The sequence below is a fragment of the Apodemus sylvaticus genome, chromosome 2 (genome assembly GCF_947179515.1).
Source record: "Apodemus sylvaticus chromosome 2, mApoSyl1.1, whole genome shotgun sequence".
Classification (NCBI taxonomy): Eukaryota; Metazoa; Chordata; class Mammalia; order Rodentia; family Muridae; genus Apodemus; species Apodemus sylvaticus.
Window position 1 is genome coordinate 91,601,480 of NC_067473.1, and position 144,179 is coordinate 91,745,658.

Consider the following 144,179-nt stretch of genomic DNA (forward strand, 5'->3'; position numbering starts at 1 on the left):
ATGAGCTTCAGAGAACAGAATGGTATACAATATAAGGAAGCATGAACCAGACAGGCTCTGAAATGCCTAATCTTCTAAGGAACCTGTGTCTTCTAAGGGTAATGGAAGGCTTTGAAGAGTCTGGAGCTTTCAAACAAGAGAAGGTGAAACAAAAAGATGGTGGTAGCACACCTTTAATCCCAGCACTTGGATGGCAAAGGCAGGTGGATCTCTGAGTTTGAGGCCAGCCTGGTCTACATAGCAAATTTAAGGACAGACTGGGCTACACAGAGAAACTTTGTCTTGGAAAAAAAGACAAACAAAACAAACAAACAAACAAACAAAAAGAAAACACAATCTCAGCACCCATATAGTGCTCCCAATCGTCCAGATTTCAGGGACTCTGGGGTCCTCTATTGGCCTCCTCAGAAACATGCACCTGATGCATACGCATGGCACAGGTCAAACACCCACACATAAAATAAAACAAAAAAAATCAAATTTAAGAAACTTAAGCTCCAGCTAGAGAGATGGCTCAGCAGTTAAGAGCACTATCTGCTCCTGCAGAGGTCCTGAGTTGAATTCCCAGCAACCACATGGTAGCCCACAATCATCTGTAATGGGATAGGATGCACTTTTCTGGTGTATCTGAAAACTAGTACAATGTAATAATATATATTAAGTAAGTAAGTAAGTAAATAAATAAATAAATAAATAAATAAATAAATAAATAAATCTTTAAGAAAATTTAAGCTAAACTTCATAATGTAAAAATTCTCTATAATTCCATTTTTATAAAACTATTCTATACTATCACACTAGGGTGTGTTAGTATAAGAGGCTGTAAAATGAATATACATGCATTTTTATGTATATTTCTCTTTTTTAAGGGAGGCATGTGAAATGGGGTGTTTTCCCTGTGAAGATGGGAATAATCAGCACTTCTGATCCTCCTACCTCTCCTCCCAAGTGTTAAAATTAAAATTATGCATCTGCTCTACATTACATTGTGCTGATGCATTATTTACTTTTTTATTGCTTTCTTTTTTTTAAAGATTTATTTATTTATTATATGTAAGTGCACTGTAGCTGTCTTCAGGCACACCAGAAGAGGGAGTAAGACCTCATTATGGATGGTTGTGAGCCACCATGTGGTTGCTGGGATTTGAACTCTGGACCTTCGGAAGAGAAGTCAGTACTCTTAACTGCTGAGCAGTCTCTCCAGCCCCTCCTTTATCTTCTATTAGTGCAAGATAGCTACAGTGATTTAAATGGTTAAAGATTTCTCCCTCCTCCTTCTCCTCCTCTTCATCTACTTTAAAAAAAAAGAGTATTCATGTAGAAACTCATCTAAAGCTGTTTTTCTAGTTTATAATTTAGAGCAATGTAAAACATCTATTTTCAACGATGTTTAGAAACCCTTGGCAACAAGTCCTAACAGGCGTACTATAAAAGTCTAATTCTAAGATAACAATGATAATCATCAATTTCAAAAAGTATTCTAGAATGAGTTATGTGCCAATGTGTTGACAACTTACAGCAATTATTGATCAATGACCAAAAAGATTAGACATGGGGCAAACAGTTCTGATGATTCTTACTCTGTTGCATAATTTTCTAATTTATTTATTTATATTTATCTTTTTATATTTTAGGTATTTGAGACAAAGTGTTTCTGTGTAACAGAGCCCTAGCTGTCCTGTACTCACTTTGTAGACCAGGGTGGCCTTGCGTTTACAGAGATTTGCCTGCCTCTGCCTCCCAAGTGCTGTTAAGGCAATCCTCACCATTTTCTTTTCTTTTCTTTTTAATGTTTATTTATTTATTATGTATACAGCGTTCTGCCTGAAAGTATACCTGCAGGTCAGAAGAGGGTACCAGCCAGTGGAACAGCCAGTGCTCTTAACCTCTGAGCCATCTCTTCAGCCTGTGCCACCATTTTCTTAATCACACTATATTATCATTTTAAACAAAATATATCTATTGGTTGGTTGTGGGTTTTTCACACTGAATCTTGCTGTATAGCCCATATCTCCCTGCCTCACCTCCCAAGTACTAGGATTACAGGCATATGCTATCACGCCTGGCTCTGGTATTATTACATCAGCAAATATTCCCATTTAATGATGAGATATTTAAAAGAATAATAATGGTAACACTTTGGTGGCTAAGGTATAAATTAAACAACAATTAAATACAAGGCTCTATTCCTGGTTTTTGAAACGGCTTCTCTGCTTAGTTCTCAATGTCCTGGAAGTTACTCTGTAGACTGACCTTGAACTCAGAGTTCTGTCTGCCTCTAACTTGAGCTACTTCACCAGGCTGTTTTCTTTCTACTAGCCATCATCACTTTCTAAAACGCTGCCTAATTTACACATTCGTTATTGTACAGGTAGGTTAAGTGGTTTTCCATCTCCATCTGAATGGCTCTAGATGGAGTTAGACTAGGGATCTCCTTCCACAGACAACCAGCATGGCTATTGAGTAGCACAACACAACCCACCCAAGAAAAGCTGAGTTCTTTTCTTCTTTCTTTCTTTCTTTCTTTCTTTCTTTCTTTCTTTCTTTCTTTCTTTCTTTCTTTCTTTCTTTCTTCCTTTCTTCCCTTCTTTTTCTTTTTCTTTCTTTTTTTTTTTTTTTTTTGGTTTTTTGGATTTTTTTTTTCCCCGAGACAGGGTTTCTTTATATAGCCCTGGCTGTCCTGGAGCTCACTCTGTAGACCAGGCTGGCCTCCAACTCCAAAATCCGCCTGCCTCTGCCTCCCAGAGTGCTGGGATTACAGGCGTGTGCCACCACCACCCGGCTCTTTCTTTTCTTTCAGGAAGAGGAAAATGCTTTGAAAATCATTCAGAAGTTCTATGTAGAAGTAGTGGCTCTATGCCAGAGGCGGGAGGATTGCTGGACATTCAAGGTCAGTGCTCTGTGCTGTATGTAGCAAGTTCCAGGCCATCCAGAGTTGCATAGGAAGAGCCTGTCTTAAAAAATGCAAATCAAAACATTAGAAAGAAGGAAAGAAAGAAAGAAAGGTAGGAAGGAAGAAAGGAAGGAAGGAAGGAAGGAAGGAAGGAAGGAAGGAAAAAAAGAAGGAAGGAAAAAAAGAAGGAAGGAAAAAAAGAAGGAAGAAAGAAAGGGAGGAGGAAGGAAGGAAGAAGGAAAAAAAGAAAATCTATTTAAAAAACTATTTGAAAGCTTGTATTTTAGAACCTGAGTTTCCTGGCTCCCTCACAGGAATACAGAAATGTCCCCATTTGCCAGATCTTTCATCTTAGAGCATTCCTGCTCACAATTAGCAGTGTGATTAGGAACTAAAATTCAGGCACAATGTTTAGCTGTTTGTGACTCACCCCGGTGTTGGTTTTTGGGTGGCTCTTTGCCTGTGTCAGTTCAGGCCTGTAATAGCAGATCATCACAGGAATAATGATTTTCTCCCTCCTGGATGAAATGCTCTATCAAATGGATAAATACATTTAAGTAGCCAAATACTAAAAATGTAGATGTTGGCTTATGCCATTAATGTGCCTTTCTCAGAATTTTTACCCAGGGCTTCTATTAACCAGTTATATGTTGATCACTACTTTGTCCTTGTATAATAATTCCAAACTACAACTCCAGATTCAAAGGTGTTTATATACCAGATCACTTATACCTTTCCTAATTATTTCTTATTTATCCAGTTAAATTGGTGAGCTTCAGTCTGAACTTGTTATATAGCTTAGGGTCTATGAGGAGTAGCAGAATAATTATAAGCAGTTATCATAAAGGACGAGAGTGGCTTTTATGCATTGTTTTTTTTTTCCTTTGTAGTGCTGGAGATTAAACCCAGGGCCTTGCACATGCTAAGCAACTGCTCTACCACTTCAAATCTTCCCCAGCCTTTGGTTTATTTGAGACAGTCCATGAATCCCAAGCTGGCCTCCTTCCTGAGCCTCCCATAAGATCATCATTAATGAAATATCGTTTGGGGATACCAACACTTCACCTGGAAATACTACTTGCTCTAAGAGCGTAAGAATGATTAAAATAAGTCACTAAATTCTTTACTAGTAAGCCAGGTGTGGTGGCGCACATTTGTAATACAAGCACTTGGGAGGCAGAGGCAGGTGGATTTCTGAGTTCGAGGTCAGCCTGTCTACAGAGTGAGTTCCAGGACAGCCAGGGCTACACAGAGAAACCCTGTCTTGACAAACAAAAAAACAAAAAACAAAAAACAACAAAAAAATCTTTACTACTAGATTGGGGCCACCAGAAGGCAAAGGAACAGCGTTCAGGTTGGGGAGGAGGCATGGAGAGTGGCATGTACAAGGGCTAGAAAAGGAGAGGGAACAGAGACAAAACAAAATAAGACAAAACAAAGAACAGATCAGTATGGTTGGTGAACAGGTCCTTACTAAATTCAAAATGGAAAGGAACCAAGGCATTTTCTCCAATAAGAAAACTGTGCCCTGTGCTATTTGTGGGTAGTTCAAATTCAACTAAATTCTTCATTGGTTTGTTGATTTAAACTTAACTCTATGATTTAAAGTCAAACAAACTACAAAGGTCCCAGGCAAAAAATAGCCAGTAACTTAAGTTTGAAGTGTGACTGACTCTCTCCTTTAGCTCAGGCGTTCAGCAAACCAGGTCTTAGAAGCCAAAGTCTGGAGAACAAGTGTATGAGGGCTGAGTGATGAGCTTCCTTTATTGGCAACTTAAAAAGTGAGCTTTTTCTGAATTCATCATTTCTTATTTGTTTGGGATGGTTTTTTCCCTACTGTTTTTGAGACAGTATATAATGATACAGTTCTATGTGGCCGAGAACTGGCTATATTGCCCATGCAGACCTGAAGTTCATGGCTACCCTCCAGATTAAGCCTCCAGAGGACTGGGATTACAGGTATGCAATTCTATGCCTGGCTGCTGTTTTTGTTTTTTGTTTTGTTTAAATAATATTTATCTTGTGGTAACAGTTTGTTTCCAAGTCCGTCTTTACTCCTTAACAACATTACCCACAGGGACTACATTTCAATGCCTTGGTATTAATATATCTTTAGCATTAACCAGTGTGACTACACTATGAGATGTAGTCAACTGGGTTAGAAGCTAGCCACTGTGGCACACCTGAAATCCCACAGTATGGGAGGTAGAGGCAGGAGGATCAGGAGTTCCACCTCATCTTTGACTACATAGTCAGTAAAGGGTTAGCCTAGGTTACATGAGACAAGTAGAACCCCAAGGTGAAACTTCAGGGGATGAAAATGCTGTATCATAGCTGTTACATGCTACATATGTTTTCAAAATTTTCCAAACTGCACACCAAAAAGGACAAATTTTATTGTGTATAATTTATGTCTTGAGCAATTACTATTATGAAAGCCTAAATAGAAATAAAGAAATGAACTTGAATGCATATAAGATACAATGAAAAATTTGCTTAAAGTTTCACTTTCACTAGGAGCTTAGGAATTGCTAAGATGGGCACCCACTAGGTAGCCCTGACTGACCTGGAACTCACCATCCTAATCAGGCCGACCTCAAACCTATAGCAAGCCTTTTGTCTCTGGCCCCTAACACAATTACTTGTGGCCTTTGCTTGCTTTGTTGGTTTGTTTTATAAGTCTAGGCTGACCTTGAACTTTCAATATAGTTTAGTGTGGTCCTGAACTCCTGACCCTCCTACCTCCTTCCTCTAAGTGTTGGAGTTACAGGCATCTGCCAGTGGATTAAGTGTCTTAGTAGTCATTGTTCCATTGCTGTGAATAGACACCATGACCATGATAACTTATGAAAGAATTTAATTCAAGGCTTGCTTACAGTTCCAAGTTTTAGTTCATTATCATCATAGATAATAAGGAGCATGGTGACAGAAAGGCAGGTGTTGGAGAAGAAGATCAGAATTACATTCTAATTTGAAGGCAGAGAGAGAGAGAGAGAGAGAGAGAGAGAGAGAGAGAGACAGAGACAGAGACAGAGACAGAGACAGAGGGAGGGAGGGACGGAGGGAGGGAGGGATGGGGGAGGGAGGGACAGAGGGAGGGAGAGAATAACTCTGGACTTGGCATGATCCTTTGAAACCTCAAAGCCCACATCTAGTGACTCTTTTCCATCAACACGACCACACCTCTTAATCCTTCTAATCCTTTCAAATAGTGCTACTCACTGATGACTGAACATTCAAGTAAAAGAGCCTATTGGAGCACTCTTTTTCAAACACCACAGGTTTACTGACTATTTTAACAATATTTTAAACAATATTTTTCATACAATAAATTCTGATTCTGAAAAAAAAAACGAAAAAAATTCTGATTCTGTTTTTTCTTCATCCAACTCCTCCCAGACCCACCCCCACAATGAATCCAAATACACATTCCTTCTTGCTCTCTTTCTCTCTTTAGGAAACAAATAGACATCTGAAAAAGAAGGAAAGAAGAATAATAAAATAAGGTAAAATACAAACAAACAAACAAACAAACAAAAATGGAATAAGATAAAACGAACAAATGAACTGAAACATACAAGAGCTAAAGAAAAAGCACAAGGAACACATATTAGATGCAGAGACACACACATAGGAAGCCCAGAGAAATCATTATCTGATTAAAGAAACAAGCAAATGAAAAAACAAGTAAAAACAAAATAAAACAAAAATCAAAAAAAAAAAAAAGCTCCAAAAATACCATTGAGTTGATTTCATTTTTCATTAACCATCTATTGCTGGGTGTGGGGCCTGCTCTTAAGTGCAGTTTGTATACTCAATGAGTTTTTCCTTTGTAAACATTTTTTTCCTTTAATGCAGTTTTGGATTAGCTTTTTGAAATTGTGTCTTCCTGCACTGGCCTCAAAATCAAGAAATAACTGAGGCCAACCTTGAACTCCAAGTCCTCCTATCTCCATGTGCCAATTCCTGGAGTTACAGACATGGATCACACATGATTTATTAGTGGTTTCTTTTTGTTTTGCTAATGGAGTTTTTGTTTTGCTTAATTTCACTTCATTCTGGTGTGGTTTGCTTTTGGAGATACTGTTTTGTTATGAAGTCTGAGGCTGGCTTCAAACATGCTATATAGTTGAGGCTGGACTCAGACTAACTATGCATCTGTACAGTGCCAGCAAAACAGGCATACATTACTACACCTGCTAAATGCTTACTTTTTTAAAAAAGCACTCCCATCCCCCATTCTCCAAACCCCAAAACTGGGCAATGCTTACTGAACATGAAATTTCAATAATAGATACTTAATTTTATCAATATCTTTCCAAATTCATCCAGTAGATAAGCTGTTGAGTTCTATACAGGGGTACTATGTAATTTTTCTGTGGCTAAGGCAAAATGACATGGACAGTTTCTGAGAAGGGAAGGTTGGCTCATGCTTTCAGAAGTTTCAGTCCATAGCTAGTGGCCCCATTAGAGTGTAGAGGTTGTTCTTCTTGATGGGCACCGGAGGCATATACGGTACCTCGTGTTTCAAAGGGACTTCTCATCAACTAACTTTCTCCAGGAGGCCCTGTAGTGAGGTCTTCACCAGAGAAGACTATTAGGACATGGATGTAAGCCAATAGAAAGTCTTTAATAGTCAGCAACTACACTGGGTATTTGGAAGCCCAGTATAGCCCTGAGCCTTACTCAGGGTGAGGTTTTAAGAACAAAAAAAATTTAAGTTCTGGATTGACATACTTGAGTTAACAAGAACAGCTAATCAGAAGCAGAACTAAAGAAGCCAAAAAGCAGGGTTGGTACATTTTGAGACTTTTCCAGAACTGTATGGACTTTGATGGATTAGCCCTTTGTTCTAGTTTTGGCAGATGGTGTTGTCTCCTTGTTGAGTTTTATGGTCTGCACGGCATTTCCATCATAGAGTGAGGTGTGCTTAAGACACACGAAAATGAGTAATAATTTATTTTTAAATGTTATTACCTTTTTATATTTTTAATTTTTATACAATATATTTCGATCATATTCTTTCCTCTTCCCAAAGTCCCCTCAGAACCTTCCCACTTCTCTTCCCACCCAACTTTTCTTTCTTTCTTTTTCTCAAAAACAGACCAACAAAATAAAATTCTAAAAGACAAAAAATAAAAAAATCAAACAGCAACAAAAGCACACAAAAACCATGGAATTTATTTTGTGTTGGTCAACTGTTCCTGGGCACGGGATCTGCCCTGGTGTGTGACTGGTATGCATAGTGACGTAGTGACCTTCCAGAGAAAACAGATTTTCCCTTTCTCAGCAAGTATTAATTGCAAATAGCCTTTATATATATATATATATAAAACCTGGGTCTTCTGTAGAGCAGCAAATGCTCTGAACTGCTGTTTCTCCAGCTATAGTTAACAACAATTAAAGAAAAGGAGACCACAGATTTGAAAAACAGCAAGAGGGATTATATAGAGGAGTTTGCAGGGAGGAAAGGGAAGGAGGAAATTAAATAATTATAATCTCTAAAATACGCGATACATTTCCATTATGTATTCATCCTTTGGTGGGCATCTAGGTTTCTTCTACTTCCTATCTGCTGTGCACAGAAGTGAGGTGAATATGGAAGGGCAAGTGTCTCCATGGTGGAAGATAGAATCCTTCAGATAGAGTTCCAGGAGTGGGGTAACTGGGTCATATGGTAGTTTTCATGTGGTTTATAAACTCTAAATCAACTTACCTAGTGACTGCAGCACCAATAGTGAAAATAGTGGAAATAGTCTTTCTTGGTATGCTTACTGGCAATTATCATTTTTGCTTGATGAAAGCTATTCTGATTGGAGTGAGATGAAATCTCCAAGTTGTTTTAATTGTTCATTTTCAAAATGACTGCTTTAGTCACTTTGAAGAGATACCATGCCCAAGATAATTCATAAAGCTAAGGATTTAATGGAGTTTCCCTTAACATTTCTGAGGGTGAGTCCATGACCCTCATGGCAGAGCATAGAAGGAGTCAGGCAGGCATGACACTGGAATAGTACTTAAAGAGCTACGATCTACAAGCGTGAGGTATTGGTGAGGGCTGCAAATCCTCCAATAAGTTCACACCCTTAATCCTTCTCAAACAGTTCCATCAACTGTGGATTAAGTATTTAAACATATGAGCTCTGGCAGACATTCTTAGTCAAACCAACACGCATGGTTATTGCTAGGTGGTTTCACATGGTTTTACAGTAAGAATGAAGGACAAAAATCTGTGTAGGAGATTTTGAAAAACATGCAGCTGTTATGTTTGAGAGAAGGATGGAGATTCAAGAGAGAGGTGTTCAATAATGTACAGCAGGGATCTGAAGCAGAGCGTTTCAGAACAAAGGGACAAAGAAAAGTACCTTAAAGTTATGGTCCCTTAAGACCGGGAAGCGACGGGGAGTAGGTACTTCATGGTGAGAAAGCACACCGAATGAATGTATGATATGACAAATTCTACATTAAAGGGATCATTCATTCTTTGTACAGAAGAGAATGGCTTGGTTAATGTGTAATCATAAGGCATGATAGCAGTTAGGCTACCTATAATTCTCCAGCAAATGGCATGCTCTCACTCTCCTTGTGGTTTCTCTAACTGGACCCCAACCAGTCTAGTTGATTGCTTGACTGTTTCTAGAGGTTTTTGTTTTGTTTTGTTTTGTTTTCTATGAAAGGGAAAGAGGTGGGCACAATTTTGTGGAAAAGAGGGAGATGGTGGAAGTGACAAAGCATTGCGGATACTGAATTCACTTTCTAGATGCTTGAATTGAGGTGGTATTGGGTTTTATCTGCCCCCTCCTATTCATCTTATGGTGGGTAGTCAGGAGTTAATCAGAGGGTAGTATCCATAGTCATGCATCAGGATACCTTCTGTTCCTTTTTCTTTCTTTTTTCCTTTGAGACCAGAGTATCACTATGTAATCTAGGCTGGTCTCAAGTTTATTATAGTTCACAATAGCCTTGGATTCTCAATTCTCTTGCCTCGCTCACTGAAAGCCGGGATTAAAATTACTGTGGCATCCTCAGTTTAGAAGATTTTTTTTTTTCTTTTGGACAGAGTATTTGGGGCTTGTACTAACTTTGAACACATTACATGTCTGGGCATGACCTTCAAGTTTTGAACTTCCTGCCTGAGCCTTGTGAGGTTAAGAGCATTGCATGCTAGTTTTTTTTTTTTTTTTTTTTTTTTTTTTTTTTTTTTTGAGGTACAGGGGATAAAACCTAGGCCTTCATACAAAGAGTAAGCAAGCACGCAAACTCAGTTACATCTCCAACCTGCAATAGAATTCTTCTGGAGCTGCTTCTTTGTAGAGTTTTAGTCATCTGACTCAAAGACAGGAGTATGCTAATCACATACTCTTCCACTGAGCTGTATCCATGTCTTCCTGTCTGTGATTTCTATTTCCATCTTTCTTTTGTTGTTTGTTTGTGTATTTGGTTAGTTTTGTTGTTGTTGATATTTTGAGACAGGATCTCATTTGTAGCATTGGCTGGCTTGGATTCACTATGTAGATCAAACTGACTGTAGGCTCAGAGGTCTGGTTGCCTCTCCCTCACGAGTGCTATATTAAAGCAATATGCCACTGTATTAGTCAGGGTTCTATATAGTTACAGAACTTAAAAGAATGTCTCTCTATATTGAGGGAATTTATTGTGATGATTTACAGTCTATAGTCCAACTAACCCAACAATGGGCATCTGTGAATGAGAAGTCCAAAAATCTAGTAGTTGCTCAGTCCCAGGAAGCTAGTTACTTTAGCTGGTGTTCTATAGAAGTACATTCCAGGGACAGGCAGTGGTAGCACATGCCTGTGATCCCTGAACTCTGGAATGCAGAGGCAGGTGGATTTCTGAGTTCAAGGCCAGCCTGGTCTACAGAGTGAGTTCCAGGACAGCCAGGGCTATACAGAGAAACCCTGTCTCAAAAAACCAAAAAAAAAAAAAAGAAGAAGTACATTCCAACAGATGTGCTGGCAAGTAAGTGCAAACAGGCGAAGAATGAATCTTCCTTCTTCCAATATCCTTACCTAAGTTCCAGCAGAAAGTGTGTACCACCATGCCTGATTTGGGACTTGCTTTGTCCCAGGCTGACCTTGAACTCAGAGATCTCCTTGCTTCAGTCTCCAGGGATTAAAGGCATGTACTACCTTGCCTGGGCCTAAGCTTTTCATGGTCACTATGCCTCAAGATCTCCATGCCAGGATCTTCCGGAAGTGAGGTGCCCAGTTTACGGAGGAACCACCAGACTGATTTCCAGAGTGGTTGTACCAATTTGCAACCCCACCAGCAGTGGAGGAGTGTTCCTCTTTCTCCACACCCTCTCCAACGCCTGCTGTCTCCAGAATTTTTAATCTTAGCCATTCTGACTGGTGTAAGATGAAATCTTAGGGTTGTTTTGATTTGCATTTCCCTAATGATTAATGAAGTTGAGCATTTTTTAAGATGCTTCTCCGCCATGAGGTACAAGAAGAAAGGAGGAGTGGCCCCTGGTTCTGGAAAGACTCAGTGAAACAGTATTCGGCAAAACCAGAACGGGGAAGTGGGAAGGGGTGGGTGGGAGGACAGGGGAAGAGAAGGGGGCTTACGGGACTTTTGGGGAGTGGGGGGCTAGAAAAGGGGAAATCATTTGAAATGTAAATAAATTATATTGAATAAAAAAAGAAAAAAGAAAAAAAAAAGATCTCCATGCCAAGATCCAGGTCAGAATCTTGCATCTTTCAGCCTCATGATCTGAATCACAGGTAAGCTCCCCAATTCTAGATTGTAGTTCATTCCAGACATAGTCAAGTTGACAACTAGGAATAGCCATATAGCCATTACAATAAACAACCTTTTTTCCCCGTTTTTTTGGTTTTTCGAGACAGGTTTCTCTCTCTAGTCCTGGCTGTCTTGGAACTCACTCTGTAGACCAGGCTGGCCTTGAACTCAGAAATCCGCCTGCCTCTGCCTCCCAAGTGCTGGGATTAAAGGCATGCACCACCACTGGCCAGCACACAAACTACTTTTAAAGGGAGACTTTATGCCCAATAGTATATGTCCTACAGAAAATATGCCCCAATGGTATATTTAGAAATTGCTTCTTGTAAAATCATGCCGGGGTGACTTGCTTGCTTATTTATGTATGTATGTATGTATGTATGTGTGTATGTATGTATGTATGTATTTATATTTTATCAGTTAAAATGTCTATTTGTTTTTATTTGTTTATTTTTTTTAATCTCCTTTCAACCACACAGGAACTTTGGGTATATATTATGGCTTCTGGTTTTGTGTTTTTATTCCTGAATGTGGGAATGAGTGAATCTCTATGCCAATGTTCTTGTGCCTTCTGTAGGACTCCTTTCCTTCTGTTTGTTTGTTTTGTCCTGTACAGACATGTTTTCTTTTGTTTTATTTTATTTATTAGCCCTTAGAAGTTTGCTTTCTTATAGAGATAGAAAGGTGATGGCTCCCTATGGATGTGGAAGTATGGTGGGGAATTGGGAGGAGTGCAGGGAGGGAAAATCGTCATTGGAATATTTTATATGTGAAACAAATCTATTTTCAATAAAAGAAAAACAAAACTAACAACAATTATGGCCTCGGTACAAAGGAGTGTCTTCTTTGGATCAAAACTCATTAATGTTTCAAACATCAAAGTCCTCTTCATCCTTAAAAAAAAAAAAGTCTTAGTAGCTGCTGTTGCTGTTTTTCCTGGCTACACATTTGTGTTGGATTCCTCACCCTGTTCTCTTTTTTGCTTGGGGATGAGGGAGTAGGGAAGGTAAGAGAATTCCTCAGAGAAGCCTGGCAGATGGAGCAGAGAGGCCTTTGGGGTACTAGTAACAACTCTCTCTCTCTAACTCTAGGTTGCAGTGGTGTACTGGGCCACACTATAGTTTGGCTGGCCTATAATGGTGTGTGTAGACCAGGTTGCCCTCAAACTCACAGAGATCTTTCTGCTTCTGCCTCTTGAGAACTAGGATGAAGGACATTTATCACCAGACCCAGCCACAAGGATATTTTTTGTTTGGTTGGTTTTGACTTGGGGGTGGGGGATGGGCGGGGGATAGGTTTGCTTTTTGTGTTTGTTTTTGGGTTTTTGAGACAGGGTTTCTCTGTGTAATAGCCCTGGCTATTCTGGAACGCAAGAGATCTGCCTGCCTCTGCCTCCAGAGTACTGAAATAAATGTGTGTGGCCAAAGATGTTATTTATAATAGGGAATCAGAATTGTTTTTTTTTTTTCAGCAGAATGTTAAGAGCAATCAAACCTTTCCTGTCTATCTCGCATTCATTTTTACTCTCCCCTTTTCTCCATTTTTTCCCATTACATTTATTTAATGCACCTGTGTATGTTTGGAGGTTAGTAGACAACTTTTATAAATTAATTCTCTCCTTTTACCACATGGGTTACAGGTATTGAACTCAGGTCATCAATGAAGGGCTCTAATTGGCCCATACGTGACAAACAAGATACCAGCAGATCTTTCTGTCCCACTTCACTCTCCTTTGCTAAATCAGTAGAGTTCCTTCTTTAGGCACTTCCGTATTCCTTAAGTTAGTCAACCAGGTCCTTTGTCTTATTTGGCCACTCCTGCATGCTTAACTCATTCCAGAGGATCATCAAGGTCCTCCAATCGAGAAAGTCCTTATTTGGCCAGGTGTTGGTTGAGCCTTTAATCCCAGCCCTTGAGAGGCAGAGGCAGGAGGATTTCTGAGTTCGAGGCCAGCCTGGTCTACAGAGTGAGTTCCAGGACAGCCAGGGCTACACAGAGAAGGCCTGTCTCAAAAAAACCAAAAAAAAAAAAAGTCCTTATTTGGCTATACCAAATTTGACTAACTGTCCAATCAGATCTTCCCAACGCACCCTAGCTGATTGTAACACAGTCTTCCCCATTTTTCCTTTTAAAATCACTCCTGCAAAGCTATTTCCTGCTGTTTCTGTCTGATTCAGATTCTGCTACCTTGTTTCTTTGCCTTGCTTTAATAAAGGATCTCTTTGTGTTGGATGGAAATTATTTGGGAATGGTGCCTGCCTAATCCAGGATGCTGAGGGGAGTATTCTGTGGCGAGTGGGCCCTTTAATCAGTCTTGATGGCAAGTGTCTTTGCCTATTCAGTCTCCTCTCTGGTCTGCCTGTCTCTGTCTTTTGTCTTCATTTTAAAAATTAATTCTTTGAGAATTTCATCCAATATGATTGATCATATTGACTGTCTCCTACCCAACTCCTACCTATACTTCATTACCCACCAAACTTTGTGTGTCTTCCTTTAAACAAAAATAAACAAAACAAAACAACTAACAAGCTTAATTTGTGCTTGAAGGAGAAAAAGAAGTAAAAGGAAAGGCCATGATTGTTCCTAGGTTTGATGGAGGAGGGAGTTTACTGAAGATACAAAGGAGAACATTTCCAGAGGCAAGGACATCTGAGAGAGTCCAGAGTAGACAGAACCCTGAGCTGGGTGAGAAGCCGGGGAGGAAAGAGGGGAGATCCAGGTATGGGACCCCTGAGGCCTGAAGGAGAATGGATAACCAAATTGGCTGGATTATCTAGGGAAGGGCCTGGGGGGAAGGGCAGCCCAGCCCTTGAGGTAGAGTTTAGGTGTGGCTGGGTCTGCTAGCCGCACCCAGTAACAGGAAATGAATGATGCTGGGAGAAAGTGGCAGTCAGGCTATTAAAAAGGCACCTCAGTCATTTGTCCCAGGGTTTGAGACTTAATAGTGCTGCCCACGTATTTTTGGATAGGGGGCCTTCCACAGGAGGTTGGTAAGTCTAACAGAAGATGGGCTCTAAAAGAAAACCGACTCCTCCTCTGATCAGTTATCCATATCTCATTTACAGATAAGACTTCTTGCCTCACTTCCCTCTCTTCATCCATGTGAAAGCTCAAACTATGTGCCTTAGCTACTTTTCTATGACTGAAGCGATACCATGACCAAGGAAACTTATAAAAGAAAACATTTGCTTATGAGTCCATGACCATGGTAGAGGAAGCCAGGCAACAAGCCGGCAGGCATAGTGTTAGAGAAGTAGCTGAGAGCTTACATCCACATTTATGAAGGGTGGGGGTGGGTGCGGGTGGGGGGTGGGGTGGAGGGTGGGGGATGATAAAGGCTTTTCAACCATCCAAGCCCAGCCAAGTGACACACCTTCTCCAACACTTCCTAATCCTTCCCCAAACAGTTCCACAAATTGAGGATCAAGAATTTAAATATATGTGCCCTTGGGGACCATTCGCTTTTAAACCACCACACTATTTCACTCATTGCAGTTCTATACTATAGTATTATTTAGTTAATATTACCTAGCCATTGTTGTCATGCCTACTTTGGCTGAGTAGAGTGTGATAAGCAGAAGATGAAACACAGAAATTTGAGTTATTATCTTTTGAGTCACTAGAAAGAAGGATTAAAAAAGTGAATATTAGCCTCAAATTATCTATCCTTCACACAATTTTCCTTTCTGGTTTACTGTTATTAGTTGGTTTATGCTTTTACAAAATCTGCATGTTGATTCCTGAGTCCCAAGTAATTCAGAAAGGGACCACATTTGGACACAGGGTCTCCAGAAAGGTAATTAAAAGTAACTGGCATGCACTTCCATCAGGTACAAGTCAAATCCTCATTAGAAAATATGTGGACATAGACAAGGTAAGTGGGACCACAAGAACATTGCATCTACAAGCCTAGAAGAGGCCAGAATAAATCTGCTCCACAAACTGCTTTCAGTGTACTTCAGATCTCAGAGAAAATGTTTCCTTTTGTTTAGGCCATCTGGAATATGCTACTGTTCTATTGTGACTGCCTTGGTTTGGGTATGGTTGGTGTGTGCACCAAAAAGGTGATGTATGCAATAGAAGCTATTTTCTAGTATAGTTGGATAGAAGTAAGGAAACTTTTTCAGGGTGGGGTCCAGCGAAGGGGCTGTTATCCATACAAGGGATTAATGTTGTTCTCCTTTAAGTAGATTAATCTCAGAGAAAGTGTGCTATCATGGAAAAGGATGGATGAACCCTCCTTGGTCTGTTGCTTCTTGGTGTGCTATGGGATCACTTCCTACACGGATATCCAACTTGGTACCATCCATCACAAATCGACTACATGAGAAAATGCCAACAAACAAAAACAAGAAATCATGTCAACATGGGGGAGAAGCTCAAGCAAAGCCTTTAAGTTAAAAAGTGTCATATATTGTCTCTTTCTAATTACTTAGCATCTGCAAGACTCTGTGTGTGTGTGCTCTGTGTTACAGAGAACATGTGGAAGCCAGGGGACTACGTTCAGAATTGGTATTCTCCTTTTACTAAGTGGTTCTAGGTGACTGAACTCAGGTCATCAAGTTTAGAAACAAGCACCTTTAACAAGCCATCTTGCCGCCTGGTCTCAGCATTTTTTTTTTTTTTTTTTTTGTAAAACTGCCTTGTAATAATTGAACATATACAAGTAAAACACTGTCATGTGCCAGGCAGTGGTGGCGCACACCTTTAATTCCAGCACTTGGGAGGCAGAGGCAGGCAGATTTCTGAGTTTGAAGCCAGCCTGGTGTACAGAGTGAGTTCCAGGACAGCCAGGGCTATAGAGAGAAACCCTGTCTTGAAAACACACACACAAAAAACCCCAACAACAACAAAAACCCAAAAAACAAAAACCACGGTCACATGCAAAATGACAAACATAATTTTAGTGAAAAATAATATTGCATATTGACATTATGGAACATAGTATATAGACTACGAATTAATTATGTATTGCGACGCCATTTGTTATCATCTTGTCCGACTGCTTTATTAGCTCTGTAGCAAGCGCGGAGAAAAGGAACCAAGAACAATCCCAGCCTTAGAATCTAGCGGAGGTAGATACAAGTTACCATGACAACAGCGCGCTCAGACATTTTCTGACCACGCGACGGGTGAAAGAAGGCCTGGGCTGCGTGTTGCGTCATCACTACGCGCTCGGTGGCTTGCCCAGCGCTGCCTTGGAAGGTCCTGGCCAGGCCACCGTCGCCTCCCTCAAAGAAGTATTTTGTTCTTTTCCACCTTTGTTACAACGAGGAGCCGTCAGGCTGTAAGTGCGTGCGTGCGTGCGGGCGGTGGGCTCCCTTCGGCGGCGCGCAGGCCTGTTAGCTTCCTCCTAGCCGGGGCCTTGCCGCGTCTACTTCCGGGCGGCGCGCCGCTCCTGGTTCGGCCCTTTGTGTTCCCGCGGCGGAGGCTGGAGGCCTCGCGGGCTTTGTGGAGGCGGCGGGCGCTCGGTGCGGGCTGCGTGGCGGGAAGGCGCGCGCGCGCATCTGCGGCCCGGGTGAGGACCGCGAGGGACGGCTCGTGGGATCGCGCCAGCCGGGGCGAGGGCGCGACGGGCATTTGGCCAGGACGCCAGTTCTCCGTCTCCGTGTGGCCTAACAAAGCGCAGCCGGAACCGGACTCCTGCATTCGTGCGGACCCTCTTTCTCTCGGAGACAAGTGTGGTGGCTTTGTGTGGTTCCTTGTTTTCACCGCCTCATCCCTCTTTTTTGTTGCTTCCCTGCAGCTAGTTCATTGAGAGCTGTCAGCCCCCTCAGGGAGGTGATTCCTATCAATATGAATCTTTTCAACTTGGACCGTTTTCGCTTTGAGAAAAGGATTAAGGTTGAGGAAGCTCCCGAAGCAGCCCCTCAGACCTCCCAGCCTGGCCCTTCGTCACCAATTTCTCTTAGTGCTGAAGAGGAGAATGCTGAAGGGGAAGTTAGCAGGGCAAACACCCCAGACTCAGATGTAACTGAAAAAACAGGTGAGTTACAATGTTGCAGACTGATACAGCATCCAAAGGTGACAGGGACGAGGGATTCCACTTTCTCGCAGTGCTACACAAATTGATACAGTGCCTCCAATTTTGTGCATTGAAATCCAGCATAGGGACTGCCATAACCACCAACTACCTGCCAACCAAGCCTACCTCCATTGTTTCACTTGTAGGAGCTCTTGGAATTTAGCACAATGGTGGAAGCTGAAAGCCGAGTTTATAGAATTCTTGGGTCAGAGTGGCTACTCAGGAATGTAGGCAGTTCTAGTAGATTTTGAGGTTAATTTAGTTACAGGTTTTCATTCATTCTAATATTCTTTTCATTTTTTCCCCTTGTTCTGTTTCTTGTTTTGAGGCAGGATCTGACTTTGTAGCCTTGGGCCTGTGTTGAAACCACGTGGACTGGATGGCTTTGAACTTGTGATTGTTCTGCCCCTGCCTCCCAGTTGCTGGGATTACAACCACTTGTCACCTTACCCGACCTCTTTTCCTGGCCTTTTGAAAGCAGTGTCCCTCCCTGCCTTACCTTCTCCAGTGACTGCAGATGTGGTTTCATGTTTCCCCAGCCCTGATCATTTCTGTGAGCTAGATGGGACAGATGCTTGAAGAGAATGTCTAGGTCCACATAAAGGTTAAATACTCCTTCCACCTAACCTTTTGGAAATCTCTAGAATTCACTTGAGTCACTCTTAATGAATAACATTTTTTTAAGCCGATTGTAGCAGACCATTATGGATGAGCAGAGCTGAGGAGAGTAAGGCTAAAATGAGGCTTTTGAACAAGGCTGTAACGCAGCACAGCATACAAGGTCAGAGAACACCCTGAGAGCTTGGTTCTCCCATGGTTCTCAGGATGGACTGCAGGTTGGGAGGTGTGCGGGCAAAGGCTTTTATTTGCAGGTCCATCTGCCTGGGCACAAAGTAGCTTCAACCCTTATTTTTAGCTGTAGTGGGAAGTGCTTCTCATGTCTCCCTATAGATAATCTTACAGGGTAAGTCTTCACATTTTTGGAAATGAGACCCAGGGAGGTTAAGTTTTAAGGATGTATTTAATAGGACCTGTTAAAAATTCAAACATTCTGATTCCTGAGAATGAGCCAGGAATCATATTAGACAGTTTCTGATGAATGTGATGTTTAGAAGTTTTCTGGTCTCTTCCAATACTATACTTCTAATGGCAAACAGTATTTGAAAAGCTTTCAAATTAGTGTGGTCAGAGTGATGATACTAGGTATTTTTCACCCAGCGTACTGGCTAGTTTTACAGCAGCTGAACACAAGTGCACATGTGATAGGGGAGAGCCTCAGTTAAGGAAATGCAGCCATAAGATCAGACTGTACTCAAGCCTGTACAAGGGCGGTTTCCTAATTGAGTTATTGATGGGAGGAGGGCCCAGTGTGTGGTGGGTCGCGCCACCCCTGGGTTCTGTAAGAAAGCAGGCTGCGGTGTGCATAAGCCCTGAGGAGCAGTCCAGTAAGCAGCATGCCTCCTGTATCTGCCTGAGCTCTTGCCTCCAGCTGTCTGCCCTGTTTGAGATCTGGTCTTGACTTTGTTCAGTGATGAACAGTGATGTGGAAGTGTGAGACTGAACTTGGATCTTCTGCAGGAAAAACAATATGCGCTCTTAACCAGTGAGCTGTCTCTGTAACCCCAATCGTAATGATTTTTTCCCCTTTTGTTTTTGTTTGAGACCAGGCTGGCTTTGAATTCACAGAGATCCACCTGCCTCCTCTTCTTTGAAAATAAGAATGACCTTGAATTTTTCAATCATCCTGTCTAAACTTCCCAAATGTTGGGATTGCAGGTCTTTTATAATTCCTTCCGTTTTTCTAACAATTATGTGTTTATTTACATATTAGTGTGCATGCTCTCCACTTCCCTCCCCTTCCCTTCCCTTCTATATCCCTCCCCTTCCCTCCCTTTCCTTCTGTCTCCCTCCCCCTTTCCTTCTGTTCTTTCATTCCCATGGCCTTATACCAGCAATGTAAGCACTTAACACTGAGCTTAAGGATGAGCCATAAGTCATCCTTAGCATCTGGATTTGAAAGTGTACAATTAATTCCTGTCTGTCTGTCTGTTTGTCTGTCTGTCTGTCTTTTATGCAGAACAAGGCCAGATCTTTAGAAATGCTAGGCAAGTGCTCTGCCACTGACCAGTCTCCAAGCTCATACCTTTTTCTTTTTCTTAATTTGTCTTTTTTGAACACAAGTGGGTTTGGAGGAATTAAAATAACAGAAGATAAATGAAAAAGAGCTTGCTATATGTTATATGTTAGAGTAGAAATGAGTATATTTTCCTTGAGCAGTAGGAAGGACATTTAAATATACATTTTAAACAAATACACGCCATGCATATGTCCATGCAGGCAAGCGCATATACACTAAAAAAAAAGAAGAAAGTTGAGGACCCTTAGCAACTACTGAACAGGCATTCCACTCTGAGCTGTGTCTTTAGTGCTTTTTCTTTTTCATCTATAACACAAAAAACTTAAACCATATTTTCTTTTTTTTTTTTTTTGATTTGGTTTTTTTCGAGACAGGGTTTCTCATAGTCCTGGCTGTCCTGGAACTCACTCTGTAGTCCAGGCTGGCCTCGAACTCAGAAATCCGCCTGCCTCTGCCTCCCAGAGTGCTGGGATTACAGGCGTGCGCCACCACCGCCCGGCTAAACCATTTTTTTTTAATACTTAAAGAATATTTTATGTGTGTGGGTGTTTTGCTGTGTGTATGCCTGTGCACCACGTGTGTGCCTTTTCCTATGGAGGCCAGAAGGGAGCCTCGGGTACCCTGCAGCTGAAGTTGGAGTAGGGAGGTGCTTTGTAGGTGCTGAGAATTGACCCTGGACCCTCTGCTAAGAGCAGCCAGTGCTTTTAACTGTTGAACTATATCGTACTACTCCATAAAACATATATTTTTATTTCATATCATTTTTATTTTTATTTCTTTGGAGATAGGGTCTTACTATGTAGCTCTGGCTGTCCTGAACCAGGTGGGCCTCAGAGCTCCCCTTACCATTACATTGAGTGATAGGATGAAAAACCTTCACGGGCCGGGTGGTGGTGGCTCATGCCTGTAATCCCAGCACTCGAGAGGCAGAGGCAGGCGGATCTCTGAGTTTGAGGCCAGCCTGGTCTACAGAATGAGTTCCAGGATAGCCAGGGCTATGCAGAGAAACCCTGTCTCAAAAAAAAAACAAAAAAAAAACAAAAAACTTCACTTTGTCTAGCTTCAGAAACCAGTGCTTAATGTGGAAAACAGGAGAAACCATGGAACACATTCAAGTTTCCCCATTAAAATCAAACAAATAAACATACTCTGGGGTTATTTGTATGGTTCAGGTTAGAGGCAGGAGGGTGTAAGAGTTCAGGGTCTCAGCCAGCCAGCCGTGTTACATGAGGATCCCATGCCATGCATATTTGTATGCCAGCAGGCCCGAGGCCCGAGACCAAGGAGCTTTCCAGGGACAGTGGTCCAAAGCATGTACCTTTTTGTCCGTTGATGTAGCTTTTCTGCCTGCAAGGAGCTCTGGTCCCCATTTTTTATTTATTCATAAGTGTTCAAACTATGGCTCACAAATATTTTTGTCATAAAATCAATTTGTTGGGTCCTGTTTTATCTAGAACCTTTTGTTCTGAGACAGTATTTGTAGGCAGCCCAGCTAGGTCTTGTCCTCAGCTCTCCCACCTGCCTCCAGTGTGGGACTACAGACTATTGTTTCTGGCTATGCACTTGTCGGAGGGTAGAATAGTCAACAGGTATTTATCAAAATATATCAATTATAGCAAGAGCTTCTGAAACTATTTTCAGTATGAAGAGCTAGCAATTGTGTGAGGATGACTCGCTAAACTGTCTTAGAGTAGGTGCAGACACAAACAAATAGTTGTAAAACTATTCTTTATCTTAATTATTTGTGTGTCCTTTGCTTTACTGAAACTTTACTGAGGTGTGCTTTTGACTGCCATATACATCCTGCAGTGTTGGCACATTTCGTTATTAGTATCAATCGAGATTTTCCAGTTACATAATTATTATCTATGAAATTCTGTGGTCAAGTTCCTCCCACAGGCTTACTCCTTTTCCATACTGGTGATAGAATACCAGCCCTTGACCCTACTTTCTCTTTCCTTAAACCTGAAGTGATTCTGTATTCACAATCCATCTTGAGATAGGGTCTTAGAAATAGCTCTTCAGCCCTGTACTTAGTGTATTCATTTTTTTCTAGAACTTTGGGGGGGGGTTGTGGGAGGGAGGGCGGGAGGGCGGAAGGGCACTTATGTGAATCATCTGGAAAGTATTGTAACATAGTAAAATGATTTTCCTATTATATCTCTCAAAATGGTCCAGTTTTACAGTGGATTGTTTTTCATTCTAGTTGTTCTTTTTTTTTTTTTTTTTTTGGATTTTCGAGACAGGGTTTCTCTGTAGCCCTGGCTGTCCTGGAACTCACTCTGTAGACCAGGCTGTCCTGGAACTCACTCTGTAGACCAGGCTGGCCTCTTACTCAGAAATCCGCCTGCCTCTGCCTCCCAAGTGCTGGGATTACAGGTGTGCGCCACCACGCCCGGTCTGTTTTGGTATTTTGACACAGGGCTTTACTGTATAGACCAGCCTGGCTTCAAAATTATTGTCTTCCTGTCTGAGCCTCTAATTGTGAGTGCTGGGGCTATTACTGCTTCATGTTGAATTTTGTTCCTTTTACAAAAAGTTTTAGAAAATTGTGTGTAGGTGAGTGCATGCATTCCTGTGCACCCTCGCCCATGAGCTTGTGTGTGTGTGTGGGGGGGGGGGTATGAGTGTGTGCACATTTGTGTGTATGCCCCTGTACCATTTGCATGTAGGTGCTAGAAGAGAGCATTGGGTGGTCTGGAGCTGAAGTTGGTTGTGAGCTGCCCTATGTGGGTGCTCAGAATTAAACCTTGGTCCTCTGTAGCAGCAACTGCTTTTAACTTCTAACCTCTCTGTCTAGATCTTTTGTTTGTCTTGTCTTTTTGATGTATGCTTTTATGTTACTCAGGCTAGCCTCAAACACACTTAAACAAGACAGGACTTATATCCTCCTATATCTACCTCCCAACTTCTGGGATTACAGGCATGTGTTACCATACTGGTGCATGCCTAACTTGTTTGTCTCCCCTCTTCCCCAAATATGTATTAATTTGTTTATTTATTTAAATTTGTATGGTAAGGAAAGGTTGCACCCATGCTTCTGTGTTTGTGTGTTTAGCGGACAATTTTGTGGACTTGTTGATACTTTTATATGTGTTCTCTATGAGCTCACTAGGAGGGGGCATTAAATACTGCCCGTCTCACCAGTCCCATTCTTTTAGATAGACCACTATGTGGGTTAATTGATATTTGAGAGAATTGTCTTGTAAATAAATTGTCATGATAGAACAATGTATATGATTATGCTATTGAGGATTGGCTAGCTTCCATAAATATACCTCCAGGATGTAAAGGTTCTTTTCCATTGTATGTTGAGAAAGGTTTTACCTTTTAATAACCAGGGTAATTTAAATTATCTGAATATTTAATATTCCAGTTGTGATTCATTTGCTTTTATGTTTTTGTTTTGGGCCACTTAAAAAGACAAAATCCAAGTCAGGCTTGGTGATAGACACCTGAGAGGCTGAAGCAGGAGAATCTCCAGTTCTCAGAGTTTGTGCTATACAGACACATAAGAAGAACACGTCTCAACCTTCCCACTCTTCAACAAAAGAAAATGACAAACCTAATATAGGCCCGGACTCTCTGATACACAGTACCTTGTTTCTGTAGAAACTGCAGAGCAACGGATGACCTGGAACTCAACTCCTTATCCTCTTGTTTCTACCCTCACTATACCCTGTTAAACCTCAACTCTCAGAACTCTCTTAAAGTTCATTACTCAGATATGAGAATGGGTATAAGGGAGTGTAAAGAGCTGTGTTCCCTTGGACATACAGCTTGTGAGAAACCTTAATAAGCTTATGTTATAGGCTCCTATGTTAGTAATGATAAAAGTAGTCTACTTTTAAGAAGCCAACTGAAGCTGGTTGGTGCTGGCGCGCGCCTTTAATCCCAGCACTTGGGAGGCAGAGGCAGGCGGATTTCTGAGTTCAAGGCCAGCCTGGTCTACAGAGTGAGCTCCAGGACAGCCAGGACTACACAGAGAAACCCTGTCTTGAAAAACCAAAAATAAAAAATAAAAAAATAAAAAATAAAAAATAAATAAAAAATAAATAAAAAAAAAGAAAAAGAAAAGAAGCCAACTGAATTGTTATTTTTGTTTGTTTGTTTGTTTGTTTGTTTTGTTTTATTTTGGTTTTGGTTTTGGTTTTTTCCAGACAGGGTCTCTCTGTGTAGCCCTGGCTGTCCTGGAACTCACTCTGTAGAGCAGGATGGCCTCAAACTCAGAAATCTGCCTGCCTCTGCCTCTGCCTCCCAGAGTGCTGGGATTACAGGCATATGCCACCACCGCCCTACCCTGAATTGTTTTTATATGAGGAAAGTTATTATTTTGTTTAGTCTCTTTCACTACATTTCATTGTAATTTGTATAGATAATTCTTGTGTCCTCTTTGTTTCTTTAGGGCAAGATGAACAATAACTTACCTTCTTTCTGGAGCCTTTTGTTATCTACTGATGTGGTGCCTTGAGCACAGAAGGCATTTGGCTGTGAGTCAGTGCAGTGGTCTGAGCTGTTCTAGAATTCATTGTCTTCTTAGAATGTTGTACATAGACAATTCACTTTAAAGAAACAATGAGAATTTATATTTCACTAAGTCTTGCTATAGTGCAGTAGCTGTCTCTGAGAATAACATTGGCATATTTGTTTTCAGTTACCTCTCACTTTTATAGGACACAGTTAGTATAATTTGACCTTTTGAAGCATGGTCTACTTCTCTTAATTTTACTACAAAGACTAATGATGACCTGGGTTCAGACAACAGGACCAACATGACCAGAAGAGAAAAACAACTCACCAGAGTTTTCCTCTCAACTCACATGTATGCTGATATAAATTATAGAAAGGAGCTGTTAAGAACTACTACTCAACAGAAATCAAAGAAGGCTGTACAGATATTACTGTCTCTGCCTGGACAACTGAAGGATGACTTTTTTTTTTAACAAATAAATGAAGTAGTTGGTGAGCTTGACTTACACTCACATTCCTGTGATTGCTGGGGCCTGGGGACTGTGTGCAGTCCCTAGAACTGCATGGAGAATAATGGAATGATTATAATGACTGTTACCCCTGGTTCTGAAGTTTTAGAAAATGCTAATTTAGACTTCCAGAATGGGGAAGTCAGAGCTACTTTTTTCCTAGCATGTAGCAGGAGACGCCTTTCTTTTGTTTTTTTGTTTTTTGGGTTTTTCAAGGCAGGGTTTCTCTGTGTAGTCCTGGCTGTCCTGGAACTCACTCTGTTGACCAGGCTGGCCTCAAACTCAGCAATCTACCTGCCTCTGCCTCCCTAGCTCTGGGAGGAGATGACTTTCTTGACTTTAGTTTTATCTACAAAAAAGTGATAAGCTATGTGTCCTACAGGGTTATTGTAGCTGAGGGCTTGATAATGACTTAGAAAGTCAATGATCCAGGTACTTTTATTGTTATTTAGCTTGATTATTTGACAGTTGATAGACACACACACACACACACACACACACACACACATGTTCTATATCATATCATATACATGTAATATGTTCTGTCGTCTCTCATCTTCCCTTCTATTTCTCAGTCTTATCAGCCTCTCCCCATCTATGCCTGCTATTTTCCAGATTCATGACTGTTGTTTGTTTTGTGTGAACCATTTAGTTTAGCCAGGACGGTCTGCTTGACTATTTGATTAAAGCTCTCCACTGGGGCCTAGTGGTGTCATCTGGTGGTTACCTCTCTCTGAATCTCTGTGCATAGGGGGAGTAGCAGTTATTTTTATCTTTTTTGGGTTTTGTTTGAGATGTAAAGTTGTAGGAGAGCCACGTATATTGGTTTCTGCCTCGTAAGCCAAGCACTTGGGTAGGTAAAGCATGCTGATCCAGGTTCGCTGTGACTTTAGTATAGGGAGATGTTTTCAGAAAAGCAGTGGAAGCAGCGGTGGGGGCGCCCAGCCCAGTTGTCACCCTTAGCCTAGTTGTCACCCTTAGCCTGAGGAGTTCCTTTAATGCTTTTGGTACCTTAACTATTTTTGTGTTCCTGCAGAGAAAATTTCCTGGCGGATAAGCCTGGGTGGAGCAGATTGATGTTTATTAAAAGACACTGTTAAGCATGAGGGCTAAGAGGTTGCTTGAGTAGAAACTAATTCAGACCCTAGAACATGATCGTGGATTGGAGGATTTTGGAAGCTTTGGGAATTTTCTCACTCTGGGTTTAGAGGCACATTCCACTTTTTTCTTGCTATTGCTCTTTTGATAAATGAGGTAATTAGATGGCTTTGTCAGTGAAATTACAGTCAGATAAGATAGAACTAAGCCGCTAAATTTGCACAAGGTAGTTAACTACTTTTACTGTAAATCTCTGGTGAGATTTCTAGCAAACTTAAGGCTTATAACTGGGAAGGTGGAAGCCTTAAGCAAACGTTGAGTCAATTGTAATTCTTGATCTCAGCTGGGGAGAAGCTTCAGCCAGACTTTGGGGTGAGGGGTTCATTTCCTTTTCATGTTCCCATGGTTTTTTCTCACCTGTTCTGTATCAATGGAAAGAAATTTTGGTTTTTAAGACAGAAACAATGCAAGGAATTAGTGATTTTTTTTTAAATAATAGCACATGAATGAAGTTAATAAAAATTTACTTTTGTCTTATTCAGAATATCTTTCTTTTTGTTTTTCAGAAGATTCTAGTGTTCCAGAACCTCCAGACAATGAAAGAAAACCAAGTTTATCATGTTTCCAAAATCAAAGAGCAATACAAGAATATATTGATTTATCATCTGATAGTGAAGATGTTTCACCAAATTGTTCCAGTACAGTTCAAGAGAAAAAGTTCAGCAAAGACACAGTGATTATTGTGTAAGCCATTTCACAGTCAGTTATTCTTGAACATGTTAGTTTTCAGAAAAAACTAATTTGAAATATTTGTGTGATTGTGATTATTTTGCTTGTATTCATCTTCATCTACTATTTTTCTTATCTTCTGGTTCCTGTAAAATTATTGTTTATAAAGGTTTAGTAAGAAAAAATTGATATTAACCTTCTATAAAGATAAGGAATTGATTTTAACTAATTCTGTTAATCATCTGTAATTGTTTTATGTTTAGTTATTGAGTCCAGGAACTTTTTGATTTTTTTTTTTCTCTGAGACTGGCTTTCACCTTGTAGGTCTAGTTGTTCTAGAACCCGATCTGTAGACCAATCTGTCCTTGAACTCAAAGCACTCTGCTTTTCCTTGCCTCCTGAATGCTGTGATTAAAGGTGTGTGCCACAACTGCCCAGTAAATCCAGGAATTTTATCATTTAGCATTTACTGGATGTATTCTAAGGGCTGGGTACCATGTTTTCCTTAGAAAAAGAGCAACTTCAGCCCCATATTCTTGCCCTCAAGAAATCTCTACTTTAGCTGGAAAGATAAACTATAAAACATATCGTATGTCAAAGAAAAAATAAGGGAAATAAGGGTTCTGGACCCTAATATTGATTTCAAAGAAAGGCTTCGTTGAGGAGATGATGCTGAGTAAAGACCTGAGGGAACAGCATGTTTAATGGCTCTGGGGTGGTAATTGCCCAGTGTGTTTGTAAGGAAAGACAGATGCAGGTCATGAGGGGAAGATCAATGGTAAAGTATAGGGTAGAGGTGGCTCTTCATCATCTTAGGGCCACAGTCCTTTCTTTTTTCTTTCTTTTGTGTTTCTAGATTGGTGTGTATAGTAGAAGCTGGTTTCTAATTTGCAGAGATCCTTCTACTTCAGCCTCCTGAATTCTAGAATTATAGCTGTATGCCACCAATTCTGGCTGCTTTTCATTCTGGATGAAATGGGAAGACCATGGAGAATATTGAGCAGAGATAAAATGATCTTAGATGTTTAAAAGGTCTTGATAGTTCAGGGAGGAATAACAGTAGAGCCATAGATGCTATCGTTACCCTTCAGTAAAAAAATGTTGGAGGTTCAAATGCAGCCAGTACTTGTACAAGTGAAAAGTGGTTAAGTTCTAGAGATTCTTTGAAAGTAGAACATTATTTGCTCATTGATTTGATATGGGTTGATAGAGAAAAGAGTCACCCTGTCACTGTAGACTGAGCAAGTAGCAGGATAAAATTACCTTTTACCAAGAAAAAGACTTTGTTGTGATGGAGAAATAACTTTAGAATGAAAGTCAGTAATTCAGTCTTATGCATGTAGTGTTAAGAAAACTTGGACACCTAAATAGAGATGTAAAGTAGTTAACTTGTGATATTCAAGATCTGAGGAGAAATCTAGTTGGTGCATCCAAATTCAAGATTCCACAGACTATTACTCTGTCTACCTACTTACCTACTTTTTGCTTTTCTTTATCTTTATTGTTGGGGATCAAACTCAGGACTTTTCACATGTTTGGCAAGTGTTTTGTTACATTTGAAGCTCTTGTTATATCTGTGTAGTTTAGGTTGCTTGAATTTATGACCCACTGTCTCAGCCTTCTGAGTTTTAAAGCCACATAGCTGTATGAGATCACTAAAGGCTACAAGTCTCACTGAAGAAGACAGGCTTCTAGTTCTAAAGGCTTAGGCCAAGGGGCTCTGGTTGTTAGGAAGGTGAGATGACATGTGTGGAATTGAGGTGACAGTCAACCACTTATGTGATCTCAGGGTTGGAGAGCTGGCTCAGCCATTAAGAGGACTGTCTGCACTTGCAGAGAGGACCTGAGGTTCTCTTCCCAGCACCTCCATGGCAGTTCCAACTTTTGTTCCAGGGGTTCTGAGGTGTCCTCTTCTGTTGTCTGGGCACTGGGCACACATGGAGTGCATGTTAGTATATGTAGTCAAAATACTCAATTACACATAAAAATAAATGAAAAAAAAAAGGTTATATGGTTCTCTAGAATCTAAGCAAAGAAAGTGTTTCAAGAAGGAACAAGATGTGTCAGGTTTCCCGATGACAGCTTGATACAGACGTGACTTAAACTAAACAGAGTCATGGTTATTCTGAAGTAGAAATTAGTCCTGAAGAAAGTGGATACATTGGTTTTCCTGCTCCCCACATCCCATTCCTACTTTTATTTTGGAAAAGCTTTACATTTGTGGAAATGTTGCAAGAAATAATACATTCAACTTCCCTGTAAGAAGAATCACTGGTGATTTCATACTTCCTTTATCCTTTAGTAAACAGTTTAATTAATAGTAAGCACAGTATGGTATTGCCACTCAAAAGTCCAGATCTGTAAGTAAGGAATGTATCAGGAAGTTTAAATTAAGGTTCTAATTCCCCCCCTCCCCCCCCCACACACACATCCCCACCTCCCCACACCCCCACACAGGGTTTCTCTGTGTGGTCCTGGCTGTCCTGGAACTCACTCTAGCCCAGGTTGGCCTCAAACTCAGAAATCCACCTGCCTCTGCCTCCCAAGTGCCGGGATTACAGGTGTGCGCTACCACGCCTGGCTAAGGTTTTAATTTCTTAAGCAAGAAAATACTGAGTAGGAAAAAAAAATCAGCTGAATCCTTTATAACAGTTTAGTTGTTTTCTTATCAAGTGTTAAGTGGCTTATGTTGTATGAACATGTAAGCAGTTGGGGGTTGGAGTGATAGCAGTCAGCTCTTGGACCATGAATTGAATGGGATTTTATAGTAATTTCTATCTGGAATCATAGAGTGGATTGACTTACTGTTATTGGTAGTATTTTGAGACAGGGTCTCAAATACCTAGAAGTTTTCTGTCTTACCATTGTATTTGTCTTTGTTACTTCTCTTTAGTTTTATTTACTATGAACTGTATCTCAGCATGTGTTTTACTATAACTATCTTTAAAAGGTGCCCGGTTAGCTTTTCTTAGAATATCTTAAATTTGAAATTTTTTGCTCTTTTTTTTTTTAAATGATTAAATGCTTAAATGATTAAAAGTTTAGTGGAAGGGATATTACAGAAATGATCTTGTGTCCTCATCATGTCATGTTATAGGAAGTACATGGTAATCACTTGTCTGTCTTTGATTTTTTTTTGTTTTTTGCTTCTGGTCTGAACTGGGTTTCCCTGGTGAGCTCCTATATTTTTCCCCCTTGTAATGATTAAACAGTCTGGAGAGTACTGGGTAGCACCCAAGTCCATTTTATCCTGTAATCCTTGCCTCTGTTGGAAGTGGGGTATTTTGACTGTCATTTTAGAATTTTTACTTTTATTAGTTTTCTACTATATAGACATTTTACCCTTTTCTCCTGATTTACTCACTTATTTCCATATAGAGTATAAAAAATGTCAGTATAGAATATAGATATTTATTCATTGGCTTATAATTTTACACATTTTGATGAGCAATTTGTCTAGTTAGATAATGGCCCTCTTCAAGTAGACTTCTGTATCTGGTAAGGGAATTACATATTTTGTGTCTCATTCCCTTCTGGCATATAAAAGTTTCAACTTGGATGTTTCTCAACCTCAGGCCTCCAATTAGAATGAGCTATAGTTTTGATTCATTTGAGTAGGGAAGGGAGTGAATGGGATTTTAAAATGTATTGACTTGTGTTCTTTGTTGTTGTGTGAGGGAGAGTGTTATGTTGTCTTTCAAACAGAATGGCATAGTTTCTCAGCCTGGGGAAGAAAAAGAAGGTGAAAAGGCAGGAGGTTGTGGTGGTACTAGCCTGTCATCTATAATCTAAGGACTTGGAGGAAGGGGAATGAGAATCAGCAAGTTCAAGGCCACCTATGCTAGATGAGACCCTGTGTCACAGTTTCTTTTCTTGCTGCTGTGATAGAGTTTTTCTTGCTGCTGTGATAAGAGTTTGTGCTTCCCACAGTCTAGGATCCTTGCATAGGAAATAATCCTGCTATTAATTAATGTGTTCTTTCAACATTAGTTAACATGACGAGGATAGTTCTTCACAGATATCCTGACAAGCTCATCTCTCAGCTGTTTCTACATATTTCTTAAGTTGATAATTAATACCATCTTACCCTGTCTCAAAAGAAAAAGACAGTAAAATAAAAAGTAAAGATGAGAGACACAGAATGTGTATCTAGTCTTACAGCATGTATGTGCGTGTGCTTGTTTTCTAGTCTTAGAAAGCTAAATGTTGCCAGGCAGTGGTGGCATACGCCTTTAATCCCAGCACTTGGGAGGCAGAGGCAGGTGGATTTCTGAGTTTGAGGCCAGCCTGGTCTACACAGTGAGTTCCAGGACAGGACAGCAAGGGCTATACAGAGAAACCCTGTCTCAAAAAGCCAAAAAAAAAAAAGAAAGAAAGAAAGAAAACTAAATGTTGACAAGGAGATTTGCTTGGGGTATAGGTAAGTTAAATTTGCCCTAAATGTCAAGCATAGCAAAGAGGACCAAGACTGAAATGGGTTATTATGATATAGACCCTCTTGTGTAATAAATCCATTGTTTGATGAGATGTTATTTTCCTTGATAGCCAGTGTGACCTCTCTGGTAATTTTTATCTCTGATGTCCTGATACTCTAACTTCTCAAATATTTTGTATCTTTGTATCAGTATAGGTATCATATTCCTTCAGCATCATCTTAGCATGCTGAACACTGACAGAAGTTTAAGAAGGAGGTGAGAAGTTGGTAACTGTGTAGATATTTGAGTGAGAGACAGACAGTTCTCTATTTTTTTTCTTTACGGTTAAAATAATCTGAGAATGTTTCTAGTTATATGTTTGAATACCTAACAATGTTAAGGTGGTAAAAATTTGTTTCCTATAACAAATATTGATTACATTTAATATTCCTGTGAATGTTCTCTCTATCATGACAGAAAGCAGTAGTGGAGTACATTAAAATTCTCTTTTCCCATGTGATAATATTTGTAGTTCAGAGCCGTCTGAAGATGAAGAATCTCATGACCTTCCTTCTGTTACACGAAGAAATGACATTTCAGAACTGGAAGACCTTTCGGAATTGGAAGATCTTAAAGATGCTAAGCTTCAGACGTTGAAGGAACTGTTTCCACAAAGAAGTGACAGTGATCTCCTAAAGGTTGTATCTGTTTAAAAATTGTACTTTATCTTGCTTACTTCTTAAAGACTCCCCTCACCCCCAATTTATCTGAATGTATATTTTGCTTGCAAGTGTGTATGTGCATTGCTTGCATGCCTGGTGGTGGTTGAGTCTAGAAGAGGGTGGCAGATACCTTTGAATTGTGTTCTCAGACTGTCATGTGAATGTTGGGAAGTAAACCACAGTCCTGCAAAGCAAGCAACAGCTGCTCTCAGCCACTAATTGATCTTTCCAGCTATGTATGGCTAGACACATACATATCACCACCGCCACCACCGCCACCACCACCACCACCACCACCACCACCACCACCACCACCACCACCATGGTACTCTGTGTAGGTCAGAATACAAGTTGAGTCAATTCTCCTCTTTCAGCTTGGGATCTAGGGAGCCAACTCAGGTCATGAAGCTTGTGTAGCATATTTTGCATTCATTGATCTACTTACTTACTTATTTATTTATACCCATTTTATAGCTTTTATGTCAGTTATTTGCAGTTGTAATGAGAAAAAACAATCTCTTGAATTCATTGTTGTAGTTATAATATATAGCTATTTTGAAAAAGATAGCTTGGCTCCCGTGGAGGCCTGCTGGGAACAGGACCTCTACAAGGCATATATGTCTGGACTGCATTGCTGCAAGGCTACTTTTGGCTATAAGTGAGTTTCTGAGAATCAAAGAGAACAGACATATGGGTCTTCTCAAAACTGATGGTGGCTTTATTGGCCGTGAATTGAATTCCACTCCGGCAGGAGATATGCCTATGTGCAGCATATGGAGGTAAACCGAACAAAACCAAAGTAATCTGGGGAAACATAACTCAGGCCTGTGGCAACAGTGCAGTTCATGCTAAATTCCAAAGTGACTTTAGTAGGCAAAGGTTGTTGGGCACAGAACTCATGTGATCCTGTACTCTTCATGGATTAAACTAAAGAAAAGTAAATAAATAAGGTGGTGGTGCACACCTTTAATCCTGGCATTTGGCAGAGGCAGGTCGATCTCTGAGTTTGAGGCAAGCCTGATGTACAAAGTGAGTTCCAGGACAGCCAAGGCTGTTAAACAGAGAGACCCTGTAGAGGGGGAAAAAGAGTGGATTTGTGTTCTTGTGGGTTTTTTTTTTATTTTTTATTTTTTTTATTTTAAAAAGATGCCTTATTTTTGAATTTGCAGTAACAAGTATAAGCTCCAAAAATAAAATGTACCACAGGGCTTAGACAGGATCATACATTCCCTTACCTTGATGATGCCTCCTATATTAGATATGTTACATAGTACAAATGTTACTATGTTAGAAAATGGGGTCTTTGTGAAATATTTCTTCAGGTGTTCTTATGTCTGTCATTTTTCCTTGGTAGTTGATTGAATCAACAAGCACTATGGATGGAGCCATCGCTGCTGCCTTGCTGAAGTTTGGTGATGCAGGTATGTTTTTTTAGCCTTAAGTTCTGTGTACTTATCACAGGTACTATCTATTAATGTTTGCCTACCATTTACTCCCAACTTCGTGAAGTGTCAGTAGCTTTAGTTTCTGGGCAAAGAAACCAGCGCAGGAAGGCTAGGTAACTTCACCGAGATCACTCAGCTGTTGGTGATTGCTTTTTTTTTCTTGCAGATCAGATTCTGTAATTCAAACTTTTGGAAGTCATGCTTACTCAACTCTCCTTTCTGATTGTGTGGTTGTTTTGTTTATAAGTCTACAAACCAGAGTCAGTAATAACTTTATCAAGGTCTTATGGAAAGCCCTAACTGGAAATCATCATTCTTCATTGTATAAGAACAGAAGCTTTTTTAGGCTTCTGATGGAAAGCCAAACGGATTTGAAGGAACTTAGAGCAGAAAACATCTTCAATTGTTTATCACTTTTGGTTTACCTTTTTTTTTTTCCTGTAAAAGGTACCTCTAATACTATTAAAAAGGCATATAAATTGATAAAAGTAAACTTATACTCTATTAACCACTTTTAAACTTTATTTTTGTGAGTGATTATGTATCAAGACATGGCTTAGCCTAGGTTGGCCTTCAACTGTCAAATCTTCTGCCTTAGCTTCCAGAGTGCTAAAATTATAGATATATCTTCCCCACCCCACACAGCACATATTAGAGAATGAACTGTGTAAAACCGTTAGTATGTACTTATGTAACATATTTACTTTATTACAGATTCTTACTTCACCTGGATTTATCTTGTTTTTAAAGGGACTCTATGGTACTACATCATGATTCCTCTTATGACTAGTTTATTATTTCCTGTTGGTCTTATGTCTTACTAATATCTTACATAAGTAATATCTTATATACATCTTAGGTTATTCCTCTAGGCTAAATTTCACACTAAGTTTCTTAATCAGAAAGTATGCACATTTTAAATTGCTATATGTATTTCTATGTTACTTTTACTAAAAGTTTGTGATTTCAGCAGTGAATATCCATTCCGAGTTGATTTTTCTTTTTGATTAATTTTTTTTAAACCTAAAATGCATACGAAAAGAAAATAGTGTGTTCCTACAGACCTGTCATCACTGATCTTTGTTTTTTCAAATGAGCTAACTTTATTTTTTACCTCCTTTCTTGACATGTTTTTTCTTTCTTTAACTTATTGTTTTATTCACTTTATACCTGATCCTCTCCCCTTCTGTCTGCCTAGTCTCACCCATGCAAAGCTCTCCCCCCATACCTTTTCTCTGGGACCCCCCACCCCCACCCCACCCTTGGGTAGCAGCCTGTCCTGGTGGGTCTAAGTCCCAGTGGGGCTAAATGCATTTTCTCCATCTGAGGCCCAACCAGGTAGTTCAGTGCAGGGCAGGAAAGCCAATGGCAGGAAACAGAGTCAAAGATAGCCGCTGCTGCATTTGGGGTATAGATGTTCAAACTTGAGACATCATCTTGGTGGATTTTTCCTTTGAGCATGAAGTGTCATTTCCTATCTCTTTTGACAACTTTTGTTGCAAGTCTATTTTACTAGATATTAGAATGGATACTCCAGCTTGCTTCTTGGGTCCTTTTGCTTGGTCCCATTACTCTGAAGTTATGTCTATCTTTGTTGCTAAGGTGTGTTTCTTTCTTTCTTTTTTTTTTTTTTGAATTTGGTTTTTTCGAAACAGGGTTTCTCTGTGTAGCCCTGACTGTCCTGGAACTCACTCTGTAGACCAGGCTGGCCTCGAACTCAGAAATCTGCCTGCCTCTGCCTCTGCCTCCCAGAGTGCTGGGATTACAGGCGTGTGCCACCACCGCCCGGCTCTAAGGTGTGTTTCTTGTTTGCCGAGGAATGATGGATCCAGTTTTTGCATCCATTCTGTTAGCTTGTGTCTTTTTTTTTTAATTTAATTTTAATTTTTACTTATTCACTTTACATGCCACTCTCTGCCCCCTCCTGGTTATCTATCCCCTTCCATAATCCTTTTCCTATCCCCCCCTCTTCTCATCCTCTGAGTGGGTGGGTTCCCTCCTAGGTATCCCTCCACCCACCCTGGCACTTCAGGCTAGGCACTTAATTTTCCACTGAAGTCAGACAGGGGACCCCAGCTAGGAGAACATATTCCATGTACAGGCAATGAAGGGTTTTTGGGATGGCCATCATTACAGTTGTTGGGGACCCACATGAAGACCGAGTTGTACATCTTCTACATACGTGAGGAGGCCTAGAACTAGCCCATGTTTGTTCTTTGGTTGGTGGTTCAGACTCTGAGAGCCCCAAGGGTTAGTTGACTCTGTGGATTGGGGGCCTGCAATCCTTCCTCTTATTCTAACATAAGAGTCCCCAAGCCCCATCACGAGTTTGGCTGTGGGTGTCTGTATGTGTCTGAGTCATCTGCTGGGGGGAGCTTCTCAGAGGACAATTTGCTCCCATCTGCAAGCATAACAGAGTATCATTAATAGTAGTGCTAGGGATTGGTGCTTGCCTGTGGGATGGGTCTCCAGTTGGGACTGTTATTGGTTGACTATTCCCTCAGTCTCTGCACCAACCCCCATACCTGCATTACTTGTAGACAGGATAAATTTGGGTTTGAAAATTTTGTCTTTAGGGTTCTTGCCTGGCTACAGGAGATGGCCTCTTCAGATTCCATATTCCCAATGTTGTGAGTCCCAGCTAAGGTCACCCCTATTGATTCATGAGTGCCTCCCTTATCCCAGACTTCTGTCCTGGTGAAGCACCCCCCTCTCCCCTTACCTCTTATCATTTGCAGATTTCTACTTATTTTCATGGCCGTCTAGCCATCTCTCCTGTACCTTCCCACACCTCACCCTGACCCCTGATTCCCCTTCCCATGCCCTCTCCCACCCAGTTCCCTCCCTTGATTTGCCTCTTATGACTTTTATTCCCCTTCTAAGTGAGATTCAAGCATCCTTGCTTATTCCTTCCTTGTTTAACTTCTTTGGGTCTGTGAACTGTAGTGTGAGTATCCTGTATATCGTGCCTAATGTCCTCTTATAAGTGAGTATATACCTTGCATGTCCTTTTGGGTCTGGGTTACCTCACGCAGGATGATATTAAGTTCCATTCATTTGTGTGTATGTACAATTCGTGATGTCTTTGTTTTTAATAGCTGAATAATAATATTCCATTGTGTAGAAGTACTAATTTCTTTATCCATTCTTGGGTTGAGGGACATCTGGGTTGTTTCCAGTTTCTGGCTATCACAAATAAAGCTGCTATGAACATAGTTGAGCAAGTGTCTTGTGGGAGTTTTAAGTATCTTTTGGGTATATGCCCAGGAGTGGTATAGCTGGGTCTTGAGGTAGAACTATTCCCAGTTTTTTTGAGAAACTGCCAAATTGATTTCCAAAGTGCTTGTACAAGTTTGCAATCCCACCAGCAGTGCAGACGTGTTCCCCTTGCTCTACATCTGAGCCAGCACGAGCTATCTCTTGAGGTTTTGATTTTAGCCATTCTGTTAGATGGGAACTCAGGGTTTTGATTTGCATGTCCCTGATGACTAAGGACTTTGAACATTTCTTAAAGTGCTTCTTGCCCACTCAAGATTCCTCTGTTGAGAATTCTGTTTAGATCTGTAGCCCTTTTTTTTTCTTTTTTTTTTTTAATCTGTAAGTTCACTGTAGCTATCTTCAGACACTCCAGAAGAGGTTGTCAGATTTCATTATGGATGGTTGTGAGCCACCATGTGCTTGCTAGGATTTGAACTCAGGACCTCTGGAAAAGTGGTCAGTGCTCTTAACTGCTGAGCCATCTATCCAGCCCCTGTAGTCCATTTTTTAATTTGGTTATTTGGGTTGTTGGTATCTAACTTCTTGAGTTCTTTGTAAATTTTGGATATTAGCTATCTGTCAGATGTGGGGTTGGTGAAGATTCTTTCCCAATCTGTATGCTGTTGCTTTGTGCTATTGATAGTGTCTTTGCCTTACAGACCTTTTCTGTTTCTAGAGGTCCCATTTGTCAGTTGTTGATCTTAGAATCTGAGCCATTGGTATTCAGGAAATTGTCTCCTGTACCAATGCATTCAAGGGTATTTCTAACTTTCTCTTGTAGGAGATTTAGTGTATTTATTTGGTTTTATATTGAGGTCCTTCATCTACTTGGACTTTTGTGAAGGGTAATTAAAATACTGATTTATTTCTATTCTTCTGTAGACATACAGTTAGACCAGCACCAATTGTTGAAGATGCTTTCTTTTTTCCATTGTTTAGTTTTTAGCCTGTGTCTTTTTATTGGGGAATTGAGTCTATTGATGTTGAGTGATATTAATGACCAACAATTGTTAATTCCTGTTATTTTTGATAGTGTGTGTGTGAGCAAGTGTATACACACTTGTGTGTTCTTATTTTGTTTTTGCTGGTGTGGAATTATTTATTTCCTATGTTTTCTTGGGTTAGTTAACCCCCATGGGTTGGAATTTTCCTTCTAATATTTTCTGTAGGACTGGATTTGTGGATAGATATTGTTTAAATTCGGATTTGTCTTGGAATATCCTGTTTTGGGGCTGGAGAGATAGATGGCTCAGCAGTTAAGAGTACTGACTGCTCTTCTAGAGGGCCTGAGTTCAATTCCCAGCAACCACATGGTGACTCACAACCATTTATAACAGGATCTGATGCCCTCTTCTGGTGTGTCTGAAGATAGTCACAGTGTACTCATACACATAAAATAAATAAGTCTTAAAACAAAAGGGTTTTCTCTGTCTATAGTGATTGAGAGTTTTGCTGAGTATAGTAGTATAGGTTGACATCTTGGTTTTTTAGAGAGTTTACAAATCTGTCCAAGTCCTTGTAGTCTCAAGAGTCTCTGTTGCGTGGTCAGGTGTAAATCTGATGTGTTTGCTTTTGTATGTGACTTGGCTGTTTTTCCATGCATTTTTTTTTTTTCACATTCCTGGAATTTACTCTGTAGGCCTCAAACTCAGAAATCCGCCTCTTTCTGCCTCCCAAGTGCTGGGATTAAAGGCAGATGCCACCACTGCCTGGCTTTCTTGCAGCTTTTAATATTCTCTTTTTGATTTATAGATTTAGTGTTTTGATTATTATGTGGTGGGAGGATTTTCATTTCTGGCTCAATCTCGTTAGTGTTCTTGTATGCCTGTGGACATCCTTCTTTTGGTTGGGGAACTTTTGTGATTTGGTGGAAGATATTTTCTGGTCCTTGGAGCTGGGACTCTACCTTCTTCTATTTCTATTATCCTTAGTTTAGTTCTTTTCATAGTATACCAGATTTCTTCAATGTTTTTTTGTCAGGATTTTTTTTTTTTTCTTCTCCGAGACAGGGTTTCTCTGTATAGCTCTGGCTCTCCTGGAACTCACTCTGTAGACCAGGCTGGCCTTGAACTCAGAAATCCGCCTGCCTCTGCCTCCCAAGTGCTGGGATTAAAGGTGTGCACCACCACCGCCCAGCGTGAAAGAACTTATTTTTTTTTAAGATTTATTTATTATTATATCTAAGTACATTGTAGCTGTCATCAGACACACCAGAAGAGGGCATCAGATCTCATTATGGATGGTTGTGAGCCACCATATGGCTGCTGGGATTTGAACTCAGGACCTTCAGAAGAGCAGTCAGTGCTCCTAGCCACTGAGCCATCTCTCCATTCCAGGATTTTTTAAAATTTAACATCTTTGACTTACATATCAATTTTTTAAATTGTATCTTCTACACTGGAGATTCTGTCTTCCATCTCTTGTATTCTGTTGGTGATACTGTGTCTTTTGTTCCTATTCTCTTTTGGCATATAACTGTTTGATTATATTTTCCTATATTTCATTAAGGGATTTATTCATTTGCTTTTTAAAGGTATCTGTCATCTTTATAAGATTGGATTTAAGGTCATTTTCTTGTGGTTCTGTTGGGTTAGGATATCCAGGACTTGTTGTAGGATTGCTCTGCTCTGAAGGTGCCATATTGCCCTGGCTCATATTCATTGTATTCTTATGGTGTTCTTTAGCCATTTGGTTGTTCCAGGATGTTTCTGTTGTAGCAGGCCTCCAGTGCACAGCCTTGGGCTAGATAGTGGAACTAAGGAGGCAGTACATGTCTCAGGGCAGCTGGGTGTGCTCTGGAGGACTCGCTGGGCAGGGGAATGGAGTGGGGATGTGAAGTAATCTGGATGTGAAGTAATCTGGATGTTCGTGCTGCAGTAGGCTTGGTGGCGGCTAGAGGAGCTGTGGCTGTACAGCATGGGGGAGGGAGGACAGCTTGCAGTTCAGGGACTCCTCCAGCAGCAGAATGGCCAGGGGGATCAACTATGATGTTCCTGCTGCAGCAGGCTTGATGAAGGTGGGAAGACTGTTGACCAGTGGTGGTTAGACAATAGAGATCCTTGGCATAACTTTCAACAGGTTGTCTACATCCTTTTTTGTATCCTTACTGCATTGCCTGGAATGTATTCTAAGTATGATACCATTTCTTTCTTATTAAATACCTATATACTATTAATTTCCTTCAGTTCTAAGAAGGGAATACTGTTGTGTGGCTGCCATGTATACAGAATTCTGAGGATATTTTTGTCTTCATGTATCAAGTGGCGTGGAACAGTCTTACCCAGCTCTTTTGGGTCTTTGTCTCCTTTGCAGTGATCGTTGTCAATGATAGTGTCAGACTCATTGGCTGTGAAGAACTGATAAGGCTGATGCAGCCTCACTGTGATGACAGGTGCATGTTGTAGCTCTTAACCACCATCGGGATAGAGAAAACAATGAATGCTTTTTCATTGTTTTCGAAGCTCCATTAATACAAGAGTGGCATGATAACCTTTTCTGTTTTGCTTTCATAATGTTATTTAATCTTTCCATTTAAAAGCAGTTGTAGAATAACCATTGAGTTATAAACACTAATTTTTTCTTTCTAGTATTACATAATTTCTTTTTTAATGTCTTAATTTAACAAGTATTATTTCTATTAGTATTATTCTTCAAGTAGTAGGTAGCACCTGCTATTTTAGGTACTGAAGTTTTATAAAAAAATCCCGATATCCACCTCTACCTTGGTGAAGTTTATGGTCACATTGAACCCTAACCAGCCATGTTTGCTCCTTTTATGTTTGCCTGGTTCTCATATTGTCATATAAATGCTAAGTGGCAAACAAGAAATTGGGACTTTGTTGTTCTTTAAGTACCTTTCTCTTCTAAATCTTGGGATGAACAAGGCAGTGGTATCACCATCTTTGTTTTTAGTAGAATGAACTTTGAGGAATTGTATAGGTGGTAAGCTAATCTTAAGTATACCATCTGTCATTTAGACTGATCATTATTTTGGGTATTTTGAGATCTTTTTGTAACAAAAGGGTTTTCAAACACCTCTGAGTACTCTTAGATAGGTATACCAGTCATGACTTTGAACACTGGTTTTAGCAAAAATTGCAGTCTGTAGATGACATCACCCTTGGATAATAAACAAGGAAGTTTCTTTTAAACTGAAAAAGTTTGTTATGTATTCTATGTTTTTTTTGACATATACATATTTATTTATTTTTATTTGTGTGTATATGGGTATTTTTCTTGCACCGCTTGTGTACCTGGTGCCCATGGGTCAGAGAGGGCATGGGATCCCCTAGAATTGGAGTTACAGATTCTATGAACCATTATGTTATCACCATGGATTTCAGAGATCTTAACTACTGAACCATCTCTCTAGTTCCCACATATTGAGTTTAAAAGATTATGTATTTTACTTGACAAAACAAAATTTTAATTGATGAAACACATTTTACTTGATGAAACAAAAAAAAAATAAGAATTTATTGGTGTTGTCAGAGAGAACATTCCAGTTATTATCTTTTTAGGTAAAAATTAAACGTGCATGTTACATAGCAGAAACTGTCTAGCTTGAAACTTTTTTATGAGTAAAATTTTAAATGTCAATGTTTACTTAAATCTACCAATTTGTGTGTGGTAAGGTCGTTTTAATTTTTTTCTTTTAAAAGCAGATTCTGTTGCTGGGCATGGTGGTACATGCCTTTAATCCTAGCACTCAGGATGTAGGGGTCAGTCAGATCTCTATGAGTTCAAGGCTAGCCTGGTCTATGAGGAGAATTTTAGGAGGACTGTTAACACAGGAAAACCCTGTCTCAACCCCCTCAACCCCCTTCCCCCCAAGTAGATACTGAAAATTTATTGTGTATACAGCTGAGATGTATTGTGAAATAAACTAGGAGGATACATTAAGTAATGATTGTTAGTCTGTAGAAAATCAGGAATCATACTATCATGTTAGTCTATAGAAAAAAATCAAGATTCAGTTTTCTCTTGGAACCATCACATTGTGAAGTTTTTTGTTTGTTTGGTTGTTTGGTTGGTTGGTTGGTTTTTTTGAGACATGGTTTCTCTGTGTTGCCTTGGCTATTCTGGAACTCACTCTGTAGACCAGGCTGGCCTCGAACTCAGAAATCTCAGAAACCCAAACCCGAACTCAGAAATCTCAGAAATCCGCCTGCCTCTGCCTCCCAAGTGCTGGGATTAAAGGCGTGCGCCACCACTGCCCCGCACATTGTGAAGTTTTAAAGAACTCCAAAGCTGCTGTGTATGTACTTGCTTTGAATAAGTGTACATTATTGTAGGTTAAAAAAAATTATAGTTCACTTTGTATCTTCATTTCTTCTAATTTGTGGAAAAAAGATAGCACTTTGTAGGTTTGTTATAGAATGTAAGTGAAAAAGTTTATATAAGGCCTTGCCTAAACTTAATATGCAGTAGATGCTTTTTTTCTGGTGTCGGTGATGCTGTTCTGATAACTTATACTTGATGAGTATCTTTTGCACTGTCATTGGTGAGATTCCATAGTCTCAGTATTATTCTGTAGACTTACTTGTCAGAAGAAAGAATATTTAGCATCAGTAACATAATATTTTTTAAATGCAATGTAAGATTGACTTCCCTTTGGAAAGACTCTGGAGAATCTTTACTTTCCTTTAATCTACTTTCATAGCTATAGTATAATAGCCCCTTTGTCTGGGCAGCTATATCCGTACAGTACAGCACCTTTACTTTTGGTTTGAATTGATTGTTATTTCTGTGAAAAATCTGAATGTGCTTCTCTTTTTTTAAAAGGTGGTGGACCCAGGAAAAGAAAATTATCATCATCTTCTGAGGAGGATGAAGTTAATGATGATCAGTCTTTAAAAAAGCCACGAGGGGATCATGTGAGTAGCATTTGGATTGCTGCGTCTGATTTAGACTGTAGGGCTAGCATGCTGAGTGTGGCTTTCCCTAACCCGAACCCTAACCCTAATTAGGATGTTGAGTGTCGGTTTCAGAAGTTAAGAGCACTGGCTTCTCTTTCAGAGGACATAGGTTCAGTTCTAACCAGTTTGAACCATGAGTTCAAAAACCTCAGTTAGCTCCACTCGCAGGGGATCCAACGCCCTTTTCTGGCTTCAGTAGATACTACAACTGTGTGCATGTGGTGCATACATGCAGGTGAAAAACTCACCATGAACATAAACATAAATAAATTCTCCAAAAATAAAATATAAAAGAGTATACTAAATGTTTGGATATCAGACCTGAAAGTCCACCCAAGTATCTGTCATCCCTTTTCCAGCTCCTAAGAGACTCTGCACTGTTGTAGTTCTTTATACCATGCAACTATATGGTTCTAGTAATCAAGCAGATGCTCTGTAAACCATGTTTAAAGTTTGTTGTTTCCTTTATGTGGTCATAAATAACTTCCCATAGCTGTCCAAACAGTAGACAACCTAAATTTGTGGCTTACAAAGTATTTGCAAACTTCTTAGAATTACCTAATGATAAACAACTGCTATAAAATAGCCTGCCTGAAGAATATTGCAGGCTGGTGTTGTATAGCTCAGTTGGTAGAATGCTTTTGTAAGAGTATGAAAGTTTAATCTCCATTATTACATAATACAAAGTGTGGAGGCGTAGGTCTATAATTCCAGGACTCAGAAGGAAATTGGCAGGATGAACACAAGTTCAGGGTCATCCTCGGCCATATGTTCAGTTCAGTGCTAACTTAAACTGTGTAAGAATCTGTATAAAAATAAAAGGCATTGCAAGAGAAAAATGTGTCAATAAGGACAAGGCATAATAAATGGTGTTGAAACTATAGCTCAGTGGTAGAATGTTTGTTACTATGCCCACGACCCTGAGTTCTAGCCCTAGTACCACCAAAATCATACTAGAACACATACTTAGCAGCAGCAGAAAGCATATATTAGTCCTGTGAATCAGGAAGTATGGGACCACTGTGTAGTTTAAAAAGCTTGTATATGGAAGGTGTTGGTAATCCCAGTATTTGGGAGGCTAAGGCAGTTTTAGTTAAAACCTCAAATTTGGAATAGGAGGACAATTGGAATCATTGATTTATTTATGTTACTCAGAACAAATTCTCCAAAAACCCATCTAATTCTGCTGTGAGCTAAGGATATGTATTACATTGGGCTGGAATGGTAATTTTATTCTCTGTAGTTACCTTAGGAACATTTTTAGTTTTCATTTTTAGTGATTTTTTTTTTTAGTTAGAAGAGCAATTTTGGGGACTTATAACTTGGTTTTTCCTATATAGTGATTTATGGGCCTAATGTGTGCTTTCTGCCATTGATGAGTATGCGTTCTAGCTAGTGCTAGAAAAACAACCCTAAGATTAAATCACAACTTCTGGGCCCACTGAGAGAGATTTGGGTCCAGACTCACTAAAACCGTTGGTTCTTGTCACCAAACAGTGACTAGTCTAGCTGACAGACGCATGGGGGTCCTAGAGGGAACACAAACAGCGGGCATGATAGCCATTGCTTGCCAACTGTTTTGTTTGTGCTCTCATACATTTCATTCCAAAAACTTGTCCAGATGTCTGCTTTTGGAGGGCTTTCACTGCTTTTCAACTCAGTGTAACAGGAGGGACTTTTCTATGCCTGCTTTTGCTCTGAATCTTTACTAAAGGCTTTAGGCACCATAGCTGGGCAGATTCTGAGCTGTTCTAATCGGACAGTGCTGGCCTGGCCTGCGTCCCAGCCAGGTGGCTGTTACTTGCCATCTTAGTCTCACCGGCCTCCTCCATCGTCCCTGTCCAGATGGTGACTCCCCTGGTCTCCACCTGAGACCCTCTAGCTATCTGGACACAGAAGTACCACCTTTTCCTCTCCCACCTAGCTACAGGCTATTTAACTCTTTATTGACCAATCAGGTAATGCAGAACAGTTTTACAAAATACTGAGTCAGGCGATGCTTCATAATAATGACAATACCACAACTGGGACTGCCACCAGATCTCTGGGTCTGGAAGTCATCATTTGAATACACAGTGCGCAAAAACATCCCCCAACAGCTATTTAGTTTTAGAGCTGTGAGCCAAGCAAAGCTTTGTACATGTTAAGCTCTCACTCATCCCGCCTAGCTCCGTATCTTTGTGGAGCAGTTCACATAGTGTAAAATTAACTTTTTAGTATAGACAGTTTAATGCATGTAGGACATTCCCAGTGTTGTGCATTCGGACCTTGCCTGTCTAGTTTCAAATGTTTTCATTGGTTCAGGACGGCAGGATGCCCTTAAAAGTAGACCCTTGTTCTTCCAGCAGTTTGCCTTCTCCATCTCTGGATTGCATACTCTAGATATTTCTTTCTTATTTTCTTTTTTCCTTTTTTTGGCCTTTTTGAGACAGGGTTTTTCTCTGTAGCCCTGGCTGTCCTGGAACTCACTCTGTAGACCAGGCTGGCCATAAATTCAGAAATCCACCTGCCTCTGCCTCCCAAGTACTGGGATTAAAGGCGTGCGCCGCCACTGCCAGGTAATATTGCTTTTATAAATATAATTATGCAACCGTTTTTATGTCATCTTTGAAAGTTTATCTAAGCAATAACATGCATTTTTTATTTCTTGAAAGCCTTATTCTGTAGTAAATCTAGACTTACTTGAATTTATGGAAGTCCTTCCACCTCAGCCTGCTAAGTGATGGAATTAAATTTTCTATTTAATGGCCATGCCACATTGCCCCTCTGCCCTGCCATAGTGTGTTTTTTCATTCTTCATTGATAGACATTTGAAGTATTTTTAAAACTAAGGAGGAATGTGAACTGTACCTCTGCCCCCCCCCCCCCTCCCCCCCCCCCCGGCACTGGGTAGGTAGAGCCAGGATAACAGCAGGTCAGAGTCATCCCGACTGCAGTCTACGGTCAGTCAGCTGTGAGAGCTACCTGAGAAACCTGCTTAGGAGATTGTTCATTGGTTTGTAGCACATGCTGCTTTTTAGATACCCAAGTTTGGTTCCCAGCATTCATGCTGTGGAGCTCACAACAACTTTTAACTGCAGTTTACTGTACTGGAACTCCTTCTGTAGAACAGGCTGGCCTTGAACACAGATCCGACTGCTTCTGCCTTTCAGGTGCTAGGATTAAAGGCACCTGCCACTGCACTTAGCCTAATACAAATCTTTGAACAGATGAACCAAGGGGGTCTGGGGCGATGGCTCGGTTGGCACAGCACTGATGCTGTTGCATAAGCATGAGACGCTGGAGTTTTGATCCCTAGCGTCCACGTAAAAGCTGTATGCAGTGGTGTGCCTCTGTAAGCCGTGCCTGGGAGCAGGCAGGCTCATTGTGAAGCTTGGTATCCAGGCAGTTAAGCCAGTTGCTGAGCTCTAGGTTCAGTGAGGAGTGCCTGTGTGAACAAAGAAAGGTCTAGGATGCCTGAGGAGAGAGAACACTGCTGTCAGCTGCAGCCTCCGCTTGCACATCAGCATTGCACCTACATATGCACATACCTACATACACACAGACCCTCCGGTATGACTGAGGTATGCAAATATATTTTGTAGTGAACACCTGTTTGGCCACTTGGCTATTGTTTATCTCTCATCTGTATTGTTTTGTTTTGTTTTGTTTTGAGGCAGAGTTTCTCTGTAGCCCTGGTTGTCCTGGAACTCAGTATGTAGACCAGGCTGTCCTAAAGTCATACTCAAGAGTGCTGGTACTAAAGGTGTGCGCCACCAAGCCCGGCTTTCTTCTTTAAAGTGCTTGTTGGAGATTCAATGCCCTCCTGGAATGCAATATTCCATGACCTTTGTTGTTTCTCAGATAATATGAATAAGTTGGAGGTCACTAATGCTAAGTGAAACTGCTGGTATGAGTGTAGTTTTTGAGGGTTTTGAAATATTTTCTCCAAATACTATATTTTTTTCTTTTGTTCAAAAGTCTTACTATCTCTAATGCTTCTGAGTAGACTTATAGCCGTGAAGCGCACTATATTGCAGCCCACTAAGTCTCTTTTTGGCATGTAAACCTCTTCCTTTTGTTGCCAGTGCACATAACTTGTCTTTATATATACTGTTGGTGACAACCAAGAGCCCTGTGTAGGTGAGATACAAACATTCCCATAGGTTTTATGCCCCAGTGCTTCCATAGCACGTGATTTGCATGTGTCCTTATAGAGTGTCATCTTGTCCTGTGCCAGAGAATAATAAACACGATTTCTTCTTTGGGTATTAAAGGAGAAGTGTATCAGCTCTATTATTAGATAATAGAAAGGAGAGTGGGGAAGACTTCATCTTACCTGTTTCTCTCTTTCTCTTTTCCCCTCCTCTCTGCCCCATAGGGAGAAGAATCAAATGAGTCTGCAGAAGCTAGCAGCAACTGGGAAAAGCAAGAAAGTATTGTGTTGAAACTGCAAAAGGAATTCCCAAATTTTGATAAACAGGTAAGAAGAGAATTGTTCAGATATTTGTGTACTTACGTGTTTGTATTATAAAATGGTGTTTGAGCTAAACTGTGTGCAAACTTAAGGCGAGCTTTGTATTTTTGAATTATATACTCTTGATTAGTATTATATAAATATCTTAGGGCTGGAGAGATGGCTCAGTGGTTAAGAGCACTAACTACTCTTCTGAAGGTCCTGAGTTCAAATCCCGACAACCACATGGTGGCTCACAGCTATCCATAATAAGATCTGATATCCTCTTCTGGGGTGTCTGAAGACAGCTACAGTGTACTTACATAAAATAAATAAATAAATCTTTTAAAAAATTCATTTATCTTAAACTAATTACCTTAATTATTTGCTGTGCTTGCTAGTTTTTGTCAGCATTATAAATGGCATCATACTAAACATCATCATAGTAAAATTGTGAATACTTAAGTGTAAAAAGTTGTCCTAATCCCCTCCTTCATGTCCTCACTCTTGAACTTGATTGTAAGGATTTTAAAGTGTTACATTTCAGTGTCTTAATGCTCCATAAAGGTCGTCCTCCTTTTCAGTTAACGTGAAGCTATTCAGGGTCACTAATGACTAATGTCGGGCCTCTGCCCTCTTTCATTGCTGTGTATTTATTGAAGCATAGACTTTTTTTTAACATGGGAAATGTTTATATTTTTATGGATGTGTTCTTCTTGTGCTCAGGCAGTCGTCCGAATTCCGGTGAACAATCCATCGTCTTGTTAAACTTGCGCTTTACATGTACTGCTTACATCTGCATGTTTTCAGCTGGGGATATAGCACACTTGCTAGAGCACATTTGCTACACATATACATAGGATCCACCCTCAGAGATGTGTTAAGTTGCATGCCTGTTATGCAAGCCCTAGGGAGACTGGGAAGAGAAAAAAGTCATGGTTCCATCCATCCCCGTTGAACACTGTATTTTATTTGTAAGGTGAAGTTAAACAGGAGGGATATATAGAGTATCATTAAAACAGTGGCAGTACTGGGAGAGGTGGTGCACACATTTAATTATAGCACCTGGAAGGCAGAAGCTGGTGGATTTTTTGGATTTGGTTTTTTCGAGACAGAGTTTCTCTGTGTAGCCCTGGCTGTCCTGGAACTCACTCTGTAGACCAAGATGGCTTCGAACTCAGAGATCCGCCTGCCTATGCCTCCCAGAGTGCTGGGATTATAGGCATGCACCACCACCGCCCGGCCAGTGATTACATTTTAAAAGAGCATAACTTTTTCTGTATTATTAATTTCACATTTTTAACGGAAAAAAAATAACTTACTTTCAGGAATTAAGAGAAGTGCTTAAGGAGCATGAGTGGATGTACACAGAAGCCTTGGAGTCTCTGAAAGTGTTTGCAGAAGATCAAGGTAATCAGTAATGGGCTCCTTCAGTCCCATGTGCTACTGTAGAAGAGAGCCTTTCAGCTACTGACCTGAAAGGAATTTAAGGAATAATGTTGTAAAATGTTATAAAGGATGAATTCCCCAATATTTGGACTTGTTCTTAACCATAGCAATAGCCAAGACAGTACATAACTTTTCTGATTCTGAAGACAACATTTAAATTATCTTCTTCAGTTGTTTCCATTTGGACATCGGTCACTCTAGGATAGATCTTACAGTTGGTTGCATATTAGCCTGTTAACTTGCATGAATGTGGAAAACTAGCCTAAAGAATGCAAGAGTGTTACACCCTGGAGGGAAAGTCGTCTCCCAATCCTTAGTAGAGCTCTGAACTGTAGAGAATGGTGGAGGAGAGAGGTGGGAACACAAAGTTAGGTTGTACATACTATGTTTCTAACCAAAAATCAAATAGACTTAAGCATTTTATAATTATAAAGAGCTTTTAAAGTCCAGCATAGTGACTGTAGTTTATATTTTACTCAGTTTATTCAATTAAGTTTTTACACGGGCAAAGCATATAATAATTTATAACTATGGAAGTGCTTTGAATAAATAGAAAATAAACATTTTAAATAAAGCACACTCTTATCTGTAGGTTTGTTCAGGACCTACACTGATACTAGAAATTAACTGGCACCCAATTCCCTTATGTGAAGGGGCATGATATTTACATATGACCTATATACCATTTCCCATTGTCATCTTCAAGTCATCTTAAGATAATTTGCTGTGCAAGTTGTTCTTATCTCATGTAGGGAACAGTGATGAAAAAATTTTATGTTCAGTGTATATCCAATTCCTTTTCTAATGTATTTTTATGTGGCTTGTTGGATCCATCAATTTGGAACCCATAGACACAGGCCAGGGCCAATGGTATATGTGTATCCATTATTAGTACCTATTTTCATGGGAAGTTTAGAATTCAATGAAACACAGAGCAGTGGCATTTTTGAGGTAATATATTAGGTAATGTTAAAATGGTGATAAGTTAGTAATCGCGGTGACAGGAGCAATGCTTTTACACTGCCCTGCCACTTCTGGCAGGCTGCAGCGAGGCCTGGGCTCCTTTGTTCTCTTTGGTAGTTTGTGCACATGCAGCTGCTGTCTGTATCCCCAGGACGCTTGCTTAGAAAGCAGATTTATGTTTAAAAGGGAGTTACCACCTACTTATGAAATGCCATTCTAGTTTATTGATAGCTTTAAATTCTGTTTTATATTACTTTTTATGTGTGTTAATATTTGGCAGGAAGTTGTGGTTGAATTCAGTATTCACAAGGGAAATGTAATGTTTACATACTCTTCTTACTCTATTTGACATCCTATGTTTCATATTTTAATTTATATATTTCTAAGTTAACAACTTTTATATTTTTTTTTTGTACACAGATGTGCAGAGTGCTTCACAAAGTGAGGTTACAAATGGAAAAGAAGTTGCAAGGAATCAAAATTATTCTAAAAATGCAGCTAAAATAAAGATGAAACAGAAAATTTCCATGAAACCACAAAATGGCTTTAACAAGAAACGTAAGAAAAATGCATTTAATCCCAAGAAAGCTGTAGAGGACTCTGAGTACGATTCAGGTTCTGATGGTGGGAGCTCACTGGATGAGGACTACAGCAGTTGTGAAGAAGTGATGGAGGATGGCTATAAAGGCAAAATTCTTCACTTCCTTCAAGATGCTTCGATAGCCGAACTGACTTTGATTCCTAAGTGTTCTCAGAAAAAGGCTCAGAAGATAACAGAACTCCGGCCCTTTAATAATTGGGAAGCTCTGGTAAGGCATGTATGTGCGTGTGTGCATGCGTGCGTGTGTGCGTGCGTCTGTCTGTGTGTCTGTGTGTGTTTTAATTTACAGTACCGTTTATAGTCAGATTGTCTTCAGCCTAGGGAAGCATAGATGGGTGGCCTTATCCTGTGTAGAGTCAAACATTACTTTCATTGTAAGCCAATAGTATTTCAAATAGTGTCATATGACCTAATTTTGAATGAATTAAGGGGTGATTTTCCTGAAAATACCCAAGCTGATTGGCTGGGAATGCTGTCACTCATCCTTTTGCATAGAAACTTGGTTCATTTCACTGCAGAAGAAGAAATTAGAGCTTACTTTTGAGAAGGAGTTGTTTGCTAGCCAGTTCTGATTTGTTACTGCTGAGACACCATGCAAAGGCAAGAATGTGGCAGATACTTGACTACAACTGCTTGCAGAGCAGTAGCAGCGGCCAGAGGCGTTCCATGGCCCACATGCCAGCCTGAGTGCTTTATGCGTCCCCACAAAGAAGCAGGTGTTTATTTTCTCTTTCTTCTAAATGTGACAGCTCAGTTTCTAACATGTTTCTCCTGGCTAAACAACGTGGCCATTTGATGGAGTGTAGCAGGCTGCAGCATTTTTAATTGGAAAAATAGCAAAGTTGTGGAAGCATAGAATTCAAGTGTAGGCGAAAGAAAGGCATGAGATCTGGTGAGTACGCTTTGCATGACCATTTTCTGGTGTTTGACTTCCTGTGAATGAGTTTTATGTAAAATACCTGCTTTTTGAGTTTTCTAAATCTCAACAGTTATCAAATATTATTCCTATGAATACTCTTTTGTGTTGTAGATTTTTTTTTGTGTTTAGATTCCTGGAAATGTGGAGCTCTATTCATGAGTTGTGTTTAGGCCCTCCAAGCAAAGCAATATGGATGATTGTGTACAGCTTTGAGAGATGAGGCAGCTCTTGCTGCTTTGTGGAGGTTTCTGAGTTTTAGTCTTTGTGCTGTGGAGTGTGGATGCATGCATTTGTGACTAATCTTGTACCTATAACAAAGCTAAATGAGCATGAATGACCTTGATAAAGGTCTGAAAGTGCTGATGAGGGTGGTCTCTTCACAACGATTTTCAAAAAAAATATTTTTTAAAAAAATTAAAGAATTTCAGCATATAGAACATACTAGTCCAGCAGAACTCAAGGAAAAAAAAAAACACATATCCAGACTTAAAACCTTTCGTTTTGCCCCAAGCGCATGCTTTTCTTGAGAACATCTGTCAAAGCAGATCCTTTCAAAACTTGTTTGGCTTTGCCTGAGTGATTATTTGTTGAGGTATTTGCTTTAGGGCTTTCTTTCTGTTTCTTCTTTTCTCCTGTTTTATTTTTCTTTTAATCTTTAATGGTCTTTTGTGTTATTATGGCGTTGGGTTGCTCAGGCTTGTTAGGATTTTAATGTATTTAATAAGGGATGCAGTTATCTGTACTAGTTTGTGTAGTCACTGTAACTACTTGCCCAGATAGCTTATAATAAAAGCAGATTATACAGTTTTACCAAGGTATATGTGCCAGATGTTTTAAAAAATATTCAGCAGCTTTACATGGACAAGACATATTAACTTAATTAATTGGCAGAGTTTATATCAGTCTTGACATGAATTTGGAGATTATGCATCACTTACTAAGTCTCCTGATTTCTTTTTCCTTCAAGAAATTGAACATAAAGACCATATTGTTTGTCCTTGCCAACCCATCTTAATGTTGAACATTTTTTGAGGTAGTGAGAAAGTATCTTAAAAGTAGACAAATTATTTCACTAACTACAATGATTTGTTATCCCATGCAAAGTATGTAAATAAGCTATTGCAAATTGATAATCAGACAAGTAAATTTCTAAGCCTAAAATGTTAACTTCCTTAGAAATTTTTGCTTCTACTTTCTAGGAGCCAGCATTTTGAATGTGATTAGATTATAAAATAATTTAGTATATTAGTAAAATCATTAACAAATATTTAACATATACATTTCTAAAAGCTATATAGCTTACTGCCCCCTTTTATTAATAATGTGGTAATATATTCAGCGTTAAAGCAAATATAGCAAAAATACCCCTATGCTGCACTCCGAAATTACTATCACATTTGAAGTTTTAATTGTGTTACACAGAGCTAATGAAATTACAAGATATTACAGATTTAGGACAGCATTCTTAAACTTTTCAAATCTTAAAGTGGTTGTTGAAGTTTAGTTTTAAAGGCTAACAGTAAATGTAAATGTAATAGTAAATGTAAATTCATAAGCATTTGATCAAAATGCATTTGAATGTAAAATCTTAGTCACACCTTTAAACCAGACTTTAAAAAGTTGGAGATTATTGTTTTTCATTAAAGCCTTAGATATGTAATGTAATGTAAATCTGATTCACATAATATATAATGTATTTGTATAATGCTAGCCATTTAATAATATATCACAACAATTCTAAATCCTGAGGTTGCAGTTTTCTGTATTGCTCTAATTTCCTTTCCTGAGGCTTTTTCTCTCTTCCTCCTTTTTTTCTTAAGTTAAAATATTTTTAATTTAATCACCTTCAATTTTATTTGAGCAAAAAATTGATTATTTAGAAGATGTGAATTGAGAGTATTTACATTTGTAGCTTTATTCAGTTTTTCCTTTGTCCTTTTTATTGTGATTTCAATAATGTTAGATTTTCTTTGTTTTTTTCTTTTACTCAAAGTTTTTTTTTTTAATAGTAATACTTTACATGCTAATTGTAAGTAAACTACAACATTAAGTATAACAGCCTTTGCAGTGTTGCAAGCAACAAATTGCAGTAGTTGAAAATTCAGTATTGTTAAAGTAGGGAAAATGGAATATGTATTGGCAAAGTTCATAATTGATGGTATCAGTTTGCCAACTACTTGCTGAAGTTTGGTCTTTCTAGCCTAGTATCAGAGAGGGTGGAGGACTACTGTATCCAGGTTGTATTTTTAATTGCACTTTTCTATGTTCACTAGGATATTATTTATGAAAGGTGTAGCTCAGTTGTCATAGGGCTTTCCCAGCACACATGAAACCCATGATTCAATCCACAACACCAAATAAATCAGGCACGGTGGCACACACCTATAATCACTGCACATGGGAGCTAGAGACAGGAGAATCAGAATTTCATGGTTCTCTTTGGCCATAGAACAAATTTTAGACCATATTAGGCTACAGGAGATTCTGTCTTAAAGAAAATAAAACATACTTTCTTAAAAAGCATGCGTATTTATACTGTTCAGTATAGTATTTACAAATAGCTTTCTTCATGAATATTTATCTACCATCTTTAGATTCCTATCGCTTTCTGTGTTCTGGGTAAATGAGGTATTAACATTGCCCCAGCAGGCACAGCTTCTGCCTAGTGTTTTGTTCTTCCAGTGCTGCTTTGACTTCTTGTGATTTGCAGAACCAGTGCCTGGTTTCACCTTATTTAATCCTAAAACTGTCTGTTTTATCTTAAACACTGAAATGGTTCTTTCTGTTTTCTTTTTCTTTTGTTTGTTTATCTCTGGTTTTTGGTTATTGTCTTTTTTTTTTTTTTTTTTTTTTTCTGAGACAGGGTTTCTCTGTTAGATTTGGCTGTCCTGGAACTCACTTTGTTGACCAGGTTAGCTTTGAACTCACAGAGATCAACTAGCCTCTGCCTCCCAAGCCCTGGGATTAAAGGTGTGTGTCAGTCCACCTTGCTATGATTATTTCGTTCTTTGCGATAGAATGGTTTCATTGCTTTTTAAGATTACTGTACTTCCGGCGTTGTTTTAATTTACACAAGTTAGATAAACTTTTTAAAGAAATTATTATGTTTTTAATATTTATTTATTTAATGTATGTGAGCACACTGTTGTTGTCTTTAGTCACACCAGAAGAGGGCATCTGATTCCATTGCAGATGGTTGTGAGCCACCATGTAGTTGCTGGGAATTGAACTCAGGACCTCTGGAAGAGCAGCCAGTGCTCTTAACCATTGAGCCCTTTAATAAACTTCTTAAAAAATTACAAATGGATTCTGAGTAGTTTGCCACATATATAAACTGCTGCCAGCTATGTGTAATAATGAGTAAGACTGTCCTTGAGCTGTTTCTTGATTAGGAATTACATAATTTTAAAAACTTAACCTTTAAACAATTTCCTCTGCTTATAAAAATTCAAAAGCATTTGTTTTGCAAGAGTGACACATTGTGGCAGCAGAGAGGTACTTCAGTTCCAGGGTCTACTGGTCCCTTCTCTTTTTCAAGACAGGGCCTTGAACTCAGCATGCATGCTCTACTTTAGAGATGTCCCCACCCCAGACTCAAACTTTCAGAGAAGAAAGTTCTTGGGATACTACTTGAGTTTTTAAAGATGCTAATCAATGACTCGTTGATGGTCTTTTTGCATGTAGCTATCTAGTAAGTAGGAATTTTATGTTTTCTTTATTCTCCCTTAATAAATACTGTTTTTAATGTTGACTTTGTATGTGTAAAGTTGGAACACTGTAGGAATGAAAAATGTAGTTTTATCCAAAATTCCACCAAAGATACCCACCACTTAAAATAGTTTCAGTACCATCTATTTATTGATATATTTTATGTTGTTTAAACAAGATTCTCCTTTGTATGCTTATCTGTGACCTGAGGTTTAGAGGGTGACCTTGTCCTGCTTATGTTTGTATTTCAAATCTCTGATAATTGTTTTGACTTTTCTTTTGCTCTTTTTTTTAACAATTTTTCTGTTTTATAATTAAAACATTACCTTTTCATATTTTCATACTCAGGACTCTCATCTCACTCCAAGAATTACATCCGTCTTTATAGTACATATATTTTAACCACAGAGTTTTGGTGCTTAACAATATTCCTTTTTTGAAAAAGGATATTTTGAATTAAACTTTTTTGTTGTTGTTGTTTCTTTTTGTTTGTTTGTTTTGAGACAGTTTCTCTGTATAGCCCTGACTGTCTTGGAGCTCACTCTGTAGACCTGGCTGGCCTTGAACTCAGAAATCTGCCCGCCTCTACCTCCCAAGTGCTGGGATTAAAGGCACATGCCACCACCTGGCTGAATTAAGCAATTTTTGCTTAATTTTTTTCTGTATGTGGTTATATTGCTTGCATATATATTTTTGTACTATACAAATATATATGCTAGGTGCCACAAAGGCTGGAAGACGAGGGTTTTGTATTCCCTGTAGCTGGGAGTACTACATAAACGGTAAAAGTATCTCATATATATATCTAGTACACACACACACACACACACACACACACACACACATACACAGTTCAAGCCTGTAGCTGGAGTTGAACTGTGACCTGACCTACCTTGCTGGTGCTGGGAATTAAGCCTGGGCCTTTTGGAAGAAAAGCCAGTGAGTGTTCAGAACTGCTGCGCCAGCTCATGAGTCCCTTCTATTTTAATTTTGACTTTTTAAAGATAAGAATGTGTTTGCCTAGCATGATATCAAGCTCATCATTCTTTTGGCTTCCTGATAGCTGGGATTGAAAGTACGTGGAAGTCTTCCTTTGCGCATTGTGTAGTACAAAATGGCCTTAAACTCTTGATCCTTCTAGCTCTCAAGTGCTGGATTTACAAGCATGTGCCTTAGGAACTTTCATTAAATATTATTTGGTAAAACTTAGAAGTTACCAGGCATATTGCGTGTTGTGTTCACAGTGTCCTTTTAAAACAGGAAATCTTATCCGTTTTTGACTTCAAACCTTTCAATTGCTTTACAGTGTTCATAACTGAACTCATCAGAATGGTCCTTCTGTCCTTTCCCACTTTCTTGTTGAAATAATCTTGTGTTCTTCTAAGCTCTGACATTTTGATCTTATGGCTAAAACAACAGTTCTTAATTACATCTGAAAAGACTTTCTAGATTTTAGCATTCTGCTTGTGATACAGGCCTGTGAAATTCCATCCTTTCTTTTTAACAATTAGATTGTCTTTACTAATAACGGTAAACCATGCAATGGAGAGACTGTTTCTATATAGTAGATACTTTTACCATTTAGAGTCATATTCACTAGAGAACAAAACAAACAAAACTCCCTAATTTATATAATAAAAAGCTTTAAAAATATTTTTCTTTGTGCAAGCATTCATGTCTGTTTTTATGTAAATGTGTATGGGTGCCTGCAGAGGTCAGAAGAGGGTATTGGATACTTTGGAGGTGGAGTTATAGGTGATTGTAACTTAACCTGATGTGGGGGTGTTGAGAACCAAACTGGACTTCTACAAAAGCAGTAAGTACTCTTAGCTGTGAGCCATCTGTCCTGCTCTTGGTTTCAGGTTTTATTTGAGAGGAGGATCTATTAACATGGAAAACAAAGCAGAAACTTTGAATTTTCTCCACCTTTATAACATAAATTTTATGGATTCAGAATTGTTGGATTTAATGTGTTGTTGAGTAAAATGTACCTTGTAATTTTTGCTCACAATGTTATTTATGTTCTTTTTTGATTTCTGATTAATTTAGGTGTTTTTCTCATGCAAATGTCCAACAAACTGCACAGTAGATAATGAGATGAGGATTTTTGTTCTGTAATTTTTTATTTCATTTAATATTTGATATTTTAATGTAATCTAATAAAAACTCTATACCTACTGATTATGGGTAATTTTCCCTGAACTTAACTAAGAGGGCAAGGGGTTACTTAATGATTGTGAATATGTCCCTGTAGAAACGTAATATACAAACATCAGTATTTTGGGCATTGGGAGATACATCTCAGTGATTAAGCTCTTCTAGAGCATATGACAGCTAACAAATCTAACTAGTACTGGGGAGCCACAGGTAGGCTGATTTCTGTGTTAAAGGTCACAAGGTCTATATAGTGAGTTCTAGACCAGCCAGCTATACTTTGTGAGAGACCTGTCTTAAAAACAATAAAAATCTGGGCTGGAGAGGAGATGGCTCAGCAGTTAAGAGCACTGGCTGCTCTTCTAGAGAACCTGAGTTGAATTCCCAGCAGCCACATGATGTCTCACAACCATCTGTAATGAGATCTGACCCTCTCTTCTGGGGTGTCTGAAGACACCTACAGTGTACTTACATATAACAATAAATAAATCTTTAAAACAAAACCAAAAAAAAAAAAAAAAAAACAAAACCCCAAAAAACAATAAAAATCGCCAGGTGGTGTCGGCGCATGCCTTTAATCCCAGTACTTGGAAGGCAGAGGCAGGCAGATTTTTAAGTTCGAGGCCAGCCTGGTCTACAGAGTGAATTCCAGGACAGCCAAGGCTACACAGAGAAACTGTGTCTCAAAAAAAAAAAAAAAAGTTAGAGAAATTGTTTCCTACCAATTTATTCTTAGTATAAAAATGAAAATGTATTTTGTTACAAATTGTATTTTTCTAAAAACATATTTCAGAAATGTTGAATTTCTATTGTTTATGTTTCTCATTACATTTAGAAACACCGTAATCACAAGGATGATTTTTTTTTCTTGTAACTTAGAAGCATATTGTAAATATATGGTGGTATGAATCAAAATCACCTGTTATATTCTAGCAGATGGCTGTCTGTTAGCTTCTCACTTCAGTTCTGGATTGTAGAGAATTCTTTTTTTCTCTGTGGGCTGCCAAGTGGTTGCTGAGCCTTTTCATCCTTTGCATAAGAATATTTGGGCTTTGTTCTTTAGGGTGTAGGTTTTCAGTTATCTGTGTTATTTAGGGTCTCCTAAATTCTTTTAAAGTTTCACACACACATTTACACAGGTACTAATCTAATATTTGGTTTTAAAGAGTTTTTTGTAACTATTAAATTGGTCATAATTAGCTTGTGTGTATACTGCATGTGATCAAACCCAGGGTCTCTCACATGCTGGCAAATGCTCTTATCACTGAGGCATACGCTTAGATCCACAAAATTACCTTTTGGTCTGTGATGCTTTTCTAATAATCTCCACTTAAAAACAAGATATCGGTCTGTGTAGTGTGTATGCCTTTAATGCCATCACTAAGAAGGCAGAAGCAAGCTGATCTCTATGAGGTCTAGTCTAGCCCAGGCAATAAAATGACACCTTGCCTTGTAAAGCAGCAAATATAAGTTTAAGGTGTTAAATGATAGCTGTTTGTTGTTTTAATTTATAGGATTGTATTTTGATATGTCTTCAGATTAATCTTAATATTCAATATTCATAGAAAGTGACAGAAATGGAGTAAGTTTAGCACCACAGTCTATTTTGCTATTATCTTTACTAATGGGTGAAGCTGAGCTTTGGGGATAAAATTAGTAGATACGAAATGTTGCCGTGAGTGTTTACTTACTTTGTGACCCTGGGCGGACTGCACTGTTTCGTCTTTGGATCCGTGCGCGCGTGCGCGCGCACACACACACACACACACACACACAGAGAGAGAGAGAGAGAGAGAGAGAGAGAGAGAGAGAGAGAGAGAGAGAGAGAGAGAGAGAAGCCTGTTTCTAATATGCTTTTAAAAAGCTCAGTGACTGGCCACTTCTCAGCCTCTCGTGGCTGCACGCTTTCTCTTTACCCCTAGCTCAGTACCTTCTAAATAGCCTTAGCTTTGCTGCCCTGTTAGTTACCTTGTGTGAGGCCCATTGCTCCCTGCTGCCCAAAGTGCTTCTAGGTAGCCTTTCTGGGGACTGCTTTCTTTTTACACCTACATTTTGGTTGATACTCCTTTTGTAGCTCTAATTCTGTTCTATTCTCCACCCCTACCCCCATGGCGATCTTCTCTTTCCCTCTGTGTCCTAGCCTGCAAAGCTCTAAGGGTCTTGCTCAGTCTCCCTTGTCCTAGCCATTGTCCGCTGCAATCTTAGTACACGCAGCTTTCCAGTTAAATCAAAGCATCAGAACCATTTCCCCTACACGGAAATATGAAAACAATATTTTTAGCATAAGGAAATAATTGATGTCAGTATCAATAAACTTGATAATAAATTTGAGTTTATTTCTGTGTGAAGAGACGTTTTATTTCAGCACAGTGTTGAAGTGGCAGCATGTCAGTGAAGCATATAAGAATTCAAATGTGGACATGAAAAACCAGTTCACTCAGCACTTCTTGGTGGCTTTACAAACTTTTCTCCCCTCAAAGAAAGAATTTGGATTTGGCTGCCCAGTATGGTTGACACTTCTGCTGCCCAGTGTTTGGAAGCAGAGGTCAGAAGGGGACAGTTTTGAGGGGTCATGGTACAAAACCTTAATTAAGTAACTAGAAAAGAACTTACATTCTGCCTGTGAGATTTGAACTGTTGAACTATTTTTCTTTTTTTCTCACAGTTTACAAAGATGTCCAAAATCAATGGCCTATCTGAAGATTTGATATGGAATTGCAAAACGGTAATTCAAGAAAGGGATGTAGTTATAAGACTTATGAACAAATGTGAGGACATTTCAAATAAATTGACCAAACAAGTTACCATGCTAACCGGAAATGGAGGTGGATGGAACATAGAACAGCCCTCCCTTCTAAACCAAAGGTATCATTCACTGATTACAGTTATTTTGATCTTACTTGTATAAAGTAGTTGAACTTTTATTTGCATTGTGGTTAGGGAAACCAAATGTGATTCAGCAACTCAAGTTAGAAGAAAGTTCTCCAAGGTTTTCAGTGACATACATGGGTATGCCAGTATATTTTTATTGATCCCTTCTCCAGCCGGAGGTTTTACTCTATTGTGTCGTTATGTAGTCTTAATGTAAGGTCTATCTTCCTTATCTGTTAACAGATAGCTTTATGTGTATTCATTGAAGCTAATAAGAATGTTTTTAGCCATGCTGTGTAAACTGACTATTTTGTTCTAGTGTTTTGAAAATACTCCTTGAAGTTAGAAACAATCCGAGAGGACACAGCAGATCATAACTGTACACAGTCTTCTAGATGCTACTCATTAAAATACCTTGCCAGAAGCTCTGACCAAAGCTAAATGGGCAGAACCATCAGTAAATACTCAAGTGGCATTTTGTAGTTGTGTACTCTGCATATGGTATTGGAGGATTGTAGTAGGTGAAAAGTACTTTTTGAATTTCTTTTAATAATTTGCTTAGTTTTAAATAGTTTAGAAATATAAACCTGCTCAGAATACTTCCTTTTCGGGAAATACATTCAATTGCTCATTTTGGTATTTACTTGTTTTCCATTTGTTTCTGTTCTTTCTGTTTTTGAGACAGGCTTCCTATACATAGCCTTAGCTGGCTTAGTGCTCACTCTGAAGTTTAGTCTGGTCTCAAACTAATGGCAATTCCCCTGACTCACCTACTAAGTGCAAGTTTGTAGTTGTACTCCATGGAACCACTACGCCTGGCTTGAGATACTTTTTGTGGAGCAAAACAATGAAAATAGCGCATGTCCCTAAAATTGAGGATTAGTTGTAATAGATTATGGAAGATCTACCCCATGCAGTGTTCATGCAACTTTAAATGTTAATTAGAGCCAGGCATGTTGCCTCATCCCTGCAATCCCAGCAGGATGGCCAAGGCAGGAGGATCATCCCCAGTTTGAGGCCAGCCTGGGCTACATTGTGAATTCGAGGCTAGCTTGGGTCACAAGGGAATTAAAAACAAACAAACAAAACAACAACAACAAAGAAAAAACAAAAAAAACCCTTGTCTTACAAAGAGGCAGGTTTATTTAGAATATTTGTACTTTTTTTGTTGTTGAAAATATTTATTAGAGTTTTTATTTTGTTTTTGTATTTTAGTACTAGGGTTTTGGTTACCTTAGTTATAGCTGCTATTTTTCTTACTTAATGATCAAAGCATATTTGCTGATGATCATTGGGTTAATAGTTCAAAATCATAGTATGAAGCAAAGAGAAGAAGATATGATTATTGGCCTTTAATAGTAAGCTCGAATCTTTTCTGTGCCCTTCTAGGGTGCTATGTGGTGGTGTAGGGAAACGTGATGCAGCTCCCACAAAAGAAGCCCTTTGTGTGTTGCGTAGACAGAACTATGTCAGCAAGTTCTCCTAAGTGTAGTTGGAGCTGCTGCTGCTGCTTGTTCTTCAGCGTGGACGTGGGGAGTTCTTCACTGCCAGACTTTCCCAGTTGAGTCCACTTTATCGTAACTCGGAGGTTAAAACTGAGTATTTTACTGCATCACTTAAAAAACTCTCAACCTACATTCATAAATTTCTCTTCTAAATAGTGTGGTCAGGTAATAATCTCCTTTCCCTTAGAGTAAGGTTTTTAAGGCATATTTTAATTGTAATTATTAATGTGTTTCTTCATGGTATTTTTTATTTTTAATGAAGTACTTGATGAGAAATGAAGTTTTAAGTTTTCCTTAGAGCAAAGTTGTATCCCTGATTTACTTGGGGGACTGGGCAGCCTTGTAGATGATCATCACCTTACAGAGTCCAGACAATAACTAAACAGTGGCCAGACTATAACTACCACACTTGTATCTTTATTTATCTTTGATAGTGCCGGGGAAAGAACCCAGGTATCTCTCACTGAGCACAGGTGCAGTGGTTTTTATATATACATATATATCCCAGCCCTTGGATCTTTCTCTCAGTAGAGCAGAGCCTTTGTGGCAAATATACATGGAAGCAGTTAGTGCTAGATGTTTTGTTTGCCATGGCCAATTAATTTAATTGGAGAGAATTTTCCTTTGGAGGAACAGACATTTCAGAACTTTCTGTTAGAAATTAAATATCAGAACTGTGTAAATGACTCAGCTGTTATGAGTACTGCTGCTTCACAGGACTTGAGCTCAGTTCCCAGCACCACATCCGGTAGCACACAAATGGCTGCACACCCATCTAGCTCCTGGGGTGTGATGCCCTCGCTCGCTCGCTCGCCTCTGTGGCATTGGCATACTCTAGTCCTCCGTATACGTAGTAATAAAAACAGATCTTTAAAAAATAAAATTTGTCATGTATACTTCCAAAACAGTTACATATTCATGCTCATGTTATAATGTTAAACTTGCTTAAAGTTAAAATGTATTGATATAAGGAACACTGGCATTAAATTTGAGCTTAATTAGTTAAAAATTTTAGAATAAGTGTGTTGGATAGTATATCCCATCTTAGTTTTCATGTTTTTTTTTCTTACTATAATTATAACTATCTCTGAGACTTTAGTAGTTGATATGGAATTGATAAACTTTAACTCTTCGCATTGAAAAGGTTTCTAACTTACTCAGCATACAGTAGGTTGTCTTTCTTTTCCAGGCTAAACCCATGAGGTCCTTGTTTGACAGGAGAGGCTTTCTGTCCAGTTGTAAACAGGAGTTCCTACCTTTGACAAATGGTCTGGTGTCAGTGCAAATAGTTTAACTTGAATAGTTCTAATGAAATAAGTAGTAATATGTGAGGAGCCATGGAACTGTTAGAAGACGTGAACTTCGGGATGGCATCTGGGCTTTGGTGGAACATTTCAGACAAGCCTCTCCAGTCCACATTTGTCCATTTCACACTAGTTATATGCAGTCCTGGGAGGCTCTGCTTCTCTCCTTTCAGCCCTTTGAAAGTCATATTGAAACTAGCTTTTCTTACAAGACATGCTTCATTTCACACTGAAGAAATCCTAATGACTGGGAGGATTCTTTTTTTCCCCCAGCAGATACCTCCAAATAATCCATTACATTTTCTTTTATGATCCAGAAGATCTTAAAATAGCATTTCCCTCAGTGGAAGGTAAGAGAACCTCCAGCCTAGAGATGTTTGTTAGATTGCACATGAGTTCTGAACACTTCCTACATTCTTAGAAGTAAACGGATGGTTGGTCTTCACATGTAATTGTTAAAGTTTATAGGAAATTATCAAAATAAGTGGAAGGGAAGTTTAAATGCATAATACCTGCTAGAGAAAGAATATAGCCTATCTATTGCATTAATTTGTCATATTAGTTTCTTCCTTTGTCTTTTTGTTTGTTTTAACTAGTACTGGTGATTTTACCCAGGGCCTTAGGTGTGCTAGACCAGCACTCTTAACAATTAAGCCATATCCCTATATAGTCAAGTAGTTCCAATTGGCTTTGTTAAACCTATCTACATCTTCATTGATCCCTTTAGGTTGGTCTCTTTGTGTTCTGGAGAAACAATCTGTATCAGGCAGCAATTTTGTCATACTAAGTAAGCAACACAGTCACGGTATAGACAGAACTAGCCAAGGAACATAGATGCATGAATATACATACACACAGTTATATATGAATACTTTTTGAAACAAGCACTCTAATTAAATAAAGCTATTTAGTCAAATATTTGATTAAAGTGCCTGTGATTATAAATAGGTCAGTATTCTTGGAATGAATATTTCTGTATAGTGGATGCTTTTCACTTACTGCATTTACACATTTGTGTGAAGTATTTTGCCAGAGCTTTTAAACTTAATATTAGTGATGAAAAACTTCATAATTTTAGTTGAAGAATCTTCTTTGTTTTTTTAATGATAGGCTTTGTGTTAGTGTGTTATGGTGGCCCTCAGATATACTTATAAATATTGTAATATGCCTCCCCTATCAAAATTTTATTTTCATGAAATTTGAACCTTACATCTGTATGATGAGTAAAGAAAGCATCGGTAAGGACTCAAAAATAATAGAGAAATAGGTGTTGACTTGAGCCTGGAATAGACTAGCAGAAGCTTTTTTGGGTTTTGCTGTTTTGTGGGTAAAGGGTAAGCTTTGGGCTGGGGAAGTAGCTCAGCCCTAAGAGCCATGCTGCATTTGCAGAAAACCCGGGTTTAGTTTCCAGCATATTGAGCAGCTGACCATCACCTGTGACTTGAATTCTGGTTAACATACATACCAGGAATGCATGTAGTGCAAAGACATACATACAGGTAAACACCTGTACATATAAAAAATAAGTTTTATTTATTTTTTTAAAGGTGACCTTTAGAGTAGGTCTGATTGGGAAAGTTTTCACATTTCTGGAGGCAATGTGCTGCATCTGTAGGATTGTTGCCTCTGTAGGAGCATAGAAATTACATTGGTAAATAGTATTCTTTTTTTAAGGAGGACACATACTTTGATGACTTTAGAAATGTGGACAATGTTTTTCTTCCTTGTATTGTTACTTTTAGTGAGAAACATTTTTGTGTGAGGCTGAAGGAAGCATAGACTCTTGTTTAAGGTGGAGGACTTTTCAACCCCACCTCACTGGATAAAGATGTTTTGGTTTCAGGATTTAACTCCAGAGTCACTTACATGCTATAGCTTATGTCCAGACCTCTTTTCTGTGTATAGACTAATGTATGTAGAAGAAACTAAGGAGGCAGAGTGAAAGCTGGAGAATGTTCCAGGCTTCCACATTGATGTATGTGGTGTCTTTCGGAGTAAGAATACACTTTGGATATAGGATAACTCCCCAAGTTAAAATTTGAGACTTAATATTTTGTAGTTTTACAGCTACAGCGTCTCATATTTTATCTGAAAATAGCTACTTTATAGCATTCTTAAAGGGTTAATAAGGTTAGTAAAGATATCCAAAAAACGATACATATTCTTTGTATAGTAGATTTTCAGTAAAATATTTGATAATAATTTTAGCCATCTAAACATTTAGAAAAATATTTTCATCCATAATAATTGTAATATAAGCAAAGTTGTTCCTGGGATTAATTTGTTTATGCATTTCTAAGTTAAAAAGTTAGAAAACACTTGCATCTTACTTTGGTATTCATCGGTATTTAGCAAACTTATATATGTGAATATATGCATGTATACGCATACATTACTCTAGAACTAAACAAAGCCATTATTAAGCAACCTAGCAGAACAAATTATGTTTGAGTTTAGTTCTAAAGTTTGTTAATTTCTTTAATGTGCTAAAAGTCTAGTCAATATAATCTATTTTTCTAGATTAAATATCACTGTAGTAATACAATATCATAGTTAATCTGATTATTATAGAAATCAGTAATTTGTTAAAATTATGATATGACCAAAAAGAAGTGTTTTATGTAATTTGTACCACCAAAAGAAGTAAATGACACTGAGTAAATATTTATGAGATTTTAAAAATTATTCTGGATTGTGTTTTGGATTTACTTTTTAAAATTACATATAGCTTCTAAGAGTCAGGTTAAAAGGTAAGGCTCATCTGGATAGTTTTGGATTTTATTTTGTATGTATGTTCATTATAATCTAAATGTCAGAAAAATAGAATAGAAAATTAAAAAAAAAGTATCAATCTGTGATATTTGTTGTTTCTTTGTCAGTTTGTCACTCAAGCCCTATCAGAAGGTTGGTTTGAATTGGCTGGCATTGGTGCATAAACATGGGCTTAATGGCATTTTGGCAGATGAAATGGTAAGTGTCCACCATTAATAGAACTTGTAATTCAACATGACATAAAAAGATATATCGCCATTCAAGACATTAAGGCATTTCCCTTTGCTGTTGTTTTGCTTTCTTGTGTTTTTGTTGTTGTTGTTGTTGCTTTTCGGTTGGCTGGTTGTTTTGTGGAATTACCAAAGCCAGGGTGTGCTGTGCAAGCATCCTGCCACCGAGCCACACCACTGGCCATTGTGGTTTCGCTGACCCCAGTACAGTAGCTCACACTTGCTTTTACCTTTCCTTATCCTTATTGCTTTAGTTTTAGACCCTCCACAACTGAAAGAAGTTTGTCTTTCTGGTTATGATTGTAGATCAGTGTACATATTACAAAAGTATCAGCAAAATCATTTCAATGTTTGGAGTTAATTTTTTCCCCAAATTGCATTTACTTTAGGCTAAGCTCATGAAGCTGGCTACAGCCATTAGCCCAGGGATTGTCATATTTGAACTTGACTGTTAGTCTGATGTGACCTCACCCTTCCTTCAGCTGTCCTTCTAAAAAGTATTTACTGAGCATGAGCCAAGTGCTGGCTGTATTGGGAGAGAAAGGCCAGAGATTCAGGTTTGAGGCCAGCCATGCAAAACCTACCACAAAACAAACAAAAGAAAAGGTTGTATTCCTGTGAGTAACAAAATGAACAATCATAATGATGCCATTTCTGCACATTCCCACTGTCACTTTATACTTGTTAAAAAATGATGCTATTTATTCAATATAAAACTAGTGTCTGTGGCATGTCAGAATGCTTGTAAATAATGCACAGTGTGACAGTTTGTAACTGAACTGGGAATCAGACCTGAGCTTTGATTGTCAGCCTTGCCTTTCACAGGCTATCAAATTCTTGCTAGATGGCATAATCTTTCAGAACTAATATGAATTTATATATATATATATGAATATATATGAATGTATTTATATTCACACACACACATATGTACACATACTTATACTCTAAGATTATATTTGGTGTCAAAAAGATATGTGATATGATGTCATTTTTGTTATTTGTAAAGCATAAATTTGTAAATTTGCCAGAACCAAAATACCATGGCTATACCACACAAGTTTGTTTCCCACAGCTAGACCAAGATGGAGGTGCTAGCAGGCTTGGTGTCTTTTTGAGGCCTTTCCTTCTCCTCTATCTCCTTTTCCTCTTCCTCTTCCTCCTTCTCCTCCTCCTCCTTTTTTACTTTTTAAAAATGTATTCACTTTGCATCAGACTCACTAACCCCTTCCCAGTCACCCCCTCCTACAACCCTTCCCCCCTTCCCTTCTCCTGTGATTTGGTAAGTCCCCTTGGTATCCCCCTACCCTGGAGGCCTGTCTTCTTACCTTGCAAGCAAGGGGTACTGTTTGTGTCCTCAGATGTTTATTGCCTATTTGTATCCCTGGTTTCTCTCTCCCTAAAAGGTCATTAACTTGACTGGATTACGACACCACCTTCATGACTTCATTTACCCTGAATCTCTTCCTTATGGCCAGTTCTCTAAATACTATATCTTTGAGTGTTAGCACTCCAGCATATGTATTTTGAGGGAAGAACAAGAACACATTCAGTTCATAATGTTGGTAGTACTTAGCTTTTTTAATGCTAGTTCAGTGGCCTTTTGTGTCTTGCCTTGTTTTATGTTTTGAAGTAGGATTTTATACCATTCCCCAAGCCAGCCTAGAACTTTCTGTACTGTAGCCCAAGCTCCTTAACTGGCATAGATCATTCCTTGGTCAGCTTCCCAGTTGGGACCCAACAAGCTTCGCTTTATATCTCAGTTCTGACACCTGTCCCTAGAGGCTGAGGACCTTAGACCACAGTATGAACCGTGTTGTTCCTATTGTTCTGTCTGGCTCATTCAGTACAGCATGATGCTACTGGGACTCATCTGTTACTATTATATCAGTTTGGTTTGTTTGATCGCCATGTGACATGATCTTCTTATCTGTCCTTAACAGTGCAACTGCAGAGTAATAGAGTTGGGTAATGTTTTTCTATATTTATGAAACAATCCTCAGTCCATCTAGGCCACATTAAGTTCTGGTCCTATATAAGTAATGGGAAGTAAGCTCTTTCTATGCAATGCAAAATTCTTCCCTATTAATATGTGTCATGTATAAACCAACTTAAGATCTATCATCCATGTTGCTCATTCAAATAAGTTATAGACCCACTTATAGATTCTTCTCAAAACTCATTTAAACTTCATAGAAATTCTCCAAAGTGGATTATGGAAAATGGAAAATTTAATCCTACCAAGAAATACCTCTTTTTCTTTTGCACTTTAAGTGTTTGTTTATTTTCATTCATTTTAAAATTTCATATATTGTTTTTAATTTTAGGGCCTAGGAAAAACTATTCAAGCCATTGCATTCCTGGCATACCTCTTTCAAGAGGGTAATAAAGGGCCTCATTTGATTGTTGTTCCGGCCTCCACCATAGGTTTGTAATCTTGGGACAGCTGTTTCTGTGCTTGGAGTGTTTCATATTGATGTGTACTGTGGTGATGAATATTCATTTTTTGGCCTATTCTCTCTCTCTCTCTCTCTCTTTCTCTCTCTCTCTCTCTCTCTCTCTCTCTCTAAATGTACATGTGTGTGTGTGTTTTGGTTGCATTGCCAATATTTTTCAACAACCTGACATGGCCACTTATTTTGGTTTCATAGTACTTATAAATTACTTTTTTGGGGGGGGGGGGTTCGAAACAGGGTTTCTCTGTGTAGGCCTGCCTGTCCTGGAACTCACTCTAGACCAGTCTGGCCTCAAACTCCGAAATCCTCCTGCCTCTGCCTCCCAAGTACCCGGATTACAGGCGTGCGCATCCACGCCTGGCTTATAAATTACAAGTTAAAGGAGCTGGGTGTGTCAGCATCTACCTGTAATATTTTATACTTGAAAGGTAGAGTCAGGAGGATCAGGGGTTCAAAGTCATCTTCATATGTGTGGTGAGTTTGGTGTCAGTCTCAGCTACATGAGGTCTGTATAGGAAAAAAAAGATAGCCAAATGCCAAAAAGAGACAGAAAACAGTATGGTATAATTTGGTGGGATAGGGGTTGAGAGGCAGTCTTACTCTGTATGTAGCACCTATCCATGTTTTCAGAAATTTCTTAGATTTGGGTGATCCTCCTGCCTCAGACAGGGTTTCTCTCTAGTCCTGGCTGTCCTGGAACTCAACCTGTAGACCAGGCTGGCCTCGAGAATTCAGAAATCTGCCTGTCTCTGCCTCCCAAGTGCTGGGATTAAAGGCCTGCACCACCACTGTCCGGCTCCCAACTTTTTTTTTTTTTATTTATTATATATACAGTGTTTTACTTGCATGTATGCCTGTAGGCCAGAAGAGGGCACCAGATCTTATGAGCCACAATGTGGTTGCTAGGAATTAAACTCAGGACCTCTGGAAGAGAAGAAAGTAACCTCTTTTGCTTGTTTGTTTTTGTTTTTGTTTTTGTTTTTTGATTGGATATTTTCTTTATTTACATTTCAAATGTTTTCCCCTTTCCAGGTCTCCACTTCAGAAACCCTCTATCCCATCCCCCCTTCCTCAGACACTGTGAAGGTGCTCCCCACCCACCCACCCACTCCCACTTCCGTGTCCTGGCATTCCCCTACTCTGGGGCATCAAACCCCCTCAGGCCCAAGGGCCGCTCCTCCCACAGATGTCCAACAAAGGTCATCCTCTGCCACATAGGTGGCCCGCACCAGGGGTCTTTCCATTGGTATTCTTTGGTTGGTGGTCCAGTGCCCGGGAGCTCTGGGCAGCTGGCAGCCAGTGCTCTTAACTTCTGAGTCATCGCTCTAGTCCTACCCTGCCCAACTTTAAAACATTATTTGGATTTAAAAGCATGTAATTTAATTCTTGCTTAATCATTTATCCATTCTTTATGAATTAATGTACAAGTTGGTGTGAGAGTGTTTTGTGCGTATAAGTGTAAAATAAGGACTGTCTCTCCCTAAATTAGAACTATCTCTTACATGGAGTCTTCTGGCACTTGTCTGCACCTTGATGCCCCTTTTAATGTCTCATTTAATCATGATGGGTTGTTTTTATAGTTTTTTTTTAAAACAAAATTAACTTAATAAATATAATTCCTGTAATAGCAGATTCATATAATCTCTTGCTTTTTGTAGATAACTGGCTGAGAGAAGTTAACTTATGGTGCCCTACTTTAAATGTGCTCTGCTACTATGGTAAGTCATTTTGCTTTCCATTTAGTAATTAAAAAAAATTAAACACAATAAATATAATGAAAGTATGCTTTACTTTTAAATTCTAGGTTCTCAAGAAGAGCGTAAGCAAATTAGATTCAACATCCATAATAAATACGAAGATTACAATGTAATTGTTACAACGTAAGTATTAAGAAAATTTGGGAGGAGGAGGGGAGAATTTGTATAGTCATCTCCCCTCCCCTCCCACCCCACCCGCTTCTGTTAAAGGCTGGGTTTCATTATGCTGTACTGGCTGACCTGGAACTCTTCTTTGAACCAAACTGACCAAACTTGCCTGCCTCTGCCTCCCAAGTAAAGGCATGTGCCACCACACTTAGCTAGAAAAATATCTTGTAGAGATGATGTATAAGTTAGTTTATACTGGGATTGTGAAACAAGGGATTAAGTGATTTATGCTGACAATGAAGGCCTTTAAAAAAAATTTCTTGTATAAGACTTTTTGTTTGAATTTGCTTTGTTTTGCTAGTTCACTAAAAATGGGAGTAAACATTTTGTTCATTTAATTGAAAACATAACCAGACTCTTTCAGTTAAGTTTCAGATAAAACTTGAAATACCATGCCAAAGATTTATATTTCTAACTTGCAAATAAGTATTGTCAGTGAATATAATGAAATCTGTTCCCAATGAGAAATCTGAATTAAGCCAGGCGGTGGTGGCGCACTCCTGTAATCCCAGCACTCTGGGAGGTAGAGACAGGCGGATTTCTGAGTTCAAGGCCAGCGTGGTCTCCAGAGTGAATTCCAGGACAGCCAGGGCTACACAGAGAAACCCTGTCTCGAAAAAATCAAATAAAAAAAAAAAGTCTGAATTAGAGCAAAATAAGTATGACAAAGAATCTAATTCTTGTTGTTCGTCTCTGTAGCTTTGCGAGTTGGGGGGTCTCATCTAGGTGGGCTGCTCTTCGATGCTTTAGCTGAGTGCATCCTTGAACTCTCATTCCTTTGGCCTCCTTCCCCTAAGTGCTGAGATTTCAGTTATCGCCATTCCCAGGGTCAGTATAGCTTTGAATAGTCACTATGTGGTTGGAATTATTGAGTGAAGTATGTAGAAAACAATATTTTTATAGTTCATTAAAAATTTTATTACTGTTGTCTTCTGTCAGGTTCTACTTTGAAAGAATTTATCTAAAATATTTGTCCTTTTTTTAAGGATTTATGTTTTTGTTTCTTTGTTTGTTCATGAGTGTTTGTGCCTAAGTGTGTGCATGTGTACCACATGCATAAAGTTGTGAGCAGGGGCCAGGAGAGGGCATCATATGCCCTGGAACTGGAGTTATGTGTAGCTGTGAGCTGTCAATGTGGGTGCAAGGAATGAAGCCCAGGTCCTCTGTGCAAGAGGAAGAAGTGCACTTAGCTCTTGGACCATCTCTGTAGCCCACCCCTTTCAAAAAACTTTTTTTTTTAAGTAAACAGACCCATATGTAGTCTTGAACTCTTGGTTCTTACCTGGTAATTCCTTGACCTAATCCTTTGTTTTACCTTCTAAGAAGCTTTTCTGCTTCTTAGAAACAATTATGGGGAAAAGTATAAAACAGCTCTAGATTATTTCTAAGTTATTCTCAAATTGGCTGCTCTTCAAGTGTATTAAAGTTGTTTAGAACTGTTTCATATAAATTTTCTTTTGGTTAGTATTGTATAATTTGGCTAAAGGTACATAAATATTTACTAAAAATGTATCATTGTTTGAGAGCTGACTGTGTTTAGTGCTTTCTTGTAAGAGATATTTGAAAGGTTAAAAGAAAAGTAATTTGGAGGCCAGTATGATGGCTTAGTGGATAAGGCAGTTGTCACTATACTTGATAATCCAAGGAAGGAAAGAACATGACCTCTATACTTGTACCTTTGTTGTCACACATAGCATACAATAAGTAAATTTAATTAAATAAACTTTTTAAAGAAAATAGCTTTAAAAACCTTATTGTATCCTAATTAACTCTAAGCTCCTAAAAGGTATAATCAGAAATAATTAGTGGGTTTTTTTGTTTGTTTGTTTGTTTTTGTTTTTGTTTTTTTTGGCAACAGGTATAATTGTGCTATCAGCAGCTCTGATGACCGCAGTCTCTTTCGACGACTGAAACTGAATTATGCAATTTTTGATGAAGGTCATATGCTGAAGAATATGGGCTCTATCCGCTACCAGCACCTAATGACAATTAATGTAAGATTGTGTTTTGTAAATAGTTGTGATAAAATTTACCTTTCCTAATTTAATACATGCACACATAATTTTATATCAGGAGTGAGCAAGCTTTTCCTTTAAGGTTCTTTTTGTTTTGTGGGCCTAGTGGCCGCTGTCATACTTTCTTCAGTAATTCTCTAAAAATCTTAAAAAAAAAAAAACTTTTAGTATCCTATTGCACATGAGCTCCAATTTGTATATAGTTTGTTTTTTACCACCCCACATAAGTTATTTGAGGATACACAATAGCCCTTTCAAAACATGCCAGCAGTTGAATGTCTGCCTGACGTATAGTAGATGATAGTAAGTGACATCAAATATCTCAACTTTTCTTCTATCACAGAATGTGAAATTGTAAATGATAATTATAAGTCTCCCTTTGTCTCCTTTACTGGGTAAAGTGGACAATTAGGGAGGGATAGGTGCTTAAAGAAGAAAACTAATATGATTTTTGTCTTCACTCTCAGGCACATAACCGTTTACTGCTCACGGGCACACCTGTACAGAATAATCTGCTTGAACTCATGTCATTGTTGAATTTTGTTATGCCACACATGTTTAGCAGTAGCACCAGTGAAATTCGAAGGATGTTTTCTTCTAAAACGGTAAGCATACATACATGTTTTCCCCAGATGTGAAGGTGTTTTCTAGGCTCTTCACTCTTTTGTCCGTTATGGTTGCCTTCATGGCACGTGCTCTATCAAAGGAGCTTAAGTTTTTGGTACACCTGTATGTGAACACATCAGCCATAGTATGGAGAAAAATAGTCATCAGTTCTATGACTTGTAGTCAGGAGTTTTGAGGTTTAATAATCTAAAGAGCTGAGTAATAATTTTAAATGGTGGCGAGCTCAGATATATATGTTATCTTGGGTTACATGTATGTTTCTTTTTTTAATACATCCTTTTTTTCTTATATATCTTTTACTGACCTTCCCCTGATTTTAATACCTTTTACAATTATGGTGCCTTTATCAAAATGAAATTGGTATAATACTATCAACTAAAAACAAAAGACTGAAAACTCATACCTAATTCCTAATCTTTTAAAAGGTTCTCCATCTTGGAAATGGTGACTGGCCTTTCTAAGCTAGAACTGAAACTATAACTCAGGGTTTCCAGATATCCAGAGGTAGCTTCTGTCTCCATAATCATTGTGTTTTGGGGAAAGTCAGAGGCTTCAAGGGGTAGAGCGTAAAGGTCTTACTCAAAAGCGTGATACTCAGAACCCAATAACTTCCTGACATCCTTTTTTATCTATGGTTCTACTATGTATAGTCTGATGAGAGAAAGTAATAATGCTCTCAGACTCAGATCCATTTCATAAGACTCTCTTGTAGTATATGACTAAGGAAAGTATTATAAATTGTTAGGTTTTAGTAGATAATACAAGCATGTGAAGACGCCCATGAAGATGCCTGGTGTGTCCTACAGGAAGCTCCATTTTAGTGCTCCACTCCGTGACTCTTTTTGTTCTCCACCTTCTTCAGAGGAAAGGGAGTTGACTGAACTCAGGGGGTTCCAGTTCTCTGTTTTGAGCCATGTGACCTTATCTAAGCAGCATCATTCTTTGAGCCTTTTGCTTAAAACTTGAGAGAACACCCACCCCTGAGATTCTTAAGATAACCTTCACCCTTCACTTTTGTATTTGCACACATGCGCACTATGTATGTACGCATTCAGGTCCGAGGGAGGCTTGAGGTACCTTCTTCTATTCTCCACCTTATTTGGTTTACTATTATTAATTTATTCTTTGGTAAGTTCATACCTGTTTATCATGCATTCTGATCATATTCATTCCTCAGCTCTTCTTAACTCCTTGCTACCTGCACCTTAAATCCACTTTGTAATTCTCCAAAAGCCTCAGCTCTGACTGAATACTGTTCTCTGTGGTTTTCATCAAATTATATTGACTTTGGGGATGACCCTTTTTTTTTTTAATTTTTTTTTTTTACAAATACATAGTTGGATTTCCCTCTCACCCTTTCCCCTTGCCTTGTTCTCTCCTCTTTAAGCACAAGCACATACACACATTTTTATTCCATGTGGTTTATTCAGTTAGACTGAATTGGATGTTTGTATCTAAATACCAATTAGTCTGGTTCAGATTTATTACTTCAGTAAAATATAAGATAACTCAGCATGAAACCTCAAATATATATGGAACTTCAAATAGATTACAGCTCAGAATTCAGAAATGACTTTCTAGGCCCAGACAGTAATTGAGTATAGAGCACCTGCCTTTTATATCCAAGGGCATGAGTTAAACTCATACCACTATGTAGGCAAAAAGCCCAAACAGTCAAATATATATTTTGTTATGTGAAGTGGAAGTCTATAGATGCATATTGTAATATGGGATTATTGTGATGACTTAAAGGCAATTTCTAAATGGTTGGGTTTTTATTTTGCTTAGAAACCCGCAGATGAGCAGAGTATATACGAGAAGGAGAGAATAGCACATGCAAAGCAAATCATAAAGCCCTTCATTCTCAGGAGAGTGAAAGAGGAGGTAATGCTTTATTGGGTGATTTTGGTTGCATTCTTTTTTTCATAAGAATTCTGTTTTCTTAGAAGACTCACATGAAGTGATTTTCCTTTCCAAGGTTCTTAAGCTTCTGCCTCCCAAGAAGGATCAGATTGAGCTCTGTGCGATGTCAGAGAAGCAGGAGCAACTCTACTCAGGTCTTTTCAACAGATTGAAAAAGTCTATCAACAACCTGGGTAACATCTGACTCCTACAGCTTATGCAAAAAAATTATCTTTGACTGGTGCATATGATATTAGGGGCTGTTCTTTTTAAATTAGTTAGAATTTGAAGAAATATTTTTAAGACTTAAAAATTGAGATAGATTTTAGTAAATAGCTCTATCACTTTGATTTTTTAAAAAAATTATGCTCTTTGGATCACAGAAAAAAACACAGAGATGTGCAATGTCATGATGCAGTTGAGGAAAATGGCCAATCACCCTTTACTACACCGCCAGTATTACACACCTGAGAAGCTGAGGGAGATGTCGCAGCTAATGCTGAAGGTAAGGACTCACGTTAGACTCCCATTGAGTAACAACACTGGGAAATGCTTAGGATGGTCTTAGTTAGCTAAAATAGCCGGCATATTCATCTCTGAACCACTGTGGGCCTTGCACATGCTAGCCAAACTCTCCTCTGTCCACCACCCATGCTGAGGCCCTAGCCTCACATAGGTTTTCTATGCACAGATAACTTGATGGACAAGAGAATGGACAGGTAGTCAGGCCGTGTGTCAGCAAACTGTGGCCAAGAACTACTACTGCTTTTTTTTTTTCTTTTTTTGGTTAGAACTTCAGCATACCCATTATCTGTGTTGTTTCCTTACGGATTCTCACTGTAGGGACAGAGCTGGGTAAGTGCAGTCTATACCACTGTACCTGCCAAGCCAAAAATATTTATTATTTGCCATTTGGACCTTGGCTCTTTATGAGAAAAGTTTGCTCATTCCACAGACTTTTATAATACACATTTTTTAAAGTTTTAAAAAAGAAAACTAAACCCAAATAAAAGATCCCTCATATTTGTGTCCTGTTTAATGGTACAGTTTTCCATTCATTTTTCTATTTTGTTTTTACTTTGTTGTATTTTTGTCTTTGTCAGTTTAGTCTTTATTTTTGCCCCATTCTTTCTTAATCTTTTTTTAAAATGTAGATATGTTTGTATATCTGTGTTGAAAGCAACAAGTTGTCTTTTTAAATTTTTTCATTATTTTAAAATTATGGAAAAAATGTAAACACATGAAAGTGTGAAGAATTTTTATACATGTCACTTTGACTCATTTTCAGTTCGCATTTGTACCCACACTGTTCTTGTTTCCTGTAAACTCCTAGATGCTTTGCTGGGATCGTTTGAACTAAATTTCTAATTGTGGAATAGTTACTTACATGCCGAGGGTAAACGTGTTTTTATACATTAGTGACAGTTGTCTTCATAAGAAACGTTTTTACAGAATGAGAGGAAGTTTTTTATTTGTAAGTGTTTAAACATATTATTGCTAGAAGAGTTAAGAATCTTCCTTTCTGGGGACTGGAGAGATGGTTCAGTGGTTAAGATCATTGACTCCTCTTCCAGAGGTCCTGAGTTCAATTCCTAGCTCACAATCATCTGTAATGAGATCTGATGCCCTCTTCTGGTGTGTCTGAAGAGAGCTACAGTTTCTTCAGATCCCTCATATAAAGAAAAATAAATCTTTATAAAAAAAAAAGGAAGGAAAGAAGGGAACAAAAGAAAGAAAAATCTTCCTTTTTGTTTTATGATACCCCAAATTGATACTCATGTCTTATTCTTAATCTGTTGTACTAAAAATGTCTGAGTTGAGCATTTTTTTCAGATATGGAATGTTTTATTAAATTAATCTGTCATATTATAAATTGTGTATGATGTTATGTTTCATTTTTAAAAGGAACCTACGCATTGTGAAGCTAACCCTGACCTGATCTTTGAAGACATGGAAGTTATGACAGATTTTGAACTACATGTACTTTGTAAACAGTATCAACACATTAATAGTTACCAGTTAGACATGGATTTAATTTTAGATTCTGGGAAATTCCGAGCCTTAGGATGCATCTTGTCTGAGTTGAAACAGAAGGTATTAAAAAGAACGACTGTCTCTTTGTACATGCCTTGTTGGTTGAACTTTAGGAACCAAAGTATTAGAAAGGATGGCTCTGGCTTTGTTGTTTTGTATCTTCCTAAAGTTAGTTTCTGTTCTACTTTCTTTTAGAGCCCAGTGTTTTAAATTTGCCTCACATATTTTTCTGCTTATTTTTCTTTTTATAGATCTTAAAAAGAAAATAATAAAAGTTAGATAACACCTGTGTTAGTTTTTTTAAGTTTCAATTATTTCAGAGGTGATCTATTTCTTCAAAGAATTCTGCAATTTGTATGATATAGGTTAAATTTTCAGTATTTAGGTACAAATAGTGATTATATAGTTCTTAATGAGTGATCCTTTTTTAATATGAAAAGGAATAAATAACTTCTTTTACTTAAAAACTGAGAATTAAAACCAAAGTTCAGAAGTTAAGGAAATCTATTCATGTATGAGAAAATAAATTTATTTTTGGTATTGTTACTTGATTTTTTACTTAAAAAAACTAAAGCAATTGAACATTATGTCATTTTATCATGGAGAAGTTGATGCAACGTTGGCAAAAGTCTCTTTAAAGCACTATATTTTGTAGCTTTCGGTAAGTGTAATGGTTTCATTCTCCTGTTTCTAATTCATACATATATTTCCACAGGGTGATAGAGTTGTGTTATTCAGCCAGTTTACCATGATGCTGGATATATTAGAGGTTCTCTTGAAGCACCATCAGCATAGGTACCTCCGATTAGATGGGAAGACTCAGATTTCTGAAAGGTTGGTATTAATTGCCAAGTATCATTTGCTTATGCATTTGCTAGCATTTTAAATATAAGGAGACTTTTGTAGAAAATTCTTGTTTAAAGTGTTAGTCTCTGCTATTTCAAATATTCAATATTCAAATTATTCAACTATTACTCTTGGGGGTTGGTTTTCTTCAATTCTGAAAAATTATGAAAATTGTGTGCTTTTAATATTTTTCTCCTGTATTTTATGTATTTTATGTTATTTTTATTGTAGCACATTTAGGGATCAAACACAGACCCTTTTACATGCTAGAACTAAACCATATCCCCAGTTCTGATTTTTTTCCATTTTAAAAAAATATTCAAGGGAGGCTTCATCTAGCAACTGATTGAAACACACGCAGAGACCCACAGCCAGACATTAGGCAGACGTCAGGGAATCTTTCAGAAGAGGGAAGGATTAGCTGGATGGTGGTGGCACACGCCTGTAATCCCAGCACTCTGGGAGGCAGAGGCAGGCGAATTTCTGAGTTTGAGGTCAGCCTGGTCTACAGAGTAAGTTCCAGGACAGCCAGGGCTACACAGAGAAACCCTGTTTCAAAAAAAACCAAATCCAAAAAAACAAAACAAAAACAACAACAACAACAAAAAAAAAAAAAAAAAAAAAAAAAAAAAAAAAGAAGAAGAAGAAGAGGGAAGCATTGTTCATAGGAACCAGAGGGGTTAAGGACACCACAAGTAAAACCTCAAAATCAATTGCCCTGGGTCCATAGGGACACATAGAGATTGACTCCACAGCCAGGGGCTATATGGGGATGAGCAGGCTGTCTGTATATGTTACAGTGGAGCAGCTTGGTGTTCTGGAGCCCCCGACAATGGGGGTTAAGCTCTCTCTGACTCTTGACTACTTTTAGGACACCTTTCCTCACATTGAATTGTCTTATCTAGCTTAATGCAAGGGCAAGTTTTACTGCTCGATATGCCATGTGTGCTTGATAACTATGTCCTTTTCTAAAGAGAAATGGAAGAAGAGTGAAGGGGAGAGAGGAAGAGAAGGGAGGAGAAACTCTGATCAGGATATTAAAAAACCATTCAAGGTTTATGGCAGCTTACTCTTTAATCAAGATTGTTTCAAGATTAGATTTTTTACATTTTAAGGATTAATGAAACTTTTAGAAAAAAAAATTTCTCTTTCAGCAGGAGGATCTAATATTTGAGACCAACCTAGGCTACTTAGTGAGACATCCCTCAAGCCCCTTCACTCCAAAAAAAAATAATAATAATAATAATACTCTTGTATACTCTCTATTGGTAGTAGCTGTCAGATTGCTGAGAAAGTAAGCCTGGATAAGTATTATTTAGCTAAATCTGAAGCACTCAAAAACTAAAATAATGCTTCAGATATTAAGTTGGAATGGTTGGATTGACTTAAGAGGTGCTTCACAGATAGCAGAGGAAAAGGTAGGTATAATTGGAAGAACAGGTGTGTATAGCCCCTAGGTTTGCTTTCCATGTGAAGTGAGACTATTTTCAGTTCTTCCTATTTATCCTTTAGTGATATTGAACCTAATCCATTTGTCTTACAGGATTCATCTAATTGATGAGTTTAATACAGATATGGATATCTTTGTATTTCTCTTGTCAACTAAAGCTGGTGGATTAGGAATAAATCTGACTTCAGCAAATGTTGTTATACTTCACGACATTGATTGCAATCCATACAACGACAAACAAGCAGAAGACAGGTGCCATAGAGTTGGTCAGACTAAGTAAGTATTATCATTTGAAATTTAATTTTCATCAACTACCAGCCTGATTAGTATAGAATATTAAAGAAGGTGTGGGTTGGATATCTTATCTGTAGAATTTATTTTTTTTCAGCAAAGTATAGCTGTTATTTTTTTATCAGCAACCTTGATGGTGTCTATATGTAAATTACTATGTACTCATTCATTTTCTAATAATTAACCCCCACCTCCATACCAAGTAGTTTTACAGTTTGCGAGATGTATATTATTAGTAGTGATAGTTCATGCTTGTAATCCCATCCCTTGAGAGGGTAAGTCAGATTCAGGCCAGCCCACCTGACCAATAAAGCAAGCATGCTCATTAGCAAATGCTTTATCATCAAGTTCTTTCTCCAGTCCCATTGTAATGAGGTTTTATCAATAATTCTCAAAGCATATATATTTTTCGCTTCAATCAGTAGGAAAGGATAGATGTCTAAATGTTTTAAATCTTTTAAATGCCAATCTCAAGTACTTTAAATAAAAGAGTTATTTATGGCTCTATCTTAGTCACTGTTCTATTGCCTTGAAGTGATACCATGACCAAGGCAACTCTTAACTTAAAAAAAAGCATTTAACTGAGTGTGGTGGCACACACCTTTAATTCCAGCACTTGATAGACAGATGCAAGTGGTTGGTTCTCTTGAGTTGAATCCAGCCTGGCCTACAGAATGAATTCTAGGACAGCCAGAACTATACTGAGAAACCCTGTCTTTAAAAAAATTAAAAGTGAATGAATAAATAAGTAAATAAATAATAAAAGAAAGCATTTAATCGGGAGCTTACATATAACATGGCAGCAGGCATGGCAGCCTTGATGCTGGAGCAGTGATTGAGAGCTGCATCCTGGTCCGTAGGCAGAGAGACTCTGGGTCTGGTATGGGCTTTTGAAAGCTCAAAGTCCACCCTCAGTGACCTACTTCCTCTAATAAAGAAAGCCACATCTCCTAGACCTTCTAGTCCTTTCAAATAATGTCACTTCTTGGAGAATAACCATTTATATGAATGTATAAGAACAATTGTATTGAAACCATCAGAGTCTAACTTTTCTTATTATTCTTGTTGAACTGTTAGTATCTAAATAACATCAGTGACCTATGGACATGTCATGTGTTTATTTTTAGAGAAGTATTAGTTATTAAATTAATAAGCCAAGGAACTATTGAAGAGTCCATGCTAAAAATTAACCAACAAAAGTTGAAACTAGAGCAAGACATGACCACAGTAGACGAAGGTAAGCTGTTTGTTATCAGAAATACTGTTTATTATTAAAATATAGATTACCAGAGTTCTTAGCTAGTATGAAGGGTATGTTTAGAGGACAAAGTAGATGTGGATATATGATGCATGCTATGTACAGTACAACAGTAACAAAGATTTATTTTGCCAGAATTGACTTAAAAAACCAACTTAATTTTGAAAACATCTGTCTCTTTTGTCTTATTTAATGGACACCATATTCTCAAAATCAAGTTTGAATCTATAGCTTCACTCACAACTTATAATGTGTTCACTAAATGAACACTATAAATACTATTAACTCAAAGATTAAAAAAATATTTTATAGTGTAATAACTTTAAGAGCCCTTGCATATGTAAGCATGTAATACTTGATAATTTTATTTTGACTTAGCAAATATTTACCAAAATAGAGAGCTGTAAAATGCACTTAAAAATTGTAATGTCAGTTTCAGGTTGAATTACTTGGGCCTTAGAAAGAAAATTTAAATGATGCGTTTCTAGCTGCTGTCGAAAATGATAATTTTAAGTTCTAGAAATTTACATGTTTTATTCATGTATATAATTTTTAACAAGTAGTATATTAGCACAGTTCACAACTCAAGAGTTAGAAATGTTAAGTGGTGCTGGACAGGTGCTCTAGTTGTTCCGTGAGCTCATGAGCTCCTCTCTAGCACACTGGACACCTCATGCTTCCTCCTATATGTCTTCTCTCTCTTCTGGGAAAGGTATTCACCTATTTTGTTTTGTTTTTCCCTAAGGGATACTTTATTTTTTTGTCCAATAAAACTAAGGATACAATATTGTCATTTATTTAGTTTCAATTATAATAATTTTTTTTTACATGTGTCCAGTTTCAATTTTAAAAAGAAGTGACACTGTGCCTAGCGAATATGACTCTCCATCCTCCTCACACTGAGTTCTTTTGCCCTGTGAATGATGCGTGTGTTTGCAGATGAGTGTGTATATCAGCAATCTTTATAAAACCTCTGGGAAATCAGCGTGGCTAAAGACCATGAGTACTCACGGGCTGCTTCTTAGAGTCTGTTTCTCTACAGCTGGCTTTGGTCTCAGGAGCTGCAGCTATGTGAACTGGGCACTTGGCACTTGGAAATGCAGATTTTCAAATTCTCTATTAGACTTACCCACTTAGAAACTCTGGCAGTGGTACCTTAACAAGCTTTCTTGTTGACTTTGCTGTATATTAACTGGAACCATTGCTATATGATAAAAATTGTGGGATTCTTTCTTAAAGTAACTAGTTTATTCCACTTTTGAACTTTTATTACAAAACTTTTTATATAAAAATCTTAAAACCATGCTATGAAGGAATGCTCACTGACTGGCAGCTGTGAAGGGTACAGCGTGTGTCGACATTCTCTCTTCCAGCAGCAGTATGACAGTAGTTATAGGTGTGCCAGTTCACATTCAGGATTTTACATAAATATTTTCTTTTTTTTTTTAAAGATTTATTTATTTATTATATGTAAGTACCCTGTAGCTGTCTTCAGACACTCCAGAAGAGGGCGTCAGATCTTATTATGGATGGTTGGGAGCCACCATATAGTTGCTGGAATTTGAATTCAGGACCTTTGGAAGAGCAGTCGGTGCTCTTAACCACTGAGCCATCTCTCCAACCCACTAAATATTTTCTAAGTTGTTGCAAACAAGAACATTTTAGATATAATCACATTTCCTACTCAGACTTCTCCCTTTTAATATCTTTTTTTAATGAGCTTCATTTATTTTGTTTTCATGTGTCTAGGTCTTTTGCTTTCCATGTATGTTGCATACTGGATTTGTGCCATTCATGCAGATGCCAAAATAGGCACTAGATCCCCTGAAACTGGAATTGCAGGTGGTTGTAAGCCACCATGCGGGTGCTTGGAATTTAACTAGGTCCTTTGGAAGAGTAACCAGTGCTCTTAGCTGCTAAACCAATTTTAATCCAGTACCCTTTTAATATACTTTTTCACTTTGTTTTGAAACAAGGATCCTGTTAAAGTTCACACTTTAGATTGTATTTTGTTCTAATAGTATCTTTGCACTAAAAGACTCTCTTTATAGTGGGATGCCAGTTAGTTTTAAGAGAAGTGATACCTTAGTGACATGGGTTGTCTTTAGACCGCTGAGTACGCTTGAAGGGAAGGGTATCTGCAGAGTCCTTAGCAGTTTGTCCGGTGTTCAGTATCTTGTCCATGTGTATCTTTTAGCAGAGTAGAGCATATGAAAGTGCTGCTGTAGTTTTGGCAGTGTCTCAGATTGTGTGAGAGATTGGATTCATTGTGCTGCATTTCAGCCATTTAGAGTTTATTGCTGCACACATCAGAAATAGTTGTGACTTTACAGCTATGCTATTTATTCCCAGTAAGTGGGAAAGATAATAACTCTGTATAGGTTTGGTCAGATTTTTAATGAGATGACACTGAAACAAACTAGCAATTAGTTATAGGTACGAACTCACCAAAGAAAAGAAAAGGTTGAGAGGAAAATAAATCTTATAAGCCCGAATATTTCTGCATAACTTTCACATCATTTTCTGCCCTGCAGCTGATGAAGGAAGTGTGCCAGCAGATATAGCCACATTACTAAAAACATCCATGGGCCTTTGAAAGGACAGCTCGGAATTCCTGATTGATGAGGAAATATCAACTCGGTGCATTCAAGAACATTCACAATACAGTGACCATGGGGTTTATGAGCATTTGTAACTTTTTATAATTTCATGTTGCAGTACACTTAGTATGGACAATTTTTTGCCACTAACTGGATTCTCCAGATTCTCACATCCTGAAGATGTTGAATAATCATTTTTCAAAGCAGTTTTCTGAATGGGGATTAGTTGGTGATTGTTTGTAACAAATATGCTAATGCTTTAGAAATGTCAGTATTTTTGTAATTATTTCTACCTCCAAATATATATACATATATATATATATTGTCTTTCACTGGATAATGTGTGTAGATTTACATGTGCCTTATTTGACAATGTTTCTGTCTTGTTTTGCCTGTCTGATTTGATTTAAGTTTTTATTATGTTAAAGAATGCAGCTGTATAGGTTATTTAGTCTTCATTTTATTGCTATTTGAAGCAGATGTTCACCAATGTCATTAAGAACTAAGCCTGAATCAAAAGGTGGCATTCCATCTACTAACATCCCCAGGTCCTCGTCCTCCTCCTGTTAGAACACATTTGTTTGGCTAGGCACTAAGTTGTTTTCCAGTAGGTAGGAACTGAAGCCTTCTCCTGCTCTGGGGCTCCGTTCCTTCTTTCATTTTCTTATTGCACCTCTGGCTCATGAACTCTGCCTACTCTTGTGTGTTACTGGCAGCTTCCTCTCCCGCTTCTGCTTCTCTTAACCATTGCCCGATTGCTTCTGCTCCAGTTTTCTCTCACACATTTCCTACTGCTGTATCACCAAGATCAGCAGATAGATGCTGGTGGTATTTTTGTAGTCCAGAAGAACAGATTAGCTTAAAGCTACTTCACTTGAAAGGAAACTGGGTGTGATTTCATACTAAGGTAGCATTAGGTACTGCATGGAAATAGGTCATTAACTTTAAATTCTTAACAAAATATAATTTACCAGTTCCCAGGATTTCCAATACAGGACCACCTGAAGAGAAGCCATTGATCAATTCCAGTTCAGTGTGGGTGACAAAGTGAAATTCAGAAGTAAAATTGTCTATTTGACATTTCAGTCTTTATGATCTTTTCATTTAAATTTTGCCTGTCAGTCTATATTGCTGTTTTTATTATACACCAGATTCTTTGTATAACTTGTGAGTTTTATGTATTTTGTTTTATAATGTAAATATCATTATAAATAAACTTATTTATAAATGAGAGATTTGTTAATTATTGGAGCTCATACTTCAAGACATCCTGAGTGCCAAGGTGCTAGGTAAATTCTTAGATGGTTGACACGGTCCTACAGTGCTTTTTTTTTCAGGTATCTGAGACTCTGAACTCAGTAGTTATAATATTGAAAATATATGAATATATCAGATACATCTCCCTACTACAGGGCTACCAGGAATCTGCAGGTGTTAATGCTACCTCCTTGTGATCACAGTACCCAGGTCGCTTAGTCAAGTTGTTGGAAATCATACCTTTTAGACCCATAGTGAATTCTCGTAACTTTTCTGTATGAAATGTATCTCCTGCAGTAGGCTCATTGGTTGTGGTATTGTTATATCTGAATTTCTTCTAATGTAGTGGATTCTCCCTGTAATATTCTACTATTATGTCTTGGGTTTAATAAAAATATTTGTGATCATTAATTTGTATTTCATACCCTTTGTAATGGTTTTTAGCCCTCTTTCTTATTCCCCAAAGAAGTATGTAATAGTGAACAGAAATGGGACCATCTTATGCTTAAGATACCGCTTGCCAGTAGATAGGGATTTGTTAAATAGAATCCTCAATTGTACCTTCATTGGGTCAGTGCCATTAAACTACACAGTCCATTAGTAATGGAAAACATACAAAATCTACAGTTGTTAATAGCACAGCCAACTGAAGTCGGCTTTTATTTTCTCCTTTATGAAACAGGATTTCTTGGTGTAGACCTAGCTGTTTTGGACCTCTGTAGATTAGGCTAGCCTCTGCCTTCCAAGTGCTGGGATTAAAGCATGTACAGTAGTACATCACCACATCATGAAATAGTTTTTATTTTCTTAGTACAAGTCATATATGTATAATAAGTATACCTTATGTGTCTTGTCTTAGACAGGTGACCTACCAATAGGAGTTCCTATAGAGTCAAGGCACAGATGGATCAGAAGATTGGGTTTCCATTTGTGCAGCCTGTAAAGAAGGGGGTCTACCTTCAGTGGCTACCTGGCTTAAAATTATGGTTATGTTAAATATAATATGAAATATAATATAGAGCATGCTGAGGTTGCATTTTACACTGATCACAGAAATATGTAAGACTTAATATTTTTGAATTTCCATTTTTCCCATAGGAATTGTATTTATTGCTTTTCCTAAAGTCTGTTTCCATTAAAGATAGACTTTAATGGAAGGTAATATAGAGGAAAATACCTGCGCATAAGAGGCACCACCACCTTCATTAAAAGTATTATTTGTGAAGCCGGGTGTGGTGGCGCACGCCTGTAATCCCAGCATTTGGGAGGCAGAGGCAGGTGGATTTCTTGAGTTTGAGGCCAGCCTGGTCTACAGAGTGAGTTCCAGGACAGCCAGGGCTACACAGAGAAACCCTGTCTCAAAAAACAAAACAAAACAAAACAAAAAAAAATAAATTAAAAAAATAAAAATAAAAAAAAGTTCAGTTCAAAGAAAAAAAAAGTATTATTTGTGTATTTCCCTAGAGACTTTTTCCTATAGATTATTTTAATCACACAATTACCCATGCAATGAAATTCTTTTTTAACAGCCACCATTCTCAAAATTTCATTCAAAAGATCCTACAAAAGATTGTATATAATGTGTAATAACATACAAAATTTTGTCCCCCCCCCCCCCCACCTGTTAAATCAGAAAAAGTTCTAAAGAGACCATACCTAGCTGGACATGTATTTCTTTCTCTCCCCACACTCTCCACTCTTATTTCTATTTTTTGCCTTTTAGCAATATGTTCTTCTGAATATCACATAAAGCATAAGATCATTCTCATTAATATTTTCATATGTGCTGCAATTTACCAAGCAAACTATGCCAACATACAGAGTAAAAGTCTGCATTCCATCAGTATAGTTTAAAATAGGAATCCAGGTTCAGTAGCATAGAAACGGATTGCAGTGAGTTCAAAGCCAGCTTGGGCCACACTGTACATCCTGGTCAGCTTTCAGATACCACAGGAGAAAAACAGTCCATCCAGAGCAGCCCTGGGGGATAATATTGCTAATTAGAAGATTCATTTAAATGGTTGCATTTTTAAAAATAAAATGTAAGTGCAAATGCCACACTGCTTAAGGGGAGGGCAGAGGACAGTAGGTGGCAGTTTTTTGCTTCCATTATGTAGTTACCAGAGATTGATCTTAGGTCTTCCGGTTGCAAGTACCTTTATCAAATGCCTTTATCCATAGAGCCGTCTCACTGGCCCATTGTTTAGAGGATTGTGTAGAGAGGTGCTTTCCACCCTTTGTCTCTGCTTTTCAGCCACCATGAGTAAGTAAACAGTCATTTTGTCCCCTAATTGCTCCACAGATCCCACCCAATGGAGTCTATGAGGTAGAGTCACATAAATCTTACCTGTAAGTTGTGTATCTATTAGTTTGTCAGTAATTAAAAGCCAATTATCACTGATTTTTTTTTCCCAAAGAAGTCTCAGTTCACAGCAACACTAGGAGCAGTCCCATTTCCTGCTGTCCCCACACCTACAGTCTCCTGTGTCACTTATATCTGATACACATGATACAGTTTGCATTCTAGTTATCATTTGGTGTTCTGTATTCTGAGTAAGTTGTAGTGACTTACTCGTTACTATTTACAGCATCCCACCGAACAGACTACCCGGATTGCCCTTCTGCCACCACCAGCCTTGCCCATGTCACCTCTGTCCTGGGCAGCCTCTCGCCCTCTGCTATCCACATCATTTTGCTTTTCCCAGTTTTTGCATAGTTGCAGCTTTGTTATGTAGGCTTTCACTTGTGTGTGTGTGGTACCGGCTCTGTTTCTGTTTCCTGCTAATGGACGATTTGGAAGTTTTTAAAGTTTTAGCATGAAGTTTTATAGTTTTAGTATGTAAAGCATCGTCCAAGACACATGTTCAAGCTTAGTGTGGACTTGTTTCGCTCATTTGAGTAAATTACATAGTGTGAGACTGCCGGCCTCACAGAAGGGGACATTTTGTTTTTTGAGAAATTAGGTCTAACTGTCATCTTTTGCATTCCTGTCCCCAGGTAGTCCCAGGTCCCATAACCTCACTGCCTCTCCAGTGTTTATTAGGTCTTGAGATTTTACTGTTCTAGTCTGCACTGCTATTAAAATTCCCAGATGTCATTGTATTGCCACCTCCTCCCAGGCTCATGGCCACCTGGGTATCTTCCAGCTGACATTTCAATCTGGGTATTTATTTTTTTACTACCGACTTTTCACAGTTCGTTATATATTTTCAACAGTTTTTTTTTTTAAGCCAGGTGAATGTTCTGTACACACATCTCCCAGTCTTCTTAGTCCACTGATTTTTTTTTAAAAAAATATTTGTGTATTTTATGTATGTGAGTACACTGTTTCTTCAGACACACCAGACGATCAGATCCCATTAAAGATGGTTGGGAACAAGCATGTGGTTGCTGGGAATTGAACTCAGGATTTCTGGAAGAGCAGTCAGTGCTAACTGCTGAGCCATCTCTCAAGCCTGTTTTTGTTTTTTTAATGTGAAGGATTATTGTAACCCTCTGTCTCTTGTCTTGTTTCTATGTCACAGCTCCTTTCGTTGTCTCTACAGCCTACTGAATTGCAAGTGCTGAATTCAGTCAACTTTCTGTTACTCCATTTCTGTGGAATTTCAGTTAAGTTTCAACATCACTTTCCTTGGCTGTCTTTTAATCTTTATGAGTTCCTTCCTTTTATTACCCATTTTGTCATGTGTCAGACAGATGTGCATTTTTGTGAAGTACCTTATACACTTTGGTGTATATCTGAATAACGTAGTGACTAGTGACCATTAGTTCTGTGTAGCAATTTGCTGATTGAAGAGCTAGCTGCACAATCTGTATTTCACATGATTCCTCATAGTTAAGATACTGTGGTGACTGATACACTAGCCAGGAAGCTAGTGTCGTTTAACTAAAGCACCCATGCGTGTTGATATCTATGCACAACTACGTATATTGTGAACTCTTTCCCTGCGATTATAAAAAGGTGTAAAATTTTAGAAAAATATTAGAAACTAAATGCCTACAGAAAAAGACAAAACCACAACAAAAGAGTCCTACATAGCAAGCAGAAGAGTCCTATTGGTGAGAAGTGTGCGGAAACTCTAGTTGATGGAGCTCTCGGCTGATGATGGGCCTGAATCATCTAGAGTTTTGTCTGTGGCCTCTTTAGTATCCAGGCAGAAATGGCAGGAATAGCTTGGACTTTGTTCCGTAATGACTTCAGCCTGGGGTAGATATCCAACAAGTCAGGCTTTAAGACCAAAAGTGTGGTGCTGCAGATATCCCAGTAGAAGTCTGCCCAGGTTACCTGCTTAAAGGAAAACAAAGACTTGGCTTTTGAATATATATATTTTTTTAAAAAAAGCATTCCAAAAGTGAACTTAATTTCTTACTCTCAAGAAACACTTCCTTTCCATGTTATTGTTGTTTTGTTTAGTTTTTTGAGACAGGGTTTCTCCGTGTCGCTCTGGCTGTCCTGGAACTCACCAGGCTGGCCTCGAACTCAGAACTCCGCCTACCTCTGCCTCCCAAGTGCTGGGATTAAAGGCATGTGCCACCACTGCCCAGCTACTTTCCATTTCAAAATCTTTGTTAGTACAAAAGCTGAACATGTAGATAATAAAATTGGACGCTGACAAGCATCACAATGTCCAAGGGACATTTACATGACTGCTGTCTGTGACTTAGTGTAGATGCCCGAGACAGGTGGGATAGCAGCAGGTGGTCCAGTGCAACGCTACTTTGAAGCCATGTCCAATCTCCACCAATCTGACCTCACTCAGAGATTTTTATCTGTTCCAAAAACCCTCTATAGGAAAGGATAGGCTCATCCCTGGTGTGTACATGTCCAGGGCACACATTTTTAAGTCTTGTGATTGAGATTGGCATGCTCCTTTTTGTATGTTACCAGTGATGATTCTACACTAGTCCCGCAAATAATCTGTGTGGGAGGGGATCTGTGATTATTTCACTATGTTGTGTACCATATACCTTTGCATTTTAAGGTATAAGGGAATAAATAGTGCGTAGGTTATCCCTTCAGGGTCTGTAGTTCCAAATAAAAGAATCTGTGTGAAATACATTATCTTTGAATCACATCAACACAAATAACTGTATGGGTATCTGTTCCTCCTGATAGAATGCTGGGTGCGACCTGTCCTGAGCCTAACTCAGCTGAGTGCGCTTTCTTCATCGTTACTTGAGTTTCATCAGGGGAGTGTGACCTTGGTTCCATAACCACATCAGCAGAGTTAAATTTGTTTTGTTACTTGTTCATTTTTAAATTTTTATCGTTGGGAGTCAGTCTGACGCTGGAACGTGTTTTACTGGCTCTCCCTTGGAGACCCAGCTACCTGGGATTGTAGCGTGTCTCCCCAAGCCCAGCTCTAGAGTGGAATTTAAATGCGGACTAAGGTTTGCTTGTGTGTGCATACTTTCCTAGAGCTGGTTGCTGGTGTTTCACACTTTTGCTGTCATCTAAGAAAGATTGCTGCATAGAGAGTTTACATTTCAACTAAGAAACATTTATCAAATACCTACTGTGTGTCATGCCCACATCTAGGTGTTAGGGATGGCAGGAGCAATCTGGGATGCTACGCCCTCCTCTGACATACATCTGTTTGTTGTTTGTTAGCAGTGCTGTGGACCAAACACCACTGAACCCAGTCAGGGGTTTTGTTTTAGAAGAAATTTATCAAATAAACAATGAAATGGCTGATGAGGACCAAGTGCAGTGGCTCACATAGGCAGAGGGACCCTCCACGGGGTGATGGTTGTTTAAGTTGAGGATTCCTAGAAATACGCAGAAAATGGGGACTGAAAAGGAGAGGTTATAAAAAGCAAGTGGGAAGAAGTGAAGGCCCTGTGCAGGGCGATAGAAATCGATAGCATCTGGCCTGCATCCCTCTGTGACACAGGTGGCTTCTGGTGGCCTCTGGCTAGGCTCATCACTTCTTCAGGGTTGGCAAGTGACGGTGTCTACACTCTTATTTATGACTAGAATGCTTTTTTCCGAAGAGAAACTTGTACTGCTTGCATAGAAAAGGTGGGACAAGTGCTTCCAACCAAGCCTCTCACATTCCACTTCATTCTTTCAAAATGGGCTCCATCCTCCAGCTTGCGAGGAGCCTGGCTGCTGCTGTCGTGTGTTTGGAGGTAGTGTAGGTTGTCATACGCTCCTCTGTCTGTTTAGACTTCTTTCAGTTTGCTGCGGTTCACATTCTTGTTGAAGTCTTGTCTAGATCACTCCATTTCTAGCCAGATCTGAGATGACTAAAAGGGCCTTTTGATACTAACTCCAGATGCTTCGGTAACTCCTTTGCTTCTAGTAAAAATACTCACTATACTATACTAGAAAAAAAATACTTTACTTCTTGTCTCAAATTGAGAGTAAGTCATTTGTCTCCAAAACCCCCCAGTTCCTTTCAGTATTTAAGAGTCCAGAATCTGGGTATAAGGAGATATCCATGAAAACTAAATTTATCTTTGTCTCCTTTTCTTCCACACCAAAGATCCTGATTCTTGGTAACATCAGTGTAACTTATGACTTTCCCACTCACAATGTATAAATCATAAATAATATTGTTAAAACAATATAATACCAATAGTACCCAGACCTACTAATAACTCTACTGAAAATGGTATATGGATGTTTTTCTGATAGTCCTACTACGAGCTCAGATTACAGTACTTTGACTGAATGTAGTTCTTTGTTATTAAGAGTACAGCTCAGGGGCTGGGGAGACAGCTGGGTTGGTAAGGTGCTTTCTGTGCAACCATCATGAAGAGACAGTTTGAGTCCTAGAACCCACGTACAGAGCTGGGTATGGTGGCTCTGGCTTGTGATCCCAGTACTGCGGAGACAATGACAGGAGCGACCCTGGGACTCACTGGTCAGCCAGGAGCAACCTTGGGAGCCTAGCCTGACTGGTGAGCTGCTGGCCTGCAGGCCAGTGAGACACCATGTCTCAGAAAACAATGTGGACCATGTCTGATGAACAATAACTAAGGTCAGCCTCTTATCTCCACATCATATGCATACGGATATCTACATACATGTTCACATGTACATACACATGCATAAAATAATGCAATAAGTAGTCTACTTTTATGTTTGTGACACATTCATTCTTTCTCTTCTGATTCTTAGGATAGCTTCTAAAGATTAATGTATATAATTATATAAAAGACTTCATGACTCCAGGTCAGATCCATGTAAAGACAGTTGGAAGAAATTTAGTGTTCTATTTTCTCTACTGTGTTTTCTGAGTAATTATCCTCCAGCCCCACCCCACCCCATTCTTTCATCTTCCCATTCTGAGACAGGGGCTCAGGCAGCCCAGGCTGGCATCACACTTGCTATACAGCCTCCCTCATGTGCTGGGGTGACAGGTATGATGCCAGCCTGGTATAACATTTTTGCTCAGTAAGTTTTTTAGTTCATGGACTTATCTAAGTACAATTGCTGCCATTTTTAAAGCACAAAACATACTCACATAATTGCCAATAAACCACTCTTTGTCTCCTAAGTATGTATCCAAATCTTTCAGAAGCTGAGGTGCTTGACGTGTGAGCAACTCATTGAACATCTGCTCCTAGGAGAGACCAGACATCCTTGTGAATAGTGAGAAAGGAAAGAGCAATTTAAATAGTGAGTTAGACGGAGTGAAAGCAGCCATGCATTTGTTTCATCATAGTTATCACCTCATCGAACCTGACTTAATCATTGATTACTCAAGTTCTAAAATTACGTTTATTTTGTATGGTTTTTTTTTTAAAGATTTATTTATTTATTATATGCAAGTAAACTGTAGCTGTCTTCAGACACCCCAGAAGAGGGTATCAGATCTCATTATGGATGGTTGTAAGCCACCATGTGGTTTCTGGGATTTGAACTCAGGACCTTCAGAAGAGTAGTCAGTGTTCTTACCTGCTGAGCCATCTCTCCAGCCCTATTTTGTACATTTGGTGTGTACACATGTATACACATGTGCCACAGAGCCTAGTGGAAACCGGAAGGCAACTTTCAGGTGTCAGTTCTCTCCTTGCACCACAGGAGGAATCAAACCCTCTCTTTTACCAGCTGAACCATCTCACCAAAGTATTAAAGTATTTTTGCCACCAGTCTCATTATATATTTTCATGGTGATATTACATCACATAGGATATTTTCATACAAACATTTTATATTATATGTATACATACATATACATCATATCTTCTGCATCCATTTCTATTATTTAGACAGGTAAGTTCTATCACTTCTCTACTGTGGACAGTGTCATCATAAACATCAATGTGCAAGTGTCTCTGATGTGCTGATGTAAAGACTTGAGAGGCATATAGTCAAGTCATGGTAAATCTGATTTTAGTTTATGAGAAACACCTATGATTTTTTCCAAACTCTAAGTTTATTGTAAGGTGAAATTATTATGTTTTTAGACTTCTGAAATCCTCTTTTAACATGAGGCTCTTATAATTATGCAATTCAACTGAAGGAAATAGATGCACAGCAGTCTGTGAGTCTGAACCCTTCAGTTTGGGTTTGTCTCCCATTACTGCACCCGATGGGCATAATAGGCCATAATGAATCATGACACCTGTGGTGGTTTGAATAGGTATGGCCACATATGACTCATGTGTTTGCATGCTTGGCCCATAGGAAATGGCACTATTAGAGGGTGTGACCTTGTTGCAGGAGGTGTGCCACTGTGCGGGCAGGCTTTGAAGTCAAGCTATAGTCAGTGGCAGTCTCTTCCTGCTACCTTTGGATCAAGATGTAGAACTCTCAGCTCCTTCTATGTCACCTTACCTGCCTGCATACTGCCATATTTTCTACCATAGCAATAATGGGCTAAACTTCTGAAACTGTAAACCAGCCACAATGAAATGTTCCCCTCTATAAGAGTTGGTCATGGTGTGCCTTCACAGCTATAAAACCCTAATGAGGCCCTAGGGATGTTTCCTCCTGGACAGCCACTGTGCCTTGGCATGAGCTTTGTCTGCCTTGCTACACCGCTCCCAACCACTCCCTTCTGATAAGTTATGTAAAGTGCTATAAACAAACAATATCCTGGGAAAGGAAGACAAATGCAGGACAGGCATAGAACAGATGGACGCCTTTATCACACAGTTATGTTTTACTTTGTTGCTAAAGGCCAAGTCATTTACTCATTGCTTCTTTTTACTGAGAACTGTGCACTTGCCGGACATGGTGGTTCACCCTGTGAGCTCATCTACCTGGTTAGTTTGAGTCAGATATGAATATTAGTCAAGTCTAGCCTGTATCTGCTGGACAGCTGCACATAGTGGGGTGCAGGGTGTGGTTGCTACAAAGCTTTGTGAAGACCATGTGTACTTTCTAATGGTCATGTCCACATTGTCAAGTCCAAATAAAGACTTGTAATATCCACATCATTGATCGCTCCTTTAGCTCAAATTTTCTTTATAATTTGTCAAATTACTTTCAACTAATAAAATTTAAATGACTATATAGAGAATAATCATTTCTCAAGGCTCGTTTTTAAATAATATGAATAAATGTAATTGTTATGTCTTGTGTGTGTGTGTAGTACTGGAGAGGCCTTAGGTATGCAGAAATATTGTCACTGAGCTATATATCTCCAGCCCTATATCTGTTTCTTGTTAAATCTAGGCGGCCACTCTTTAACTTGCTGTACTCTGAGACTGCTGGGCTCCTCTTCAGGAACACTGTGAGCTAGGTTTTGCCAATGAGAAGGATGTAGAAAGTTGCCTGTTTCTCACTGTTTCCAAATCCTCACTACCACTCTCTCATTGTTGAAACTGCAACTTCAGAAGTACCACTCCCTGCTAGTCTCCCACCTGCACACTGCTCTTCAGATGAGCATTCATTCACATAGACACACTGGGTAGCAAAATAATAAGTTCTCATAACAAATTCAAGGGCAGTTCCGGTAACCAGTATTCACAGACATATTCTTACATTTAATCCTTTAAAATTGGAGTTGGAATTTTAGCAAAAAATACAGAAATAAGAGCAATTATTACATCTCATGCATTTCTTTGAGCACATATAATGACAATTTTTTTCAGTGAGACTTGTGTGATGGCCCACATCTGTACTCCCTGCACTCAAGAGGCAGGGTCAGGGTAGCTGCCTGGCCTGGGCTGAATAGCAAAACACTATCTCACTGAAAAGATTGTATTAAGTTTGTATTACCATCTTACTGCAATATTTTGATTTTGAAAATGCCACCTGACCACAAGGTGGCAGCAACGGACCCTGCTGCTGAGACGGAGCAGACCAAGCTTCCTTGATGATGAAGTCAGAGCTATTAGCAGTCCCTCTGAAATATGTTCTTTTGCATAATTTGTTCCTGAACCTGAATTTCTATGTCTTCTGAACCTGGTTTTAGACATGTAAGAGCAGCGAACACCGTGTTATACACAAAGCAGGAGTATAAGTGTTATGAGCAATGGCCAGAGATAGTTTCCTCTGGGATGTGCTCTCTGTCAGGGGGCCTCAGCCATAGAAAAGGAGAAAATGAGAGACGAGCCAAGAAGGCCGCAGACTGTCTTTTTTTCCCTTTCTTTCTTTCTTTCTTTCTTTCTTTCTTTCTTTCTTTCTTTCTTTCTTTCTTTCTTTCTTTCTTTTTTTTGGTTTTTCGAGACAGGGTTTCTCGGTTTCTCTGTATAGCCCTGGCTGTCCTGGAATTCACTCTGTAGACCAGGCTGGCCTTGAACTCAGAAATCCGCCTGCCTCTGTCTCCCGAGTGCTAGGATTACAGGCGTGTGCCACCACCGCCCGGCGGCAGCAGACTGTCTTACAGTGGTGTTTTGTCACCCTGGACACAAATCTTATGCACTTTGTTTCTACATGTGTAGGAACATGATGTATTTGTGTGTGTTTATATTGATATGTAAAACAGACGTCACATCTGACAAATATAAGGGCAAATTAACATTTATCTCATTTATCTCTAACTCTATAACATCTAATTGTACTAGCTGAGGTTTAGTGAGCTAGTTCCACTTTGTCATATGTATGTACACCATCACATGCTTCAAAGGACAGCCCTTTGTGTTTATGCTTCAGACATCAAGACTTTGAACTGTGAAAAGGGAATTGTTACTGGTAAAGGCAGTAAGATTCAAGCCTGTTATACGACTCCAGATCCCACATATATTATGTCAAGAAGTCTCCTCTTCTTTCATCAAAGCTGAGCTTTTCAAGACTTTGTCAGGGAGCTCTCTCTCTCTCTCTCTCTCTCTCTCTCTGTCTCTCTCTCTCTCTCTCTCTCTCTCTCTCTCTCCCTCTCCCCCCTCTCTTCTCCCTCTCCCTTTCCCTCTTCCTCTCCTCCTTCTCTCTACCCCTTCTCTCCTCCTCTCTCTCCCCCTCTCCCTCTCTCTCTCTGTATGTGTGTGTCCGTGCACACACCTTTACCATAACATCTATTTTTTAATTTATTAAAATTAATTTATTATTATAAATTATTAAACATAAATTATTTGTCCAAATATCTCCAGTTAAAAGTTCCTAATCATGCTAACAGTATTTCGAATGCAGGTGTTTAGGTAAAATGAGGGGTCTCACACTGGCTGTTCTGGGCTGTGGCTTTTGGACCTGGACTGCCTCTTTAAATTTGTAATTTTTATTTGTACTCAGTGTTTAGGTCAGCTGCAGGTATGGTGACATCACACCCTAGGAGTTAAGACCATGCAGCAGAGATGACCACATTTGTGTGCCCTTCATGACACCCGGAGCTCAGGTAGTAATACACTTCCCTGGCCGCTTCAGGGAAGCAAGGCCTGTGTAAGTTCCATGGATCTACGCCTGGGGTTTGCCGGGTGGGCTCAGGTCACAGACTTATACTTTTCCGACTCTGAATACCTTCTAAACTACTCTGGCTGCTTCTAAATGCCCTTCTTTCTACTGCAGGTAAAAGGTGAGGAGACAACAGTGACACCTGGAGATGGGACCTGATAACGCAGGGTCCCGGAAATCTAAGGAGCTTGTCATTAGAGGGCACTGAGAAAGTCAGTTAAATAATAAAACCTGTCAAGAAATAGTCTATTTAAAAAGCTGATAAATTTTAAAAGCTAACTATTGAGAACTTAGAAAGATGAGTCAAGTTTAGGATGTCACCTGAAAACACAATAAAACAAAACAAAAACAAAACAAAGCAGAACACCAAAAAATGAGAGGTAGAAAAGATCTCAACCTCTCAGCGCCAGGTGTTCTGGGTGACAAGGAGAATAAAGAAAATAGAGAAGTAATTCTAAAAGATTTCAAGGATATTTGAAAATTTCAAAGTGTCAGCTGAATGGGCCCAAACAAGATGGTGCCAGACTAGAAGGATGGTGGTTGATAAGAAGGATGATGCTGTTCAACCCTGGGGATCTGAGCTTAGATCTCGAATACCCACAGATAAACCAGGTCCTCTAACACGCAGCTGTAACCCTGACACTGAGAAGCAGGAATGGAAGCGTGTGGGCTTTGTTGGTCTGTCAGTCTAGCTGAATGGTGAACTCCAGACTCAGTGAGTGACTCTGTCTCAATCAGTAAGCAGACTTACACATGCATGCACACACATATGTGCACTCACACACATACAAGAAAGAAAATAAGACAGTACCAAAAACGTGTCTGTGTGTGTGTGTGTGTGTGTAAAGTACAGGAAGTGAGAGACCACTGGAGATGGGACTAAGAGAAGCTTCAGGAAGAAAGTGGTCTGACCATGGATGCACTGCACAAGCTGGAACAAATCTCACTTGAGTTTGTGGGTTCTGTCCATCTGATGGGCATCCATATCTTCTCTACTGAACATCTACACAGGATGTGCCCAGAGAGTAAATAAATGTACCCTTGGTGGTTCCTGCTTGACCAGTTCCCCCTTACCGACATGTGACCTAATGAAAGCTACTGGTTTATACTCCTACTTCAGAAGTTGTTCCAAGGGCATGTCAAGGTCTAGGATCAGGACTTCATCCTCAAGGATTCGCTGTGTGAGGTGGATGAATTCTAAAATAAAGGTCTGTCTGGTTGTGGTGACTCAGGTTGTTACACAGTCACAAGCTGTTCAAGGCACCACAAGAAAGGGCTGACATTTTCTGTTTGCAAAGTGTTTGGGTTGAAATGTGAAATATCACTGATACCCTAATATGTTTGAATACTTCATGCCTACCTACTGGTCCTGTTTTAGAAGGATATGACACCTGTAGGAGACAGAGCACCTGAAGGGGAACTGAGTCACTAGGGGTCGGAGAGATGGAGGGTGGGCCATAAGGTTTTATAGGTGAGCCCCACTTCTGTCTTCTCTGCTTCCTGGCTGATGGGTGACCAGCCACCTCAGATTCCTGCCTAATCTGACATGATGGAATGTATTGCCTACATCTATGAGTGAAAACAAGCCCTTGCTCCCACCCCACCCCCTGCCAAAAAAGGAAAGAAAAAAGCGAGAAAATGCCCCACAGCATTCCCTACAAGCCAATTTTTATGAAGGCATTTTCTTAACTATGGTTCCCTCGTCTTGGGTGATTCTAACTTGTGTCAATCTGACAAAACCAAAACCAAAACCCAACCAAGATATCAACCAACAAAGCTAGGGAACCAGGTGAGAAACTAAAAAAAAAAAAAGTGACAAATTACTAAAGTACCAAACTTTTGATCTTCTATGACCAGTAACACTATTGGTGAATTGCTTCCCAAACACAAGAGTGCTGGAAACACAGGAGTCTGGAAACAGGGAAGGGCCAAAAGGGACATTTGCAATGTTAATGAAGACCTTGGGTGTTAAACGTGCATGGTGTGTGTAGGGCAAAGGCTACTGAAGCTGTGACACAGATTCGGAAGTCCACACATCCTTCACATCTTCTCTTAGTGATGTAGCCTTTGAAGTGCTAGAGGACATGCTCAAATAATGGAATATATATGAAACTGGGCATTACCTAGAAAACATGACTCAATCCCAGAAGAAAGACTTTACTGGTGTAAGGAAGGGCAGAGACAACAGCTCTGTAGAACCCCACAGAGCTGTAGGGCACAGGAGTCTCCCTGTCAGAGATCTCATTAAAGAGCAGAAAGGCAGCTGTGCCCAGACAACAGTGGAGAGAATAAGCCATCTAAGATCCTTGAATTTGAGGGAAACAGTATCAGACAATGTGGAAATTTTCCAGAAAAAAAAAAAAAAGAAAATGAATTAGGCTTGGAGGAGGAAATAGAAGAAAGAAAGCATTACTCCAGTATACAGTCTGTATGTATTTCCATAGACAAACCTACATAATTATAGAATATTAATTCAGCACCAAGATTTTTACATCACCATGTTGAAAGTTTAGGAAAAGGAGATAGAGAAGATGACAAAGGAAGACAGTCCAGGTTAGATGTGGTGCATACAGCTGCAATTGCAGCACCTGGAACAGGGGAACAAAAAGCAGGAGTGGCAGGTCATCCTCAGCTACACAGTGAGTTAGAGGCTAGCCTTGGCTAAAAACATTAGAAAAAAAAACAAAGAAAGATTCTTATGGCTTCTATAAGGAGTTTATAAGAACTGTCTAAAATGGATAAATTATATTTGTATATGCTACAGAAATATGGTGGTACACATTCTGCAGTCTACACAATGAAACACTGTTTCAAAGGGAGAAAGACAGACATACAGACATTCAGCCCTCAAACAGAGAGAGAGAGAGAGAGAGAGACAGACAGACAGACACACACACACACACACACACACACACACACACACACACACGGGGGGGGGGGGGGGAGAGCGAGCATGTATGTATGCTTGTGTGTACTGACTCGTTGGTGAGATGCTTCAGTAGGTAACGGCACTTGCCCCACACATGATGACCTGAGGTCAACCCCAGGGACCTACACGGTGGAAAGAGAGAACTGATTCCTGCGAGTTGTCCTCTGATGCCACATATATATATGCTATGGCCTGCGTAGGCTTGTACAACAATAAACATGCGCCCACAAAACACATGGTTAAAAAGAGAAAAGCATGAAAGAAAGGAAGGTGTGTTCGTCCCCAGAAAATAGCAAACTGCTTTTCTGTAGGCCTGGAGGGATAGTTCCATGGTTTAAGAGCGCTGGGAGCTCCTGCAGAGAACCTAGGTTTAGTTCCCAGCACCCACATACCAGCTCACAGCCAGCAGCAACTCTGGCTCCAGGGCATTCAGAGCCCTCCCCCGGGCTCCGCAGAATCCTGCATGTACGTGGCACACATATGTCCACAAAGGTTCACACATTTAAAACACTATTTGAGCTGGGATTAACAAAGACTATGGCAGGAAATCACTGTCTTTGCTTTAGAGTCTACTATAACTTCATTTTAAAAAGTACATATTTATATTCCGCAGATTAAAAATGACCTTTAAAGCCGCAGAATGCAATTTCTGGAGGTAATAGAAGGTTAGCCACAGGAATGACAGTAAGCTCATCACATTACCTTTAGATCTTGATTTTTCTCTGCCCATGGAAAGAGTGACATGAAATCATCCAGTGTGTCCACCACTGCATCAGCTTGACATTGCTCCAACTCTGTCTTCCCAGCCAGGTCTGTGGGGTAGAAAAAGGCCATTTTGCATCTACCAACTGGCTCAATCTACAGCTACTAATGTATTAAATAGGCAACGTATCCACACTTGAGAAAATTCAAACAGTACAAAACAGTCGTGAGTCAGGAAACAGAGGTTGGTGGTGGAGCTGGGAGCAAATCTAAAATTTTGTACTCCCTTCTTCTTTGTACGGCTTGGGAAAACTCCAATAAAAATCTGGTCCCATCTCTCATCCTAAAATTTCAACTTTAAAAATAATAGAATGCCTTAACCCTGGGACAACAAAATGCCTCGATTGACAGCCAGATAGGAGTTCAGTCATGGAACCCTAAGTATCTCACCAGGAAGCTAGATAGGAGATAACCATGGCAACCACTGCTGCATCCTGGGAGCTGGGGCTCCTGGTGGTCAAAGACTGACAGTGCTTAAACTGCATTGTTTCTTGTTTCTGTTTGTGGGCTGGCAATTTCCTCCCTGTTGCCACATTTCCTTTAAACTGAAACATTTTCTTCAGAAGGAAAGCAGAGGCTCTAGCCTCCGGAGATAAACAAAAAAGAAAATTGGGATTAAAAAAGGGAAAAAAAGTTACAAAACCAAGATTCTTAAGATAATTTTTTTAATTTAAATGTTTATGTGTGTGTGTGTGTGTGTGTGTGTGTGTGTGTGCACAGTATGCAAGTGCTTGTATGCAAGTTCTCCTCATGCCAGCAGTTGAGAAGAGCCTGGGGATCACCAACTGGAGTTACAGACAGTTGTAAGATGCCATATGGGTGCTGGGAACGCGGCCCGGGTTCTCTGGTAGAGTCCAAGTGCTATTAATTGCTGACCATTTCTCCAGCCCCAATTTACAAGATCTTCCAAGCCTTCAATATAAAAAAATAAATACTGATTGAAATTTCTTTAATTTTTTTCATCTTTTTTTTTTCTAACAAGTCATTGATCTAATCGTTTCCTCTCTGGTGTCAGTTGGTAATGACTCAGTGTTAAAGTCTTGTAAAATTGACTCCTTTGGTACAGCGGTATCAAATTACTAAACTCAAGGAAATCTGTGTGGCTGATGCCTGGCTCAGATAAACAACCCCAAGGTGGAGCTGTTCAGGGGGAAAGAACAGGCTTGCTTCACTTACTTTTAACTCTTTCCTGTGATTTCCAAGGATTGATTCTCCTCACTAGCCTGAAAAAGCCTGTCACCTTCTGTCCCCTCACTTTTCCTGCAGTCCTGGCTTGACTTCTAAGATCCAAGGATCGGCAGTTACTTTGCATCAGGTGACGCCTACTTCTAAGCTGCAGGCATCTCTCAGTCCCCTTTGAAAATATTTGAAGCTTTCTTCCTTCCTGAACTTCCAGCATCAAATGCCACAGACGCCACACCTCAAACCTACTGTTCCCCATTCATTCAGTAAGGGCCTGGCTCCTACTGAGAATGGGCCCTACAGAAGCTCAGAAACTCCAGCTTTGAAAGAGAGACTCCTTGCCCGTCAGCCTCCCGTGGCTGGAAAACCTGATCGGGTAAGGGGTACTGCAATTGAGGAAGATCTTTACAAAGAACTGAGAAGACCCGAGTGCTAGTGCTAGTGGGTGTTTATGACACCCGGTCCCACTCATCCCCCACCCCTGTTCCCCACCCCAGAGCTCTTCTGAGAATGACAAAGCTTGTCTCCTGTGCCTTCTCGTCCTTCTCTGCTGCCCAGCCCCACAAAGCTTCTGCATGCTTTCTCAGATTCTCCACACACCTCTGAGTTACCGCTACTGTGTGTCCAGCTGTCAGGACAATCAAGAAGAAACTATCACCAGAATAACTGTCCTATAGTCATGCCTGATTATGCTAGGGAAGTCCATGTCCTGGACTCTCTAACTGGGTTTGGTGCATTTTGCTAAGTAACCCTCCTTCTCTATCCTACAAATATAATGGATTTTTTGTTTTTGCTTTTGTTTTTGTTTTTCCTCTTGTGGCTTTTTCTGTTTATTTGCAGTACTGAAAGTCTGCTGAGTTTAAATGAGGTTCATTTGCCTGCCTCCTCAGCACTATTAGGAAATCCTTAATAATGTAAACTTTATAGGGTCCTCCCTCAATCAAATCTGGAAACCAGGAAGATTGGATGGGTTCTATGCAGCCTCCAGGACCCCTTGATGCACATAGAGGGTGGAGGCTTTGGAACCCTAGGTATCCTCTGAGGCTCCACCCAAATATACCTTTTTCTTCTAAGCCCAACTGCCATCGACATATTCCATCTCCTCTGACTTTTCTCAAGCCTTCACTTGTTGAAATATCTGCTAGTTCACCTTATCGTGTGCTTAAGCTTTTTAAAATTGATTATATTTTATGTATATCTGGAGTTACGGATGGTTGTGAACCACCATTTGGATGCTGGGATCCAAACCCAGGCCTTTGCAAGATCAAGTGCTCTTAAGGCTGAGAAAAATCTCCAGCCCCATGTTTATGTTTAAAACAAACAACTTTGTCCCCCAAATGAGAGTCTAATCATTACGGGTCACTTGGGTGCTCAATATGCTTGGATAATGTGGTGGTGGCAGTGGGGTGGAGAGCACAATGCTGATTCTACTTGATTATTTAAAAAAGAAAGAGATCTTTAAAAGAGGCCTAAAGTTGCTTTTTTTTTTACCTTTTTTTTTTAAGTGGGAAGAGGGGGTGGTTGGGGGGGTGGGGCAGGGACCAGGAAGTGGAGCATGATGAGAGGAGGGCAGGCGCCATCTCTGTTACCTCTGCTCACTGTCATGGTGAGGTGTTCAGGAAGGCTCAGGTAAGACCCAGTAGAGGCAAGGAGGCTACCTTCCTGAGTTTTTCACACCATCAGAATGAAGGACACGGAACTATGACCCCAACAGTCCATCAAGTTCCAGCCTTCACGTGCTGTATGCATTTCTGACTATTTCTGTCTGAATCATAATATTTAATACTAGCCTGACATACTAATACAATTTTCCAGCTGTATTCTAGAAAGGAAAGAACGGTAGTGTGGTATAATACAGGAAGGGGCAGGTACAGTATAAAGTGAGATTACTAACGTGGTAGCAAATGCCTGTCATCCAAGTGCTGGGTAGGCTGTTACAGGAGGAGAAAGCATTTGAGGGTGGGTTATATAGTGAGAACCAGGCAAGTCAACACTACATAGTAAGACCCTGTATATAAAAATATAAAATAATAAAATAAAATAGCTGCCTAAGGCATTCACAGAAAGTTCTATTAACATAGGTGATACATTTATATTCGAATCTTCACAGCCATTCTTAATTGCGCCATGATTAAATAATATAGCTGTTAAAGTAATACTAAAGAAACATCACATTTTTCCAGTTATTTAAGGCCTTTACTAATAACAAGTGTATTACCTGTGTTTTTGGTCAGATATCTTGCTATTGCAAGGCTCTGGTGAAGAGTGACTCCTTCTACCTCCAAAACAGGAATTTTGCCAAATGGAAGAGCTGAAACAGAACAAGTGCGGGCTCAACCTCAGAGCAGAACAAAGAACAAGAACTCAGAATAGAGAAACAAGGCATTATATAAAGTCACAGAAATTCTTAAATATAGAACGTGTGTGTATGTGTGTGTGTGTGTGTGAGAGAGAGAGAGAGAGAGAGAGAGTGTATACATACATAAAAGCTTTAAAATATACTTACTTTAGAAAGCATTATACTGTTTGATCTCTATCCAAGTCCCTCAAAACATTTCCTCCTAAAAGGGACAATTTCACATTCTCTGGTACAGTCTTACATGTTGTTAGCTTTGAAAACTGGTTATAAAGTCAGAGAACTGATTGTAAACATTATGTTCATGGGTGGGGCCCGCAGCTCAGTTGGTAGAGTGCCTCACTAATATGCACAAGTCCCCCACCCCACCCCAAGTCTCTGGGTTTGATCCCAGCACAGCATACATAGAGTGTGCTGGTTTGTGCCTGTTACCTTAGCACTTGTGGGGTGGAGCAAAGGCGGATCATGCGTTCAAGATCATTTTAAACTTGATACTGTGTTTGGACAATGTGAGAACTGGTCTCAATTAAAACAAACAAACAATAACACAAATGTTTACAGGGATACCATGCTAAAAGGGAACTTTTCCTAGGGCTCCTGGCACCTTCCTCCTCCCCCACCCCCCTAACACTCTCCCTGGGGCTCCCGCTGCCTTCCCCCCCACCCCCACCCTACCATTGGACCCCACACAAAGAAAAGAGTTAAGATGTTAGAATACCAACCATAAATGCCTAAGTGTTAATACCATCCATAAATGCCTAAGAGATAAGATACCCTCTGTGATTGTACTAGATACTCTCTTTACAGCTTCCTGCTCCTGCAGGGAGTCAAAGATTAACCGAATTCTGTCCTCCACACTCGAGGCATTCCTCAGTAGGAACACATTTACTGACAACTACCAGATCTTCTGGAAACTCCAGGCGGATCAAAAGGTTAATAGTTTATAGATGTTAGCTAATGGTTTAAACCACAATTTGACTGATGTAACTTGCACCTCTAAAGAGTATAAAAACTGTGTACAATGTCGTTTCCGGGTTGCCTCTTCCCTGCTTGGAGGGTGACCACAACTCGTTGGATCAATAAACCTCATGCTAGTTGCAACGATCTCAGCTCTGTGTCTTTATGAGCAAGGGCGCCTGGATACTAGGCTCTTTGGGTCTAACAGCCATAGAGAATGTAGTATTCAGATTAAATTTCCATATTGTGTTAGTTAACCTTGTCAATGTGATTAGATTGAGAGAGGTCTACATTCATATTCACATCTCGCTGTGAGGGTCTGTCCACAGATGATCAGATCACGAGTCTCTGATCCAGTGACTAGTTTATTCTACTGAGCGATTCTACCTTCGGACATGCTGCTAAGAGATGGTGGACTGCTGGGCCTTGCCTTTCATCTTGGTTGTGGTGCCTTCATTGCTTTCTCCTGCTCCAGGGTCTCGCCTGGTGAGCATCTCATTCCCATCACACCCTTTCCTCCAGGATGTTTTTCTTCCTCAGGGCCCAAGCAGTGAGCTGACTGCACTGAAACCTATGAGTATACCCTTCCTTCTTTAGCTTCTTCCCTCATTTCTGTCACAACTTTGAGAAACTAACATAAATGTTAAAAATAAACTGTAACTTAAATGATGCTATACAAAGTTCTGCTTTTCACTTTGTAACTTTCTGAATCAATGACCACCATCATTTCAATGACCATGATGTCCGTAGCCACGTGTACTGACTCCAATGTCCCAGACAGTATCTTAGGTTTGAGGCAGTTATTTTGAGTTAATTAGATTTGAATATAATTAGTTTGGAAGGAAATAAAAACAATAAAGCATCGTTCATAAGTCATGTACCCCACCCAAGGACTGGGACCAGGCCTCTATACACACATCCAGTGAGTTCAAGGTCAGCTTCTTTCACTTTTCGAAGAAGCACAGCTTTGAGTACTGAGCCAGTGAGTACATCAAATGCAGTTCAAGGCCCTGAGCTTCCAGGAGCAAAACAGAGATCCCAATAAAATGGATGTGACCTGAAGGGCTTCATGTGCAGCTCAGGTGTAGACAGAAGGGAAGTGACACGTGGAGCTTGAAAGGGAAGCTTGAAAGTGGAGCTTGAAAGTGGTACTGGAAATTGAATATGCCCAGCAGGCTTCCAGCATTCTACCCTGAGAGATGGCTGTTAACTATGAATTCATTGTAGAAACAAGGAACTGATGCTTGGGACGTTTATGTAAATTAGCAGGTCACACTCTTGGTAGGGGTGATATTCAACTGAAGTCAGTTGCCCAGCTGTTTCTTATAGTTCTATGAGCCATCTATTATGGAAGACGATAAAAACCAGAGCAAGTCCAGAGAACAGTATGCATCTGTTTTGCTTACCTGAACAGCTGCTTCTCAGTGTCAAGCTCTGTGGGCTGGAGCTTGTATTTTAACAGGAAGCCCTGAAATACACTCTCCCTGCATAAGGTTGGCCAGTTTATGACACTTACTTGGTTTGATTTTAGGCCAGTCAGCTTGTTCTATTCTGTGATCTTCATACTTTATGTCCAAATAAGCGAATATGTAACGAATAATTTCAGCTCTTCCCCTCATATTAAAATAAAACAGTTTGTAGTTTGGCATGATACAAAGAGAAAAGAAAAAAATCTGAAAAGAGAAAAAAGGGATGTGACTTTTATTGTTTTCACTTTTAAAAATCCTTTGATGGTTTCATAAATGTATGCAAATACAATAAATTTTAGTCATTCTTAGCCAATTATTCTCTTTTATCCCTCCAACCCCTCCCCCTGAAACTGTTCTTTCTAACAAAGCTTGAATTCATTGATTGCTCAAAAACACTCAAAGGGAAACCAAAGAAAACTCATAAAATGATTTACATTGGATAGATATAGCTACAGGACACATGGCATTGTCATAAAGCAGTTCTATAATGACCAGGCAACTGACATGTTTTCACAGGAGATTGAATTCTTCTAAATTGCTCTATGTTTTTGGAGTAGTTTATAGAGATTCTCTAAATTTTAAAGTCAATTTAAAAAAAAACGTGGATATTAATGTACTTTTGGAAACTAAGACATATATGTAAAATTCTTAGTACAATACTAAACCATTACTAGCATTAATAATTACCTAAGCTGTCATGTTATAGACCAGAATAATCATTGACTACCAAACACTGATGCAATAATTGTAGCAGTTACATGAACATTGTTCACTTAAAATGGCAGATTAAAATGGTTTGGTTTGGGAGCGGATGAAATGGCTCAGCTGGTCAAAAGCACCTGCTGGGAAGACCTGAGTTCAATACTTGGAACCCATATAAAAAGGTCAGAGGCAGCAACTCATGTCTGTGATTCAATATCCAGCTCTGCTATAGTCAGATGGGCTATGGAGAATGGACCTCAAGCTTAGTGTATGTAACAAGAGAGATCTTGCCTCAAAAACAAGATGGAAAGAAAAATAATTCCCCCCAAAACCCAGTAAACTTGCTAGCTGTCTAAGCCTGGCCACCTATGTTCTATCTCCAGAACATTCATGAAGGTGAGGAGAGAGAATTGACTCCATAAAGATGTCCTTTAACCTCCACATACACACTATGTCACACATGCATTATGTATACACACACACACACACACACACACACACACACACACACACACACTAATTAAATAGTGATAAAGATCCTTTAAAATATACATTATGAAATTTCAATTCTTACACGAAAGGAAAATGTATTTGTTATAATCTTGATATATTTATTTTTAAATTTCAAAGAATAAAATAGCTCACAGCATGTGAAACTGTTATTCCTAGTTGTAGTTCACACTGAAGAGCTTTTTATAAAAATTAGACAGGAACTCTGCCAGAACAGTGGCACAGGCTCCTTCTGGTCTGTCTGGGCCAGTACCCTGAGCAGACCTTGGTCACAAACTCCACAGTCAGTCCCACAACACCCAGAGGAAGCTCCACTGCCAGGCGCTATAATTCTCCCAGGATCCTGGGATCCCAGGAGCTTGGTTACACCAGGATCTCAGGGTCCCAGAGGCAGCTTGACTCCCAGGAGCTCAGTCACATCCAGGATCTCAGGATCACAGGATCCCAGAAGCACAAGATCACAGAGAAAGCTTGACTCTGTGGAGTTCTGACACAACCAGGATCACAGGAAGGACAGGCTCCAGTCAGTGAGGGCAGGTGGCTCTAGAGATAACCAGATGGCGGGAGGCAAGCTTAAGAGCATATGCAACAGAAACCAAGGTTACTTGGCATCATCAGAACCCAATTCTCCTACCATAGCAAGTGTTGTTTGGTTACACCATTACACCACAAAAGCAAGATTCAAATCTAAAATCACTTCTCATGATGATGATAGAGGACTTTAAGAAGGACATAAATAACTCCCTTTAAGAAATACAGGAGTGCGGAGCAATGGTGGCACACGCCTTTAATCCCAGCACTCTGGGAGGCAGAAGCAGGCGGATTTCTGAGTTCGAGGCCAGCCTGGTCTACAGAGTGAGTTCCAGGACAGCCAGGGCTATGCAGAGAAACCCTGTCTCAAAAAACAAACAAACAAACAAACAAAAAAACCAAAAAAAAAACCAAAAACAAAAAAAAACCAAAGAAAAACCAAAAAACCAATCAATCAATCAATCAATCAGTCAATCAATCAATAAATACAAGAGAACACAAGTAAACAGCTAGAAGCCCTTAAAGAAGAAACATAAAAATTCTTTAAAGAATTACAGGAAAGCACAATGGAACATGCTAAGGATGAACAAAACCATCCAGGATCTAAAAATGAACTAGAAACAAACAAACAAACAAAATCACAAAGGGAGACAACCCTGGAGCTAGAAAACCTAGGAAAGAGATCGTAAGTCATAGATGCAAGCATCACCAACAGAATACAAGAGATAGAAGAGAGAATCTCAGGGGAGGAAGATACCATGGAAAACATTGACACAACAGCTAAAGAAAACACAAAAATCAAAAAGCTACTAACCCAAAATATCTAGGAAATCCAGAACACAATGAGAAAACCAAACCTTAGGATAATAGGTAAAGAAGAGAGTGATGATACCCAACTTAAAGGGGCAGTAAATATCTTCAACAAAATTATAGAAGAAAACTTCCCTAACATAAAGAAAGAGATGCCCATGAACATACAAGAAGCCTACAGAATTCCAAATATATTGGACCAGAAAATAAATTCCTCCTGTCACATAACAGTGAAAACACCAAATGCACTAAACAAAGAAAGATTATTAAAAGCAATAAGGGAAAAAGGTCAAGTAACATATAAAGGCAGGCCTATCAGATTTACACCAGACTTCTCACCAGAGACTGTGAAAGCTAGAAGATCCTGGGCAGATGTCATACAGACCCTAAGAGAACACAAATGCTAGCCCAGGCTACTATATCCAGCAAAAATCTCAATTACCATAGACGAGAAACCAAGATATTCCATGACAAACACAAATTTAGACAATCTTTCCACAAAACCAGCCCTACAAAGGATAATAGGTGGAAAATGCCAACACAAGGAGGGAAAATACACCCTAGAAAAAGCAAGAAAGTAATCTTTCAACAAATGCACACAAACATAATTCCACCTCTAATAACTAAAATAAGAGAAAGTGATAAGCACTTTTCCTTAATCTCTCTCTCTCTCTCTTTTGGTTTTTTTGTTTGTTTGTTTGTTTGTTTGTTTGTTTTTTTGGTTTTTTGGATTTGGTTTTTTGAGACAGGGTTTCTCTGTATAGCCCTGGCTGTCCTAGAACTCACTCTGTAGACTAGGCTGGCCCCGAAGAAATCCGCCTAGCTCTGCCTCCCAGAGTGCTGGGATTACAGGCATGTGCGACCACTGCCCGGCTCCTTAATATCTCTTAATATGAAAATTACTATTACTAACATATCCTAATTGATTAAAATTCAAAAATATGAGGAATTAGAAATTTATTGGCTGTCACCCAGTGGTCTCTCTAATTTGATAATTGGAGAAATATGTCTAATATTGTACAACCCATATACACTTTCTGCTTGTTTGTATGGGACAGTGTCTTGCTATGTACCACATAATGGTCTGGAAATCATGCTTCTATCTCAGCCTCTCTATTAGTAAGATTTATTTAATGTTTTTACTCTATACTATGGTTTTCAGAACAGCTTACATATTTCAAAATTACTTATACAGCCAAAAGAAATGTAGACAATTAATTTGGGAGGTGGCTTGTAAGAGAACAGCAAAGAATGATCCTGAATGATTTGCTTGATATTTATAATTATTGTATCAATTTTGAAGATGACCTTATAAGTTACTCTTTTTCTGAGATGAATGCTTTTCAAAATCATTACAGCCAATGAACCAGATTCTTGCCCTCAACTAATGTCTGTGCCACCCTCCAAGTAGAACCATTGTTCATTGAAACAGTTGACGAATGACTTCATGGATAGACCATCTTAATACACACACTATTTCTTTCTTTCTTTCTTTTTCTTAAAGTCTTATTTATTTATTATATGTTAATACACTGTATCTGTCTTCACTCCAGAAGAGGGTGTCAGATCTCATTACCGATGGTTATGAACCACCATGTGGTTGTTGCGATTTCAACTCAGGACCTTCAGAGAGCAGTCAGTGCTCTTAACCACTGAGCCATCTCTCCAGCCCACACACACCATTTCTTAAATGAATGTAGCCTCTTCCCTGTGGGCTGAGAATGATGACAATCACTCAAGTTGAATAGCTTTGACCATAAAATCTGTATCCAAATAATTAATCCTTTGGCGCAGTAGAACTTTCAACTCTTAGCTTAGCTACTATGGAGGTAAAATCCTTTGGGGGTTTTAAAAATAAATAAAAATTGGTTATCATATATAAATATATTTCTTCTTACATACATAGTATATAGTGCTGATAAATATGTCCTTTGCATTAAAAATTAAATATACAACCTTTTTCACTTAAATATCCACAAATAACAGTGACCACATTGTCAATTCTGCATAAAGGGGTTGTTTTATTGTTAATATATGGTTATGCTATTTTATATTGTAGCTTACTCAAAGAAGACTGTTAATTTTTTTTAGTTATCTGTGTTTGTCTGAAAACATGTTATTCCATATGAGATTTGGAGATAGAAGCACATCTGGTGAATGCTTATCTTTCACTCTAGAACATCCTTTCAACAGTTGTAAGATTAAAGACGCTGTGCCTGCACACCTCATTCCTTGGTTCCTGTATAACTGCATTCCATTTAAAGGAAAGGCTTCTTGTTCTACAGGAGCAAAATTCTCAAGCTGTAGGCTTGTATTTTGCATATTTTGAAAATATTAGAAAATAGATAAAGATTAATGCAGGTGGAAATAATTACTGATTCTAAAATATTTAATATATTTAATAAGGCTTTGCACAAAAGTAAGGAACTCCAAGTCAATGTGTCTATGACTAGTTTATGTAAGATATGTAATACTAACTTTTGTAAAAATATAAGCTCTGACGTTGTTATATATTCAAAGAAATTCCACAATAAACACTAAGAGAAGGCTTAGTGCCCCAGCTACACTTTTTTTTTTTGGCCTCATTTCACTTAGCAGTTCTTCTCTGTGGCCACGATCCCACTGAAGCATGCCTGCCTCAAAGGACAAAGGCAGGATGTGTCCCTGAGTACACAGAAGTACAAGGCCAGCAGTGAGAGAGAGAGAGAGAGAGAGAGAGAGAGAGAGAGAGAGCAGGAGACAGTGGTGTGTTGTTAGTGATCTTGGGAGTGGCTTTTTCTCCAACTTTAGCTTCTTCGCCTATAGAACTAACTATTGAAAATATTACCTAAAGAACACTGGAACTCAAGGAGCTCAGCGCCTGCTCCAGCCCACGGCTGCTGCAGGGGCAGCCATTGTTTTCAGTGTTTTGGTCACCATGCTCCAGTGCATAGCCCCACAGCCATGTCCATGGGGCACCCAGATTAAATTCAGCGAGTCACTGAATAAAAACAGGTGAAACGGAGACACAGGAAAGTGGAAGAGACTTGTTCCCAGGAAGGGGCTTGGTGGGGGAGGATGAAGGAGGGGTGTGGGTGAACGTGACCTGAAGTTATCATACATGTGGATGAAATTGCTGAAGAATTTAAGGTGTCCATACAGTGTGTGAGTTATGGTATGAACTTGGCAGACATGAAAGGAAGAGAGGGAGAAACTCCAGAGTTCTTTCCTTCAGTGAAGGGTATGAGCCAGATTTACGTGATTTCATTGGATTCGGGTCTTCAAGATCATGTTACTTAAAAACTCAGTCTGATGCTACCACACAAAGAAAGGCTAAAATATAAAAAGTTAGAACTCAAACAAGGCAACAAACAGCAGCAAAAACTATTGCCAGCAAAAGGGTCATAACATAGTTGAGAAGCCTCAAGTTAACACTTCAGTTCAACATTTAAAGGGAAAAAAATCTTAGAACTGTGTGATATAACCAACCAAATGAAAAAGTAGAAACAAACGCTGAGTTGGTAATTAGTTACTGCTGTGGTTTTACAGGTAAAGTTCACTCAATCGCGAAGGGAAAGGTGATTCCATAAATAGCTTCATAGAAGAGAACATTAGGAAAAAGACAGAAATTATGAGAAAATTCTAGATAATTTTGTTAGCATACATCTAAACATCATAAGTATCAGTTACTCAAAATTAGTGGTATATGAATAGACAGACGTGCTGTGACAGAAGGACTGATGGCAGGGTCACAGTGTGTCAGGATATGTTTCTCTATTTGACAGATTGATGGCAGGCAAAAGCAAGCCACACTGTAATCTCAACCAAGGCCAAGTAATGTCTGTCAAAGGCATTTTGGGGCTGACAGAATGGCTCTGGGCTTACTAGAACATATTCCTCTTGCAGAATACCCAGGTTCAATTACACACATCTACCCTGGGAGCCTCCCAACTTTAGACCAGGGGATCTGATGCCTTTTGACTTCTGAGGATATCTGTATTCATGTGCACATGCTGGCACATACATGTAACTACAGATAATAAAAATAAATCCTTTTAAAAGACATGAAGCATTATCATTCAGTTGTGATCAGAATTCTTAAGGAAACAAAACAAAACAGAACAGAACAAAACAAAACTCTTTAGCTAACTAGGAATTGGGAAAAAGTTACTGGACCTCACAAAGAGTCTTGACTAAAAGATTAGACCAAATTCCACATGAATTTGAATTAATAGACTCAGTTTATTTTTTTCTTTTTTCTGTTTTATTCTAAAAGTCTTTTTTCCAACATAATATTTTAATTGATTACTTGGGAATTTCATATGAAGTACCTCATCACACTCACGTCGCTGCCATTTCAGGTCCACCCCACCCTTGTGACCACCTATCTCCTGCTTCAAAGGGAAGACGGACAAAAAACAACAACAAAACAATCAAACTCAGCTTTTTTCTTTTTTTTTTAATTCGATATATTTTTTTATTTACATTTCAAATGATTTCCCCTTTTCTGGCTTCCCACTCACCGAAAGTCCCATAAGCCCTCTTCCCTCCCCTTATTCCTCCACACACCCCTTCCCACTTCCCTGTTCTGGTATTGCCCTATACTGCTGCACTGAGTCTTTCCAGAACCAGGGGCCACTCCTCTGTTCTTCTTGTACATAACTTGATGTGTGGATTATGTTTTGGGTATTCCAAGTTTCTAGGCTAATATCCACTTATTAGTGAGTGCATACCAAGATTGATTTTTTTGAGACTGGGTTACCTCACTTAGTATGATGTTCTCCAGCTCCATCCATTTGTCTAAGAATTTCATGAATTCATTGTTTCTGTTTGTTTTTTTTTTGTTTGTTTGTTTTTTCCCCGAGACAGGGTTTCTCTATATAGCCCTGGCTGTCCTGGAACTCACTCTGTAGACCAGGCTGGCCTCGAACTCAGAGATCTGCCTGCCTCTGCCTCCCAGAGTGCTGGGATTACAGGCGTGCGCCACCACCGCCCGGCAAAATCATTGTTTCCAATAGTACTCCATTGTGTATATATACCACATTTTTTGTATCCATTCCTCCATTGAGGGATACCTGGGTTCTTTCCAGCTTCTGGCTATTATAAATAGGGCTACTATGAACATAGTGGAGCACGTATCCTTATTACATGCTGGGGAATCCTCTGGGTATATGCCCAGAAGTGGTATAGCAGGATCCTCTGGAAGTGATGTGCCCAGTTTTCTGAGGAACCACCAGACTGATTTCCAGAGTAGTTGTACCAATTTGCAACCCCACCAGCAGTGGAGGAGTGTTCCTCTTTCTCCACATCCTTGCCAACACCTGTTGTCTCCTGAGTTTTTGACCTTAGCCATTCTGACTAGTGTAAGGTGAAATCTCAGGGTTGTTTTCATTTGCATCTCCCTAATGACTAAAGATGTCGAGCCAAACTCAGCTTTTTTAATGTCAGCATAGCCGTATGTATTACATCCCCATCCCCAAGCAGACCAGTTAATTTAGTAAAAGAAGACAGCGACAGATAACGTGAGGAGCATCAGGGGAGATGACTGTTATCTACATTCAAAAGCCAAGACAGATCCGCCTGGTAAACCTGACTGTAAATTTCAAATGACAGGTAAAGGACCAAAATAGCAGTAAGTAGCGAGCTGGGGAGAGGTTCACCTAGCAGGCAGTGGGAAATGCCTTGCAAATAAGCTAACATGGTATTTATTCAAGTCTAGAGATAGAAAGCCTCAAAACACAACGGCCATATATGAACATTTAGTATGGACATAAAGCAGCAAGATGAAAAGAATTCATCTAATTAGACTCTAATTTGCCTCACACAAGAAATGTGGCCAAGCTGGGTGTAGTGATACATGCCTTTAACCCCAACAGTCGATGGGCAGAGGCACATGAGTCTGTGAGTTCTAGGCTAGCGTTGTCCACATAAGGTCCAGAGCAGCCACAGGTACACAGAGAGACCTTGTCCCAGCAAACCAAAACAGAAGAAAATGCCACTCCTGTTATTTGGGTCTGATTTGACTGAACCTGATTTGAATAGAGCCAGAGACCTCTGGCATCATGCTGTTCTCATTTTTCCTGGTGACTTCATTTTTGAAATTTCCTATCCTATGCTGTTGTAAGAATGTCACACAGAGAAAATGGCATTTATTCCAGAAGAGAACTAAAAGCTTATCTGCTTTCTCAACATTCCAAGGGAATGTCACACCAAGTTACTGATTGGGTAGCTAGATATTTGAAAAATAACATTTTTCCTCAGCACATGACTGAGCAGTAAAGGCCATGGGTAAAACATGAGCTTAAATGGACTTCTATCTACTGTAAGATTAAACTCTGAGTATGTGCTAAACTTGTTGGGAGACAACATTTCACATAGGTTAATGGTGCTTTTTAGAAGCAGTCTGTCTTTTGTACTTCTGTTCTATTAGGTTTGTAGTGATTTTTACTTTTCATAATACTGATATTTTAGCTGATTGTAAGAAATATGTGGGAGTAGTCAACATGGGCACTTTTAATGTGATTATTAATAGAATGTGAACTATAGTAAAATCACTTAAGTCTGATTAGGCAGGTATATTATTTTGATTAAGATAATAAAGTTAAAAATAGCCTAATATATTTAGTCTGTATGTATACTTAAAAGATGATAGAAATCTAAAGCAAATTCTCAGGCAGAAAAAGCCATCACAGATGGCCAGTTGCAACAACGATTTTATAATTTACTTAACACCAGTGGCCTAACTGAGCTCTCACACTTCAATAAAAGGTATCTTGAACTCAGAGATCCTTGGGGTTTCCTGCCAAATTCTTTTCACATGTCCAATAATTCTGCAATAGCTTGAGACTAAAGTACACAACTGGAAGTATCTCTGGTGTTGCCAACAGTCTTCACCCCTGCACCAAGCCATCACTCAGTGGACATGGCCCGGTGTTTACACCTCATTTGTGTAGTCTGGTATTTTCAAATGCAGAAGCGATGCAGAAAGGAGCTGAGGAGCTACTGTCACAGAACATCTTGCACATGTTGGCATCCGGTAACAGCAACCATCACTCCCTAACTGTTAGGAGATGGAGAGTACACTGACTTCCATGATTTCATAGTGCTACTGGGAGGGGGGGTTTAATTCAGATCTGGAAAATTTACCAGTTTGGACTAAAAAGTTTAGATCAAGAGAGAAATAGATGACACTGTATTAACTAAGTTGCTAATTCCAAACACTGGATGTTTAATTTTGAACTAGTGAACTGGGATCTCTATTTTCTATCAAAATAGTAGTAGTAGTAGTAGTAGTAGTAGTAGTAGTAGTAGCAGCAGCAGCAGCAGCAGCAGCAGCAGCAGTAGTAGTAGTAACAACAACAACAACAATAATAATAATAAAAATAAAACAGCGAAATGGCACTTTAGAGGCTTGCCTCATGTTAACATCTGAGCACGGAGAGTAACTACACTCTTAGGAGCATTAAGTTCAACCAGTTGTCTGAATTGAAGTAAATCTCTTAAGCTATCTTTATTGTCAATGGTGAAAGAAGCAATTCTTGAACAAGCATAGACACATTTTAATAAAATATGCCTTAACACGGTAGAATGTGATGCAAAAAAAGCCCCTGAACACACACACACACACACACACACACACACACACACACACACACACACGAGTTGTGGGGGCACAAATGAAAATGTATACTGCTTTATATCCTGAAGAAGATCACTGGGAGAGGTCTGAAGATGTTATCAAGGCCGATCAAGGTGGCATTTTTTCCTGCAGGGATGGTGATGCTTGGGGAATTTCTGAAAGCTTCCGGAGCCACAGCTCTTACAGGCTGTCATTCGATTTCCACAGGATCACGTGTGTATGAAAGCTTGGAGTGAGCCGATGCCGTTAAGATGGGGCATAGAGACCACAGAACAGTCTCGCTGGGGAAGACAGGGGAGAGTAAAACAGAAAGAACGAAGAGTTCTCGTCACTTACCTATGCAGTCCCTTTCCCGTGCTGTGTCTCTGTGTCTCAGTTTCTGTTTGTACTGTGGTTTCTGTGATGAGTGAGTGATAGTCACAAGACAGCCAGAGGCCACTTCCTCCACCTAAAAGCCTTCCTGCATTTCTCACATGAGATGCACACGTCCAAAGTTCAGCCTGTACAGAGCCCTGGGTAGCTTTTATCATCATTTCACAAGCTCTCTGTATAAGCCCAACATATTTGCATAAAGAGTCAAGTCGCAGTCACAGGTGCTTGTGTACACAGATCGCTACATGCTCTTTATCTTAGTCTTACACTATCGGCTTCTGGGGAATGGGAGGACAAGCCCTGTCACGTTGGCTTAGTGACGAGACTGCCTCACTTCATTTCACAGTCTCCCTGGAGATGCCTTTGCTCTGTGCCTTCTCGCCCATGTCCACCTCCAGCACACACACCGTTTGCTCATTATATGCTCTTCATCGTAATTTCTTTCCATGCGTGATTTATTTGTCCCCTACCCTCACACAGTAGTGTCTGTAACATCCAGTGCTTCAATGTTCCCTCTTTTGAGGTCTCTCATTTCTACAGGATTGTTGGACAGGTCACATAGACCCTGATCTCTTTCTGATGACTGAACACTCTTAGCATTTCTGCACATGTCAGACTTTTACAAGACTACATTTGCATGGTTGCTTGAGTTCTGTTTACACTCATTTCTTGGAAGAAGTCCATTGTTTGAACGAATCCTACTGTCAAACACTCCATGAGAGCACCTTTTTTTCTAATAGTAATATATATCTATCAGCTTTAAATTTTAGCACAAATTTAATTTCAGTGATAATATTAGCACAGCTTACTGAAAATGTCCAATAAAATATCTGCCTGTGAATTATGAAATCAATAAGTTATCCACGGAAGTATTGTAATGACAGGGTGCTTCTCACTTTCCCAGAACAATCATACTTAGGGGCAAGTTATCAACCATGTAATAATATCCAACTCAAAAGAGTTTCTTTTACTTTGAAAAAGAAAAAAAAGTCCTTCAATGATAAATAAATGAGAGAAATATAAATATATATAATATAAATATAAAAATCATATAAATGTAAATCATATAAATATTAATTTGTGAAAAGTTAAGAAGTACAGCCTCTTTTCTGTGCACTAAAAGAAGCTGCATTCATGCTGTCTGAACTGAGGCTAACAGACACAGTGATAAAGCCTTCCACTGAACACTATGTAAAATCAGCTGCAAGCGAATGATGGCAGGGTTGCGGCTGGACAAGATCAGCATCAGGACCAGATTATCTTTAACCAGTGTTTCATGGGGGTTTCTCTTTCACTCCTCAGTACTCAGCACTCAGTTCGCTCCTCATCTCTTATTTTAAATCATTTCCCCTTCATTTTGATAAAGAGGAAGTATTTAAACCCATCTGCTTTTCCATTTGTGGCCTCTGAGTTGCTAGGGAAGATAGGCCTCCAGAGGAAGTCCACAGAGCTTCCTTCTCCAGCTTGAGTATCTTTTATTTAGATTCCTATCAGAATCATTTACTTAGGAAACTAAAACTCGGCCTAATGAAGTATTCAAACTCGGGATGGAGGAGTCAGCAAAGCCAACTGTATTTGTTCTTATTTCTAAACTAACGGGGTAGCTAAATGCATGGAAAACGAATTATTGTCTATATTTCCAGATTTCAAAAAGTAATCATACTGTTTTCTTGTCTGCCTCCTCAGATACTGTGAAGAACGATACAATTAAGACTGTGTAGCTGTTTTCTTCCCCAGCCTTTTGGCTAAAAGAGAATTCTTAAATGTCAGCAAATAAAAGTCATATAAATTCGCTGAAATGTTGAGTGCTGCCTATAGGTCATGGATTGAGCACAGTCCTGGCCTGTGTTCACTCCTCATCTCCATAAAGCATCATGCTCTGCTGTGACTGTGGCACATAACTGACCAGAGCTTGTTAATGCAGCACTTATAGATGAAGAATTATCTAGATACCTCATTCTAACTTACAAGATTTCATGATATTCTTTTTATGGATAGGAACATATAAATACTGAAATAGAATAAGTTAAATTATTTTTCTAGATTGCTCCAGAATTAACTTATGTCACTTTTATGCCACTTCATGCTCCGTGGGAAGAAAGACTCAGCAATAAGTACAATTTCTGGCTTGACCCTATTCTTGGACCCTCAAAAGACATAATCCTGAAAATTGAAGGCTTGGTCATTGTTGCAGTACTCAGACAGTTTCCAGAAAACACTCCTCTCCTGCAAGACAATGAATGAAAACAGAGGCAAAGAGCACAGGCTCTGTGGACGAGAGGACAGCCCCTCAGGCTGTCTTCAGACTAACACCTAGTAAGCAAGACAAGCTACTCAAATCAAAGAACAATATTCCCCTTCCTCATCCCTAGCTCAGTATCCATTTACTATTTATGAGTACAATGGTTATTCAGATAGACATTTAAAGATGATTTTTGGAACGCTTCAAGTATCTTCCCAAAATCTATTTTTAAAGTTTATTTTTATTAGTTCATTGACAATTTCATACATTGCATGTTGGACCCATTCACCAGAGCTTGTTAATGCAGCACTTATAGATGAAGAATCTACCCAGATCCACCCCACATTCCATATCCGCTGATCTTTGTGTCTTTGTTCTTAAATCCATTCAATCTAATACATGCTGCCTGTATTCCCTTGGCTGTTCACTGGAACATGTTTTATATACCAAGAGCCCCTCCCTTAAGGAAAACTGACCCCCCCAGCAGTATCATTTACTAATAACTTCTCTACCAGGGATAGGACTTTGTGACTATCTTTCTGTTCCATACTGGGATTTTTGTCTGGTCTGAGCTTATGAAGATCTTGTGTATGCTGCTACAATCACTGTAATTTCATATGTGCAACTGCACTTTTATGTCCAGAAAACACAGTTGAAGTCATCTTCTACCTCTGGCTCTCAAAATCTTTCTGCCCCTTCTTCTTTGAGTATTAGGAGAGGTAGTGTGATATAGATGTCCTGTTTAGGGTTGAGCACTCCACAGTTCCTTATTCTGTATAACATGGCCAATTCTGGGTTTCTGTGTTAATTGCTTTGTACAGCAAAAAGGAACTTCTCTGATGGGCACTGAGAGATTCACCAATCTGTGGCTATAACAAAAAGTCATTAGGATTCTATGTCCCTATCGTAGTTGGGGTTTCATTGCTCTGACGAGACCATGACCAAGGCAACTTTTATAATGGACTGGCTTTATAATTTAATTGGGAGCTGGCTTACGGGTTCAGAGGTTTAATTCATTATCATCTTGGTGGAAAGTATGGTAGCAGTACAGGCAGACATGTTGCTGGAGGAGCTGGAAGCTCTACATCTTGATTCAAAGGCAGCCAGAAGAAGACTGTCCCTTAGTCTATAGCAATCTCAACAGGGTTAAAAGTCCAAAGTTGAAAGTCTCTTCTGAAATTCATACAGTCATTTAACTGTAATCCCCTATAAAATCAAAATAAAAAAGTAGATCATATACCTCCAACATCACAGGCTATATATAACCATTCCAAAACATCATAGTGAGGAAATACTGGATTAAAGCAAGACCAAAATCCAGCTGCGAAATGTTTGATGTCAAGGCACTCTTCAGATCTCCAACTCCTTTCATCTTTGTTGACTGCAACAAACTTCTTTTTCTAGGTCTGGTTCCATTCCCTCTTAGCAGCTTTTCTCAGATCCTTTGCATGACCCTTTTAGTCTTGGGACATCAACTGCAACTGAGGATACACCTTTACCAACGCCTTTCCTGGCCTCTCAGTTCTAAGCCTCAGCTGCTTTCTATGACCCCTTCATGCCTTCAAAACCTGTACCATCTGGGTGACTCTTACATATCACCAAGTCCAGCTGCAGCACAAGGCACAACATTAACAATCTCTGAAACATGGCTTCTTTGTGCTCTCAGAAAATACTTTCCAGAAGATTTTACCTCACTGCTGCTCTCTCTCTCTCTCTCTCTTTCTAACCTTTTTTTTTTATTGAATACTTCTTTTACATTGCCAATGGTAAAACCTTTCCCGATTTCCCCCCTCCCCAGAGACCCCCCCAACCCCTCCTCCCACCCACTGCCTCCACCTATATGCCTCTCCACCAAACCCATTCTCACCTTCCCCCCTCAATTTCCCTTTGTTGGGGCATCTATTGAACCTTTACTTGACCAAGGACCACTCTTCCCACTGATGCCCAACAAGGCATTCCTCTGCCACATTTTTGGCTGAAACCTTGTGTTTCCCTTTGTTGATTGTTTAGTCCCTGGGAATCCTGGGGTGTCTGAGTGGCCAGAATCTTTGATCTTCCCTCCCATGCTGCTGTAAATCCCTTCAGCTCTTCTGGACCATCCTCTAGCTCATCCATTTAGGACCCCATGCCCAGACCAATGGTTGGCTGCTAGCATCTGCCTCTGTATGTGTCAGGCTCTGGCAGGGCCCCTCCGGAGACAACCATGGCATGCTCGTTTAGGTATACACTTCTTGTCATCCATCATAGTGTCGGGGTTTTGTGACTGTTAATAGGGTGAACCCCCAGGTAGGGTAGTCTCTGGGTGGCCTTTACTTCAGTCTCTGTTCCACATTTTGTTTCCCTTATTGCTCCTGTGAATGTTTTGTTCCCTTTCTCAGAGGAATCAAAGCACCCTCACTTAAGTCCTCCTCCTTGAGCTTCCTGTGCTGGGTGAATTGTAACTTGTTTATTTTTAGTGAGTGGATACCATGTGCGTTCCTTTGTGATTGGTTACCTTGCTCAGGATGACACTTTCTAGTTCCATCCATTTGCCTAAGAATTTCATGAATTCATTGTTTTGAAAAGCTGGATAGTACTCCATTGTGTATATATACACCAAAATTTATGTATCCAGCTTGAAATCCCACCAACAATGGAGAAGTGTTCCTTTTCCCCCACATCCATCTGCTGTCCCCTGAGTTTTTCACCTTAGCCATTCTGACCATTGTGAGGTGGAATCTCAGTGTTGTTTTGATTTGCATTTCCCTGATAACTAAGGATGCTGTACATTTCTTTAGGTGTTTTAGAGCCATTTGAGTTTCCTCAGTTGAGAATTCCCTGTTTAGTTCTGTACCCCATTTTTTAGTAGGGTTATTTGACTCTCTGGAGACAAACTTCTTGAGTTCTTTGTATACATTGGAAATTAGCCCTCTATCAGATGTAGGGTTAGTAAAGATCTTTTCCCAATTTATTGGTTGTCATTTTGTTCTATTGACCATGTCCTTTGCCTTACAGAAGCTTTGAAGTTTTATGAGGTTCCATTTGTTGATTCTTGTTCTTAGAGCATAGGCCATTGGTGTTCTAGTCAGAAAAATTTCCCCTGTGCCCATGTATTCAAGATTCATCCCTACTTTCTCCTCTATAAGCTTCAGTGTGTCTGGTTTTATGTGTAGATCCTTGATCCACTTTGACTTGAGCTTTATACAAGGAGATAAGAGTGGGTCGATTTACATTTTTCTGCATCTAGATCAATTTCCAGTTGATCTAGCAACATTTGTTAAAAATGCTGTCTTTTTTCCACTGGATGTTTTTAGCTCCTTTGTCAAATATTAAGTGAGCGTACATGTGTGGGTTCTTTTCTGGGTCTTCAGTTCTATTCCATTGATCTTCCTGCCTGTCTACATACCAATACCCAGGAGTTTTTATAACTATTGCTCTGTAGAAGAGTTTGAGGTCAGGGATTGTGATTCTCCCAGAAGATCTTTTGTTGTGGAGAATAGTTTTTGCTATCTTGTTTTTTTTTTTTTTTTCAGATGAATTTGAGAATTGCTCTTTTCAAGATCTATGAAGAACTGAGTTGGGATTTTAATGGGGATTGCATTGAATCTGTATATTGCTTTTAGCAAGATGGCCATTTTTACTATATTGATCCTGACAATCTGTGAACATGGGAGATCTTTACATCTTCTGAGGCCTTTGATTTCTTTCTTCAGAGACTTGGAGTTCTTGTCATACTTGCTTCGTTAGGGTCACACCTAGGAATGAAATATTATTTGGGACTATTGTGAAGGGTGTCATTTCCCTAATTTCTTTCTCATCTTGTTTATCCTTTGAGTAGAGAAAGGCTACTAATTTGTTTGAGTTAATTTTATATCCAGTCACTTTGCTGAAGTTGTTTATAAGCTTTAGGAGTTCTCTGGTGGAAGTCTTGGGGTTGCTTAAGTGTACTATCATATCATCTGCAAATAGTGATATTTTGACTTCTTTCTTTCCAATTTGTATACCTTTTACCTCATTTTGTTGTCTGATTGTTCTGACTAGGACTTCAAGTACTATATTGAATAGATAGGGAGAGAGTGGGCAGTCTTGTCTGGTCCCCGATTTTAGTGGGATTGCTTCAAGTTTCTCTCCGTTTAAATTGATGTTGGCTACCGGTTTACAGTATATTGCTTTCACTATGTTTAGGTTTGGGCCTTGGGTTCCTGATCTCTTTAATACTTTTATCATGAAGGAATATTGGATTTTGTCAAAAGCCTTTTCAGCATCTAATGAAATGACCATGTGATGTTTTTCCTTTAGTTTGTTTATGTAGTGGATTACATTGATGGATTTCCTTATATTGAACCATCCCTGCATCCCTGGGATGAAGCCTACCTGATGGTGGTGAATTATAGTTTTAATGCATTCTTGAGTTCGTTGGCCAGGATTTTGTCCAGTATTTTTGCATCAATGTTCATGAGGGAGATTGGACTGAAGTTCTCCTTCCTTGTTTGGTCTTTGTTTGGTTTAGGTATAAGCGTTATTGTGGCTTCATAGAATGAGTTGGGTAGTGTTCCTTGAGTTTTTATTTCATGAAAAATTTGAAGAGTATCGGTATTAACTCTTCTTTGAAGATAGAATTCCCCCACTAAACCCATCTGGTCCTGGGCTTTTTTTTTTTTTTTTTTTTTTGTTGTTGTTGTTGTTGTTGTTGTTGTTGTTGTGAGACTATTAATGACTGCTTCTATTTCCTCAGCACTTACGGGACTATTTAGATGGTTTATCTGATCCTGTTTTAATGTTAGCACCTGGTATATATCTATATCTAGGAAGTTGTCCATTTCATCCAGGTTTTCAAACTTTGTTGAGTATAAACTCTTGTAGTAGGATCTGATGATTTTTTGAATTTCCACAGTTTCTGTTGTTATGTCTCCCTTTTCATTTCTGATTTTATTAATTTGGATACTGTCTCTGTGCCCTCTGGTTAGTCTGGCTAAGGGTTTATATATCTTGTTGATTTTTTTCAAAGAACCAGCTCCTTGTTTTATTGATTCTTTGTATAGTTCTTTTTTTGTTTTGTTTTTGTTTTTTTTTTTTTCTGTTTGGTGGATTTCAGCCCTGAGTTTGATTATTTCCTGCCGTCTGCTCCTCTTGGGTGTATTTGCTCTTTTTTTTTTTTTTTTTAATGTTCTAGAGCTTTCAAGTGCACTACCAAGCTGGTAGTGTAAGCTCTTTCCATCTCTCCATTCTCTTTTTGGTGGCACTCGGAGCTATGAGTTTTCTTCTTAGCACTGCTTTCATTGTGTCCCATAAATTTTGGTGAGATGTGTCTTCATTTTCATTAACCTCTAAAAAGTCTTTAATTTCTTTATTTTTTTCCTTGACCAAGCTATCGTTGAGAAGAGCATTCTTCAAAGTCCATGTGTTTGTGTGTTTTCCATTGTTTTTGTTTGAATTTAAGTCCAGCGTTAGGCCATGGTGATCTGTTAAGGTACATGGAATCATTTCAATACTTCTGTAATTGTTGAGGCCCATTTTGTGACCAATTATATGGTCGATTTTGGAGAAGGTGCCATGAGGTGCTGAGAAGAAGGTATATTCTTTTGCTTTAGGGTGAAATGCTCTATAAATATTTATTAGAACCACTTGGTCCATAACTTCAGTTAGTTTCACTGTCTCTCTGTTTAGTTTCTGATTCCATGATTTGTTCATTTTTGAGAGTGGGGTGTTGAAGTCTCCTACTATTATTGTGTGGGGTACAATGTGTGTTTGAGCATTATTAAAATTTCTTTTATGAATGTGGGTGCCCTTGTGTTTAGAGCATAAATGTTCAGAATTGAGAGTTCACCTTGGTAGACTTTTCCTTTGACCAGTATGAACTGTCCCTCCTCATATTTTTTAACAACTTTTGGTTTAAAGTCAATTTTATCTGATATTAGAATGGCCATTCTAGCTTGTTTTTTGGAACCATTTGCTTGGAAAGTTGTTTTCCAACCTTTGACTCTTAAATAGTGACTGTCTTTGTCACTGAGGTGGGTTTCTTGTACGCAGCAAAACATTGGGTACTGTTTACATATCCAGTCTGTTAATTTACGTCTTTTTATAGGGGAATTGAGACCATTGATATTAAGAGATACTAAGGAAAAGTGATTGTTGTTTATTGTTATCTTCTTAGTTAAAGGTGAGATTCTGGTTGTGTAGCTATGTCCTATTGGGTTTGTTGAAAGATTACCTTATTGATTTTTCTGTGATGTGGTTTCCTGCCTTATGTTGGTATTTTCCACCCATTATGCTTTTCAGAGCTGGAATTGTTGAAAGATATTGTATAAATTTGCTTTTGTCATGGAATGTCTTGTTTTCTCCATCTGTGCTAACTGAAAGTTTTGCTGGGTATAGTAGTCTAGGCTGACATTTATGTTTTCTTATGGTCTATATGACATCTGCCCAGGATCTTCTAGCTTTCATAGTCTCTGGTGAGAAGTCTGGTGTAATTCTGATAGGTCTGCTTTATATGTTACTTGATCTTTTTCTCTTACTGCTTTTTTTAAAAAAAGATTTATTTATTTATTTTATGTATACGAAGAGTACACTATAGCTGTCTACAGACACACCAGAAGATACACACCATCAGATCTCCATGTGAGCCACCATGTGGTTGCTGGTAATTGAACTCAGGGCCTCTGGAAGAACAGTCAATGCTCTTAACCACTGAGCCATCTCTCCAGCCCCCCCCCCCCCCCTTTTTAAAGCAGGGGCAATCAACTTTATTAAGAATCTGCTACAGGTGCCCAACACTAAAGGGTGTGCTTCTGTTGAACTCAGTAGAGTTCAAGGTCACCAGTCTTCCTCCTCTTCCTCCTCCCGATTTATTTATTTATTATATGTAAGTACACTGTATCCGTCTTCAGACACACCAGAAGAGGGCATCAGATCTCATTGTAGATGGCTGTGAGCTACCATGTGGTTGATGGGATTTGAACTCTGGAAGAGCAATCGGTGCTCTTAACTGCTGAGCCATCTCTCTAACCCTCTCTTAGTGCTTTTAATATTCTTTCTTATTTAGTGCATTTGGTGTTTTGATTATTATGTGACGGGAGGAATTTCTGCTCTGGTTCAATCTTTTTGGAGTTCTATAGGCTTCTTGTATGTTCATAGGCATCTCTTTCTTTGGGTTAGGGAAGTGTTTATCTATAATTTTGTTGAAGATATTTGCTGGGCCTTTAAGTGTAAATCCTCACTTTCTTTTATACCTCTAATCCTTAGGTTTGGTCTTTTCATTGTGTCCTGGATGTTTTGGGTTACACGCTTTTTGCATTTTGCATTTTCTTTGATTGTTGACTTTCAATGTTTTCTATGGAATCTTCAGCATCTGAGATTCTTTCTTCTATCTCTTGTATTCTGTTGTTGATGCTTGCATCTATGACTCCTGAACTTTTTCCAAGGTTTTCTATCTTCAGAGATGTTTCGCTTTGCAATTTTTTATTGTTTCTATTTCCATTTTTAGATCCTGCATAGTTTTGTTCAGTTCCTTCACTTGTTTGTTTTTTCCTGAAATTCTTTAAGGAATTTTTGTGTTTCCTTTTTAAGGACTTCTACCTGTGGACCCATGTTCTCCTGTGTTTCTTTTTTTTTTTCTTTTCTATATTTATTGTTTACATTCCAAATGATTTCACCTTTCCCTGTTCCCCCCTCCCCATAAATCCCATAAGCCCTCTTCCCTCTGCCCATTCCCCAATCAACCCCCTCCTAATTCTCTGTTCTTGTAATCCCCTACATTGCTGCATCAAGCCTTTCCAGGACCAGGGCCCTCTCCTTCCTTCTTGGCTTCTATCTGTTGACCCATATTCTCCTGAATTTCCTTAAGTGTTTTTTGTGTTTCCTTTGTAAGGGCTTCTACCTTGTTCTTGTTCTCCTGCATTTCTTTAAGAGATTTATTTATGTCCTTCTTGTAATCCTCTAATAGCATCATGAGATGTGATTTTAAATCCAAATCATGTTTTTCTGGTGTATTGGGGTATCCAGGACTTGCTGTTGTCAGAGAATTGGGTTCAGATGCGCCATATTGCCTTGATTTCTGTTAGTAATATTCCTACGTTTGCCTTTTGCCATCTGGTTATCTCTGGCCTTAGTTGGTCCTGCTGTCACTGGCTAGTGCTTGAACCTTCTGTGAGCCAGTAAGGCTATTTCTGCACCACTGAATGACTGGGTTTCTCCTGGCACAGATTGCTGATGGACTGCCCTACTCTTGAGTGCAGTTGGAGCCTTGGTGTGCCTTGCCCCAAGCAATGTTATACTCAGGTTGTCTCTGTGTATCTGGTGTTGCCCTTCTGGTCCTTCCAAAGATGGTGGATGCTGTGGGGACTCTTTCCAAGTGCTGATCACTCTGCAGGGCAAATGGCCCATGACAGGGTTGGCACACAGACGACCTTCAGAGCTGCCCAGGTCTTGGGTGCAGGCAGAAGCCTGGCGGGCTGTGTCCCGGGTGATGTTAAACTAGGGATATCTCTCTGTACCTGGTGTTGCCTGTCTGGTCCATCAGGGAGTGAAGATGATGGAACCTCCTGTGTTTCTTTTAGGGAATTTTGTGATTCCTCTTTAAGGGCTTTGACCTGTTGACCTATGTTTTCCTGTATTTCTTTAAGAGATTTTTGTGTTTCCTCTTTAAGGGCTTCTACCTTTTGATCCCTATTCTCGTATTTCTTTAAGGGATTTTTGTGCTTCTACCTGTTGACCCATGTTTTCCTGTATTTCTTTAAGGGAGTTATTTATGCCCTTCATGAAGTCCTCCATCAGCAATATGAGATGTAATTTTAAATATAGCTCTTGCTTTTCTGATGTGATGGAGTATGCAGAATTTGCTGTTGTGGGAGAACTGTGTTCTGATGGTGCCATGTTGCCTTGGTTTCTGTTGATAATGATCTTGTGTTTGCCTTTGGCCATCTCGTTCTCTGGTGTTAGTTGGTCTTGCTATCTCTATCTTCTCTGTCCTGCAGGCCTGTGTTTCTGTACTCCTGGGATTCCTTTCTTTCCAATGCCCTGCAAACATCTGGTTCTCCAGGAAGTATCAGGTGATGGGGTCTCCCTGTGGCAGACTTGGCAAGGGTCAAATGCCCTGCAGGCTGCTATTTCTCAAATGTTCTGCTGCTGCCAGATCTCGAATGCCCTGCTGATGCTGGTTTTCGAATGCCCTGGTTCTACCAGTTCTAATGCCCTACGGTGCTAGTTCTCGAATGACCTGCTCCTGCCCGTTCTCTAGAGATTATCAGGAAGTAGGCTCCTCCCTGTGTCAGAAGTGGTGCAGGTCTATGACATTCAATGTAACAGGGTGTTGGCGGGGAAGGAGGGAGGGGTAGAAGGGATTGAAGGGGAGTGGTGATCCGGAGGTTGCTGGGTAGTGGCTCCCAGAGTGGCTCTGGGCCTCTAGGGTTGGGAGGACAGGTGATTCATACCGAATGCCCTGCTCCTGCCTGTTCTCTAGAGAATATCAGGAAGTAGGATCTTCCCCCATGTCAGAGGTGGCACAGGTCTACCACATCCGATGGAGTGGGGCGGTGGTGGTGGAGGCTGCTGCTCTCTTCTTAATCACCACTAATTTCTTAGCTACAGCTAAGCAGCATCAATTGGCCCAGTAACTCCTTCTATTCTTGATTCTAAAGCCAGAGCCTGATGGCCAAAGCTGCAGAGTTCTTACTAGGCTGCAACATGGCTCCTTTGTTCTATTGCATTATCACCAGCTTTCTGTTTTCCAACTTCTTCACTGCCTAAGCCTGGCTGTCCCGGAACTTGCTCTATTCATTGACTTTGAATTTAGATATCTGTAAGCCTCTGTCTTCTGATTGCTGGGAATAAAGGCATGGCTCACCATGCCTGGATCTAAGCTTTTTGTCTACTTGGAACTTGCTCTGTACTAGGCTGGCCCTGAACTCAAAGATCTGGTGTCTCTGTCTCCTGGGATTAAAAGCATATACCTCCATGCCTGGACCTAAGCTTTTCATGGCCATGATGGGATTAAAAGCCTGTGTCTTCCAGTCTCAAGATCTAGATCACGGGTACCTTCTATTTCTGAAATGTAGTTCATTTCAGATTAAAAGTCCAAATGCCAGGTAATAATAATTACCTAGCCTAACATCATAAAACCATTTCTTGTTCAACTGCAAGCACATAAACAATAAGCTTAGCTGGGTGGGAATCTTGCCTCCCCCAGGGTCACCACTCCCTTAATTCAATTTAATATACTTGAACACAGGATTTAGCTCTGTAATACTTCTTGGTGCTTCTTTAATACTTGAACCATTTTTCCTTCTAAGCTTCCTATTCTTGATCAAAATGCTCCTTATAAAAGTGAACCGCAGGACAAAGCCTAAACCTGGTTGATTTGAGACTTCGTTTGTCAATACAATTAATCTGAATCTCTTTACCTTAGCCTCAGGCAGACTCATCAGACAAAGTGAAAAAGGAGGCGCATTCTTCACCAAAATATCAGAAAAGTCTCTAGGCCACATGCTAAAATTCTCCTCTGAGACATCTAAAGCCAGGCTCCCATGGTTCAAATCACCCTCTGCACCACTGTCTTTCATATTCCTATTTGAATGGCCAATTAAGCTCCCCTTAAAGCATTCTACTGCTTTCCAAATCCAAAGTCACCAAATTCACATACCTCCAAACAAAGACATGGTCAAACCTATCCCAGCAATACCTCCAGTCCCTGCTATCAATTTCTGTCTTAGATAAGAGTTTCATTTCTGTGAAGAGACACCATGACCAAGGTGACTTTTATAAAGGGCAACATTTAATTGGGATGGCTTTAGAGGTTTAGTCCATTGTCATCATGGTTGGAAGTAGGGCAGCAGTGTAGACAGACATTGCTGGAGGAGCTCAAAGTTCTACATCTTAATCCAAAGGCATCCAGGAGAAGGCTTTTTTCTGACCTGGGTAGAGTGCCTGATCATAGGAGGAGACCTCCAAAACCCACTCCCATGGTGACACACTTCCTCCAACAAGATGACATCTCCTCCAATAAGGCCATACCTCTGAATAGTGTCACTCCCTATTTGCCAAGTATATTTAAATCACCACAGTTCTTTTAGCAGAGTAATAGAAGTAGTTTCTGCTAGGGCTAATGGCCCATACAGCTACATGTTCCCTGTTAATGGGTTCCTTATTGTGTAGAGGGTTGTGAATCTAGTTACAAGTAGTTGTTTACTCCCATGACACTCAGGCTGCTATTGCAGCAGCAGGTAGATGTTGCCAGCTATTGTATGTCAGAAGGTCCACATCTGGATAAAATTAATGATTACTTTCTCTTCTGGAAGTATGCACAGCACCTTCCAGCACTGTGAAGCTAGCCAGCAAAGATTCAGATCTGAAGTCAGTTCTAGCTTGATTTCTTCATGTCCTGTGACTCAAGTATGTGATATCTTCAGCAACAGAGAGTCTTCAAATTCTGGAGAAAAAGGAAACTGCTTTAATATTTTGGGGTCTGTGGGACCTCATTGGGTCATTAATTAAAAATAGAAGCAACTCAAATGGGTGATAGTGGTGCACACCTATAATCCTAGCACTTGGGAGGTAGAGGTAGGCAAATCTCTGAGGCTAGCCTGGTCTACAAGAGCAAGTTCCAGAACAGCCAAGGCTGCACAGAAAAACCCTGTCTTGAAAAACCAAAACCAAAGCCAACCAAGCAACCAGTCAACAAACCAACCACCACCACCACCACCACCACCACCAACAACAACCACAATAACAATAATAGAAGCAACCCATTCCTGCCACTGGGCCTTTTATTCGTTAGCCTATGGTGACTAGTGGGGCGCACTGCACTAGTAGCATTTCCTATGACGTTTTCGGAAGGGCTTTACACTTATCTCTTCTTCCCCATCTGTCCACCATGAACCTTTCTGTGCCATTGTTCTGTCTTGCAAACGAAATATCTAAAGATTCTAAGCTAACATCCTCCACATAGAAGATAAAACATGTAATGTTTATCTTTTGGGGTCTGGATTACTTTACTCAGAATGACTGTTTCTAGCTCTATTTATCTGTAAATTTTAGCAATTTTTTTTTCTTGACAGCTGAGTAATATTCTGCTATATAAATGTAACACATTTTTATTTTTCATTCATCCACTGTTTAACATCTAGGCTATTTCCATTTCCTGGCCATTGTGGATAGAGCAGCAATGAATATGGATGAAAAAATATTCCTGTAGTGAAATATCCTTTGGGTGTATGCCCAAGAGTGATATAACTGGCTCATGCTATAGATCTGTCTCTAGCTTTTGGAGGAAACTTCACATTGATTTTCACAATGACGACACCAGATTGCATCTATCAACAGTGAATAAATGTTCTCCTTTCCCACATCAATCCAGAAATTGTCATCTTACATTTTTTCCCTCAGCCCTTCTGACAGAGGTAAGATGACAATCTCAAAGTCGCTTTAATTTGCATTTCCCCATTGGCTAAAGATATTGAACACTTAAAAACAGTGCTTCTCAGACATCTCTGCTTTATCTTTTGAGCCTTCCAGGTTTAGTTTCATGCCCTGTTTTTAACTGAGTTTTATTTCCTTGGTCTCTAATCTTTGAGTTTGTTTTATATTCTAGATATTAACTCTCTTTCAGGTGTGTAGAAGGTAAAACAAATTTTTGTATCCTGTAAGCTGCTTCTCTGTTTGAATAATGGTGTCATTTGTTGTACAGAAGCTTTTTAATTTCATGAAATGCCATGTGTAAGACTTAAATTTGAGGACCATGAAATATAGACTTATTTTGATTTCAAATGGAGAGAAGGTACTTTCATCTGTCCAAGAGCTTGCTTGCCCCCAATATATATATATATACACACACATCATATAAATACACATACACATTGTTTTCTGTCTGTTTGGTTGCTGTTGTTTGGAAGTTTTGGGGTCTGGAGTGACTTCACTCTTTGTCATGGACCTAGTGATGGTAAGTGATTTGATCCAGAAGAACTTTCATGAAAAGTTTGAAAGGCAGGGTAAGCTCTTAAGCATGAGGATGATAAGTAGGAAAGGTGTGTGAAGGGGAGGAGCCAGGGTGGGAGGAAGATGAGAGCCCACTCTGAGAAGGAGATTTGTTGCTTTATTGCCTGAGCCTGAGCCCTAATCCTTGAGCCCTGTCTTGAATCAGTTTAGATTTTCTGGTGTTGAAGCAACATTTTCCTAGAAGTGGGCATAATACCTTCCATTGGCAACAGCCAGGAGATAGAGTTTTCTTTGATTTCAAAGAACCACAGCAGTCAAAGAATCGAGTGGTCCGAAAGAATGCCAAGATGGTCTGAAATTTCTTTAGGGTTTCAGAGAACTGGCAAGACAGAGCCATTACTTGATGTAAAGAAACTCCCAGTCCTGTTGTTTCTGCTCTGAGAGAAGAAAGATTTCCCAGAGCATCCAAAAGAAGAATGAGTTGTGTGGCTTGTTAGCCAGACAGAAGGCACTGGAGTGGAGGAACAGTGGTAAGGTAAGGGAAATTTTAGGAGCAGACAGAATCAGCAGAGTTAGGTTTAAGTAAGAAAAGGTGGTTAAGTAATTTGACAAGGGCAGGCAAGTTCTGGTCCCAGATATACTAAGAAGGAGAAGAGGGCTCAGAGGTGGTGATGCTAAGGTTTTATTGGTAAGGATGGAGGAAATGGATGGAGGCAGACACAGGGAAGCAGGGTTTGCCAGCACATAAGTGAGGCTTGTGAAGTAGGCCTTTTCTGGACTGGTGTGGTCTGCTGAGCAGACACTGGGAAGAACATGTTTTATGAGATTTTCCTGAAAGCCTCTTTAGGAAAGTCCTTCCCACGCTTTATCATGCCTTACAGTATCGTTACTGGTGGAATAAACACCAGTGTGTGTGTCGGGGGAAGATCAGACAGACTTGGAATAGAGCAGGGCATATGCTTACTTCTCAAGTTGATTCAAGAGAAGACACAGCGTCAGCAGGACAGAGAAACAGATCCCACAATGTCAGGGTTTGAGTTACTTGGCTCTACTGAAGAAAGAGGGTCACTCCAGAACATAATCAGGCTCTTAGGCAGCAGGGAGATCCAGCAGCGATGAACTAAACCCCAGACAGCTGCACAGAAACATATTCATTGTCACACAGATGTTGTTCTCTGGGTAAAACAAATTCCTCCTACCAAAGCCTCTAAGGTAATCTCTATACTTCATGAAGGAAAACATCACACCCCTGCATCTTTAGTCCTTACCGTGTACTGTTTGCAGTATTCAATAATGGATGACATTCTGGGTGTGCCAAGACTGGCTTATGACAAAAGTCATGCAGGGACTGTAAAGCTCCTTCAGAAAAACAACTCTATCAGATAGCAGAAAATAATTAGTTTTTTACAATGCTTTCTTCAAGGTCAAAGAACTTCTAGGAAAAATGATTCATTCTAATATCTACACCAGATACAGTGAAAAACAGCTATTTCATTTTAATGTTAACCCGATGTATGTGTGTATGTGTGTGTGTGAGTGTGTGTGTGTGTGTGTGTGTGTGTGTGTGTAATGATTCTATGATTCCACTACACCACATAAAGTAGAGAGGCTATTGGGAGCCTGAAAAATCCAGTCTCTCCTCAAAGGCTGAGATTTGTTTTCTTTTGTTGTTGCTGTTTTGCTGTTTTGTTTGTTTGTTTAGAAGGGTCTTCTCCAAGCTCCATTTTAAGGTTGGTCAGCTTGAGCAAGGACAGAATATGGCCAGCAGCCATTGCTTCCTGAGAAACTCACCAGGCTCTTCTTGTGGCCTGCCAGGCTTTTGTCTCAGAAGAGGAAGAAGCCAACTGTCTTGGAAGTTTGCCATCTTTATTACCTAGTCGTGGCTCCTCCCTGAATCTGTCCGCCTGTCAGGGATCTTGCTAACTCTGAGTTCTTCCTTTCCCATCTTAGAGGAAACCCTAACTGCTGTTGGGGTTTGGGATACAGACTACTTTAACCCCTTCTGAGATGGCCAAAGGGGTAGTATAGAGGGGCAGCAGTTCGAGTGCCTGAGAGGAGGGTTCATCTGAGGGGCTTCAGTACCATTCTGCACACAGCAAAGATCTAGCACATAGGACATCTGTATATAGAGAAAGTGCATCCTTAGAGAGTGCTGTGTGCCGGAGATAGCATCTGTAGGAAAAAGAAATGAGACTGTTAGTGCTACTGGAATTCCTACTGAGATGCAAGAAAATAGTTGGGGCAGTTTTGCTCTTATTAGATGAAGAGGACAGAAAAGAAAATCAACTAATGACCCTTGGCAGGCTTTGTCATTGTCATTAGCAAGACTGATGGCTTACGTTGGTGGCAGAACACCATTGAAGGCTAAGGTGACTGAGCACTCATTACTGTTTGTTGTGCCTCCTGTGGAAGGAATGAGCTTTGGAAGGGAGGTGAGTTAAAGTGAGCATCTACACACTACTTAAAAGAGATGCAGAATCCCAAGGGGGTCCTCCTTCTTTCTTCTTTTTCCTTTTTAAATTTAACTTTTTGTTGATTCTTAGTGAATTTCATATCATGTACTCTAAGTACCCCAATCCCACTCATTTCCTTGTCTGTTTGTACCAGCTGGCCAACCTTGCCACTACCCACTCAAAAGAAAAAAGAAAAGAACAAAAAATCTCATTGTGGAAGCTGTAGTGTCACAGTGTATCCCACAGTATATCTCAGTGTTCCCACAGTATATCCCACAGTGTATCTCATAGTGTATCCCACAGTGTACCTCATAGTGTATGCCACAGTGTATCCCACAGTGTTTCCACAGTATATCTCACAGTGTATCCCACAGTGTTCCCTATTGTCCCTATTAACTTGCAAATGTACATTGCAAAGAGTCACTGCCTTGCAAAGAGTATTGCAAAGAGGCTTTTGGTTTCTGCTACACCATCAATACTGGATCCTTACCTGGACTTCTCTTAGATAGACTTGCCCTGTGGCATGGAGGTCCTGCAGCTTTGGATCTGTAGAACTGGCTAACTCATCCAATGCCAATTCCAGCAAGGGGCTGGGCCAGCTTTCTCACTGCCTTGCCTTTTGGACCACCTTACCTGCACCCGTGCCAGCAGGAGTCAGCTCTATTGTGCTGCTGCCTGCTCTCAAGAGTAGCGTAGGTGGTGATGCCCAATCTCATGACCCCTGGGCCAGCTCTCCCACCTGCTGCAGGTGGCTGGGAGTATGGGCAGTGGCAGGGTATCTCTCCCTTGCCTATGCCACCCCACATCAGACAAGTGGCAGTGCCAGATCTCCTGTGCTCACGACCTCCAGGCTGGCTCACCCACAACCCATAAAACTAGGGCCAGTTCTACTGTGCTTCCTGGAGAGGTGCAGGGCCCACTCTCCCATGTGGCCCATTTTCTTGCTCTCATGTCATCAGGGCCAGCTCTCCAACGACGCCTGAGAGAGGACTGGGGCCAGCTTTACACATTATCCCCAGGTGGCAGCCAGACCAGGGACATCTGCCTAGCCTTTCGTGGTAACATATGCGCTCTGGTTCAGGACCACAGCCCCAGACATGGCCCTCAGCAACAGCGTGACTTTAGGTGACATTGCTGGCTAATCATATAAGGCTGTTCTTCACTGGACTCCAGTCCTCCCTCTCTTCATTGTGTACACATCGCTCTGCTTCTCTTTCTCTTCCATCTCTCCATCACTCACTTGCCCATCTCAGTGGTACCTGGGACCTCTGGGTCTGAGTTATCTCAAGAGTGCCTCACCTGTGCTGTGTGGCACTGGGCAGGGAGCCTCTTTTTACTTTTTTCTCTTTCTTTTTAATTCTTAAAATAGTATTGCCCAGTCTCACTCCAAGTGTTGAGATTAAAGCTGTGCGACACCACAGCTAACCTATCTCCTGTTTCTGTGAAGGTATATTAACACTGATAATTGAAATGGCACAGCTAAGGTGTGAAGATGTCTGTGTCTTACTCAGACGATAGGACAGAGGCCCTGAATCCTAAGAGAGAATGCTAGTTCCCCTCTAACCTTATCTTTATGGAAGATCAAGATGATGGACGCCTGCTGCTGAGAGCACCGAATACATTATTTTCTTTTCTCAAACCTGCATGTTTCATGGTGATATAAACTAAAGTAACCTCTGTTTCAAGAAGAGATGGTAGGGCCCAAGCACATTCTGCATCCTGACTCATAACTGGAACAACTGATAGCTAAGGAGGAAGTACCAGGCCCTTGGGCTGACACAGCACTGAAAGTCTAGAGGGAGAGAAGGTTCAGATTGCTCCAGATGAGATAGAAAAGGAAGGTTTCTTTCTCAGAATCCATCTTATGCAAGTACATATTACTTTTGTTAGGTTCCAAGAACTACCAAAGAATGATATCCCCAGACTCAAATAGTATGCACAAGCAAAAATGTTTATTGAGCAGAATTTCCTGCATGCAGGGATCTCCCCATTCAGGAATGGAGATTCCTAGTGGGCTTGCTGGCCCAGCTTTTACTGACAGTTAGGGCAAATCCAGGGAGGGGTATGTGCCCTTTTATGTTGATTGGTTAGCTCTAGCTCTAGGGTCTGACTGATTCTATGATTGGTTAGACTCTGGATTCTTCCCAGGGGGCTGCTTACTCATTTTAGCTACCTATTCTTACTTCAGGCCTGGTGACAAGGTGTCCTCAGATCAGCTGCCCAAGGCTGTGGTTGGCTAACCACAGGTTCTTGGATCCAGGTTCTCATTTCTGGGAAATAGAAACTTAGGCCTAGTCTCCCATGGACCTAGTCTCTCAAACTGCCAGTTTGCAGCCTGTCATGGAGTCAGGCTGCCTCTGGCTAACTCAGTCCTCTCACTTTAAACAAATTATACAGGAAGAGAGTCTAAAATGTGCCTTTTTAAGAGATGGCTGGATGGATTGAGAGAACCTCTTTGTAATTTACCACATGTATTTGGATTTAAGTTCTTCCTGTAATCTAGAAAATACTAAACACACACACACACACACACACACACACACACACACACACACACACACACACCCAATAAAAACCAAGAACTCAGGATGTGATATATTCTTACCTTTTTTTCTGTTGCTGTCATTGAGAGGTGGTAGCTCAAGACAGATGACACAGGTGCTGTACAAGCAGAAACAAAGATAGACCAATGTGGAGCGAAGGAATGAGGGGTGGGAGAGGGGCACTGTATCTCAGTCAGAGGAAAACAAACCTGGAGGTTTTAGGCAATAATTGCAGGCATTGAGAGCCAGCAGAACCTGGCATAGCAATTCCTTTCTGGCATCTGGTAGTTTGTCCCTTGAGTCTCTGTTGGACTTTCTGTCCTTCCCATAGATGGGTATCTCATTAGCTGATTATAATACAAACATCTCAATCCCATTAGATATGGTAAGCAATGATGGATATAGCTTGCTCATTAGCTGTTCTTAATGGCACAATGTCACTGCTCTTGGAATGTTATAAGACACAGAATTTAAGAACCAGAGACTGGTGAGGAGAGCTTAGAAATGTTTTCAGGAAATCACATGGCTAATACATACATGAATCACAACAGCAACAATTGCCTACATAAGACCTACAAAAGATCAAGCCACCAGCCAATAACCAGCCTAACTTGAGACCCATCCCATGGACAAGCACCAATACCTCACACTATTAGTGATACTCTGTTATGCTTGCAGGTAGGAATATGTGCCCTCTGAGAGGCTCCACCCAGCAGCTGACTCAGACAGATACAGACGCCCACAGCCAAACAGTGGATGGAGCTTGGGGACTCTTACGGAAGACTAGGAGGAAAGATTATAAGGCCCATAAGAGATAGGAACTGTTGCGGGAAATATTGAAAAAGAACGCCAGCACGTTCCTGAGCAAGGCAATGGTGATCTGCAGACCTCACGCAGGACCACAGAGCTCTTGCTAGCCTAATGGACCCGCGGATTAGGCCCACGCTCCTGTGATCTGCTGGCCTGTTTGCTTTGCAGCCCTCACTCAGCCAACTGGTGTGTGTGTGTCCCTTGAGTTCCTCTCACTTCCACACAATGCCTACACATCCCATGGTCTGCCAGTTCACCTTCCACTTACCTGGTAGAAGCACGACTCTTTTTTTTTTCTTTCGAGACAGGGTTTCTCTGTGTAGCCCTGGCTGTCCTGGAACTCACTCTGTAGACCAGGCTGGCCTCGAACTCAGAAATCCACCTGCCTCTGCCTCCCGAGTGCTGGGATTACAGGCGTGCGCCACCACCGCCCGGCAGAAGCATGACTCTTAATTGCTTAATTAGCTAGCCAATTAGATTTATGTATCTTTAAAATCACAATTACAAGATGCCAATTTAGTAATTTAAGAGCCAACTGATAATGATAAAAGCTTTACCCCAATATTTCTAACCTTATAGAAACTTGTCTATTTGTGGCTAGTAAATGCCACTCAGGTCCACTCTGTTCCTCCCCTTTCTCCTCCTAAGACCTCTGTCCCTGCCCCCCCCCCCCCAACTCCTAGCTCCACCTCCCCTTTCCTATCTGATCACAGGCCTTCCAGTGCCCTAATATGATTGGACATGGAAATCCTGCAGAACTCCCCAGGAAGACCAATAGAATTAAGTAACCTGGACCCTTGAGAGCTCTCAGAGACAGAGGCACTGGAAAAAAGAACATACTTGGGTTAGGATGAGACTCCTGGTATATATGTAGCAAACGTGCAGCTCAGTCTCCATGTGGGTCCCACAACAGTTGGGGCAGAGACTCTCCTTAAAGCTGTAGCCTGACTGTGGTATCTGTTCCCCAATGGGGCTTCCCTGTCTGACCTCAAACAAACAAACAAACAAAATAAAAAAAGTACCCAAGAAGAAAATTAAAAAGAAAATAAATAAAACTATGTTCATCCTGAGAACAAAAAAGAATTAGGTTCAGAAGTCTGAGCTAGACCAACTTGATGTGCAGCCTAAAGGGAAGGACATGAGTGGTGTAAAAGATAACCTGAGATGGAAAACATTTGACCATTTGCATTTTCACTGGAGATATTTTTCCCCAAAGGTTGATGGGTTCAGACATGGCACACTTAGGCAGCAGTTGTGGTTGACAGAATATTAGGGCCAGATCAAATCTGACTTCAGCACCCCAGCCCATCCCAAATAAGTAAAAGGCTGTTTTCAAGAATAGGTAGCATGTCTAAACCAGCTGGGGCTAGTTTACTTCTTGAATTTCAGTTCAGTTTAGGAATGCAGCCAGAAGGCAATTGCCTTGAGGTTCTCAGCCTTTCCCTAGGGAACTATCAAGAAGAATGAAAGACTCCTGGTATCTGAGGCAGATTGAAGTCTGGGTGACATCACCGCAGCACCTTCTTCTTTCTGCTCAGGAAGGAGAGCAGCTGGTGTCGTGCATGGTTCCTGGAAATGGCAAAGGTAACCCTCCTGAGTGCCAGAAGTTGGCTTCAAGAAGCAGAGAAAGAGAGTTAATCCATAGCTCATGGTCCCCTCACAGGGCAGTAAGGCTTCTAGAAGTCATGGCCCCAGATGAGATGAGATCTCTGAGTCACATATTCACCCTATAATGAGCTTGGAGGGTTAAGTGTCTCTGAGGAGATGAAGGAAATTTGAGAAATGGGAGATGGAAAAGGGCTCCTGGGGTGGAAAAGGTCCTAGTAGGGCTTGGCCTGGCAGGAAGGCCTTTCTGGGGGTTTGGCACCAAATGTAAAACATAAGTCAGCTGAGGAAAATGAAAGAACAGACTCAGTTTGACCTCAAAATGGCAGGAGCAGACTTACTCTTCTAAAAGACTGGCATTCCTAGACTCTGTGGCTGGGTATCTCAGGGTATAGAAGAAGGCACAAGGGAGCCTTAAGGTTGTACAGTTGGGAGTAGGGGCAGGGGAGAGGGATGGCTTTACCAGGCACAGAAACTGCTTTTCAAAAGTGCAGCAGGAAATTAATCAAGGTGGTATGTTTATTTTGCAAGCCCTGATCTCCAATGCTTGCACTGAGAGTTGGCTGTTTTCTGTAGTTTCATGTGCAGCAGGTTTTCTAGCTCTGATTTTGGGATGGGAGGTTTTCTTCATCATTTGTAAACTGTTGGTCATACTGCTTGCACTGCTAGGGTCCTGGTCAGAAAGTCCGTTCCTGTGCCAGTCAGTTCCAGAATAGCCAAAGAATTCCCAAACAATATAACACAAAACAGTACAAAATAATGGTTCAAAACCAACCAATCAACCAACAAATCTGCTGGAGGTATCACCATCCCAGACTTCAAGTTTACTACAGAGCTATAGTAATAAAAACTGTATAGTACTTGTATAAAAAAAAAAAACCCAACACATTGACTAGTGAAATAGAAGGTCCACATGTAGCCTGACTCCTACAACCAAGAGTTCAACAACGCATATTGGAGAAAAGACAGCATCATCAAGAAACAGTGTTGACTAAACTGGAGAGCTATGTGTAGAAGGATGAAAACTACGCCTTTATCTCTTACCCTGCAGAAAGCCTCACTCTAATCAAACCAGGGTCCTCAAGATGAGACCTGCTACCCTGAACCTGAAAGAGAAGAAAATGAAGAATTCACATCAAATAATTTATTTTTTATTTTATATATTCTTTTTTGTGTTTTTTATTTGATAAATTTTTTATTTACATTTCAAATGGTTTCCCCTTTTCTAGACCCCCACTCCCCGAAAGTCCCATCAGCCCCCTGCCCTCCCCCTGCTTTCCCACCCACCCTTCCCACTTCCCTGTTCTGGTTTTGCCCTATACTGCTTCACTGAGTCTTTCCAGAACAAGGGACCACTCCTCCGTTCATCTTGTACCTCATTTGATGTGTGGATTATGTTTTTGGTATTCCAGTTTTCTAGGTTAATATCCACTTATTAGTGAGTGCATACCATGATTCATCTTTTGAGTCTGGGTTACCTCTCTTAGTATGATGTTCTCCAGCTCCATCCATTTGCCTAAGAATTTCATGAATTCATTGTTTCTAATGGCTGAATAGTACTCCATTGTGTATATTTATATACCACATTTTTTGCATCCACTCTTCTGTTGAGGGATACCTGGGTTCTTTCCAGCTTCTGGCTATTGTAAATAGGGCTGCTATGAACATAGTGGAACATGTATCCTTATTACATGCTGGGGAATCTTCTGGGTATATGCCCAGGAGTGGTATAGCAGGATCTTCTGGAAGTGAGGTGCCCAGTTTTCGGAGGAACCGCCAGACTGATTTCCAGAGTGGTTGTACCAATTTGCAACACTACCAGCAGTGGAGGAGTGTTCCTCTTTATCCACACCCTCTCCAACATCTGCTGTCTCCTGAATTTTTAACCTTAGCCATTCTGACTGGTGTAAGGTGAAATCTCAGGGTTGTTTTGATTTGCATTTCCCTAATGGCTAATGAAGTTGAGCATTTTTTAAGATGCTTCTCCGACATCTGAAGTTCTTTAGGTGAAAATTCTTTGTTTAACTCTGTACTCCATTTTTTAATAGGATTATTTGGTTTTCTGGAGTCTAACTTCTTGAGTTCTTTATATATCTTGGATATTAGCCCTCTATCTGATGTAGGGTTGGTGAAGATCTTTTCCCAATTTGTTGGTTGCCGATTTGCCCTTTTGATGGTGTCCTTTGCCTTACAGAAACTTTGTAATTTTATGAGGTCCCATTTGTCAATTCTTGATCTTAGAGCATAAGCTATTGGTGTTCTGTTCAGGAACTTTCCCCCTGTACTGATGTCCTCAAGGGTCTTTCCCAGTTTCTTTTCTATTAGCTTCAGAGTGTCTGGCTTTATGTGGAGGTCCTTGATCCATTTGGAGTTGAGCTTAGTACAAGGAGACAAGGATGGATCAATTCCCATTCTTCTGCATGCTGACCTCCAGTTGAACCAGCACCATTTGTTGAAAAGACTATCTTTTTTCCATTGGCTGTTTCCCGCCCCTTTGTCGAGGATCAAGTGGCCATAGGTATGTGGGTTCATTTCTGGATCTTCAATCCTGTGACATTGATCCACCTGTCTGTCACTGTACCCATATCATGCAGTTTTTAACACTATTGCTCTGTAGTATTGCTTGAGGTCAGGGATACTGATACCCCCAGAATTTCTTTTATTGTTGAGAATAGTTTTAGCTATCCTGGGTTTTTTGTTATTCCAGATGAATTTGAGGATTGCTCTTTCTAACTCTGTGAAGAATTGATTTGGGATTTTGATGGGTATTGCATTGAATCTGTATATTGCTTTTGGCAAAATGGCCATTTTAACTATATTAATCTTGCTGGTCCATGAGCATGGGAGGTTTTTCCATTTTTTGAGGTCTTCCATTTCCTTCTTCAGAGTCTTGAAGTTCTTGTTATACAGATCTTTCACATGTTTGGTAAGAGTCACCCCAAGGTACCTATAAAATAATTTATTAAGAAGCTGGACTGGCTATGTAGCTGAGACGCAGAGTGTTTGCATAGCAGGCATGAGGCCCTGGGTCTGATTGTCTATCTGGTATTACAAAGAAAATGAAAGAGTGGAAAGGGAAACTGTATTAAAATTGCCCAGATGTTTGTGTATTTTTACATATTCTGAAAAGGTTTATTTTTCCTCATGAAATACAGAAAAAATTAAGGTCGATTTTGGAGCATAAGAATTTCTGTGAGGTTTACAGGACTTACAGGTTTACTGGTGCTGTACTTTTTTTTGTATATGTCTGACACCCACTCTCTGTTTTAGTTTGCCAAGATCTGATGAGAACCAAGCAGCAGATTCAGTGCTGGAAGCAGCTAGGGCCTTCCTATTGAAAGGATAGAAAATGATACAGCCTAACGCTATCGACCCCAAGAAGTCAGAAGTTTAAAATGCTATCTGGCTCCAAAAAAGCTCTAACTCCAGCCTTCTAAGGAGCCCCAAACACTTCACATTTCAGGGCCTGCTCTGCTCTTTGTGCTCTTTGTTAGAAACTAGGTAAAAGGTCACTTTCCAGAGCACGCCCTTTAATAGCTAGGCAGAAAGGCCTTCAATAGGTGATCCTGGCTCTGTAAGGTAAGAAATGAGCTAATTATTTGCTTATCTTGCTTCTGGAAACTGCTTACGCACATCCAGGAGTTCACACAGCTATAGACCTCCAAGAAAATAGGAAACTAATTGGTCCATGGAGCGTGGGCTCCGATAATTTAAACTGATTGGCCTAAAAACTATAGAGTGGTACAAATCGATTGGTTCACACTGCGCGGGCTCTTGATGCTAAGGAATGATTGGTTTGTGATTTGCGGGCTTTGTTGTAAACTTATAAAAGCTGACGCAATTCTGCACTCGGAGTCTACAGTCCTCTACCCCTGCGCAGTGTATGGCTGTGGAACCCAGAATTCTGGAATAAAAAAATCCTCTTGCTATTGCATCGAGAGAGTGATTTGGGTGTCGCCTTCTGAGGCATGGGGCACTGGGGCACCCTCGGTTTTTGGGGGTCTTACACTATCATCACTACATCAGTGTGCTTGGGAAATGCACATCAACAGAGGAAGGAGATTGGACCAGGCTATGGTCATTTCCTGAAGTGTTTCTCGGGATTACCTAGTGCAGTGGGTAAATTCTGGATTTTTCCCCCCTTAAGTACGCTTTCCTGCCTATCATTTTACTACACGATCAAACACACAAGATTTTGAAGAGTACTTTCACAATAGCCAGAAGCAAAGAGGAAGTTTGTTACAAAAAAAGAAACAAAGATATGGTAGTTTCTGCTCTAGATCACAGCAGGATCTACCACACCGGGTCTAGTGAGGACAGAATTTTCTAGTGAAAGAATTCTAAGGTAGAAGTTGAAATTTTAACCCCGAGCAAACAAAATTAGACAAGAGTATGAAAACATAGAGCTTATGTAAGAAAGGAAAAGACAGGTCTGTAGCTTTGTGGCTGGATGCTTGCTACCATGCCCTGCAAGGGCTAGGGTTTGACTACACAGACACAGACACAGACACAGATACAGACACAGACACATACATACACATACACATACACACACACATACACACACACACACACACACACACACACACACACACACACACACACACACACACTCTTCTGCAAGTCATTAAAATATGCTGTAAACAATGAATAAAGCCATCCTAGAAATACTTACCTGGCCAAAAAGACACGATTTTGCTTTGAGTTCTTTTGTTCTTCATACTCCTGAGCCACACAGAAAGAAAAGTTTAGCTGTTTCTAAAACATGGAAGCTCAGTTTAAGAAATTCACAAATGGCCTGCTTTTGGGAAGTCTTCACATTTAGCCAGTGGGCACATTTTAAATAGTCCACAGGAAGCTCTTGGTGTCAATTTCAGTTCCTGCCAGTTTGGGGAGCAGACCCAGAGCTGTCAGGAGATCAGGGAGTTGTGGATATTATACAAATGGCTGAAGGATGTCCTTTGTTGACACCACCTGACAGACAGGGCTTCCATGAGATTTTGAAGACTGAAGTGACTCCTAACAGAGCACAGGGATTACCACCCCAGAGACAAACTGCACTTCACACTGCTGAGATTGCAGTGCCTCTCACTCTAATTGCCTGCCTGGGTGGATTTGTCTACCCCTTTCCCTCAGCTGGATCGGCTGCCTTCCTCCCACTGTTCGGTGCCATCTGCCTCATTGAGGAGCTTTGTTCAATAAAGAAAGAAAACCATTGTTCAGTTAATAGTTACACAAGCAATGGACTCTGGAGCTAAAACTACAAATTGTATTATGTAAATAGTTGTATTCTTAATTTAAATTTAAAATGTATGCATCTTTATTATTGCATTGTAGTAATTTGACTGTATGCTGACAATGTATAACAATCAAATTTGGTAATAAACATTCTTTTTCTTCAACCATTCATCATTCTTCTGCATTGGGAATTCTATACTCTTCTAGTATTTTTCAAATTTATCAAGGGTTGTTTCAATCAGTGGTTATTTTACCATTCCAAAGAAACAGAAGTGAATCCCCAACTCTATCTCTGGGGTCCTATTGAACTTTTTGAACTCTCTTTATGTTCATGAATGGGAAGAATCAAGATTGTTAAAGTTATCATGTTACTTAAAGAAACTGTAGTGTGAACATCATACTAAGTGAGGTAACCCAGACTCAAAAGGTGAATCATGGTATGCACTCACTA

At 39.7% G+C, this 144,179-nt stretch overlaps 2 protein-coding genes across 6 annotated transcripts; one reads left to right on the plus strand and one right to left on the minus strand.

Annotated features, from left to right (window-relative positions):
* The first annotated feature begins 16,847 nt into the window (after nt 1-16,847).
* Nucleotides 16,848-83,925, plus strand: Smarcad1 (SWI/SNF-related, matrix-associated actin-dependent regulator of chromatin, subfamily a, containing DEAD/H box 1). 3 transcript variants are annotated; one of them, XM_052173843.1, is made up of 24 exons: nt 16,848-16,940; nt 17,400-17,639; nt 26,459-26,636; nt 31,569-31,734; nt 33,113-33,179; nt 42,246-42,337; nt 46,740-46,841; nt 48,143-48,224; nt 49,647-50,035; nt 59,274-59,473; nt 65,168-65,258; nt 67,618-67,717; nt 69,405-69,464; nt 69,551-69,626; nt 71,530-71,665; nt 72,154-72,291; nt 74,102-74,197; nt 74,292-74,409; nt 74,599-74,720; nt 76,121-76,309; nt 76,965-77,083; nt 78,639-78,821; nt 79,964-80,073; nt 82,629-83,925. In XM_052173843.1, the coding sequence occupies exons 2-24, from the start codon at nt 17,450-17,452 to the stop codon at nt 82,688-82,690; spliced, it is 3,066 nt and encodes a 1,021-aa protein (XP_052029803.1). In that variant the 5' UTR covers nt 16,848-16,940; nt 17,400-17,449; the 3' UTR covers nt 82,691-83,925. The 3 variants fall into 3 exon arrangements, with proteins under 3 accessions (XP_052029803.1, XP_052029805.1, XP_052029804.1); XM_052173844.1 differs by lacking the exon at nt 16,848-16,940 and adding an exon at nt 17,096-17,171; XM_052173845.1 differs by lacking the exons at nt 26,459-26,636; nt 31,569-31,734; nt 33,113-33,179; ... (17 more) ...; nt 79,964-80,073; nt 82,629-83,925 and adding an exon at nt 18,011-19,648.
* Nucleotides 83,926-85,558: 1,633 nt separating this feature from the next.
* Nucleotides 85,559-116,085, minus strand: Hpgds (hematopoietic prostaglandin D synthase). 3 transcript variants are annotated; one of them, XM_052173849.1, is made up of 6 exons: nt 115,896-116,083; nt 105,436-105,592; nt 102,825-102,917; nt 99,365-99,474; nt 91,424-91,522; nt 85,559-85,931 (listed from the first exon to the last, which is right to left on the minus strand). In XM_052173849.1, exons 2-6 carry the CDS (start codon nt 105,566-105,568, stop codon nt 85,851-85,853), a joined length of 516 nt encoding a protein of 171 aa, XP_052029809.1. In that variant the 5' UTR covers nt 105,569-105,592; nt 115,896-116,083; the 3' UTR covers nt 85,559-85,850. The 3 variants fall into 3 exon arrangements, with proteins under 3 accessions (XP_052029809.1, XP_052029806.1, XP_052029807.1); XM_052173846.1 differs by lacking the exon at nt 85,559-85,931 and adding an exon at nt 87,244-88,239 and having other exon boundaries at nt 115,896-116,085; XM_052173847.1 differs by lacking the exon at nt 85,559-85,931 and adding an exon at nt 87,244-88,236 and having other exon boundaries at nt 115,896-116,080.
* Nucleotides 116,086-144,179: the final 28,094 nt, after the last annotated feature.

Coding starts and splice junctions, on each gene's coding strand:
- Smarcad1 (XM_052173843.1), top strand. CDS start 17,450: ATGAATCTTTTCAACTTGGACCGTTTTCGCTTTGAGAAAAGGATTAAG. Junction 42,338..46,739: donor AAAAGCCACGAGGGGATCAT/GTGAGTAGCATT, acceptor TCTGCCCCATAG/GGAGAAGAATCAAATGAGTC. Junction 65,259..67,617: donor GCATTTTGGCAGATGAAATG/GTAAGTGTCCAC, acceptor TTTTAATTTTAG/GGCCTAGGAAAAACTATTCA.
- Hpgds (XM_052173846.1), bottom strand. CDS start 105,568: ATGCCAAACTACAAACTGTTTTATTTTAATATGAGGGGAAGAGCTGAA. Junction 99,475..102,824: donor ATATCTGACCAAAAACACAG/GTAATACACTTG, acceptor TCTACCCCACAG/ACCTGGCTGGGAAGACAGAG. Junction 91,523..99,364: donor AGAAAAATCAAGATCTAAAG/GTAATGTGATGA, acceptor GGTCTCTCCTAG/GAGCAGATGTTCAATGAGTT.